The 119,864-nt window shown below is 42.4% G+C and overlaps 1 protein-coding gene across 1 annotated transcript; it reads left to right on the forward strand.

The window, feature by feature from the left end:
* The first annotated feature begins 7,203 nt into the window (after positions 1-7,203).
* LOC115058154 (phospholipid phosphatase-related protein type 4-like) lies at positions 7,204-97,835 on the forward strand. Its single transcript, XM_029525473.1, has 12 exons — positions 7,204-7,287; positions 55,650-55,835; positions 69,631-69,760; positions 69,888-70,083; positions 72,404-72,461; positions 72,552-72,725; positions 80,620-80,755; positions 81,139-81,367; positions 86,338-86,950; positions 88,436-88,589; positions 90,827-90,836; positions 96,914-97,835. The coding sequence occupies exons 1-12, from the start codon at positions 7,204-7,206 to the stop codon at positions 97,833-97,835; spliced, it is 2,892 nt and encodes a 963-aa protein (XP_029381333.1).
* Positions 97,836-119,864: the final 22,029 nt, after the last annotated feature.

The raw sequence follows: 119,864 nt of genomic DNA on the forward strand, positions 1-119,864 counted from the left end.
TTCCTTGTTCATTCTTCTTTGAGGAACCATCTACAAATAACACTTCTCCTCTTTCTAGTGGTTGATCTTTAAGATCTACTCTACTTTTATCTGTTTGTTCAGCTAATTCTTGACAATCGTGTTTCACTTCATCATCAGGTACTTTTAGTAGAAGTGGATGAAACAAAACTATAGCTGCACTCGCTTCTACTGCCATAGATGTTGCTATGACTGCTCTGACACAGTGTGGTAGCGCACAGGCCTCGCTATCTAGTTTTGACGAGAAATATGCAATTGGCTTCATTTTAGCACCATGCTGTTGCACCAGTACGGAAGTCATGAAGTGGCCTTTAAAGTCCACCATTTGAATAAAAGGTTTACTATAGTCTAGTAATGCTAGCGCTGTACTGGACACCAACATTTATTTTATTTTACAGAATGCTTCTTCTGACTCTCTGGTCCAGCGTAAGGGCGAGGTCATCTTTAAATCTTCTTCATACATTAGCTTATTTAAAGGTGTGGTTATGTTTGCATAGTTTGGCACCCAGTTTCTGCAGTAATTTGTTAGGCCCAAAAATGACATCATTTGCTTTTTTTTTTTTTTTTTTTTTGGTTTAGGAGCTTGGAGGATAGCGGTTTTTCTGTCTTCCACTATTGTTCTTCCTCCAGCACTCACATTATGTCCTAAATATTTCACTTGCGTCTTACATATTTGGAGTTTATTTTTATTTACTTTATGCCCTTCTTCCACTAAATGTTTTAACAGGGCTAGTGTATCTGTTCTACATGTTTTCATATTAGGAGATGCTAACAAAACATCATCTACATAAATTAAGATGTGACTGTTTTGTGGAGTTTGGAACTTAGCCATGCTAGCGCTCATTACCTGAGAGTAGATAGTAGGACTCTCACAGTAACCTTGAGGTAATCTTGTGTATGTGTATCTTTGGCTGTCAAAAGTGAATGCAAACCAAAACTGACTATCTTTATCTACTGGAAAAGAATGTATTGCTTATATCAACTACGGTAAATACCTTAGCGTCTAGACTTAGTGTGTTTAACAGAGTATATGGATCTGGAACACATGGAGCTCTTTGTATTACAGCATTGTTTACAGCTTGCAAATCTTGTACCATGCGCCATCCTACTGATGGTGCTTGTTTCCTTACGGGGAATATTGGTGTGTTACGTGGAGAGTCTTCACATTTTATAATTATTCCTGCTGCTATTAAGTCATCAATTACTGGTTTTATTCCTTCATGTGCATCTTGCTTTAATGGATACTGTTTCACACACGGTCTGTATTCTGTCTTTGGTCTGATTTGTACAGGTAAGGCTCCTTTAACCAACCGAACGTCAGTAGGTCCTTTAGACCATAGCTTTTCTGGTACACTCTTTAACATTTCTTCCTCATCTTCAGTGAGTATCATTATGCCTCATGTGTTTTCTGAGCGCAGGTGTATTCCCTCTTGTACTGAGAATAGCCAGAACGAAGTCTTCCTAGTGAGGCCAGTGGATGCACTGGTCCATACACCTGCTGAGGTCTCTTTCCAGTCTGATGCTCTCTCTCCTCTGTACACTATTTCTCCCAAATCTTTCCACTGCTGATTTTTACTTTTGTACAGAGAAACATGAGGCAGTGACCACAATTTTAACAGCTTCTTTAAGTCTGGTGTCAACGCTATGCCTAAAACAGCAGTGCTTTCCCCGTCTGAGTATATGTAATTTCCTGTGATTCTAGCTGGTGTTGCTTTTGCTAACCTCTTCTCATATTCCTTATCTGGTCCAGGTGTCTGCTTGTACCAGAGGGTGTGTAAGCTGTGTGTAAGCTGTCTTTAGTCATTTGGTCCTGTAGTTGCGATACAATTTTTTTTGCCTTCTTCCATCAATGCTGTAGCCGTTTCATGTGGGGGTTTATTTGGAATGTCAAGTGAATAGTAGTAATGTGGCTGGCCTGATCCCTGAATTACATAGAGATCCCCTTTTTCTATTTCCTCTCGTCTTTTTACTGCAATGTGTCCGTGAGGAGTGGGTATTAGTGCTAATCCTAACAATAACAACCCATCACGCCCTAAAAGATTGGATGATGGGCACTCCGGGAACAACAAAATAGACAGCTGACATGTCTGTCCTTGGGGGTCTCTCAACCACAATGGTTCTGACTCGGCTACTTTAGTTAACTTTCCACTAGCAGATCGCACGGTTACACTTCGATCACTGAGCTTGGCATTTGGTATTATTTATTTGCATGTTGTTCTACACGCCCCCGTATCACACAGGAAGACGATGCTTTTGCCATTAACATATAAAGTTACCTCTGGTTTTGCTGTGTTTAATGCTAATAGGTCTTGGAGATTTAGGATCTCCTCAGCTCCTAATGAGTCCTCCTCATCAATTTTTTTTATCTGACTGGCCTAGTCATTTCAAATTGTCTGATCTTTGTGGACAGTTTCTGGCAATAACTGTTTCTGGCCTCTTTTCCACAATACCAACACTCTCTAGAGTTTTGTTGATATCCTCCTCTGTATTTTCCTCCTCGGCCTCTGCCTCTAAAACCTCCTCTTCCTCTGTATCCACCACGTCCTTGGCCTCTGTCACTATTCTGATAGAACACCTCTCCCTCTTTTTCCTCTTCTCTCTCCTGATAAAACACTCCCCCTGTCTTTTCAACTTTTCTTCTCCTTTCTTACTTTTTCTGCATGGAGGGCATTTTTTTAATTGTTGCTGGAATGCTCCATTTACATTTCCATCATCTTGCAACCCACTGTGGATTTTGAATTTAGTTGTCATTCTTATCTTATATTCTTCAAAGGTTTCATCATATGGTGGTAATTCATTTAAGTCTGGGTAAAGTCCTGGTCCTGTACCCGAGGGAGCTGGACCTGCAGCCCCCCCTTTGGCCCCTTGGCCTAAGTCTCGGTCGTCTCTTGGTTGTCTGCTAGGTCCTGTCTCATTATCTTCTTTTCTCTGATACACTAAGTCTTTTTCACAGTCTTCGTCTTTATCTTTTTGTCTGCATTCTCGCTCTTTCTGTTTTTTCTTTCTCTCTCCTCTTTCTCTTTGTTCTGCTACTTTCATCCAGTACTCTGTTTCTTCATAACCTTCCTGCTTCATTTTTTTTTTATTTTTCTTATTTTAGTTTTTCTTGTAATACGTTCTTGTAATACACTTATCTTTTGTGAATTTAATTTTCCTTCAAAATTGTGTTTTACGATCCATCTGTGTAACTTTTTATTTTTACATGGATCCTGTTGTTCTATAAATTTCCAATCTTGACACTGCAATTTATCTCTTGGTTTTTCTTTACTCGACCCCTTCCTCATTTTAATAATTTGGCTTGACCTTTGCAACACCTAGGGTATTCTATTTCCTGTTGTGGTAATTCTCACTTCAACTCTTTCGAGTGGAGAATTCTTGCCTCTGCATCAACACCAGTTGACTACTTACAAATCCCACTGTTTTATATGAGATGAAATACCTAGTGGTATGTCAATCTCCTCTCACACTCACATTCACTCTCCTACTCGGAATTTAAGGGTGCACACCAGGACTCTGTCATCCTCTGCAGAGACTCTCTTGGTCTCACGAGACTCCTTTGGTCTCACGAGACTGCTTTGGTCTCTTTATGGGACTCCCTTGGTCCCCTGAGACTCCCTTGGTCTCTCTATGGGACTCCTTATTTCCTTATTTTTTTACCTGCCAGTGTCTAGAATATTCAGGGCTTGTTCATGCGCAATGACCCCTAGTCATTTGCCGTGGCCACTCACTCTTTTTAAGTCAAGACTCAACTCACCTCTGTTGTCTTTCCCCTCTCGGAATCCCGTCAACCTTTGGATCCCAGCTGGCGGGCCAATACCCAGTCCCGGAAAGGGTTTATTTCCGGACCCACTGTTTTTGGAGTCCGCCGTGGCCACGGTTTTCCTGGAATCCACCCCGCCCGCTGGAATCCTCCGGTCTGTTGGTATCCGGCTCGAAGGACCAAATTAATGTCAGGTTTAAACCACCTAAAACATTATTAAACACACAGGGAAGAAAGACAAAGGACAACAGCGCTCATTTTACTTGCAAGGAGAACAGACAGAGATGTGCTCAGTGACACTCTCTACCCGCTCTGGAGTATCTCTTCTGTTCTCCCCCTTTTTATTTCCTTAGGGTGGTCCCTAGTTACAAGACGTTGCTGCTCTAAAGGTGAAAATACACAGCTGCAAGTAGTGAATGAATAGACGCTTGTTGTATGATTTAAGTTCAAGTTACAAGTCACAAGAAGCACAAACACATTGAGGGGTTAGTTTATAAACGAAGTAATCTCGCTTCGACATCCTCCCTTTCTTCATAAATCTTCTTCGTAAATCTTCTTCGAAGGTCGTTGCTTCTTCTTCAGAGGTATGACCTCTGCTCCTGCTAGTAAAAACACAGGTTTCTGCATTCTTGCAGGGTTAGTAAAAGTTGAGCAGCACTGTGATAATCACTTTATGTACATTTATTCTAACAGTAGTCTATATGTTCAATTTATATATGTTGTGGTGATTGTATTTGTTCATGTTGCTGCATTTGTTTGTATTAGTATGTTTAATTTAGATATTGATAGCAATATTGTATTTTAGCATTAGAATGGAAGAAAATACATGTTTATTTACCATGAAATGCAGGCTGCTAATTCTAGGGCTGCAAGATGTATAAAAAAAATTACATTGCGATATTTGGTTCTTTTGTTTTGTTTTATTTTTGCGATGTTACACAAGTCTGTCTCTTAACATTTCACTGTGCAGAGCCCTGAAACTGTCCATAGAAATGATCCAGATTCTTCAGTGTTGAAGATATACTGTAAATCTACAGAATTATATGTTCTAGCATTAGTAACCTTTGGAGTAACCTTTGACGAGGACATGTCCTTTGTCCCTCACATAAAACAAGTCAGTAAGGCAGCTTTCTTTTTTTTTTTTTTACAGTGTAGAGATGGGGGGGATTCACACATGATCATGCGCACGTGCACACAAACAAACATGCACACACACACACACACACACACACACCTTGAAGACCTAACAAACACACATTAAGCAGAATTTACTCAGCAGAAAAACATTCTAGATATCTATATCCACAGAGATGCTATTACGTTAGTCAGTGTTAGCACTGCCTGTCTCTCTCTCTCTCTCTCTCTCTCTCTCTCTCTCCCACTCTCAACCCAACCGGTCGAGGCAGACGGCCGCCCCCCCTGAGCCTGGTTCTGCTCGAGGTTTCTGCCTCTTAAAGGAAGTTTTTCCTTGCCACTGTTGCCAAGTGCTTGCTCATCGGGGGATCTGTTGGGTCTCTTTAAATAAATTTATAAAGAGTTTGGTCTAGACCTGCTCTATATGTAAAGTGCCTTGATGTAACTTTGTTATGATTTGGCGCTATACAAATAGAATAGAAGAAGAAGAAGAAGACTAAGCTAGCTTCAACACACATCTGAAACTTTATTAAAGCATACAAGAATAATGTCCAGCTTAAAGAATCGCAGTCAACAGAGATTTAAAAAAAATCACACACTTTCACACAAACATATAAAGCAGAATTTATAGTCACCAGATATTTATTGCTATACAGTTGAGTTCCAGACTCTCTGCAGGGCCCAGAGGCACCGATAAACATCAGGAAAAACTGTCACAAACTAAACTAACCTGACTTTGAGGCTGAGGATGCCCTGATACGAACCCCCACTTTTTTTCTTAAGGTTACGTCTGTCATGCTCGTATCTCCTTCTGCTGCTTTCCCCATTCTGCTCCAGACAAAACATATTGTGAGCATTGTGTGCATCTACAGGAGCCAACAATGTTTTAGTCTAAATATGGTCATATGTATAGTTCAGAAAATTTGGTACTTAGTTATAGGTTTTCGTAGCCCACTTCAATTCTGCCTACACCTGAACTGTGTCAATTATATTGGTGTACAGCAGATTGGGGCACATGGCCCCGCAGTAAAGGGGTCTAGGGATGCCCTTGGAACTGACTGTTGACTTGTTTAGGCACATTCCATGAAGCTCTAATAGCATATTGAAGGCCTTAGGTCCTAAAAACATGGCACTGTATTTATTGGCTGTTTGTCCTGAGGCCTGTGTGTCCCACATATGATCACTAAAGAGGTTCTGCTGTGAGGGGAAGGAGCTCGCCACATGCATGCATGTGACACATGAAAATAGGTTTTTAGCACACTTATAACATCATAACCATTGAGCCTTTTGCCTTTCTCTGGTGGTTGAATATTAAGCAATTGAATCACACCTTAGATTATATCCATATCTAAAGTGTTTGGTTATGGCGGGTGTTACAGGGAAGAATAATGATAAAACAACTACTACAACAACCAATAACAATAACAATAATTACTATGAAAACGCAAATTGTAAATGCTGTCATATTAGTGTTGTCATTATTGTTTTCAATTTGTTATTAACAATATTAAACAAAGTTTCAAGTCAGTTTGTGATCCTTAAAAATTTTAATTCCTTCCAAAATTTTCTATGGATAAATGACAGATTGTACAATCAGTTGTTATCTTCAACTTGACAGAATGAAAGGATTAACTATGACGTGCACTTACATGTGTTCGTAGGTGCAGAGTGACACCTCTTTAAATGAAGCTATCCTCAGTGTTCGACACAGCCTGGCACTTGCTATATTACATCAAGTTAGTGAAGGTTAACCCGAGAATATCGGATGTTGATATTTCATTTGGAGTCAAATTTTTCACTGCTTGAATAAATACTACAAGACAAATAATGATTGTTAAAATATTTGTAATTGGAATGGAACTATGGCTTGAATAGGAAACAAACTTTCTGGGGGAAAAGAGGGGGACAATATTTATTTTGAAAGGAATAAGAGGAAGTGCTTGAGTTTATTTCGGCTACCTTGACGTCACCTGCTGCAGCAGAGCCGTGAATAGACGGAGTGTGCCTGAGGAGGGGGGCTTGGATGAAGCGTCTTCCCGCGATTCACGGGACAAATGTTCATTTGAGCAAGATCAAAACATGTGGAGGAGCAATGCCACTTCTGAAACTGTGTTCTTGAAGCCAGCCAAATATTAGCGAAGACAACGGACAAAGCACACCGACACTTCCAGCTGCCCTCAGCGGGCGATGGAGGTCCGCTGATAAGGGTTCAGGAGAAACGGCAAAATTGGGAAGGAATCAGATATAACTCCCTGTTTCCCGCCAAAGGGACACACTTCCAGATGCTAGGGATGTCTCGTGCCAAGGAGCGGCTGAAAGGCGTGAAGGAGACCAAGGACAGCGTCACTCTGCTCCCGTGCTTTTATTTTGTAGAGGTGAATTTATCTATCTATCTATCTATCTATATATATATATATATATATATATATATATATATATATATATATATATATATATATATATATATATATATAATGCAAATGTTTTATGGCCACTCTGTTTGGTTTGGGTTAAATGCTAGGTTGACTGACTTCAATTGTCAGTTAGCTGGTAATCCTTGTGGCTGACTGGCTAATTGGTGGCCGGGTGAGTGACCCACTCACTAGCTGATTGACTGGTGGCTGACTGATCAACTGACTGACTGGCTGCTCCATTGGCTGACTGACTGACTGACCCACTGGCTTACTGATTGATTGACTGACTGACTAATTGGTAGCCTGCTGAATGACCCACCCACTAGCTGACTGGTGGCTGACTAGGACATGCTGTCAGCTGCTAGCCAGGCATTGTATCTCTGAGGAACACGTAGTTCTAATAATTTGTGACCTTTATTCCAAGGAGCCTAGCAAGCACACTAAAATCATGAGCCACATAACAGTGAGCCAGACTGAATGTAATCCTGCCATTGCGCAACACATGCAATTTAACAGCACTGAGAATCTGTATTCTCATCATCCCTGTTTACCGATTTGTGTTTGTAGCCAGTGACACTGCAGTCTCCATGCAATATTGCGAAAAAGCTATTGCATGCTGCAGAGATTTATGCAGCCTGACCAATATTAGTTGATGTCAAAAGGCATTGATAGATTAAAGACTGATGATTAGCAGCTGGTCAAATAAAGACATGTACTTCATGATGCAAAAACGCAGTTTAGAGATGATGATGATGATCCACCCAATCGACAAATGAAACAAACAGCCACAGTTTAGTCTGTCCCTGGCAGATCACTATTTTTTTTTTTTTTCAACCAATTCCTCATGAGAGACACACAACTGCTCCTCATTCCAGGACTAAACACTTCCAGTGTTGCTGCATTTAGTTCATCTGCCCACAGACTGTGAGATAACCTCCCTCAATGCCTGAGGAAGTGCACTTATTACAACATTTAAAAAATATTGCTATTATTATGAATAAATATTGTGTTTGGATTAATCCTAATTTTTAGTACAGTAATATTTTACAACATGAACACAGTGCCAGTGTATTCCCTCATTCTGCATTATCACTGTCGGACCAGGATGAATAAAAGCCTGGGTGATATTGTGCAGGATTTTCTTGGGTAAATGTTTCAAACCCATCAACCAACGTTTAGAGTTCATCATAATTACTACTTCTTTCCCTGACTGAGCTGCTCTGTCTTGGCAACATTTTCTATCTCGCACATTCACACCATCCTACCTACTAACTTGCTGCTAGGCAACATGGCCCACTGAATGGGGTGTATTTTTATATCAGTGTGTTCAGAACTGGAGACGTTAGGAGGAGAGAAACATCCATACTGCAGCCTGGTTTCTTTTGCGTGCATAGTGGCCACATGGGTTTTTGCTGATTGAAATTGATTAAATTTTTGCACTGTACAACAGTTAGAAAATGCCTATAATGCTTTCTTGCTACTTTTTGTGATGCATTTTGGAATACTACATCCGACATGATAATTCTTGCTATACCCTCAAAAAACACTACAAAATGATAAGCTATGTTGTGGATTAGATGATTTTGGACAGAGCAAAAGTGTACAAAAACTTAATAACCAAAATGCAAATCACAATTCATCTTGCTTTATTGGAATTTTGGAAATATTGGAAAGTTTGTTGTGGACATGAAATTAATCCCATGCCTAAATTTTAACTAAAATTGCAATTATTTTGAAGGTAAAATAAGGTCTGAAGGTAAAATAAGTCCTAACACCACACCATGAATGAAGCACTGTGTTGCTAGCAAGATACACCTACATACAAATCATATTCAACAGATTAATATGTTAGCGGACGGTCTACTCCTTTATCACACCAAACACCACTATCTAAACTTAGTTGACTGAATCTGATCCCAAAATTATTTCCCATGTCAGGATTTATTGTTAAAGTTTTCAAAAATGGAACATCTCCTTTGCTTTATTCAATCTCAAATGTTGACCCCCCCTAACTTTAATGGAATGGCTTTAATAATTTGAATCCAATACTATTACTATATCATGAAAATTTGATCATCAGAAGCTTTTAATCAACAAAGCAACCAAAGACTCATTGGCAACTTTGGTCTGGTTCCAGCCTGTGCCATTTGCTACATGTCATTCCCCACTCTCTTTCGACCAGCTCCTGTCATCCTTCTATTGAATAAAGGCCGAAAAGGGCAGAAAAAAATCTGAAAAACACAAAAAGAAGAAAAGAAAGACTTGTGTTTTTTGCATTCAACAACCTTACTTCCTATTAGTTTTATACTTCTTGATATTGGTGTTTATTTAAATTTGAATGCTGTACCTTTCTTTCCTTTTTGAAAGAGAAGTGAAAGAATTATATTAGAAAAAAACACAGAAAAAAGGGGAGAGTAGGCAGTTTTGAGTGAGTTTGCAGGACATTGCAGGAGCTGTTTTTTTTTTTTTTTAAGAGGCCAAATATGTCTCACTATTGTTGTCCTTGGTTAAATACAATAAGGTTACACAGAGAGACTCCTGGGTACTGACTCATATTCATCCATTATCCATACTGCAGACCCTTGCAGGTTTGCAGGCGTCTGGAGGCACTCCCAGCTTCCAACATCTGGTTCTGGTTCTGAACAGACCCTGTCAGTCACAGGGTTGACATCAGACTTGTCTTGCCCCAACCCCACCCAACAAAAAACCCCAGATAACCATTCATAATACACATAATTCACCCCTCATCTTCAATATGGCACTTTTAAACATTCACTCTCAAGCTAACAAATCTTTTATCATTGATGACTTGATTTTAAGCAATAACATTGATTGTCTTTTTTTTAACTGAAACCTGGTTTGGCACTGACACACCAGTTGTTCTCACGAGGTCTCTCCACCAATTTTTTTATTTTTATTTTCTATCAAGGAAGGCAAAACAGGTGGTGGAATTGCACCCATTGCCTGCAGCTCAATAATAACAAAGGGAGTTCCCCTGAATAATTGCACCACTTTTTACTATCATTCATTTGTTTTTAGTAGTCCTGCTATACTATGCATTACGATTTACAGACCACCAAAGAATTCTAGCTCTTTTATCAGCAAATTCTCTGACCTTTAATTGTACATTCCACATACAATAAAATCACAGTAAATGGCGATTTTAATTTGCCCATTGATAAAAAGAAATCTGATTTATTTGCAAATGAACTCACAAACCTACTAAACTGCATTGACTTCAGACAACATCTGATACAGCCTACTCGCAGAAGAGGACATAGGACATAGGTTAGGACCTTGTCATAACCTATGGCCTGTCCACTGGTGTGTCCTCTGTTGTAGATCTGCCTTTGTCAGATCGTTACTGTGTATTTTTAATATCACCACTTCTACCCCACAGAAGGCAAAACAGAAATTTAGCTTCTGAGGTGGAGGCAAATTATATTGCTATTCTACAAAATAACCCTACTGAAACTTTACCTGCATCCTGTGATTTTTATTCATTCAGCCATGGAGACAATCCCAGCTACAGGCAATTTAGAGTCACCAATTAACTGAAATATGCATGTCTTTGGATGGTGGGAGGAAACTGGAATATCTGGAGGAATCCCTCACAAGCATGGGGAAAATATGCAAACTCTGCACAGAAAGGCCCCAGGCCCAGGAACAAAACCAGTGACCTCTTTATTGTGGTGCAACAGCGCTAACCACAGTTATTTTATTGTGAATAATTTTTCTGTTTTGCTGTTCTGGAGCAGGTTAAGTTCTGAAAAGAGCTCAGCAGATGTCAAGAATGCCCACTGAACCATCAGCTCTCTGGAATGTTACCTGTCCATTTTTTGCACAAGCTCGAGCCCATTCACGTGGGTGCTAGAAACAGAAGAGCTCTGAAGACAGAATTAACCCGTTTGATTTTCTGGACGAGCTTCGGTACAAGAGATACAGATCTGCACGTTGCGTAACTGTATGCTAGCAACACAGCTTGCAGTCGGGTGCTGCCATTGGTCTAGATATGTGGCACTGCAGTTCTTTGCCTTAGGTAAATGATTGAAGTCTTTATTTTATTATTATTGATTTATTTGAAATCTTCTTGGGCTGTAAATCATTCCATATGGGAATGATTTACAGCACAAGAATAACAGGAAAATGAAATGCAAATTATTTATTTGTTAATTAATTGATTAGATAATACATTCATTCATACATTTATAGATACATTCATGTATGCTGTTGACAATGATGTGAACCTCAGCAAGCAGCAGGGCTATCCGCTATGCAAATAGTTTGAGCAGCGTATGGCAACTGTACACTGAATGTTATCTTCATTATATTCTGAAACAGTGTTATATGATACTCACCAAGGCTATTTCTTTTTGACTTAAGGGCAATTCAGTGGAGGGCTGCTGGGTGACAGGGGATATGCATGCCACCCTTATATAATGACCCCTATCCTGACCCTGGTGCCAGGCCTCAAACCTGGTTCAGTGTGGCCCTCCCCAAAACCAGTGTCAGGCTTGAGATGGCCTTAGGGGTCATGAGGGCCCACTTCACCTGTCTTTGTGGTTTGAGGGTGGCCCCAGACTGACCATACAATATAATTTCTGCATGCATTGTACTACACAATATAGCGACCATTCGGAAGAAGAGAAACCCTCCCTTTTTTTTCTCTCTTCCTTTCTTCCCCCCCCCAAATAAAAGGAAAAAAACGAATTAAAACATACCTTAAAAAGTTATTTAAGCCGCCTGTGCCAGAGCGGCTCAGAAATGCAAAAATTAGCCTTTTGTCCCCCAAACCTACCAGCTCCTGATGTGGTAGACCCCATCACCTTTGATAAACCCTTTATTTTTCTTTTGCTTTAGTGTTTACTATTTTTGAGCTTAAATGTTTTTATACTCTATATCAAGCTCAATTTTTTTCTCTCACAGTGTAATCACCAACCTGAAACAAATTAAATATTAATTTATTTAATTTGTGAAAACATGATAGATTGCATATCCTGTTCCTTTTCTGGAGGACAGCATTTTTGTGAGTTGGGGTAACAGGCTTACTGTGAGGGTCTTACTCTCCACTGTGCAAAAACTACATCTTACTTTCACAGTAAATGGATAATTGTGTCTCTGGAGTGTTTTAACACTGGCTCATTGAAACATACGATGCACAAGTATGTCACCTCCACCTGGGTCTGATGTGACCCCCTCTACAACCTCCATCAAGAGAGACCCTCATTATTTTAAAGGACCAGCTCATCTGCAGTGTCCTGTCATGTTTAGTTTTGTCTTGTGGCTTCCTGTTTTATTTTGACATCTAACTCTCCTCTCATTTCAGGTAACTTGCCTTTTCCCCTTGTGTTTCCCACTGGTCTAATTGTTTGTCCCACCCTGATTGTGGGCCGCCCCCACCGAGCCTGGTTCTGCCAGAGGTTTCTACCTCTTAAAGGAAGTTTTTCCTTGCTACTGTCACCAAGTGCTTGCTCATGGGGGATCTGTTGGGTCTCTTTAAATAATAAAGAGTTTGGTCTAGACCTGCTCCCACAGCATCCGCTTGAATCAGCAGGAGGTTCAGTCGTCTCTGCATTGAGGAGTGAAGGAGCTGGCAAACTGTCAGGAGGAATTTAAAGCAGCTCTGACCACTCAAGTGAACATACTTGCAGCCCAAGTACAAGAAGTCCTCACTCACCTCAAAAAGGATCCCTCCTCTCCAGCCACAGAAGCCTCTCCCTCTCCGACAGATGTGGGTGCATTGTCGGTCCCAGTTTTCCATGCCACTGCCCCTTCTCTCTCTCCCCCAGTGGTTTTCCGGTGAGACTGAAGAATGCAGATTGTTCACTGTTGACTGTGAAATGAATTAAGAACACTTGCTATCAGCCTTTCCTACAGAATGATCCATAGCGGCATTTATGGTTTCTTATCTCACCGGGAGGGCGAGGGCATGGGCTACACCTGAGTGGTCCTGTGGGTCATCAGTCTGTGAATTCATCTAAGGAGGGCTTTTGATCCTCTCTCGGTCTGATGAGAGAAAACAAGTGAGCTAAGTAATATCAAGCAAGGTTAGGACTCCACTTATGCCACCCACATTTGCACCCTAGTCCCCGACAGGGGATGGAATGCCATGGCCCTTTATGATGTCTATGATGTCTCTGACCAGATCCAAGATTATTTGGTGCCCCTTGATTTGTCCCCTGACAGGGAATCTTTAATAACTTGAACCATAAATACTGGCAATCCTTTACAGGAGCGCAAGTGAAACTGCAATTTGATGGCATCGTTGGCTGGCTGTCATCCAAGCCACATGTCAGCCCCTGAACTGAGTGGGTGGGGATGCTCACACTTCACATCACTGTTTCTACAGCGGAAGGTGTCCTATGAGGAGGAAGAGGAAACATGCAGCTGGGATGAGCCAAATTGTCCACAAAGGAGCATTGTTGTCGCCTGCAGGAAGGAAGGTGCTTCTAATGTGGGCAGCAAGGTCATCTCCTCGCAGCATTTCCAGCAAAAGGGTAGACTTGCTACTACTACTATTACTACTCACTAGTCAGGAGCATACTGGTGAGCCATTTCTTAACAGAGATCAAGGTTAAGTGTCACGACACCACTGTTACTCTTGGGGTACCCATTGATTCAGGGGCAGATGAGAGTCTCATCAACTGGGATTTTGCTAAAAAAGTTTATTTCAAAACTGAACATTTATGCCAGACATTAGAGGCCAGTGCTCTTGATGGGAGCCAGATACTCACAAGACTGAACATCTGGAAGTATTGTAGGTGATCAACATGAACCTGTATATTTTTCATTTGTATCACTCTACCCACCACTCTCTTATTTTCGGCTTCCTTTGGCTACAGGAACATAATCTGTACATTGACTGGAGTACTGGGAGAGTCCTGAACAGGGCCCGTGGGATTTACAAAAGTGTTTAAAGTCACTTAGTTGTGTAAACTGTTTTTAATGCTTTCTCAGTTAATCTTGACATAGACTCTGAACCTCCAGACATCAGTTCCGAGTTGTTAACATGACCTGAGAGAAGTTTTTAGCAAAGGTAAGGCTTCTTTTCTTCCTCCACACAGACCATATGATTGTCCCATTGACTTGATCCCAGGTGCCCCTATTCCTAAGGGTAGACTCTGGTCCTGAGAGGAAGGGCATAACTGAATATATTGAGTCCTCTTTAAAGTCAGGCCTTATTCTGCCCTCTTCATCTCCAACAGGGGCAGGATTCTTTTTGTGGGGAAAAAGATGGATCTCTCTGACCATGCATTGACTATGGGCCACTAAATGATATTACCATTAAAAATCTGTACCCTGCCATGCATGTAGTCAGGTTTTCATCAGCTTCAGCAGGCCCATATCTTTACCAAATTAGACCTGAGAAATGCCTATCGCCTGGTTCTAATCCAAGAGGGGGGATGAATGGAAGACAGGCTTTAACACAACTTGCGGTCATTCTGAATACCTATTTATGCCATTTGGGTCTACTAATGCTCCTGCTGTCTTCCAAGCCATGATCAATGATGTTCTTGGACTTACTGAACCACTTTGTCTATGGTTCTTGATATGACATCTTGATCTTTTCACCAGACCCAGACTCTCTCGTGTGTCATGTATGCCAGGTTCTCCAGCAACTGCTGGACAGCCAGTTTTATGGCAAAGCTGAAAAGAGTGAGCTTCATACCGACACACTCTTTCTTTGGCTTCATCATAGCCCCTTGAAAGATACAAATGAATTTGGCTAATGTTAACGCCGTGGCCTAGTGGGCTACAGCTGATAGCCACAAAAAGGTTCAGCAATTCTTGGCGTTTGCTAACTTTTCCAGGTGATTTATCAGGAACTTCATCACCATAACTGCACCTCTCCATGCTCTAACTTCTCCATAGACTCCATTCCTGTGGTCCTCACGCTGAGGAGGCCTTCAAGCAGCTCAAAGCACAGTTTACTACCACCCCCATCCACACAGTTCCTGATCCCAGCCAGCAGCTTGTGGTGGAGGTAGGCACCTTCAATGATGGGGTGGAAACGATGCTCTCCCAGCGCTCAAGCTTCACCCCTGTGCCTTCCTGTCTTGGACACTTTCACTGTCAGAGAGGAGCTACGATGTTATGAAGGAGTGGAGACATGGGTCAGAGAGTGCTTGCCATTCTTTCATTGTATGGAAAACCATAGAAATCTTGAATATATTCGCAAAACTAAAAGGCTGGTAGACTTTGTTATTTTGTAACTGTTTTAATTTCATGCTGTCTTACAAGCCGGGATCCCAGAAAACTAAGCCCGACCCCTTGTCTCATATGTTCGAACCTGAGCCTACTGCCAAGGAACCTGAGCACATCCTACCACTGAACTGTGTGATAGGAGTGGTGGCATAGCAAATAGAATTTGATGTGAAGTGAGCTAATGGTGAGAACCCAACACCTAGTGGTTGTCTGGTGAATCCCTTGTTTGTCCCCATTAATCCACTGGGCTCACACCTTGCTGCTCTCTTGCCATCCAAGAGTCAAAAAAACAAAAACAAAACATGTGTGCCATTTGGTGGCCCTCCATGGAGCGAGAAGTTCAAGAGTATGTGGCCGCATGCTCCATCTGCTCCTGTAACAAGACCTCCTCCAGAATGCAGATGGTGTTGCTGCAGCCACTTCCTGTTCCTACTTGTCCCTGGGCTGAGCTCTATTTGGACTTTGTCACAGGATTCCCGGTCTCTAAAGGCAACACCACCACCACCACAGATTTTCTAAGATGATTAATTTCATTGCTTTGCCTAAGCTGCTGTCCGCCAAAGAAATGGCTGAAACTATGATGACTCGTGTTTCGTATACCATGGATTTCCAAAGGATATTGTTTCAGACTTTGGGCCCCAGTTCTCCAGATTCTCCAGAAGGAGCTCTGTAAGATCACCGGAGCCACCATCAGCCTCACCTTTGGAAGAATCAGAATCGAACGGCCAGAAGGAATGACCAGGAGTAAGAGTCTTCGATGCCTGGTGTCACAGAACCCAGCTTCAAGTTACTTTATATATACAGCAGGTCTAGACCAAACCCTTTATAAACTCATTTAAAGAGACCCAACAGATCCCCCCCATGAGCAAGCACTTGGCAACAATGGCAAGGAAAAACGGAGGGTCAGTGGCCATCTGCCTTGACTGAGAGCAGGAGGAGGGGATATTCAAAATAGCTGCAGGCAGGAACATATAATGCTGCATGAAGTTCATAGAAATTATGCCGTATGGAGTTCACAAAGATATGGGAGCAGCAGACAGGAACATGGGGAAGTGATGACTCATCACCTACAGGATGAGGACAGGGAGAGAGAAGAGACGAACTGGGGGAGACAGACTTCGGGAAAACATGGTTAGTGAATACAGTACACATGCTTAAAACTGGGAGAAACAGGGATTTCAGAGAAGTGAAGTGAAGTTCCTAAAATCCCAACTTTATGTTCCAGTCTCTGTAGTAATCTTATGATCTATGGTGTCAAATACAAAAAAATGAAGGCATTGTAGCTCTGACCAAATATGAGGAATACTAAGTGAAACCAAGGTGTGAAGATGCGTCATCATCATCAACATCATTACCATTTAACATCAGCATCATCATTACAGGGTGGTGGAGGTGTGTCTGTGTACCTCTGGAAATTGTCCATCCATATATGCCATGACCAGACATGCATGAAAGATATGAGGCAGCAGCCAGATGAAGTCAAAAGTCTTTATTGAACACTCAATAACTGATAAAACAACCAGGGATTGAACCCACGTCTCCAGAGGGAGAATCTAAGATGTCACCATTACGCCACTTCAGCTCAATAGGAGTGGAGTCCTTGGTGTGCTCAGTGGTCCAGACCAACAAGTGTAAGCGGGCCAGTACAGCAGGGATTTACAGGTTGACTTGTAGTCAGGGACTGAAAGTGAGGTCAGTTGCTGAGGCAGAGCAGATGAGGTGATTGTGAATGGGATGCGTGTGTGACTGGAGCAGGAGGTGTAGTGGTGGAAGTCTACTGGGTGGAGCAGACTGGAGACTGACAAAAATACCTTGAAACACCTTGGTGCCTCCCGAAGTTCTTGTCCATGCGTTCTCCAAACTCCTCCCACACCCGCTGCTTTGCCTCCCTCACCGCTGAGGCTGCAGCCTTTTGGCCCTTGCAACCACCTCAAGAGTCCCCCGGGCTCTTCAGTCGGATGGGTTACCTGACCACCGGTGTCCACCATGGTGTCCGAGGATTACCGCCCCTTCAGGCACCTAAAACCTTGAGGCGGCAGCTTCTGCAATAGAAGTTTTGAACTTCAACCACTCAGAGGTGGGAGTTGCAGGTCTGTTAGACAGAGGCCTCCTCGGGATGTTCCCGATTCACCCGCACTACACGTTTAGCCTTGCCAGGTCTATCCTGAGTCTTCCCCCACCACCTAACCCAACTAAGTTGTGATCAGTTGACAGCTCCGCCCCTCTCTTCACTGCAGAAGAATCCAACCTCTCTCCAGGAGTAGGGATCCAGAACCAAGGCTGTGCATAGGAGAAAGCCCAACCAGAACCAACTGGTAGCACTCCATCTCCCGCACAAGCTCCAGTTCCTTCCCCCCCAGCGAGGTGACATTCCATGTCCCCAGAGCCAGCCTCTGCTGCCCAGGTCTGGCCCGCCTTCACTGCTACCTAACTGGCAGTGCACCCAACCCCATCGGTTATCCCCGCAGGTGGTGGGCCCCCAGGGTGAAGAAAGTGCCACGTTGATTTTTCGGGCTATGCCCCGCCGAATGCCGTGGCATGCCCGACCACAAGGCGCTCGTTGACGGGCCCTCCTTCCAGGCCTGGCTGCTCCGGGCAGGGTCGCTCTTTTCTCCCCTCATTGTTCCATGGGATCTTTTGAACCACTCTTTCTCTGGCCCCTCACCTGGGACCAATTTGCCCTGGGAGTCCCTACCGGGGGCACTTGGCCCTAGACAACACAGCCTCCAGGTTCACAGGGGCACACAAACCTCCCCACCATAAGGTGATGGTTCTCCGGGAAGGAAAATGTGTTTGGCTGATTTGCCATTCTACTGACTTCTGTCACAGTTGTAGGGGGTGATGATGCGGGAATGAGGACCCAAATGCAGGAGCTGCGAGAACCAGGTTGAAGTGAAATAAAGGCAATCACAGGAGGGAAACAGAACAAGAACAAGACTTTCAAAATAAACAGGACGTGAACACTACTCAAAACTCAAAACGTGACAGTGAAACTAAAACCATGAAAACTTCCTGCCGAAAAGCAACCTGAGAAAGAGATAGATGAAGGGATCAAAAATCACTGTTGTCCGGACAGCAGTCATTTTTCTCACAGCTGACCTCAAAAGTGAAGGCAGCCACTGAAGCATTGTTCAGGGTGAGTCGTGCCATCATTAAGCACAAGAAGTTCAACTCATGATGGAGAAATGATGAAAGAGTTGTGCATTTTCTGGTTATTGCCAATTAATATTAATAATAGAGGGGACTAATTATTAATAATTAGAAAATACCTACTCAAAATAGTAAATCTTGGGGCACCACCCTTTCATTATTGACCAATAGCCAAATTGACAAACTAGGATTCAGTCTCCAAAGGTTGCTAAAGGAGGAGCTCAAGCACTGACTCCTATGAATCCAGCAGATTCCGCAATGGTATAACCACAATAACCACAAACAACGACCGATTGAATTATAATAGGATTCATTCACAGCAATAATTATTAGGAATAACATTACTTGGGATAAACGCTATTACAATTAAATTATCAAAAGCTAACACTAATCACTAACTACGACAGGCAACAAACATGTAATGGCATTAGCATCAGCTATAGCTGTAGCGTTAGCAGTAGCACAGCAGCAGCAGTAGCTACAGATGAGAGATGTGGTTAACGTGAACAATGGGAAAGGAGAGGCCCTTGAGCTTTACGCGTTGCCAAGACAACCTCTATGTAATGGACTAGAGGTCACGCGACCACACCTGACGGCAACTTTAATGTCTGTAAGAGTTGTGTAGGGGAGATATGGGTGTGATTGGGAAGCGAGAGAAAGAGAGAGCAAGCCGGAGTCTACCAGGGCGGGTATTGGTCTTTTAACTAATGATAATTGGCTTATCAGCTGATCAGTGGATGACCAACAACAAAGAATAACGAATCACAGCACTTACAAGTCACTTTGAAATACAAATAAAACAACACTATGCTAATTGTCAATGCCCAGAGATAAGCCAGCCAGGTCTTGGAGAAAACTTGGGGTAGTTCTCTTTTGTAACTGGTGCACTAGGAAAAAGCATGGAGGAGGGTCGCGGCAACGTCTTTATAACCTGAATGACGTCGCCGGGGGGCCCCTGCTGAGTGTGCCTGGTTTCAGCTATTGTCCATGTGGAGTTTTTGTCCAAACTCAATTTCACAGGCCTTTCTATTGTTTTCCTCAGAGCACATGGATAGAGATGCAGGTGTAGTATTAGCCAAGCAGAGGGCCAGTGCTTCCCAGTGCTCTCTCGTTGTCCCAATGACCACTTGGCGCACAGTACTAGACATCTCTGTGTTGTGCCTAGGATTGTGTATAGTATTGACTCTCCTCAGTGTCAATCTGGAAGGGATGTTATCTACTGTGAATTGACAAAAAAGAAATTACTGAAAGAAGGAGGTGTAACAATGGTTTAAAATTGAATGACATAATAGGGGAATGCTAATCAAGCGACTGGTGACGCTAGAGGATCTTGTTGAATGAAAGGCAGATCATTTATCAAACTATCAGGGAGAGTCTGTCTGAGGAAGGAGAGCTCTAAACTAAAATTCGGGTTAATTTTGTTTGCTAGCCATGCCTCGCAACACTCAGAGCAACCTGCTGAGGAAGCCGATAGATGCCACCTGACTTTGGATGACGACTCAACCGGCCACACAGAGGGCAGAGAAGATGTCCGACGAGAGCGGCCCTGTCAAGGTCTTTCGTCATGGCCTCCCAAGCTAGACGGTCCTCGGCTGAAGTGGCTGTTGGTCTGGTTCGTCCCTCTTCAGCAGCAATGTTGTCTTGTGCGGCTGGCTTAGTAATCCACTTAAGAGCCGAATAACCCAAGTTTAAAATTATATCTTAACACAGAGAAATGTATACAGTTACAAATTAATACAGTTTTCTCTAACACCATGGTCGACTGGGTGGACGCAGGATACATCACCGTCTGCAAAGCTCAATCAAATGGTTATCTCTTGCGCACGGCATCACAGAACACACAATTGAACGAAGAAAAGAGCATTTTCGTGTATGTCTTGATTGGCTGGGGAGAATCTGAATTGCATGAATATGGACAGTGTATGAAGTGTCTTTTCTTTTTTTGTTTCTTTCTCAGACATTTATGAGTGGAATCCAAGTACGCAGGTTACGTTGTGGTGGCACCACGCCATTGGTACCGATTGCTCGCCGCCAGGTGGGGCTGTGGCTGCGTAACTGGAATAGTTCATTGTTCGATGTAAGTCTATTCCAGAGTGGCAATTTACGTTTGTTGCCTGATTAGGTTATCAGGTCAGCCTGAGTGGAGGGTCAGAGAAGGGGTACCTTTCTGCGGGGCTAGGCAGGTTTATGCTGATTTGTGGCACTGACTGCAATCTAGTGGAAATCTAGGGATTTTTCAATCTAGGGAAAGCAGGATTTCTAGATACAAGGCTCAGATAAGGGTCCAGGACGACACTTACCAGAGACCTGAGAAATCTCTGTTGGAGGCAATAGTCTCTTAGAAGTTTGAGGGGTGTGGGGGTTTGGAATCTCCATCCCCCTTTTCTTCGGACCTCACAACAATCACCCCCTTCGGTCCAACAGACCAGCAATCCATGTCTCTACTTGGATTGCCTAATGGTCTCCATATACAAGCTCTAAAATGGCAGGAGCCCCGACTACGTTTTTAGTAGTAGACTCTAAGGTATCCTCCCTAAGGTCTCTGAGTCCCATGGCGTGGTGTTCGTCAGTGACCCTTTGCCTGACCATTTTGCTTAATCCATTGTTACACTTGTCCAACTTCCTCTGCAGGGTTTGAGTGCATAGTGCGGCAACGGTTAAGATCAATGCATCGCTTAAGCACACAGTAAGGGCAAGGATGGTATCGGGGGCTGACCAGGTATACGTGAGGGGCGATTTCTTCAAGGACGTTGTCTATCGGGGCGACATCAACGGTCTGAGCTCCTCTATACTGGACCTGAAGGAGGGTTTCGGGTGTTAGCTCAAGGGGGTGTGTATGGAAAAATTCTGAGATATCAACTTTGCTTTTATATTGGTCAGGATTCAGGTAGTAGAGGGCAGACTGGCCTATGTGCAGTATGGCATTGGGGGAACCGTGACCCAGAGGGTTTGACTCGGGATCGTGAGTCGGGTTGCGGTGTTGTGTTGTCAGGAGTGCAGTGTTCCCTTGAGGCGTGATGGTTATTGGGCAGTTATAGTATAGTATATAGTAAGACCGCATATCCCATCCGTGTTGTCTTGGATGAACGACTTGCTGGGACACGGGTAGTGGATGTCTCTGGTGAGTGTGCACATGCGTAAATTTGGAACCAGATATAATTCTGGGTTGCTATCATGGTAGGCAATAACTGGAGGGGTCTGGATCTTGACGTTGGCGTCTCCTTGCAAGATCCTGACATTTACCACGGCCTTTAAACGATAGATACTCTCAGAGGCAATGATTGGTAGGTTTAGGATGAACCGTCTCTCTCTCGATTCGGGGTCGACATGAATGGGTACGGCACTCCCCAGGGTGTAGGCCAGGTGAGCTTGGAGTGGAATGACCGTGTCTCTGGTGGCGAAGGCCATAATGTTCTGGACCAGCGACAAAGGTACCAAGTACAGGGGAATTCGACCCATGGCCAGGCTGTCTATAGATGAAGTGATGTCGCATAGCATATTGGCCATTAACAGACTGACAAGTTAAATCAGTGCATAGTCTGATTCAAGGCTTCACTGTGGGTATTCACTATTAAGATCGTCCCTTCTAGTGATTGTCCAGTGGTTTTTAGTTCCTGCTGCTGCCTGTTAATTAACTTCCTTCCGGGATTTCTGCCTGCATTTCTACCATAGAGCGTTGGATAGTGGCTACATTAACCGAATAATATGCAGAGTCCAAACCCAAACAGGGATCCTACCAGGGACTCAGCTGTCAGTAGGCCTCCAATAAACCACTTGGGCCTGCGGCTGGCTTCAGCTCTGACTGAGTTACGGTGAACTTCCTGACCTTCCGGTCTCAGCATGTGGGAGATGTCCATTTCTGCATGCTCAGTGGCGGTGCGTTCCCACTTATGACCAGCCCAGCTGACTTGGCTAGTGGTGGTGGGGACGACTTTTCTATATACCTCTCGGGGGTTTAACCTTATGAACACCTTCTGCGTATGTAGTCGGCAGTTAGTGATGAGGAGTCCGGGTTACTCCTTCAGGACAATTCCTGAGCTTGGGCCCTGCTCTATGATCTCCAAGCAGACAAACGCCAGGCCGAGGACTAGCAGTACCAGTGGTTTCACCATCTTAGTAGGGAGAATGGACAGGATTAGGAACGGTTATTGGGTTGACCTCTTTGGTATACAACAATTTACAGATGCTAGTAGTACCGCAAGCGAGCGTATGCATGAAAGGCATTGGTGATCCTGCTAGCAGCGTTTCTGTGTTTTATTTAATGATTAGGAGTTATGGGACCTTGGGGTGTTTTTTTGTTTTGTCTTCTTAATTTTGTTTTTTTCTTTTTTTCTTTTTTTTTTTTGATTTATAACTTAATGTGAGACTGTATAGCATCCCCTGTAGTTCCCTTGGGGTCTTTGTGAGGTTTGATGTGGTTGCGGTAGACCCATTGCTGAGGGGTCTGTTGGCCTTTGGTAATCCGAATTTGGTCTACGATGGGTGAGATTTTATTAGTGATCACGTATGGACCAACCCAGTAAGGGAGGAACTTCCGGGTAAGCCTATCAGTCCTCCGGGGCCCGAGCTTGGTTTGTGCGAACAGGTAGTACCATACCTTGTCCCCCACTTGGAGCTCGTCATATGACGCTTTCTTGTCATAGTACGCTTTCCTCCCCTCTGCGCTTCTGGCCAGTTGCTTCTGAGCGAAAGCAAAAGTCTGTCTGAGGTGGTCATTCAGATGTGTTACATATTGGTGTGTTGTATACGCTGTGGCAACAGTGCCCAGCATATACAAAAGGTGCATAGGAAGGACCATCTGTCTTTCTGTCATCATTTCGAAAGGAGAGTTTCCTGTCGTTGAGTGTAGGGTAGCTCGTATTGCCATCAGGACTAATGGTAGTTTGAGATCGCAGTCTCTGTGATGGCCAGTCACAAACTTTCTCAGTATACTGACCACCGTTTGCACGTTCCACTCGGCCCGAGGACTGGAGGTGGCGGCTTATGTGGAAGTTGGTTTTCACTCACAGTATCTGCCACATGTCTCACATGACCTGCGCGCCCTGTCAGAATCGACTCAAGTCGGTAGGCTGAACCGGGAAAAGATGTGGTTCACCAAGAGGCAGGTGGTGGTTTGCGCTGTGTCATTGGAGGCCGGCAGGCATTCCACCCATTTGGTGAAGTGACCGAGAGGAAATATCTATTACCTCTGGTGGATTTGGTAAGAGGCCCCACCCAATCGAGATCTGACCAGGGGAAGGAAATGCCTCTGCGGTGCAGAGGTGCTCTATGAAGTGGCTTGGATGGTTGAAACTGGCTGCACACTAGGCACCCTTTTATGTAATCTGCCACATCTTGTTGCATGTGTGGCCAAAAGGCCACTTGTTTTAGTGCGGCGTGTGTCAACATCACCCACCTGTGTCTCTGAGGCATGACGAGTGCGGGAGGCGAGTGATCATCAGAGACATTGAGTAGTAGTCCTTTGATCACGCAAAGGGAAGAATGGGCACGGTGTAGGTGAAGTAAGTCAGGGACACTGTTCAGGTCCGCGTCAGAGATAGGTGAAGCGACCAGGTCAGTGAGGGAGAGCAACATTTTGCTAATAGCAGGGTCGCGGTTCTGGAGATCTGTGAGGTCAGCATCAGTTAGCGTCAGGGTAACTGACACAAGGCAAGGACCAGAATCGGTCGGCGACAAAGCAAGCTGTGAATGAGATCGAGTGACTACGGCGACGGACAGGGTGGGCTGGGAGGGGAACAATTCTGGTTGGAATTGCCAAGGGATTCCGTTCACCGCATTCTCTTTTGCCAGAGCATCCGCAAGATCATTCAGCTCTTTGTCCACTCCCCCATTGCGGAAGTGGCTGTGGACCTTCTTCCAGAACACCTGCATGTCGTATTCCACCACCAAGTGGTCGCAGGCTGAGATGAGAGCTCTGTGTTTGATTGGCTTTTTGGCTGCTGACATGAAATTGTTTCGTTTCCACCCTGGGAGATGGCAAATGAAGGAAAGATGCACATAGTTGGAGTCTGTGCAAATGACCAATGCCATGTGTGATCGCCATATAGAGCAGAAGTATTATGCCTGCCATTTTGGCATATTGGGACTGCGGGCCCAGTTTGAATCGTTGGGGTTTGCAAGGCGAGTTGTTGATACACGCAATACCCACGCCAGTGAGGGATTCTGTTGCGTGGTGGTAGGAGCATCAATCCATGTATACCGTGGTCAGATCTTGGCAAATGTCTTTGTCGAAGTACCTTTGACGTGTGTCTGTTGGAATAGGTGCCAGTTGACGTATATGAGTGGGAGAGGGTGAGGCTGGGACGTCGTCCGAACATCGGCTGCATTCCCCATGACAGACTTTTGGTTCTGTGCATAGTGTACCTCAAAGTTGTAACTTTCTAATGAGATAGCCAAGAGGTTATGCGGGCGTTTGTGACCACGCCATTCCTGAGTCGCTGCCTGTTCAGGAATGTCACGGGTTGGTGGTTGGTTTCAACGATGACCCTTTGGCCTCAAGGTAGCAAGAGAAGTGGTTGAAGGCCCAGACAGTTGCCAATCGCGTTTTTTCGCATTCGTTGAACATGGTTTCAGGTGGCAGAAGGATCTTGCTAGCGTAAGACACCACGCTTGTCTTAGTCGTGTATCTGGTAAAGCCCCACACTCGCACAAGAGTCGGAGAATCCCACTTCCAAGTGGAATTCCTTGGTGTAGTCAGGATAGGCTAAGCATGGGGCAGAGCAGAGTTTGTCTTTGAGGGCTTGCATAGCCAGTTGTTGTTTTTTGTCCCATATTGGGATTAGGGGAGCTCGGCTTTGGTTAGGTGCTTTGCGCAGGAGACTTTATTGACATTCAGCACACCAGTTAGTCATATCTTAAAGCATATTTGGCCAAAGGTAATGCTTGCATCTTCTCAGGGCCCCAATGGCCAGCTTGTGTGTGGTACATTTGACAAACATTATAACGCTTACCCTCTGGAAGTAAAATTTAGAAGTTCAGTTCTTTTGGGTTGTGCAGCCTCCTGTGCAATACAATCAGAGTGAGGCAGTCCCAGTGACTTAGGACCTGCAGTCATTTTACTTTAATTACTTTAATTTGCCTCTCTAGTCTAGTTGGAGGGTAGCCTCTCTGCACATACATTGCTACTCGTGCCAAAATGTGATCATTAGGTTCTGCCATTGTACCTGTTCTGGTAGTACAGGAATACCAACTGGGTCAGGCTCAGTTGAATTCAGTCCTCCAGCACTGATACACATTGCTCTGGCCACAGTTGGGGTAAATGAAGGAATCTCCAGCCCCTCTCTCGCCTCCTGAGTCCAGTGTAGATACCCCTGGGGGGAAACGAGAAAAAGCATCTGCATTTTGGCTTGTGCGCCCTGGTTTGTACTTTATCTCAAACTGGAAACTGGTCAAACATGCAGCCCATCTTTGCTCCAAGCTGCCAAGTTTTTCTGAAGTCAAGTCCACTAGGGGATTATTATCCGTATACACAAAAAAAAGGAGCACAATATAGATATTCAGCAAACGTCTTTGTCACAGCCCAAGATAAGGCTAAAAACTCCAGCATAAAATAGCTGTAATTTTTGTCATTTCTCTCTGAGGGCCTAAGTGTTCTTCTTGCAAATGCAATTACCCTGTCCTTTCCGTCCTGTACCTGACACAGGACTGCACCCAAGCCCCAGCTACTGGCATTTGTGTACAAGACAAAAGGTAAGTTAAAGTCAGCGTAGCCCAGAATCAGTGCAGACATAAGAGCATCTTTCAAAGTCATCCCAGTTGCTGTCCAGAACTTTTTGAATTTTTCAGGCTTATTCCTGTTAATAAGCGGTTAAGTGGACTGGCAATCTGACCACTTAACAAAACGACAATAATAACCAGCTAGACCCAGAAATGACTGAAGCTGTGTAACTGTTCAAGGGACAGGACACTCTTTAACACACTTTTTCAGGATCAGGGGAAATTCCAGCCGTAGACTCTCGATTCCCCAGGTATTGTATCTCCTTCATTAGAAAATGACATTTATCTGGCTTCAGTTTTAGGCCATGTTTCCCCAACTTTTCTAAAACAGAGTCCAAATGCGCCAGATGAGAGTCAAAAGCCGATTAATATAGTATCACATCCAAATAAATTAATACAGACTGTAAATTTTGGTCTCAAAGACGTGTGCATTAATTTTTGGTAAGTAGCCAGTGCATTAGACAAACCAAAGGCCATTCTTGTAAATTCATACAACCCCATTGGTGTAACAAACGCAATCTTTTCTCTATAATTTGGAGCAACTTGCACTTGCCAAAACCTGCTGGCTAAGTTTTGCCTTGCCCAAGCCAGCTAGTGACTCTTCTATACCAGGAAGCGGGTAAGAGTCTTTATGTGTCACTGCATTCAATCTGCGGTAGTCCACTGTTAGTCCACCTAACTAATATCAAATCAAATCAAATCAGATTTATTTGTATAGCGCCAAATCATAACAAAGTTACATCAAGGCACTTTACATATAGAGCAGGTCTAGACCAAACTCTTTATAAAATTATTTAGACCCAACAGATCCCCCGATGAGCAAGCACTTGGCGGCAGTGGCGAGGAAAAACTTCCTTTAAGAGGCAGAAACTTCGAGCAGAACCAGGCTCAGGGGGGGCGGCCGTCTGCCTCGACCGGTTGGGTTGAGAGTGGGAGAGAGAGAGAGAGAGAGAGAGAGAGTGAGACAGGCATGGGGGGGGGGGTGTAGGCAGGAACATGTTGCTGCATGGAGTTCATGGAGTTGAGCTGTAGTGCAGAATTCATGAAATATGGGACCAGCAGGTGTTGCAGGACCATGGGATGGTGATGAGTCACCACCTGCAGGATGAGGACAGGGAGAGAGAGGAGAGGAGCTGGGAGAGACAGAGACTTTGGCAGAACATGGTTAGTAAATGCAGAATAAATGCTTAGAACTGGGTGAAACTGTGTTTTTGAAGAAGGATGGTTCTTAGCGCATGCAAGGGGGGAGGAAAGGAGAGCGAGTGAGAGGGAGGGAGAGAGAAAGAGGGAGAGGGGGAGAGAGGGTGACAGGGAGAGACAGACAGCGAGAGAGAGAGAGAGAGAGAAGCTCAGTCCTTCCCCCAGCAGCCTAGGCCTACAGCAGCATAGCTAAACAGTAGAGCATAGCTTTTTAACTATAAGCTCTGTCATACAGGAAAATTTTAATCCTGGTCTTGAAAATTACTAAAGAGTCTGCCCCCCCGGACTGATACTGGAAGTTGGTTCCATAGAAGAGGAGCCTGATAACTGAACGATCTGCCTCCGGATTTACTCTTGGAGACTCTAGGAACCAGTAAACCTCCATCTAGAGATGGTGGCCTGCTAGGACAGTAAGGAACTATGAGCTCTCTGAGATATGATGGAGCTTGGCAATTAAGAGCTTTATATGTTAAAAGAAGGATTTTGAATTCTACTCTATATTTTACTAGCAGCCAATGAAGATCAGCTAACACAGGAGAGATATGATCTCTTTTCCTAGTTCTTTTTAATATTCGTGCAGCAGCGTTCTGAATCAACTGAAGGCCTTTTAGAGATTTGTTTGGACATCCAGATAGTAATGAGTTACTGTAGTCCAGCCTAGAAATTGCAAATGCATGGACTAGTTTTTCTGCATCATCCTGAGGAAGGATGTTTCTGATTTTCCTAATGTTTCTCAGGTGGAAGAAAGCTGCCCGACTAACTTGTTTTATGTGAGGGACAAAGGACATGTCCTGGTCAAAAATTACTCCCAAGGTTTCTTACAGTGGAGCTGGAAGCCAAAGTGATGCCGTCCAGACTGATGAGATGATTAGATAGTATTTTTCTGAGGTGCTTAGGGCCGAGTACAATAACTTCTGGAAGGATTTTATATATATGCATCTAATAAATACATACATAAATATACACATAAAAACCCCTACAAATATTATAACTATCCCATCCCATATAAATACAATAAATATACACCTATGCAAAACACCCACATAAATAACCATAAATAATTTACAAATATATACACTATTAAAATAAGCAATTAACCCCCCTCTGTCCACTTCCCACTTAATGCCTCCCTCTAATCATTTGAGAGGAAGAGAAGAGGTAAGTTTTATGCTCGCAAGAATATCCCAATCTTGATCACTGACTTTCTGTGTTCACAGATGAACATCACGGGTAACCTCAATTTACATAAATACTCATATAAATCAGTAAACAATTTAAAAATAGCTACGTGTGTTTACTTTACCATACATCCCCGTATGCTTTAATAAGTTACAATTCGCATATGTTACGTCTTTCCTCATATTGGATCACAACGGCGGCCCGTTGTTACATCCACGCAGAACCTAAGAGTCTTTGTTATACACCAACACTCAGCGATCTCAGAGTCCAACATACCTTGAATCAAAGCCTCTTGATACATTTGCAGTGGTATTTGGCGGTTCTGATAGGTGGAGCATCTGCTGTTGGGATCACATGTTGCACTGTTGTCGTACGTCTGTAGTCCTAATCATTTGTTGCAAAGGCAGTTCTGTGTTTGTGAGGAGTGCTTGTAATCGCTCTTAGCTTTCTGCACACAAGTCAGAGTTATGCAAGTCCGGCAAGGCATTGGGCTCAGTACACACATTATTCTCAGGAATTATATCTGCAAGATTAACCTCACAAGTTTTGGCTAACAGTTGGTGTCTATACAGGTACGTTGGTGAATTATTTGGGTTTCTGACTTTTATCAATATTACACATTGACAAAAAACCCGGTTGTCCTTTTTGACTCTGGGCTTGATTTTATTTCACAGAATTACAGAATTACACTGTAACACTGTAATTACACCCAAATCTCAAATAACACTGCAATTAAATGTGAACTGTTGAAAATTCGATCACTATCATCAAAATCCCTACAAGTCAATGATCTCATAACTGATCATTGTGTTGATTTATTTTGTATAACTGAAACCTGGCTGCAGCAGGATGAGTATGTTAGTCTTAATGAAGCTATACCCCCCACTCATGTTAATTTTCATATCCCTCGTACCACAGGTCGAGGAGGGGGATGGCTGTGATATTTCAATCAAGCCTATTAATCAACCTTAGACTGTGAGTCTTTTGAAAGCCTCACTCTTAGTCTTTCCCACCCAAACTGGAAAGGTGAAAAAACACTTCTGTTAGTTACAGTATACTGTCCACCTGGCCCGTACTCCTATCAGAACTCCTATCAGAATGTGCAGCCAATGATGAGCAGCTGACACAGGAGAGATGTTTTCTTTTCCTAGTTCCTGTTAATATTTGTGCAGCAGCATTCTGAATCAACTGAAGGTTTTTCAGAGATTTGTTTGGACATCCAGTTAATAATGAGTTATAATAGTCAAGTCTAGAAGTTATGAATGCCTGGACTAGTTTTTCTGCATCATCTTGAGAGAGGATTTTTCCTAATGTTTCTCAGGTGGAAGAAAGCTGCCCTACTGACTTATTTGAGGGACAAACGACATGTCCTGGTCAAAAGTTACTCCAAGGTTTCTTCCAGTGGAGCTGGAAGCCAAACTCATGCCATCTGATGATCAACTGATTAGATGATTAGACAGCGTTTCTCTGAGGTGCTTAGGGCCGAGGACAATAACTTCAGTTTTGTCAGAGTTAAGGAGTAAAACATTTTGGGTCATCTAGACTCTTGTGTCTTCAAGACATGTCTGTAGTGTGACTATCTGACTGACTTCATTTGGCTTAATTGAGAAGTACAGCTGACTGCCGTCTGTATAACAGTGAAAGTTGATAGAGAGGAAGCAGAATTGGAACCATCTTAGTGCAGTTCCTTTCATCCCAATTTCATGTTCCAGTCTCTGTAGTAAAATATTATGATCAATGGCGTCAAATGCAGCACTGAGATCTAAGAGGAGAAGTATGGAGGCTGATCCATTTTCTTAAGCCATTAGAATACCTTTGGAGACTTTAACCAGTGCTGTTTCTGTGCTGTGATGGGCTCTAAATCCTGACTGAAATTCTTCAAGCACACTGTTCCCATCCAGATGTTCATGTAATTGGTTTGCTACTTCTTTCTCAATGATTTTAGAAACGAACTGAAGGTTTGACATGTCTATAGGTGGCCATACCATCTGGATCAAGATTCAGCTTTTTAAGGTGTTTAAGGGTTTGATGACTGCAGCCTTAAGAGTCTGAGGTACCAAAGATAAGGTCAAATTAATCAGACCTAGAATGAACAGCTCAATTAAGTTAAAAATCTATTTAAAGAGGCTAGTTGGTACTGGGTCTAATAGACAGGCTGATGATCTAGATGATGAAAATATAGAAGTTAGCTCTGAGAGATTCAGAGGTGAGAATGAATCTAGATGTAGATTGCAGTTGATTCAGGAGTTGCTGTATTCAGTAGAAGATTATTGTCTAATGTAGGTAAGAGCTGTTGAATTCTTTCTCTGATCGTGAGAATTTTATCTTTAAAAATTTCCATAAAATCATCACTGCTAAGAGCTAAGGGGATCACTGGTTCAACTCTCTGTCAGCCGGGCTACAGTGCTGAAGAGAAACCTGGGGTTGTTCTTGCTTTCTTCTATGAGTGCTGAGTAATATTTTCTTCTAGCGCTGCTGAGAGCTTTTTTTTTTACATGTTTTTAGGCTATCTTTCCAGGCTCTGGAGACTCTGAGACTCTTCTGACTTACTGGAACTCCAAATTCTTTTTAATTTCCTTGATGTCTCGGATTTGGGAATTATACCAGGAAGCCAGCCTCCTCAGTTTGAATGCTTTCTTTTTGAGAGGGGCGGCATTGTCTAGATTAGAATGCAGTGTGGCCATAGTGCCAGTCACAAGGTCATCAACCTGCATAGGGGAGAAATCCTCATTTGAATTTAGATAGGGCATTGTTGGGAATGATGACCGAATGTTCTCTTTAAATTTAGCCACAGTAGCTTCAGATAAACATCTTCTATAGCTGAATTTATTCCTCAATGCTGTGGAGCCCATTAAAGTAAACTCAAATGTAATAAGGTAATGGTCAGACAGGAGAGAATTTTGGGGAAGAATTGTTAGCTTGTCAATTTCAATGCCATATGTTAGAACAAGGTCAAGGATATGATTGTAGAAGTGAGTGGGTTCATTCACATGCTGGGAAAAGCTAATTGAGTCTAGTAGGGAAAGAAACCCAGAGCTAAGCCTGTCGCTTTCTACATCAACATGTATATTGAAATCTCCCAGTATAATGATGCTATCTGTACTGAGTACTAACTCTGATATAAACTCAGAAAACTCTGATAGGAATTCTGAGTATAGACCAGGTGGACGGTATACTGTAACTAACAGAACTGGTTTTTCACCTTTCCAGTCTGAGTGGGAAAGACTAAGAGTGAGGCTTTCAAAAGACCCCGGTGGGATGGACACCATCTCTCTGAATTAGACCAGGTCTCCCCCAGAAAGACTTCCACTTATCTATGTAGCCCTATGTAGCCCAAAATGTTTTCTTACTCGGAATGCAAGTCTTGAATACAATTTATTCATGGAAAGGGTTGATAAGTAAAATAATTGATTTATTGTGCACATTATTCTGGTTATTGAACTCGGGGTCCTGTGTTCTATATAGGCCAGATCCTCAAGGTTGGATGGTGAGCTAAAGATAGGCCTCGAGAACTGAGCCTAAGAACTCCACCTCAACACTGATTTCCACATGCTCTGGTCGGGCCAGTAGGCGGCTCACAGCCAAACCCCTTGCCTTGCATTTCACTCATTCTACGGACTTTTTGTGCATTTTCACATACTTTTTTCCATAACTGAATTTTTCCATGAGCTATTAAATACACAACACATCTGTAGTAGTCGAATGAACTATGGATTGTGGACTATGAATTATGAACTTGAAACAGTGAACTAGTCTGGGTTTATGTACTGACTTTGGAATCACATTGTATTGATGAATTTGATTACTAATCTCTGTAACTTGTCATTGAAGTAATGTATAACTCTTTTGTATATACTTTTTGCTCTTTTGGGAATGGCCATTCCAATTAATGTCAAATTTGTCTGTCCTTGTAAATACATTGTACTGTTAAACCTAAGTTTAACCTAAGACCTAGGCTTCTGAACCACTCATTGCCACTCATAGTACAGTACCTCAAGTACTTGCTACATGTTTTTCATGTAATTGTATATTTTAGGTAAAGTCTTATGTCATGTGTTCTTATTCTCTTATTTTAATCTTTGGTTCTTTTCAGACCAACATTTTAATCATGGGAGTCCCGAAGTTTGATTTGAATTGAGTTATTAGGTAGGCCCATTCACCTGCTTGTTAATGCAAATATCTAATCGGCCAATGAGGAGCATCAGTGCCTTTCAGCACAGGCGGCTGCTGGTTCAAACTGAGAATTGACAATGGCTATCCCAGTTCAAGCTGATAGCAAGGAAAGTTATAAATAAGTTATAAGTCATTAGAACTTATAAACAACACAAAACATCGCTCCATACTGCCATTCACTGGGTCATGCTGGTGGTGGTCACCTGTCAGTGTTGGGCATGGGCATAGCTACTATTGCTAAAACACATTTCTTTAAACCTCCACCCATTTTCTCAAAACCTAAAACACCAATCCAAAAATTCAAACTACATTCACACAACCCCAAATTTTCCCATCATAATCCAACTGTAAATGCAAAACCAGTTATTCAACCCCACCAATGTATTCAGATTATACACACAGCAAGTAAGAATATATTCACCACAGAGAATTAGACACTATGTTAAATAATTTAGGACACAGCATCCAGGGGATCCAGTTAAAAGAAAATATTTATTTCATAGTCAAAGTGATATCTACATTCAGCACTTCCATAACAAAAAACAAAAATAAATAAATAAAAGCACATTACTACACAAGTGTGTCACAAATTAGACAGATTTGGTTATCTACTTCTTTGTGCACGTCCTACCCCTCCTCCAGGTCTTGGGTTCTACCTTCTCCTCTACCTTGTTGTCTCCATATTCCCCCTCTCATCTGCACTCTTCCTGGGACACCGTCCATTTTTGTTGAAGACAGGTGAACTTACCTGTTGCCTTTATATAGTGCTTAAACCTGATTGGTATGTCTACAATTAAGCACCTGTGTGTGTGCACACCTGGTGGCTGTATTTAACCAATTGTTTCATGGGTGTGTTCATTTGAAAGCCCTTGCTTTGAAATTGCAAGAAAATGACACGATAAATTTCTGTGTCAAATGTATACAAGTGTGTTTAGTGTTTTGCAAAAAGTGTGAAGCTGACAATATGCTTACAGTTTTGCAAATCTGGGCTTGTTTTTTGCTCCTTGAGTGTAAGGTTTTGTGTTTACTTCCATATTGACATTAGTGAGGTCACCAAGCAGACAAATGAGGGGAAGGTAGGGATGGGGTACCCGTGATAAACCGCTGACCCTATGCCAGATGTCTACCTCCTTTTTGCCAGATTGAACCCTGCTTCATCTCAGAAAATGTATTCATGATGCCTTTCTATGGAATCCACTTCAAACACACTATAAAAATAGATATAAAGTACAGTAAGTACAGTAAGTGATACAGAAAGACAGACTTCTGCAATAGTGTATTTACAATATGCACTCTAGATTTACATATATTACAATATAGTTGACAGTAGGGATGCACCGAAAATTTTGCCACCGAAAATGACCCAAAAGTGCAATTTCGGATTTTGACAGAGAGATCTAAATCACCGAAACAACACGACCAAAACTTGTGATGACACGAGCAAACAAGCGCAGCCAGCATTCGTGAAACGGGATAAGAGCAGCATGTCTGCAGTGTGGACTTATTTCACTATGTCAGGTTTAAGCCACCTAGAACATTATTAAACACACAGGGAAGAAAGACAAAGGACAACAGCGCTCATTTTTACTTGCAAGGAGAACAGACAGATACGTTGAGATATGTTCAGTTACATTCTCTAACTGCTCTGACATATCTCTTCCATTCTCCCCTCTTTATTTCCTTAGGGTGGTCCTTAGTTACATGATGTTGCAGCTCTAAAGGGCAGGGAACACACTGCTGCAACGTAGTAGATGAATAGATGCTTGTTGAATAATCATATTCAAGTTACGCCTCTGAAACATGACACACGAACACATTGAGGAGCCAGTACATAACTGAAGTAATCTTGTTTCTGCCTCCTCCCTGTTTTCATGTTCCTCTTCGAAGGTTGTTGCTTATCTCTGGAGGTATGATCTCAGTTCCTGTAAGAAAAACACAAGTTTCTGCATTCTTGCAGGGTTATTAAAAGTAGAGCAATACTGTGATAATCATTTTATGTATATTCTAACATTTCCCTCCTGTTTATCACATTCTTGCTCAAATTCTCATATCACTCTGCTCAGTCACTTCATGGAGATTTTCAACTGCAAGATCATTTTTATGAGCACAAGTAAGTTTACACTTGGAGGTAATGTCTTTAACATTCACAATCTTTTTAAGCAGAGAACAAATCCAGTAAATGTTTAATTTTCTGGAGTCTTCTTCCCCACTACTCTCCTCATCAGTTTGAGAAATGCTATCCAGCAAGGGGTACATTTGAGCCACTTTATCTTCCATGGGTGAAATTGCTGTAGTAATTAGACGATTAATAAGAGAACGCAGGCAGGGCACACAACAACATCCACACAAGGTTAAGATTGCAGCAAACACTGCTATAGAGACCAAAACAGAGGACACTAGAGCTTTATATTTTCCAAAGACATCCATCCAGGAATCCCACATTGAGGTGTCAACCCCAGAGTGTTCTTTCATCTTGCCATTGAGAGCTCGAAGTCCCTCTATGGCCTTAGTAAGGCTGCCATCAGCAGCTGTGTTGTTGGGGATGAACGTGCAACACTGCTCTCTGAACATAGCACACACACCTCCTTTCTCAGCCAACAACATGTCTAGGGCTCATGGCATTCCTGTTCTGGAATGCCCTGAGAGAAATCGCGGACAACTGTCCATGTACTGCCTTGAAGCCGTTTTGTGTCCAATTACCTAACTTTTGAACGTTGTAGTGGATGTAGTTGATCCTGTCTACATTTTTATTGATTGTACAACACCAACATAAAATTGACTCAAATCCTGCTGCTACTTGATCTACTAATTTGTATTCATCTGGAACACCTCGTGGTACACCGATTGCATCAATGTATGTAGGATCACCGTCTGCTAACCAGGTTACAGATTTTTTCTTACGGTGCCATTGTTCAGGCAATACACTAAATAAACTAGCAATGAGTTCTTTAGCAGAGATAGGGTGTATGGACACTGGTAGTAATAGTGTAGTAGTGTAGTGTAGTAACCAGTTGTTGCTTTGTCCTGAAATACCTGTTATAACTTGAAACTTTTATCTCACCATCATGGTTAATAATTTGTATGTTAACAGCACTTTTGGAGCCAGTCGTGAGGCCTCCTATGGTGTCATTTTTCTGTTCTGTTTGTTCTGCTTCAGCGGGGGTGGTTATATTAGAACAGAGACTCAAATGTACGCAGGGGTCCTTGGCAGTCTGTCTATATACACAAAGACCTAAAACATGACACGGGGCCTGTGTGGCATGTTATTTTCTGTTATCTTGCAAAGGAACTGCGGTGGTATTAAACTTCAAAATTATCTGGTTATTATCTACGCCAAGTTGTAGTCGTTTAGTCCAGTTCTGTGCACGTGGGTGGTATCCGTATGAACCATGTGACCATCCGCTTCCACTATATGCAAACACTTGGCCCCATCTGTTCCCTCCAACATGCTGGTAAGCCCAATCTCCTTTCGTGATTTTGTCCTGTTGTGAGTCTAGGTAAAATATATATCCTTTCCACTGATCTGCTGCATATCCCCCCAGTTTAAATGAATTCCAGGGTATGAATACAGTGCTGACAAACTTACTTGCATTATAACAGACATAGAGTTCAGTTGTGATTCTTTCCCCATTATGGGGACGGTTACACAGACTGTATGGCAGATTAGGCCATTGTTGTTGAATTGATCTTGAATTACGTCAGATTTTTTCTTTCGTCTGATTTAGCGTTTGTACTGTATCTGTTCCATCCCCTTGGGGTGGCTTCCACAGGTACCATACTAACAGAAAGATTATTATAAAGAACATAGTCGTCAGCCATCCTCCGATGGCCCGTGATAACCACTTAGGAGTCATTTTAGTCGAAAATCGGTCTCCTCTACTTGGTTTGGTGTCTTGTAAAAGCTTCACTGACTTTCAGGTCTATCCAGCCTCTAAATGTCTGGATCTACCCTATTATCAGTCTTTGGCTCACCTCCCCTATCGCAGCTTTCAACTGAAATGACCTTTTTACAGTGCGATAAATGAATCCATGTTGATCTTTCTGCTATTTTTACGGCTGTAGGTGTGGTCAGCAGTTCCTGATAGGGCCCTTCCCACTTGGGTGAATACCAGTACTTCTTCTTAATACTTCGTACCAGCACCTGTCCTGGTAGTACTAATTGGGCCTCCTGCTGAGAAACAGAAGGATTATTATCAGCAGATGCCTGTTTTTGCTTTTCTGACATTCTCCTCATATAATCTGCCAAGTTAGCTTCATCATCGGATTCCCATTGATTTTTAAATTGTGGTAATCTATAAGGTCTTCCAAATAGCGTTTCGTACGGAGTTAGACCTATTGAGCTTGTAATGTTGATATACAGTTTCACTAGATCAAGACACTGTGTCCATGGTCTTCCTGTTTCTTCAATACATTTCTTTAATCTATTTTTTATAGTTCCATTCAGTCTTTCTACCAGGCTTTCTACTTTTAAGATGATAAGCACAATGATTCTTTAAATCGATGTGGAACATTATTCCAATCTTTTTCACTATCTGATTTACAAAATGTGTGCCGTTATCACTATATATTTTCTCAGGAATTCCGTATCTTGGTATTATGTCTTTACACAGTGCCTTAGCTACTGTTATCACATCTCGTTGTGTCTCATCTCATGTTTTGTTGGAAAAAGCTCTATCCATTTTGAAAAGGCGTCTAGACGGTATTTCTTTCCTTCACTTTGATTTAGCTCTATAAAGTCCATATGGATAATTTGGAATGGATATTGAGGTGTAGGGAATCACCCTCTACGTGGCCTTAAATTCCCTTGAGGGTTGTGTCTTGCACATGTTAAACATGATCTACAAAAATATTTTGAATAAGAGTTAAATCCATGAGTGGCATAATGCTAATGTATCTGTCCTACCATCCCACCTGTTGAGACATGTGTCACACCATGGCTCAATATTGCCGCGCACTTGTATACATTTTTTGGTAGGATTGGTTTGCCGTCTGGTCATACATACATGTCGTTTTGTAACTTCACTCCATTTTTTAAGCATATATCTTTTTCAGATTGAGGACTTTGTTGTTGCATGTCTTTTAGTGTAGTGTCCTCTAAGGTTGTACATTCTTCCACAGTTAACGCTTGAACCTTTCCTGCTGCTGCTGCTTTTGCTATTTTATCTGCAAATGCATTTCCTAGAGAAACTTCATCTGTGCCTGTCGTGTGAGCTGTACATTTACATATTACAACGGCTTTCGGTAGCTGCACTGCTTGCAGCAAGTCTGATAAGAGTTCAGCATGAGTCACTGGTTTACCTGTAGAGGTAACCATGCCTTTGTTTTTCCAGTACTGTGCAAAAGTGTGTACTGTTGCGAAAGCATACTGGCTGTCTGTATAAATTGTGGCTTCCTTATTCTTCATCAATTTACATGCTTCTGTTAATGCCACTAACTCTTGCTCTGAGCAGTGGGAGGGTAATTGTTCTGCTTTTAACACTGCGTTTTGTGTAACTACTGCATAGCCTGTCTGTGTTTTCCCTTGTTCATTCTTCTTTGAGGAACCATCTACAAATAACACTTCTGTCAGGCCGGGACTCAAACAGGACTCAGGAGCAGAGGTTTTGTCAGTCACAGACTTTATTCTTGGTAGCAATGACCTCAGAACCGAGTGAATAAAGGAAACCAGGCTATGAAACCTTAACTGTAGCAGGGAGTCACGAGGGAAAAAAGGGGAACAACACAAAACTCTCCGTAGGGAGGAAAACCTGACTAAACAAAAGAAAACTCACTCGCGCTATTAAGCGGAGGATCAAGGTAACTCTATAAAAATGTATAAAAACTCAAAAATCACTCTCGAGGAGGAAAAACACAAAAGCTATGAACATTAATCTAAATAACAGATTGTACAAACAAAAAATCGCTCATATAGAGGAAAAACAAAAGGCTATAGTTGAAAACGAGCTAACTCAGATATATAAATTTACAAACAAAAATTCACTCCGTAGAGGATCAAAGGCTTACGCAAGGAGACGAGGACTGTGGCTTGGACGTACGCTGGTGTGAGACATGAAATGACGACACACTGGCACAAGACAAGGGAAAGACAGGCTATTTGAACTGTGGGGAGAAAATGGGGAACAGGTGGAGACAATCGGTAATCAGAAGGACACACCGGAGACATGAGGAAGGGCAAGTGTTCTGAAACGAGCGGAGAGTTAGGCATTTCAAAATAAAACAGGAAATGACGAGACAGTGAGCCCAGACAAGACAACCTCACCACGGTGTGACAACTTCTCCTTTTTCTAGTGGTTGATCTTTAAGATCTGCTCTGCTTTTAGCTGTTTGTTCGGCTAATTCTTGACAATCGTGTTTCACTCCATCATCAGGTACTGGCAACAATGTTGCCGGGTTTAACGTGGTGCATCTCTCTATTGTTAAATGAGGTTGGGATAAGAGAATAGACTTACACGACAAGTGTCTGGCTGGTGACAGAAAAGTCATATTGGTTTGTAACAATAGTGCTGAGACTGCATGTTGTACTTTTAGTACATGTGGATGAAACAAAACTATGGCTGCACTCGCTTCTACTGCCATAGATGCTGCTATGTCAGACTGCTCTGACACAGTGTGGTAGCGCACAGGCCACGCTGTCTAGTTTTGACGAGAAATATGCAATTGGCTTCATTTTAGCACCATGCTGTTGCACTAGTATGGAAGTCATGAAGTGGCCTTTACAGTCCACCATTTGAATAAAAGGTTTACTATAGTCTGGTAATGCTAGCACTGTACTGGACACCAACCTTGTTTTACCTTACAGAATGCTTCTTCTGACTCTCTGGTCCAGCATAAAGGCGAGGTCATCTTTAAATCTTCCTCATACATTAGCTTATTTAAAGGTTATGTCTGCATAGTTTGGCCCCCAGTTTCTTCAGTAATTTGTTAGGCCTAAGAATGAAATCATTTGCCTTTTTGTTAATGGTTTAGGAGCTTGGAGGATGGCGGTTTTTCTGTCTTCCACTATTGTTCTTCCTCCAGCACTCAAATTGTGTCCTAAGTATTTTACTTGCGTCTTACATATTTGGAGTTTATTTTTACTTACTTTATGCCCTTCTTCAGCCAAATGTTTTAACAGGGCTAGTGTGTCTGTTCTGCATGTTTCCATATTAGGAGATGCCAACAAAAAATCATCTACATAAATTAAGATTTGACTGTTTTGTGGAGTTTGGAACCTAGCCAGGCTAGCGTTTATTACCTGAGAGTAGATAGTAGGACTCTCACAGTAACCTTGAGGTAATCTTGTGTATGTGTATCTTTGGCTGTCAAAAGTGAATGCAAACCAAAATTGACTCTCTATCCACTGGTACTGAGAAGAATGCATTGCTTATATCAGCTACGGTAATACCTTAGCGTCTGACCTTAGTGTGTTTAATAGAGTATATGGATCTGGAACACATGGAGCTCTTTGTATTACAGCATTGTTTACGGCTTGCAAGTCTTGTACCATGCGCCATCCTACTGATGGTGCTTGTTTCCTTAAGGGAAATATTGGCGTGTTACATGGAGAGTCTTCACATTTTATAATTACTCCTGCTGCTATTAAGTCATCAATTACTGGTTTTATTCCTTCATGTGCATCTTGCTTTAGTGGATACTGTTTCACAAATGGTCTATATTCTGTCTTTGGTCTGATTTGTGCAGGTAAGGCTCCTTTAACCAACCCAACATCAGTAGGTCCTTTAGACCATAGCTTTTCTGGTACACTGTTTAACATTTCTTCCTCATCTTCAGTGAGTATCATTATGCCTCATGTGTTTTCTGAGCGCAGGTGTATTCCCTCTTGTACTGAGAATAGCCAGAACAAGGTCTTCCTAGTGAGGCCGGTGGATGCACTGGCCCACACACCTGCTGAGGTCTCTTTCCAGTCTGATGCTCTCTCTCCTCTGTACACTATTTCTCTCAAATCTTTCCACTGCTGATTTTTACTTTTGTACAGAGAAAGATGAGGCGGTGACCACATCTTTAACGGCTTCTTTAAGTCTGGTGTCAACACTACGCCTAAAACAGCAGTGCTTTCCCCGTCTGAGTATATGTAATTTCCTGTGATTTTAGCTGGCGTTACTTTTGCTAATCTCTTCTCATAGTCTCGGTCTGGTCCAGGTGTCTGCTTGTACCAGAGGGTTATGTGTAGGCTGTCTTCCGTCATTTCATCCTGTAGTCGTGACACTAGTTTTCTACCGTCCTTCATTAATGCTGTAGCTGTTTCATGTGGGGGTTTATTTGGAACCTCAAGTGAATAGTAGTAGTGTGGCTGACCTGATCCCTGAATTACATAGAGATCCCCTTTTTCTATTTCTGCTCGTCTTTTTACTGCAATGTGTCCCTGGGGAGTGGGTATTAGTGCTAATCCTAACAATAACAACCCATCGCGCCCTAAGAGATTAACTGGACACTCTGGAAACATCAATATGGACAGCTGGCATGTCTGTCCTTGGGGGTCTCTCAACCACAATGGTTCTGACTCGGGTACTTTTGTTAACTTTCCACTAGCAGATCGCACGGTTACACTTTGATTGCTGAGCTTGGAGTTTGGTATCATTTCTTTGCACGTTGTTCTACACGCCCCAGTATCACACAGGAAAACAATGCTTTTGCCATTCACATATAAAGTTACCTCTGGTAGTCCTCCTCATCAATTTTTTTTATCTGACTGGCCTCGTCATTTCAACTCGTAATTTCAACTCGTAATATGTCCCTCTCTTCCACAACACCAACACTCTCTAGGGTTTTGTTGATATCCTCCTCTGTAATTTCCTCCTCTGCCTCTAAAGCCTCCTCTTCCTCTGTATCCACCACGTCCTTGGCCTCTGCCGCTATCTTGGTAGAACACCTCTCCCTCTTTTTCCTCTTCTTTCTCCTGATAAAACACTCCCCCTGCCTTTCCACCTTTCTTCTCCTTAATTACTTTTTCTGCATGGAGGGCATGGTTAACATAGTCCTCCATGGTCCCTGTAGCGAATCCTATGTAGTGTTTATTAACCCAGCAACGTATTCCATCTTTCGATCCTGCATGGAGAGCATTTTTTAATTGTTGCTGGAATGCCCCATTTACATTCCCATCATCTTGCAATCCACTGTGGGTTTTGAATTTAGTTGTCATTCTTATCCTGTATTCTTCAAAGGGTTCATCCTCCTTTTGTTTTACTCTACCTATCTCAGTGTAGTTAGCTATATGTCTCAACCGTAGAGCAACTCTGTCATTCAGGTCTCATACACGGTTATTCAACTCCGGGTCATCATGAGTCAGGGGACGGCCATTTAGGCCCAAAGGATTCCATCGGCCCCTGATGTAGTGCCAGTCTGGTCCTAGTGCCTGCATCCAAACCTGTTGTACTTCTTGTCCGTTCAGGTGATAAAAATGTCGCAAAATTTCCATATCCTGAACGATGTGACATCCTCCTTATGGGAGGTTACTCCTTCTATGGCCTTCTTTACATTGTCTATAGTCCATGTCCTATAAACTAGAATAACAGGGTTGTTGGCATCGTCAACATTTGGATTTGCTACCTCAATCATTGGATAAGTCCCTACCTCATCCTGCTGTACTACCGGCGGAGATTTCTCTCCCAGGGAAAAGATTTTTCCCATTATTTTTGACCAGTCTCCTACTCCTCCCCTGGATCGAGTACTTCTAGGGGTTTCTGTTGGTCCATCATATGGTGGTAACTCACTTAAGTCCGGGTAAAGTCCTTGTCCTGGTCCTGAGGGAACTGGACCTGCAGCTCCCCCTTCGGCCCCTTGGCCTAAATTTCTGTCATCTCTAGGTCGTCTGCTAGGTCCTGTCTCATTGTCTTCTTTTCTCTGATACATTAAGTATTTTTCACGGTCTCTGATTTGGGATTTTTCTTAGTTTTTCTTGTAATACTTTCTTGTAATACACTTATCTTTTGTGAATTTAATTTTCCGTCAAAATTGTGTTTAACGATCCATCTGTCTAACTTTCGATTTTTACATGGATCCTGCTGAATTTTCAATCTTGACACTGCAATTTATCTCTTGGTTTTTCTTTACTCGACCCCTTCCCCATTTTAATAATTTGGTTCAACCTTTGCAACACCTAGGGTATTCTAGAGGTCGATTTTTGTCAGTGGGGTAGTCTCTCAATTTCCTGTTGTGGTAATTCTCACTTCAACTCTTTCGAGTGGAGAATTCTTGCCTCTGCATCCACACCAGTTGACTACTTACAAATCCCACTGTTCCCACACTCACATTCACTCTCCTACGCGGAATTTAAGGGTGCACACCAGGACTCCGTCGTCCTCTGCAGAGACTCCCTTGGTCCCTCTTAAAACCTTGAGACTCCCTCGGTCTCTCTTATTCTTTACCTGCCAGTGTCTAGAATATTCAGGGCTTGTTTACGTGCAATAACCCCCAGTCATTTGCCGTGGCCACTCACTCTTTTAAAGTCAAGACTCAACTCACCTCCGTTGTCTTTCCCCTCTCGGACTCCTGTCAACCTTTGGATCCGAGCTGGCGGGTCGATACTCAGTCCTGGAAAGGACCTATTTCCGGACTCGCTGTTTATGGAGTCCGCCGTGGCCACGGTTTTCCTGGAATCCACCCCGCCCGCCGGAACCCTCCGGTCTGTTGGGATCCGGCTCGAAGGACCAAGTTAATGTCAGGTTTAAGCCACCAAGAACATTATTAAACACACAGGGAAGAAAGACAAAGGAAAACAGCGCTCATTTTTACTTGCAAGGAGAACAGACAGAGATATGTTCAGTTACATTCTCTAACTGCTCTGACGTATCTCTTCCATTCTCCCCTCTTTATTTCCTTAGGGTGGTCCTTAGTTACATGATGTTGCAGCTCTAAAGGGCGGGGAACGCACAGCTGCAACGTAGTAGATGAATAGATGCTTGTTGAATAATCATATTCAAGTTACGCCTCTGAAACATGACACACGAACACATTGAGGAGCTAGTACATAACCGAAGTAATCTGGTTTCAGCCTCCTCCCTGTCTTCATGTTCCTCTTCGAAGGCCGTTGCTTATCTCCGGAGGTATGATCTCAGTTCCTGTAAGAAAAACACAAGTTTCTGCATTCTTGCAGGGTTAGTAAAAGTAGAGCAATACTGTGATAATCATTTTATGTATATTTATTCTAACACACTATCTCAGAGAAAGACCCACGGATAGTGATTTGCAAAACATGCAATGCTGAAATTTCTATAGGGGTGCATCTGCAAAGAGTTTCTCCACGGTGGGTTTAATTTATAACCTGAATTCCAAGCATCCTGATTGCCATTCTGAATATGAGAAGAATGCGACACAGAAAAGGAAACTGTCACCAAGCACACCCACTCCATCTGTGGCAGACGTTTTCGAAAAGGCAAGAAAGTTTTCCAGTGATTCTGCCAAGGCAAAGGGCATAAAACAAAAAATTCTGGAATTCATTGCCTTAGATGATCAGCTGTTCTATGTTGTAGAAGATGTGGGGTTTCGTAGGCTGATAGATCATATTGAGCCCCGTTATGACAAGCAGACGACATTTCTCAGATGTGTGTTTACTTGAGCTGTTTAATGTCGTTGCAACTCATGTCCATGAGCTTCTAGCATCAGATATTAGAGACTCACACACAGCAGCAGCAATTTGTGATGCATTCACCAATATGTTCGACACCTGGCATATGGACTGATCTAAAATGCATGCCATAGTGAGTGACAATGCAAAAAATATGCCAACGCGATAGAAGACAGCCAGCTGAAAGGAATACAGTTCATGGCTCACACACTCCATCTGGCTGTGAACGAGTGTTGTCTCAGCGCAGCGTAAAAGACATTGGCTATAGGCAGAAGAAGAGTTGGCCAATTTAAACATTCTCAGCTGGCCTATTCCCGCTTACAGTCTATGCAAGATCCGCTTGGAAGACAAATAAAACTGTTCCTACAAGATATGAGTACATGCTGGAACAGCACTTTTTATATGCCTGAAAGCCTCCTTGCTCAAAACCGAGCCTTGGCTGATTACAGCGCACATCACAAGCTCCCTCCAACATTCACTTCACACCAGTGGGTCTTAATAGAAAACATTCTCTCTGTCCTTGCCCCCTTTGAGCAGCTAACTAAAGAGATCAGCTCCCCTGATGCTTCTGTTGCAGATGTAATTTTGTTAATTGTGGCACTAAAGCGTCTTCTAAGTAAAGAATTTGAGACGGACCAAGGGGTGAAAACAATGAAAAGTACATTCTTAGAGTCTGTCAACAGACGTTTCACTGAGAGCCATGATGATCTTCTGCTCTTCATCGCGACTGTACTTGACTGTACTCTGCGTTATAAGGATCATTACTTGGATGTGGGAATAAAACAGCATGCACGAGAAATTATCCAGGCTGCGATGGATGTGGACAACCCGGTTGGAGACGGACCAGCGCACAGCACAGGAGAAGAGCAGAGCACAGAAAAAAGGACTTCTCTCTGCACCAGATGAGGGTCATGCGCCTTCATTGTCTGATATCTTCAATAAGATCCTGCAGGTTCTGCAGCTCATGTTCTTGATGAGAAGAGGAACAGACTTCACTGTGACAAAGCAGAAAAGCTACTTTTCATCAAGAAAAACCTGCCATTTTACCTCAAGTAGTAGAGTGAGCGTGTGTCTAGTGTTAAAATATTTGTTTTCCATTTTGGACGTCCACAATTCTTGGTGCATTTGTTGTTGATAAAGGCCTACAGGCTATGGTAATCTTTCTTTTGATACACCTTTATGTTGTTGTTATATCTTTCAGCAGTTGCACTTGAATGCAGTTTGTTGTAGTAGTCCTACAGAGAAAAATTTAAAAGGCACTTGACACTTGACACAGAACATATTTAATTTTACAGTCTTTCAGCAGGCCAGTCAGTTATAAGCCTGTATATTATTATTTAATTATATTGTACAATGTTGTAATGTCAGTGCTAAATAAACATATCCATACTTTTGTAATTGATTTATTGCAATGCCTTGATTTTAGTGAGGTTAGTACACATCGTAGCCATAAATGCTATGGTTCTAATAACTGACATAATCATTTCTTTCTGTGTTTCAGTTTTTAGTTTTCGGCCTTGGTTTCGGCCAAGAATTTTCATTTCAGTGCATTCCGAGTTTACAGTATTGTAAAAGTAGCAACTGCAACTACTAGCCTACAGTAACAGACAACCTATGAGAATGGAATTGTACTAGAAGAATCAAGTGTGTATAGGTAACACTTATTTGTACATACTAGATCTTTGACTCCACAGAGTTGTGCTCAAAGGGAAATAGACCTGGCATGAAAGAAGTGTACAGAGTACGTTGCATTGGAAGATGCGGTCAATAGTTGACAGACACACTGTCAATTCAATCAAAGTTGACATTGTCTTCAATTGCTCTCTGCTGGATTCCACAGAGTCGGATCGCCTTATTTTGAAGGACCATGTCAAGAATTAGTCCCTCTTGTTGGAAGAAAAGAGCAGTTCTTCCATCCTCATTTGGCCAAAATTCAAATCTACAATGGAGAAAAGAAAATGCACTTCAAAACATATACAGCCAGTAAAAACATTATTGTAATTAACATTACAGTACTTACAGTATAGTGTTCTGTATGTCAAATGTTATACAACGAGAAACAATTACCTGTTTTCTGAATGTCCTGATGATGCGGGCCACAGACAATCTGCTAAAATTGGGTTGGACTCACAGCTCTGTTCTCCTGGTTCCCCTCTGCCCTCTGTATTCTACCACTCTCCCTGCCTCTGCTTCACTCCACCTCTCAGCCCAACTCCACTCACCTGGTTGCTCAGCTGCAGCTTGTCTCATCAGCCTGGCATATAGCTCGTCCAGTACTCTCACTCTTCGCCAGATTGTTCTACCATGCGAGACTCTCCAGCGTTCCTTCTTCGCCTGATCTCCTGGTGCCGACCCTGCCTGTCCCCAACCTGCTCTTCTCGTCTGCCATCAGTGTACCGACCTGCCTTCTGTCTCTGACCACGGATTCAGCCTCAGCGTCTGCCTGGTTTCGACTCTTCTGCCTGGCCACGACTCCTCTGCAGCTCGCTCCTCACCGGTACCTCTGCCTCGTCTGCCTGCTCTCCTGGTTTTGACTCTTCTGCCTGGCCTCGACTCCTCTGCAGCTCGCTCCTCACCAGTACCTCTGCCTTGTCTGCCTGCTCTCCTGGTTCCGACTCTGCTGCCTAGCCACGACTCCTCCGGGGCTCGCCGCTCGTCGATCCTTCTGCAACTCCGGCTGATCCGCCTGGCTCCAGACACCAGGTGTCGGTGGCTTCATTCGAAGTAAGCCTTTTCCTGTTTCTCCCGGCCGCCGAAGGACAGAGCTTTACGGGTCCGAGGGTGCATGCCCCCCTCCTCATTCCCGTGGCCGGGTTGAACTCATCCCCGTCCCCAAGCCAGATAACCAGAGACTATTTTTGGGCTACCAGCCTGAAGTGTGAACTGAACGCTAAGCTAATTCACCTGCTAAAACTCCTGCTTAACTGCTGTGAAAATAGGTCATTACCAACTGTTCCTGAGCTCTGGAATGCTGCATTTGGGTTACATCATACATCATTGTCATCCCATGAACAAGGACATAGTGTACAATAGTTGCCCTAATTTCATCAACAATGATTCTTGGTCTTCCTCAGCCCCTTCCTCCTTATCCACCATCCCTCACATGAACTCTTCCTCCTCTGCCTCTCTGTATGTTTCTGTCCATTTTAAATGGATGTAGTGCACTCTGACCTGACTTTTATCCTGCCCAATTGGTCTCATCACATCATTAGAAACATCTGTGCTTAGTTTTGAGTTGGTGTGTGGAAACGTGACAGCTGTGTTTGAGTTGTCACATTTCGCTGCATGTGTTTACAATTTTGCAACACAAGTGTATCACAGTGTGAAATGTGTTTAGTGAGTTTACTGAGAGAGTGTTTAATATTGAACAAAAAAGAGAAGATGACTTTTGGAAAATGGTTCGAAGTACCTGAACAATATTTAAGGTTTGGCCAAAAGAGTGTTTGAATCTAAAAATTAGTTTAGGCAACTAACAATTTGGTTCAGAGAATGGGGTTTAGAGAGAGAAGGCAGAGTGATCATGAAGAATAAGAGGGGGGGGGGGACTTGGTAGAGCAGAGACCTCCAACTCCAGTCCTGGGGAGCTACTGTCCTTTACATGTTTCCTGCTCCAATACACCTGATTCAAATGATCAGCTCGTCCTCAAGCTCTGCTGAGGTCTGATAAGGAGCCACTCATTTGGACAGTGGGCCTTCAGGACCGCAGTTGGGGACCTCTGCGGTAAAGGGATGGAGCAAGAACATCAACAGGAGAAGAGAAGTTGCCATGGAAAAGTAAGATTCTTTTTTTTTTTTTTTTTTTAATATTCTTTTTATTTGTTTTTAAATCTTTAAATGGACTGGCCCCTCCTTACCTCTTTGAGCTTCTTCACCCCTACACTCCTGCTCGGTGCCTACGGTCAGCTGATCTGCTGCTCCTGGTACCGGTACCGGGGTCCAAATGGAAGCAAGAGGGGACAGAGCTTTTCAGCTGCTGCTCCAAAATTGTGGAACAAGCTCCCCCTCCACATTAGACATGCCTCCTTGCTGTCGATTTTTAAAAGTCATCTTAAAACCCTTTGGCTTTCAACTCAGCATGATACTCTACCTGTGTTTTATGGTTTGTTTTATTTATTGTTTTCATTTATTTTAATATTTATTTTCCTGTTAATTCTTATATTTCCCTATGTTGCATTGTCTATTAATGTAAAGCAATTTGTTTCAGCTGATATTGTTTTAAAGGGCTATATTTAAAGGCCATCTTCATCTGCTTATCCTGGATCGGGTTGCAGGGGTAGCAGTTTCAGCAGGGAGCCCCACACTTCCCCTTCCATGGTCGCATCAACCAGCTCTGACTGGGGGATCCCGCGGCTGAACACAGCTCTTGCTTTGGGCGTACAGAGATTGGATGGCCCTTAAAAGTAACCCCCTCACCCCAAACTCCTGTAGCACCCCCTACAAAACATCCTGGGGGACCCAGTCATGTGCCTTCTCCAGGTCCACAAAGCACATGTAGACTGGATGGGCATACTCTCAGGCCCCTTCCAGGATCATTGCAAGAGTGAACAGCTGGTCCGCTGTTCCACAACCAGGATCAGCATTTGGCCTGAGCCTCCTTTCCAGCACCTTGGAGTAAACTTTCCCAGGGAGGCTGTGATGCCTCTATAGTTGGCACACAACCTCTGGTCCCCTTTTTTAAAAAGTGGGACCACCACCCCTGTCTGCCACTCCTTTGGCACTGCCCCTACCCCCACACAATGTTGAAGAGGCATGTTATCCATGACATCCCTTCAACACCCAGAGCTTTCAGCATTTCAGGGCAGAGTTGCTTTAACTACCTCAGTGACATCCCTCAGGGAAATTTATGATAACCCTCCCTTCATCTTCCAGCTCTGTCTCTGCCCCAGAGGGTGGATATGTCAGGTTTAGGAGTTCCTGAAAGTGTTCCTTCCACCGCCCGGCAATCTCCTAATTTGAGATCAGCAACGTCCCACCCTTGCTGTACACAGCTTGGATGGTTCCCTGCTTTCCCCGTCTGAGGTGCCAGACAGAATTCCAAAACAACTTTAGTGCCGACCGAAAGTCCTCCTCCATGTCCTCGCCGAGCCAAACGTTCCCAGTTCGCCTGCACTACGTGTTTGGGCTTCCCAGGTCTTTCCAGAGGCTTCCACTGCCATTTGACCCAACTCACCACTAGATGGTGATAAGTTGACAGCTCAGCTCCTGTCTTCATCCAAGTGGTACAGTTGGATGAGCCTCTTTATGCTCGAACAAGGTGTTTATTATGGCCAGTCCATGACTAGCACAGGAGTCCAACAATAAAGCACCACTCTGCCTCATATTGGGGAGGCTGTTCCTCCCAGTCATGACTCTCCAAGTTATTCCATCATTGGCCACAGGTGCACTGAAGTCTCCCAGTAGGACTATGGATTCCCCTACTGGGGCCCCATGCAGGACCCTGTTTAGGTTCTCCAAGAAGGCCGAATACTCTGAGCTGCTGTTTGGTGCATAAGCACAAACAACAGTCAGTTTTCTCCCCTGCCACACTAAGGCACAGGGAGGCAACCCTCTCATCCACCGGGATAAATTCCAACACAGTGGCACTAAGTTTGTGAGTATCTCCACACCTCACGTCTTGGGCAACTCTGAAGAAGAAGAGTTCAACCCATTTCAAGGAGCACAGTTCCAGAGCCTCGGCTGTGCGTGGAGGCACGCCCCACCAGATCCAACCAGTGGCACTCCACCTCCCGCACCAGCTCCTGCTCCTTCCCCCACAGCAAGGTGACATTCCACATCCCCAGGGCCCCCCGTCTCCACCACCACCCATTTGACAGTACACCTGACCCCATTAGTCTTCCCCGCAGATGGTGACCCGACCACCAGGCGCTCGTATACAGGATCTGGGCCTGGCACCAGATGGGGGCCCCAGGCCTCCTCTGGACAGGGTCCTCTTGTTCCCTCCTCTCTTGTTCATGGGGTCTTTGTGGACCATTCGTTGTCTGGCCCCTTGTCATGGGTGACCCTACCAGGAGCATGAAGCTCCAGACAACATAGCTCCAAGGAACACGCAAACCTCTCCACCATGATAAGGTGATAGTCCCCTGGAGAGTTGGCCATGGAAAATACAAACATAAAGAAAACACAATGATTGCAATCTGTGGGATATTGCACAAAAGAAGGATAAGCGATTAAGCCAGGATATGTTGGCTATCCTGGCTGAACTTAGCCTAAGTTCAGCATGAAAGTAAGTTTAATTTATCCAGGTCAAGTTTCTATGGTGGTGTATTCTCAGAAGCTAACCTGTTCCCAGGCTAACAACTAGGCTAAGATTAATACTGGCGAGTCATCTGGTAGTTCCGCTGTCAGTCCTGTCAGAAATTAATGTGTTTTACAGCATTTCCATGGTCTTTCTTAATATGTTGCATCACTTTAATTATTCTGCATAAAAAAAAAAATCACAGATATTTTGTCAATTGTCCCATCATCATCTTCTTCATAATGGCATGCCCGTTTTTAGAGGATATTCTAGCCTAATCGTCAGATGAACATTTAGGTGTGAGAGAGTGTTCCGGGAAAGGTCGGACCCATTGGCCTTAGAAGACGATAATCTGTTTGAGAGGTACAGATTTTCTGGTGATGGCTTGAGTTATTTATGTCAGCTGCTTGGGCCAAAAATAGAGCACCGGACAGCACGAAGCTATGCACTCACTGTGCCGCAGATGGTCTGTCTTTCTTTGCAGTTCATTGCAAGTGGGAGTTTCATCTATTCTGTTAGGGATGGAGAGAACCTCAATAACCTCTGCCCTCACCACTGGTGAGCGACTGGCAGCGACCAACAGAGGCTGCAGCCAACCGCCTCCTTCCCCTGTCTCGCGACGCATGTTGCGACTGCTCACACCCATAAGGTCTCTACTTGGACAACGGACTGTTCAAAGTTTAGTGTACGTACACAATCAAATGTATATGTGCTGTGATATAAATTCTGATATGTGCCAATATTACATTCAACCAGTGATAATTATGATAAATTGATATATTTGTATGAAGGCAAATGGGCGTGTAAAAAATTTTGTTGTGCTCATGTACAATGACAATAACGGCAATCAATCAATATATCAATCAATCAATAAAGTGATAATTTGCTACACTAAAAAACATGTTACCCTGGTACTTAAATCCCTGGTGCACATATTCATCATTCCCTGGCCACAGAAGACCCCACTACATTAAGGAGGAGTTCTACAAGATTGCAGGTAAACTGAATTTCAACTTGCAACCATTAGTGTATATTTTTTTTACCAGAGTTGGATAGTTACTATTTTGTTACAGCTTTCCTTAATGTCATTGGTGCAATCGATTGCACCCATGTCAGGATAAACACCCCTCAGGACAACATGACGTTGACTATATCAACAGGAAATTCTTCCACAGCATCAATGTTCAGTTCAGAGTGATTAGTTGTTGTTGTTACTGTGCATTAAATGACCTTAATAGGTTACACCTTATTGTTTCAGATGATCTGTGATGCTGACTTCCTTGTCACCAATTCAGAGGTAAAGTGGCTTGGCTCAGTCCATGACCCCAGAGTCTTTAGGGCTAGTCCAAGCTACCAGAGACTCATAAGGTAAGCCACACAATTTTTGCAAGCACCCTCGACATCAAGAGTGTCTAACTCTGCTAAATAGTTTTCTAAATTATGTCTTGTTTCATCAGGTTAACGCTGTGGTGTGTTAATGGGACACAAAGGGTATGCCTGTTAGGCCCTTCTATTGACTCCCCTTGCGGACCCCCAAACTCAACCAGGCACACGGAAAAGCCAGGGCTCAAATCAAGATGACCTTTGGCCTTCTAAAATGATGGTTTCAGTGCCTGCACCACCTCAGGGTTTCCCCAGAGTCTGCAATATCATAATAGCATGCACAGTGCTGGTCAGGTAGCAATATATCACTCAGTTATTCTTATTTTTTTATTTAGCATCTTTTCAATAAAAAAGCTCACATTACCTTTTGCTGTGTATGTGCATTCTGTCTTACAGCACACAGTTTATGGTTATCTTACATTCAACTTCACTAAATCAATGGAGTAGACATTAATGAAAAAGGGGGGACACCGCAATGTAGATTTTTCATTATTTTTTCCAGTCTTCATTTGTCAGGAATCTGGAATAGAATGCAGAAGGAATAAATTGGTTTAAATTGGGTTAGAGAAATTTGAGAAGTCAATTACTATGTCGCTTGTTCAGCTTTGCACATCAAACCTCTGGGAAGAACAAATCATGTTGATAGTCCTTTGTCAACTGTTTCCACAAGAGTGAGAGGGGGTCAGATGAGCTTTACCGTCATGTTTATGACCTCAGGTGCAAAATGCCAATTCCTGGCTATCTCCACACGATCTTCATGATGAGACCTTCAATGACCAGGCTAATCAGTTGAAGAGGTCAGTCAGGAGCCATTAACTAAAAGAAAACAGGGCATTGGGGGTCTCACAGTTCAGATTTCCCCCACAATAGGTAACTCTTGCAGCAGCAGGTACTGAGCGGAAACATGGAGCAGAGATACCGGGAGAAGTAGAGATTTATGTGGCTTTATTTATATATTTAACACTGAGCTTAGAGCATAATGCTAAGAATAATATAAACTCTGAACTATTTACATTTACACAACATAGACAAATATAAAGAATCATACAATAGTGTTGGGATTGCCTCCCAAGTGCTCTGAAAAGTACAATAGAGAGGCCTACTTGTCCCTCTTGAAGCCTGGGCCAGAGTTGTCTGCCTGTTTGAAAATGGCGCCACAATAGCTACTATTATTACACAATCACAGTTCAAGTCTCGTGCTCGTCTCACCTCATTTCTGCTGCAAATTTCAGTTTCCCATGTGTGTGTATTGCACGGAATGTTGGTAGCTTAGAGTGGAGGAATCTTCAGTTAGAGTGTCGGTGAGCTGATCATTCTCAAAAAGGTTATTTGTAAATCGCCCTCACAGGTATGCGTCATTTTCTCCAAAGTAGTAGAAATTCTTGTCCTCTCTTGAAAAATGTTTTTACTTTTAAAAGTCAAAAATCCAAATTTGAACTGTGGCCCTCGAAAGAACATGCTCACCCCTCATCTCTCCTATTTCTCCCCATGTATTTTTGGCAGGAAGGAGAGCTGTGACAATTTTCATATGATTTTAAATCGATCCCGTGTACACAGTATACATCCTAGAAACACGGAGTTACCGTTTTGTCACAAATTGCCTCAGAGTGAGAAGCTCACCTAAAGAAATTAACCTGTTTTCTAATGGGCTTTCTGAGAAGGATGATGCAGTCCAAGCTCAGACACACAGCTGCAGTCAATGATGTCATCAGACTGCTCTGATAGGAAAGCAGCTGATCAACTGTTACTACTGACATTTGTGTTAGACTGCAGGACACACACAGAGACTGATATACAGATACATATGCAAACATACACAGACAGACACACACACACACACACATAAAGAGACACAAATATACCAACAGCCCTCTACACAGGCACAGACATACATACAGAAACACATATACAGACATACAAAGACAAACATATACAGAGTCACGCACACAAAAACACAGCCAGACGCACAGTCGCAGACACACACACACAAGCATACAGCCATAAACACAAACTCACACAGACAAATATACAGAAGCACTCACACACAGACACAGACAAATGTAAAGACAAAACACTTACATACAGACAAAGGCAAATACACAAACACAAATATAAATACACACAAACAGACACAAATATACAGAAAGACAGCCACATACAGCCCTATTCATAAGAATACATATACATACAGAAAAACATACACAGACACAAACAGGCACACACAAACCCAACAGACCCACAAACACACACAGCTGACACACACACATAAATACATACAGACACACAAATATGTTTTGCCTCTTATCCAAAGGGCTTCGTCAATTGCTAACGCCTCAGTCCGACTGGTCAAGTTGACGTCCCTGTCCCAGCAGTAGCCCCCCGAGTCACTTTCGAAATTTCTGCCAAGGAATTTTCTAGTTAATTAACTTTGTTCTTTAGTCTGTAACGGTGTATAAAAACCGTAATAATACTCCCTGCGCACACTCTGGCAATGAGAGCGCCACTTCCACCTACTGTAGTGAAGCTGCAATTACACTTTACTCTAGTACAGAAAAAAAAGCATGTTCCGCAGGGTCACACATGCCCCCCTGGCATCATACTATCGTACCACTATTTGAGAAGCACTGGTCTAAGACCAGCTCATTGGGTTTGCACTTCACTGGAAAAGAGGCTGTAGCTCAAACTTTCTTTCCCTATCTCGTCACTGTCCGTAAAATAATAAAATGGAGGAGCATCCATCCAGCTCTTCAGCAAGATAAAAGGACGCTAAAACAAAATTTAACCTAAACTAAAATAAACTACATTTATATTTATTTATAAAAGAGACCAAAAGATATCAACCAAACGCAAAGCTTGGCAACCTTGACATCTGTCTCTGAAATTGGATGAGCTGTTCTCTCTTGGCACTGAAAATGTTATGTAGCTCCATTTAATCCTGGCCTTTGGTTGTCCATAGGCTTGATCTCCCCAATGATGTACATCCAATACAAAAGATCTTCATATGCTAGTCATCGTGTGTTTGTGGGCAACCTGGTGTTGCACCTGCATACAGTCAGAGTAGAAAGTCTTTAGTGTTTGTACTTTCCCTGTCATTTATGAAGACTCTCTTCTCCTTTGATATATACAGTCCTTTGACAAAACAAGCACTGTCAGAAATTTGAAATACCTCAAAATCAAACTGAGGGCTTTTGGGCAAACTGATATATGGCTATGAATATGCAGACATCCATGGTCCCCATAGGATTAATCTTTTAAACTTGGTGATCCCCTGGGTTTTTCATTCAAAAAGTTCTGGCCTTTGCTGATGCATCTGTGGTCGTGGTTTTGTCCAAAACAAGAAATCGAAATTTAATAGCAAGTGGTATTCATGTATGATTTGTGTTTGTATTCAGACATTTGACTTTGCACTGGTATCAGTGATGAATTCCTAACCCTAGTGGTAAGCTATCTTCTTGGCTATATCTGTAGTTTGACAAGTTCTCTAATTTATTCTGTCTTGTTCTTTATTCCTCTCTGCAGCTCCCCATCCTGGCCTCCTCTGTAGTCAGTCTGTACTTTCTGGAGCTAACAGATATCTTTCAACCGGTGCATTCTGGGTACAGTTGTAATGACCGTAGTCTGTCTCTGCCCTACATCCTGCCTAGACAGGATGTCTGTCCACTACCTCTGCTCTTTAGCTTGGCCTTCGCAGCTCCAACCATCACTGTAAGTAAACCTCCATCGCAACCACCTCTGCCTCAACACTGGATATCATGGTAATGTCTGCATGTGCTTTGTTTCAGGGATTATGACTTCACATTCAGGGATGTTTAATGTGGGGGGCTTGAAGTACTTTCTATGTACTACTGATCTGACAAAAGAAATCATCTTCTACTACTACTAAAACACCCTACCCCTTAAATTATGATGAAAATGTGAAAACATGTTCTAAAAAAGTTTTTAAAAGTTAAATGTATCGTGAACTGATATGAGCTTAGTGGGAACGGATAATAGTTGAATAATTATCCAAATTTTAGCAAATTATGTTTTTTTATGGCAAACGGAAAAATGGAATCAAATTGTGAGTATGATCTCAGGTTAGGATTCCCTCAAATCCAGCTGTAACCACAGAATGTATGCAGAAATAATCACAAACCACAAGTGTTAAACTACAACAAGGATTATTTTAAAGTAACATCAATTCACAATTACAAAAATATTACCTTAAATCAGCATCTGTTACTACAAAGCAAACAAACCATTAGGCTGTGCAAATCCATACCTATGTAATACATGTAAAGACAGGGATGTCAAACTCATTTTCATCCTGGGCCACATCAGCGTTATGGTTGTAACAGTAGGACTATATAAATTTGCGTTGAGAGGGGCAGAGCTATGGTAAAACCAATAACTGTGAGCCGCTAAGAACATTCATATGAGATGTGGCACTTTACAAGACTGCTGATGGACTTGCAGAGGACATACACCCAATTAATGAGAACAATTGGCTCTATGAACACATACATCTGTAACACATGGAATTCATGGCTACACATACAAAGTAGTGGACATAATAAGTAAAAAAAAATAGTATGGGTTGTTTCAGTTTCAAACTGGTCAGGTTCTGATTGGGGTTGATGTGATGATCCTGCTTGGTCCCGAACACAACAAGTAAATCCCTACTCACCCTGAGACACAATATCATACACTATTCTCATCCATTGATATACCTTATACCTTATACCTTATACCTTATACCATGATATACCATTGATATAACAACGATGGTTTAAAATAACAACAATCACAACCATTAGACTGAAAACATATTATACTGATTCTTGGTTGCAATAAATTTAGTCAATTGTCTAACACCATTTTCCTGGGATCAGTACATCTGGCTTTAGGGCTTTAGGTTCACTATCAAAACCACCTGTTTGTATAGGTAGAGGGCAGCACAGCGGCATAGTTGTTAGCGCTGTTGCCCCACAACAATAGGGTCACAGGTTCATTTCCTCGGCCTGGAGCCTTTCTATGCTGAGTTTAGATGTTTTCCCCATGCTGGCATGGGTTTCCTCCAGGTACTCTGGACCCCTCTCACCATCCAAGGACATGCATGTCTAGGTTAATGGGTAACTCTAAATTGTCTGTAGGTTTGAGTGTGAGTGTGTGTGAGTTGTTCTTCGCCTTTGTCTGTCTCTGTACATTGGCCCTGTGACGGACTGGCGGCCTGTGCAGAGTGTACTCAATGTGAGCTGGGATTGGCTCCAGCACCTATTGCTACCCAGAAATAGAGAAGCTGTAGATGAACAAGTGAATTAATGTGAAGGTAGGTGTCTCTATACATGGAGATAACATGGGTAGCTTGAAGTCAGAGCTATGGCCTCAAAGCAGTTGGCAGTAGACAAGAAAAGACCACATTTGGAGCAGTCAGGCTATGGTTACATATATTCGTCTCAGGTCCAAAGTCTGATGGCAGAGTTCCTGCAAAGGGCAAAGTTAGAGTTGGAGCAAATGATGTATTGTGTCATGGTCAGTATGACAGCCTGCATCCCAAGCAGGGATCTCTGCGTACGGATTGGTCTTTGCATCCAGCTGAAAGTGGTTTGAGTCACTAACGTTATAGCTAACCTAATTGATATTTTATAGAGGTTGAGTTGCATCCTGTTTCGGATGGAATTGATAAAAGTCCATTAAGAGCTGAAGTTTCATGATGAACCAGGAAGGAACCCTGGAGCGCTTCTTGGGAATGACCATATATTGTGAAGCACAACTTCTCACTTTTTGGAAACCATTGGAATTTCTCTGGTGGAGCAAACATTTGTGAAGTTATGGCAGTTCGAAACGCGGTTGTGCAAATGTGCTGCCAGCAGCACGCTCGGTTTAAATGGGTCAATAAAGTCCTTTGTGGCTTTTTATTCTGGAGCAGACAAATCAAATCATATTTATTTATATAGCACGGAATCATAACAAAGTTACATCAACAAACTTTGCTCATCGGGGCATCTGTTGGATCTCTTTAAATAATTTTATAAAGAGTTTGGTGTAGACCTGGTCTAGGTGCAAACACTTGGTGACAGTGGCATGGAAAAACTTCCTTGAAGAGGCAGAAACCTCGGGGTTAGGGTTAGGCTTGGGAGGGGGGCAGCCATCTGCCTTGACCGATTGGGTTGAGAGAGGGTCCATGGAACCAACTCTCGCCCCCTCCCATGTTGCCCTCTCTCTGCTTCTGCCCAAGATTTCTGCCTCTCAAAGGAAGTTTTTCCTTGCTCATCCGGGGATCTTTTGAATCAGATTTATTCATATAGCGCCAAATCATAGCAAAGTTAAATCAAGGCACTTTGGCACTCGAGCAGGTCTAGACCAAACCCATGCATTAAAATGTTGTTTTCTTAGTTCATTTGTTTGTGTTCTCTGTGATGTCATGATTACCTAATAACCAACCTACAACCAACCTAACAACCACAACCGAAAAAGAAACTCAGAAGTCATAATTTAGCCGCTAAGCTACAGGGGCTAAGTTCCAACTTATCTGCTTCCCCAGTGGGTTGTTCTGAGCGGTGCAAGGCATGGCTATTAGACCAGTGAATCAAATGTTAGTTTTAGAGCTCTCCTTCCTCAGACACCCCCTTGTATTTTGATAAACAATTTGCCATTCATTTGCCCAAATCCTCAAGAAACACCAGCCGCTTAATTATCATTGTTATATCATGCCATTTACTTATCCAAGCTCACCTGTTTCACCTACTTTATGCCTTGATTTGCACCTGCATATAATGAACACTTACCCTTTTTTAATTAATAAAACCCCCCTTAAATGAAACCATTGTTACAATCCTTCCTTTGGTAATTGTTCTTAAGTCAACCCACAGTAAAGAACAACCCTTCCAGATTGAGACTTGATAAGAGGCAATAATATACACAATCTTAGGCACAATAATGTTTTCTGTTAATAATTTATTTTTTTTCTTAAATACAACTGAAATTGTTTGAAAAACATCAAAATCTGCTAATTTAAGTAATTTTGACTTGAGAAACAATGGGTTGGTAGAATCCAAATATCTAGCATTATGTAGATAGTGTATTGCTCTCTTTTGAAGTTTAACTATTGATTGTAAATTTGTTTTGTAATTAGCTCCCCAAACTTCTGTGTATGTATGTGTTTGTATGTGAGATATTGCATTACCAGTGAACCGTAAACAATATACAGTGATCTTTGATCTAAAACCAGCCTTACTCTACTGAGGACTGCAACACTTTTTGAAACCTTTTCTGCACATACTTATTTCCAATTAATTTGATATTCCATAATAACACCTAAAAATCTTTCATTTACTTGTTTAATGTTAATACCATCAACTGAGATAATGATTTCAGCATTCTTAATTCAATTTCCAAAATACATACATTTTGTTTTATTCATATTCAAGGATAGTTTATTTACATTAAACCAGAATTGTATTTTGTTACATTCTATTGTTAAATCTCAAATTAAGAAACAGGTTTGTATGAATTGCAAACAATTTATGTTTAAACACTTGGACTTATATTCTCCTATTCTTAAAAATTGTTTTCTGTTACTCAGATTACTTTTGACCCACTGTAAGGCTATACCCCTGATACCATATCGTTCTAATTTCCTCAATAGAATTTCATGAGCTATAGTATCACTGATATCACTGAGTAAAATTCCACTTACTGATTTATTTTACGTTATATTTCAATATATATCAAAATATTATCAAGTGTTGCACAATGAGCTGCTATTCTTGTAGGTCTAGTAATAGCTTGATACATATGCATGCTATAAAATATATTAATAAAATCACTGATCATTTTATTATTGTTAGTATTTAGCATATCAATATTGAAATCTCTGCATATAAATACTGTTTTATTACCTCTTAGCATGTGCATTTCCTCCATCCATTCTTTAAATTTCAACTGTTGTACATTCAACTAAGTTCCTCTGGACAGTAGGAAAACAGCCACCTGTTGCCCCGTGGAGCGCCCATCCATCTCACTGCCGGGCTCCCTATCAATGGCCTTGGTCGCCGCTTTTGCGAACGACCTGGGTTTAATCTTAATCCCGATGATGGTCATGTTGTTTATTTCGGCTATACTGTTCCAAGTCAGCAATCCAGCTCTCTATTGCATCAATTTTCTTGTCCTTCTCACTTCCGCAACCAGTGACAGGATTTCTTTTTGTTGCATCTTCACAGTATTCATTTGTTCAATGAAAGTGTCAAGAGTCTTTTTCATATTGTCAACTTCTTCAGTTGCCGGGTTCTTCTTCTGAGGCATATTGTGCAGTAATTTACTGTGTCGCATCAGCTGACGACTCAATCAGCTGCACGACAGCAGTCAGCTGTCGGTGGCTACCTAGCCCACCAGTTTACGACCGGCTCCATTGGCCCATGAATGATGTTTCTAGATGTTATGTTTAGAGTTGTAGTTATTTGTCTACTTAACCCAAGGTCCAAATCAATTAAGCAATAGCAATTTTTCTACAGCCCAAAAAGCCGTCACATCTTCTACTGTCCTCCACCAAGTCAAACAGGAAGTCCAACTCTGAATCCAGGTCCACTCGTTTATTGCTGGTTCACATATGTTTGTGGTTGCTAGATCAAAGACATGAACGGAAGAGGCATAATCAACACACAATATTAGTCAAGGTACAGCAGTGATGTAGCATAATGAAATAAACAATGTCAGCAGGAGTGGATGAGGAGAAACTATCTATCAGCATTGTAAAGGACTATGAACAAACTACTCTTTAAATTTTGCCCTAAATCATTAAGCACTCCATAATCCTCTGCACAGAAATTACTTAATTCAAACATCTTTAGCGATAGGTTCATTGGAATGACTAGTGAAGGTGTAGCCTTAAAAATAAACAGGTTTGGTACGGTCAAAGATAACTTTTATCTTTTCTCTTTTATCTCTTCATTCCAACAACACAGTGTTGCAGCTCACATATAAAGACTCCCCGCTCGTAGACTAGTTCCAGTGACGGCATATACTTCACGTAGTACTCCTGATATAGTCCCCAAATGACAACTCCCCTTTTAAGATAGTACAAATATCTCGAAACATTAACACTCATTACTTAGTGCAAATAACAGACATCTTGTTCATTCGAGTAACAATAGTGTCCTCTTGAGACTAAGGTGTGAACATGTACCAGAACTTAAGTGCATCAAATAAACCAGCATCGTCAACACCTACTTAACATTGCATAACATTGTCATTCCTCCTCCCTCTTGTGTGTGTTTTTTTTTTTTTTTCGTCTCTGAACAGTTCAAACATCACCCATATGGCAAATAATTAACAGTATATACACATATAACTGAGATAATACTGCAGTAAAATTTGGACAACAGAACATCAAGTGGAATGATACTCTAGATGAATTACAGTCTCATGGATGCACATAAAGGAATGAACAAGCAAAAGGGAAAGGTCCAGAAGTTGAAATCCAATGGAGATCTGCACCAGAGCTGTGGATGTGTTCTGCAGTCTGAAACCGAAGTGCAGTAAGCAACTCTACACAGCAAGGCAGAGCTCTGATTGGAGTAGCGAGTGGTGACTTCATCTGTGCATGAGCCCTGAAGGCCCAAATCATATGTTCAGCACCTCAGCCCTGCAAGCCCAGACCACATGCTCAGCACTTGGGTCGGTGCGTGAGCAGAGGATGGTTTGGTGTGCCAAACTGTGGGCAATTGCTGTCCTTCTGAACAGTTATACTTATTTGTTCTGTAAGGAAAAGTTTAATCTTTTTTTTTCTGTTTGGTTATTCAGTATGTATCTATTTTTATTGTATGTTTGTGATGTTATTGTCTCTATTAGTCTGTGAAAATGGAAACTACTGGCTGTGCATTACTTGCCCCTATGAAGACAATAGAATTAACCGTGACCTTGGCCTTGACTATAAGTCTGAGCATTTTAGTTTTATTTAGTCAGAGTAAACCATAAATATGTCAGTCTAGTTTTAGTTAATGAAAACCGATGACATTCTAGTCTAGTTTTAGTAAATGAAAACTGTATGTTAATCTTTTAAGTTAGATTTTACACAAAATCATCCTTTTAGGAATGCAATTCTGCTTAACTCAGTGTAGCCAAAACCAAATTGTTACTATTATTATTTATTTATTTATTTATTTTTTGTTTTAGTCAAACCCATTGCACAACTGACGCAAGTGGTAATCTTATCCTTATCTGAAGAAAAATAAAGGTGGAATGTTAAAGAATGCAGTTTTGCAAAGATGATCTGATCTGATCTGAAAGATTCAGGAATGCATCCAGACCTGGAACATTTTCTGATTTAAGTTGCATATTTATTAATCTACACAATCATATCATATGGTAGTAGTGTACACACACTGATTGCAATTTGCTTGCATAAAAATAAATAACATAACACATAACTTAAAAAATAAATATCAGATTCTCCTGATACCTGTGCACCATTATGCTACTTTTGTTGTCCAAATCTTCTTTTCAATTTTACCTTACTTTATACTATGGCTGAACTCCACCCCCACCAGCTTCAAATGGCACATCCTTCCATCCATCTTTTAACGCTTTTCCCTTTACGGGTTGCAGGGGGTGCTGAAGCCAATCCCAGTCAAAGTTTCGGGTGAGGGCGGGGTACACCCCGGACAGGTCACCAGTCCGTAATAGGGCCAACACACAAAGACAAACAGAGACAAACAACCACTCACGCTCGTATTCACACCTACAGTCAATTTAGAGTCACCAGTTGACCTAGACATGCATGTCTTTAGATGATAAGAGGGAACCAGAGTACCCAGAGGAAACCCACACAGACATGGGGAGAACATGCAAACTCAGCACAAAAAGGATCCAGGCCGGGAACCAAACCGGCAACGTCCTTACTGTGACAGTGCTAATCACTACAAACAAACAACATTAATAATAAAATGCAATATTTTAACTTTCGAATATTTTTGAGAGATTTAAGATTTTTTGGACCCGAGCACAACAGTGCGGGAGCCCTATTGACTCCCTTGGCGTTATTAGGGCCTGTTGGACCACAGCCCATTCAAAAAATAAAGTCAAATCATATTTATTTGTATAGCGCCAAGTAGAGCAGGTCTAGACCAAACTCTTTATAACATGATTTAAAGAGACCCAATAGATCCCCCCCATGAGCAAGGAAAAACTTCTTTAAAGAAGCAGAAACCTCAGGCAGAACCGGGCTCGGGGGGGGGCAGCCATCTGCGAGAGGGAGCGAGAGAGAGAGACACACACACACGGCGGGAGCAAAGCTGGGTAGAGTGGGGAGAGAATGAGAGCAGGAGGAGGGGCTATTCAACACAAGTGCATGCAGGAACATATGATGCTGCATGAAGTTCATAGAAACATGGGAGCAGCAGGCGTTGCAGGAACATGGGGTAGCGATGATTCACTACCTGCAGGATGAGGAGAGGAACTGGGAGAGACCGAGACTTCAGGGAAACATGGTTTGTAGGCTAAATGGTTACACGTGGTTAGAACTGAGAGAGACAGGGACTTCGGGAGAAACATGGGCCCAAATCCCAATGTTCACCCTACTCACTAACCCCTTGTCCTCACTCACGACCCCTTCCCCCTCGAAAGGAAGCCAAAAGGGCTTTGTAATCTTTCCTAGGAATCGGGACACCACTTTCTATGTCACTGCATAGTTTACATTCGGGCACATAAGCAACTGTGTAGTCCCAGCAACAACATGGAGGCTACGATTGCAATTGGTTGCGATCGGTATTGTAGTATTCATCATACTTTGGATGATAAATAAGACAAGAGGTACACGGAGAAGAATAATCTGTGTATCATTCGTTCTTTCTATTTTCAACTGGCAATCAAAAATGAAAAAATTTGAGAGTGATTTCTTATTTTGTTATTTCTTTTTTATTCCAACACAAAAACATTTTAAAAATGCCTGTTTTTATATTTAAATTTCAGGCTCAGATCAAAAACACAAAAAGGAAAAATGGGCCACAGGACTGAATTTGATTTTAATATTTAATTGGTCGCGTTTATGTGACCTAGAAATGGCTCTGTACGTGGTTGTTCAGGTAATGTTTGGCTACCATGGCAGCGCTGGAACCACACACATTTTAAATTCTATTCCGAATTTTACCTGCAGCCAATGAAGAGAAGCTAACACAGGAGAGATGTGATCCCATTTTCCAGTTCCTGTTAATATTTGTGCGTCAGTAATGAGTAACAGTAGTCCAGCCTAGAAGTAACAAATGCATGGAAAAGGAAAAGACAACATGCTCCTTTGTTCAACACTGACTGACAAAGGAGGTTCCATTAAACTCAGTCCCCCACAATGCTCACCTTTTTACACCTATGAGAGAAGACATTTGACCCAGGTCTGCAAAAACCTGTTTGCTCATCCTTTCCTTGTGCCCACTTTGGCTCTTCTCTTTTGGTACCTGGATCCTGTCTTGGCTCTGGAGGTTGGCCCTGACCTCCTTTGCAACTCTTTATGGTAGTGGTGTGAGGTCCTGCCTAAGATTTCTAAGAGTGCACAAGCTGAGCACCAGCAGACTCAACACAACGTCTTCCTACAAACCTCTAGCAACTTCAGCCACCACCAAACAGCTCAAGGAACAAAGGAGGAATTCAATCACTCAGACCTGCAGCTCTGGACAATGGACTGGGACAAATCGTAATGATGGACAGTTGCCTGTCCATCAACTGGATAATTTTCACTTGGCCAACCCAGGGTTAAACAAGCACAACTAAGAACAGTACCATTAACATTTGTACACACAGATTAAGACTTGGTTACTCTCTCTGCTAGGCTTTCTTGTATGTGTTTGGGTTTTCGGTGAGCCTCGCCAGCAGTTGATGCTGATTGTTTGTTCACACATTAGAATTTCACTTGCCCTGCATGCAACTAAACCTCTTCTTAAAATGGCACCCTGGATCATGGCCTTAACAAAGGACCAGATGCAATGTCTTTGACCAATAGCCCTGCACCTACTCCACCAAGAGGGCTAAGGTATCTTATTCAATTGGCTGCCTCCATGGCTCTTCATGTCTCTGGTAATCATCAGGAGATTATTACATTTTTGATTGCCCTGGTTCCCCTCTCATCCCTGGTCATCCTTGGCTTACTCTCCATAATCCCCACATCATCTGGGCCACAGGGAAGGTAATATCTTGGAGTACCTTTTGTCACATCAACTGCCTGTGTTCTGCCCTTGTTCCTGCCTCCCATGATCCTCTGTCTGTCCCTGAACCACCATATTTGTCATCTGTTCCTCCTGAGTATCAAGATTTAAGTCAAGCATTCAGCAAACATTATGCTTTGTCTCTGCCACCCCACCAACCCTATGACAGTGCTATCGACCTCTGGCCAGGGGCACCTCTTCTCAACAGCCATACAACCCATACAACCTCTCTTGCCCAGAACAACAGGCTATGGAGAATCCCTGGCTGCAGGCATCATAAGACCTTCATCCTCACCAGTAGGGGCAGGTTTTTTTTTTTTTGTGGGGAAGATGAGACCTGAGCTGAGACCTTGCATTGATTTTCAGGGCATGAACAATATCACCATGAAGAACAAATATATCCTGCCACTCATCTCCTCTGCTTTCCTCCTTCTCCATGGAGCTAAGAATTTTCTAAGCTTGACCTATGAAATGCTTACCGCCTTGTCCATATCAGAGAGGGAAATTAATGGAAAATGGCCTTCAAGGCATCTCTGGGGCATTGCACCACGGCCTCACCAACACCCCGGCTGTTTTCCAGGCATTGGTGAACAATGCATTGAGAGACATGATCGGATGCTTTGTTTTTGTTTACCTGGATGACCTTGTAATTTACTCCCCAGACCTCAAGACTCACCAGCTGCATGTTCGCCAGATACTCCAACGTCTGTTGGAGAATAAATTGTATCTTAGGGTGAGAAGTGTGAATTCCACACTGCCACTGTCTCCTTCTTGGGTACTTCTTTGTGACAACTACATGTCCATCCAGCTACGGTCACTGCTGTCACTGAGAGGTCAACATCTTCAAGCCTGAAGCAGCTGAAGAGGATTTTGGGATTTGCCAATTTCTATAGATGGTTCATCCGCAACTACAGTCACCTAGCAGTGCCCCTGACAGCTTTGACTTCCACCTCCACTCCATTTAGTTGGTCTCCTAAATCAGAAGATGCATTCCAGGAACTCAAACGCCGCTTCACCACAGCCCCTGTACTCACCCAACCAGACCCTGAGCCTCACTTCATTGTTGAAGTGGATGCATCCGACACTGGGGTAGGGGCTGTTTTCTCTCAATGTTCTTCTAGGGATAAAAAAATGCAATCTTGTGCTTTTTTTTGCAAGTTTTCACCAGCAGAGAGAAACTACGACATAAGCAACTGAGAACTTCTTGCAGTGAAACTGGCCTTGGAGGAGTGGTGTCACTGGCTAGAGGGTGCCAAACATCTGTTCATTTTGTGGACAACCACAACAATCTGGAATACATCCAAATCCATCACCAAGCCAGTTGGGCCATGTTTTTTGGTAGATTCCATTTCTCATTAACCTACCATGCCAGTTCTAGTGACATCAAGCATGACACCCTCTCCTGGAAATTCACAGCACAGACCAGAGCCAGAATCCATCCTGCCATCTTCATGCATCATAGCGGCCATTACCTGTGAGATTGAGTCCTGTGTTCACCAGGCCCACCTATATCAGGCTGACCCAGGTAACTGCCCGCCTAACACTGTATTCCATCTGATCTGAGGTTCTCCAGTGGCGGCATTCAACTAGACTCACTTGGAATGGATCGGACACTCACCTTCCTTCATCTGCGTTTATGATGGCCCACCATGGAAAAGGTTACCCAGGATTTTGTTACCTCCTGTTCAGTCTATGACCCCCCTCCAACCTCCTTTGTCCTCTCCCAGTTCCTAACCTGCCTTGGTCTCACATAGTCCTGCATTTTGTGACCAGACTACCCTCCAATGGTAACACAACTATTCTCACTGTTATTGACAGATTCTCTGAGATTGCTCATTTCTTTCCACTTCCCAACCTTCCATCCTCCAGGTAGACAGCTGACCTTCTAGTCACTCGTGTTCCGTTTACATGGCATCCCTTCTGATATTGTATCAGACAACCTCAATTCTTCTCCCATGTTTGGAAGGCTTTTTATTCTGCTCTCGGTGCCTCTGTCAGTCCCTCCTCAGGTTGAATGTGTAAACCAAGACTTGGAGGCAGCACTACAGTGTGTTGTGTCCACTGGAGTTCAGAGTTGCTGTGGGTAGAGTACTCCCACAATTCCCTCACCAATGCATCATCAGGTATGACTCCTTTTGAATGCTGCCTTGGCTACCAAAACCCTTATTTCCTGCCCAAGAAGAGGAGATTGCAGTACCCTCAGTTCACGACCATCTACGCTGTTGCCGTCGCACCTGGGAAAAGGCACATGCAGCCCTTTGAAACTCTTCCACCAGAACTCCAGGCAAACCGCCGCCACACTCCTGCTCCTAAAAGGTATGGATGTCTTCACGGGATATTCCACTGAGGAATATCGAGTCGCGTAAGCTACCCCTAGATTTCTTGGAACATTTGAAATCGATCATGTCATCCATCTGCTGTCCGGTTGAAGCTCCTGCCTCCCTCTGCATCTATCCCATCTTCCATGTGTCTTTGCTCAAACCCGCCACCTCAGATTATTGATAACCATCCAGCATACACAGTCCGGCATCTGATGGATGTACGCAGAAGAGGGCGAGGACTCCAGTACCTGGTGGATTGGGAGGGATATGACCCAAGGAGGTAACTCACCAGTTGTAACTTGTGCCATAATCATGACCACTGCAAAAGCCCAGAGCTGCCATTTCCACGCAGCCAGATGGTAGCCTCTGCTCAGTGAGTTTAGTACATCCAGCTTCATCATCAAAAGATTGTGTTTTCAAGACTTGAACCTGTATACTTACCTCCTCTCTCCCTCTGCCTACAGTCCTCCTGCTCTGCCCCCTGTCCCAGTCCTCCTGCTCAACCTGCTCACTGCCTTACCCACAGTCCCAGCCTCAGTCCCTATGTTTCCCCCCCAGTCAAAATGAGCCCCATCCATTCCTCCCTGCCCTGCTCTGATTCTGAAATAAAACCTCTCATCGTGTCCTGTGAAACTATATTGATGATTAAATCCAATTTAGATATAAATCATATAACAGGAAATGAGTTAGAGTTAGGTTGCCATGTGAGTGACAGACATTACTGGACATAACGAGAAAACACAGAACAAGTTCCATATGTTCATGCTTTTCCAACCATCTTAAATTGAGTAAAGACTTGTACTTTGGAAGAACAAGGAAGGAGGTGTTCAGAAACTCTTGTCTTTTAAATGCTCACAGCAGCACAGCTGAGACGAACAGGTGTTAATGTTAACAAAATGTTGTTATGACAACTTCTTTCTTCCTGGGTCGTCTTCTTCTGCGGTAGTTTAGTGGCAGCCAGTTGCCAGCTTTTTATTTAAATTTGATTATTTACTTTTATTCCTCAAAGTTGGTTTAACCTTCAGAATACCAAGTTTATAAAATTGTAACGAATAACAAATTTGAATACAACAGATGAAAGTTCCAATGATAGTACCAAATCTCATTTAGTATTTTGTATTCATTAAGATTAATTGGAAAACATGCACACCTCTCATTCTAGCCCAAAATTACTTACATTCCTACTCAAAGTGTTTGAGGAAATAGTGTAAGAAACTTGCTTTATATGCATTCATTTATGTTATTTATGCATTCAATTCTATCCACGTTGAGTAAATTTAACCAGAAATATGCCAAAAAACTGTTTACTTATTTATTTAGAAATTTATAGGTTTGATGAAGTAGGCAAAAAACTAATCATCACCAAGGCCCAAAAGTTCCCACACTGGCTGTTTCGGGTGCTTTTGGCCACATACTTGTCAGGGCCTGTGATTGTCTATCTGCTCCTTCCCTCTTGTCTTGTCTGGGTGAGTGTTTCCTGTTTTATTTTGAAGTCTGTCTCTATTTCCCAATGTCCTGTCAAGTTTCCTGCTTTTGTGATTGTCTTGATTGTCTCCACCAGTATCTCGTTGCCTCCCTCACCCAGTGTATTTTAGCTGTGTTTCCCTACCCTGCTGTGCCAGATAGTCTTGTCTGTCTTCAGTAAGGGATGCAGTGTTTTCCCTGTGTTTCCTCGTGAGTTCTTAGTGCATCAACCTGTTTTTGGCTTAACCCCTTGCTCTCTGGACCTGTACCTTCACCTGTGCTGACTGATTGGCCATTGCTGACCTAAGGACTGAATTAAACAACCTGGCTTGCATTTCTTGTGTATGACTGCTTTCTGGGTCCTGCTTGCCAGTGTGTGCCTGATAGTACTTTCAACCTGAGTCTTTGTTAGCTTTGGTTGAAAGCTCCAAAAAAAGAATTATAACTGAATTTCGTTTGTAAACTCTTTGAGATTTGATCATCTCTTTAATTATTGTTTTAAATACAAGCTCATTGTCACTGACCCTCTGTCCTGTGTGTGCTTAGATTCTGATCGGAGAGGCCATTCTGTACTGCTATCTGTCCAGGAGGTCTTCAGCCACACAGACCGAGGCCAATATAAACGCTGCAGGCTGTAATTTTAACTCTTACATTCGCAGGGCTGTGCGCTTCATAGGTGAGAGGATACATTAATTAATATCCACTGTTGAGTTTAAGTGCTGGCAACAAACACTTGGAAAAGTGTTGACATTAACACTCTAATGCACTCTAATTAATGTTTTTTGTTTTTTTGTTTTTTTTAGGTGTCCATATTTTTGGGATGTGTGTGACAGCACTTATAACTGACATCCTCCAGCTGTCAACGGGTCAACACACCCCATACTGGCTGGATGTGTGCAAGCCCAACCTGACCCACATCAACATGTCCAGCTGTGATGAAGCTTTTATTCTGGAGGATATCTGCTCTGGACAAGACACAGGGCTTATCAATGCAGGAAGGTAAGGCTTCTTTTTTTACTGAGGAAATGTGGGAGAATTTCTAAGTGGACTTTTTACTGTGTCAGAGGATGCATGTTGGTGTTTTAAGTTTGTGTGTAAGAGAAATGTTTTGTTGGGTTTAAACAAACACACTGCATAATGCAGACAGTGTGGAAGTCTCAATTAAACCTTCATGCAATGTGACGGGCTGAACAGACTGTTCTGCACTGTTCTTCATCTTGTACAGCTTTCCTACACAGTCATTATAGCTAAATCACCAGCAGAGGAGCATCCCTCAAAACCCAGATTTTTTTAATTAACTTTAAAAGTGATCTAAATTTAAAACATTATTACTGCAGTCTTTCTTAGGTGCTGAGGTGCTGTGTATCTGTTGTTTGTTTGTTTGTTTGTTTGTTTGTTTTTTTTTCCCCTCCAGCAACAGTAAGTGGTAGAGAGGCAAACAGAAAGTAGATTGACGTGCAATATAGGCCTGAGGTCAGAGTTAAACCCAGAACACGGCGATAAAGTGGAATGCATGGTAACCACTCAACCTCCCACACTGCCCTGTGTGTCTGCTTTGACAAACTGGACTCTGGAACCAAAGTTGAGAGTCTAATAGTTTCTTTCAATAATATCTTCCTGGAAGACATTAGTGTTGCATACAAGGGAAATTCTAGGATCTGAACTTTAGCAATGCTGACCCAATGAGCCCTGAAAAAACAAACAAACAAACAAGAAAATAAAAATAACTTTTCATGTTCACATAAATTTGACTGCTCACAGTTGGACCATTTCAACAGTTTCAGACTTTCGGTGTAAGAGAAACAACTTGCACTGTTGCTGACTGGTTGCTACAAATACATGCACGCACACACATACACACGCTCACATTTATCTATTTCATATATCAAATAATTCTAGAACATTAAAGGGCTTTTTTGGTTTTCACTTAGTTGTCTGGTCTAGTGTCTAGTCTAGTTGTTGAGTGATGGCAGCCATCAACACAAACTAGTTAACCAACAGCAGGTTATCTCTTAGATTCAAACTGTGTGGACAACATGTTACACGAACAAGCAAAAATCATCAGATACCTAACAGCAAAAATTATTACTGGTGATGGAATGGGAAAGAGGTTGAACCCAAGCACGGCATAGACTGATATTGAGGCCCAGGTCAACAGTTTATTCCGAAGCACAACCCCACACAAAACCGCTGGCTCTGGCCCGAGTTGGCCAGAGCAGTCCATTAAACTGGCTGTCTGCGCGGTGGGGGTGGGGGGGTCCGGGGCTCCAGGGGTCCAGGCCAACAGTGGCCAGACAAGGGGTTAGAAGTCAAAGGAGTCAGATACAGAAGGCTGATCAGAAACAGACAGGGTCAAAACCAGGAAAGCAGTCTGAAGATTAATGTGAGAGAGCGTTGCATGACACTAAAGACAATCTCGCAGAAAATGAGAAGTATAAGATGGTATACGTATTGGGCTGGTAGGTCAGGTAAGGAAACACAGGTAAGGGCAGTTGCATTGATCAGGTGGGTTTGGCGGGCAGGTGAGTGGAAAAGTACTGGCAGAAGGGATGAAAACCCAGAATGGGTTGTGATAGGTGAATGTTTGTAGATTACATTAGATTTGCTGATATTGAGTGGTAAAAGTGAAGAAATGTAAACACATTGGGGCAATGACTCCTATAAGGAGCTAAAATGGCAAACACAGTCAAACTGAGGCTTCCAGTATCAATGTGTCCTTCCATCTGCATTACAGTAGGTGGGAGAGAGAGGGGCGGATTATACTAGCGGGGAGAGGTGGAGTGGGGCTTTTGTATTTAGTTTGAATCATGGTTTAGAAAGCTTTTGAGTGAGGTTTTTTTTTGTTTGTTTGTTTTTTTTTCTCCTAGTCAAACCCAGATTTGCTTTAAAAAAGGAGCAAAATTTTTATTTAGTTTGAACTTTTAGGGCTGATTGGACTCAATTTAGAGGTGCACCCATAACAAGGGCTCATTTCTCATATGGTTAGAAGCTGAAAAGCCAAATGCAACATTACCATCACACAGAGGAGGTTTTCAGCGCATCAGTTTTCTCCTGAAGAGCTGTTATCTTTATGAAACTTAGTTTTTTGAGGTCTAGTATCCAGTGCCTCAGTGTTTCAATGCTAGAGATTCAATACTATCAACACAAATTGCAAGTTAAACACCTGCAACACTTGCTACACACACACAGTATTCACATATGAACCTCCAAATTTCTTTGAAAGTCATTTCCTTGCTGTACATGAATATTCAGTATTGTCTTTAGCTGTCTGATTATAATAATTTACTTCAAGAACACTCTGTCTTTTGACCTTTTATAGGAAGTCTTTCCCCTCCCAGCATGCAACTCTTGCTGCCTTTGCTGCTGTCTATATTTCAGTAAGTGGTCATCGTACAGTAGATACTCTGATTCAGAGTAAGATGTGCAGAAAAGATACTGGCTGGTTCATTTAATTCTGTGTGTTTCAGATGTACTTCAACACTGTGCTGACAGACTCTGCAAAGCTGCTGAAGCCTCTTCTAGTGTTCTCCTTTGTCATGTTGGCCATCTTGGCTGGCTTGACCAGAATCATCCAGTTCAGAAACCACCCAGTGGATGTCTACTGCGGATGGTTACTGGGAGCTGCCATTGCTGTTTATCTGGTAACAATCAATCAAATGAAATTCGTTTATAAAGCGCTTAAAATTTGCATAGTTACATCAAGGCACTTTAGATTGAGCAATTCTAGAGCAAAGCCGTGTTAGTTATTTAAAGAGACCCAACAAAATCCTCCATGAGCAAGCACTTCCATTGGTGGGGAAAACCAGAATCAGGTGGGCTTAGGGCCAGGGTTATAGCAGGTGGGGGGAGTGCATTAGTAAACATCAATGAACTATGATGGGTTCTTACAAGGCAAGGCAAGTTAGTTTTTTTTTTTTTTTTTTTTTTTTTTTTTTTTCTTTTTGTCTGCAATTGTCCTCATAACTTAGCACCACAGGGTGTTAACATTCTATGAGATTGATGCAGTTATAGTATTACAGCTAAATATTTTATTATTTCAGTGCGTGTGTGTCCATCACCAGCCCTCCCTGGAAGCTAGTTTGTGGATCTTTTATTGAGTGGAATGACCTTTGTGTGGCAGGGAGGTCAGTGCTACACTTCAGTGAATACAGGGGAGAATAAAGGACAGGTAGTGGAGTGAAGGATGCTGTGCTTTTCCAGTTAACTCAGGATTAAGAGAGTCCAGAGGGTTTCTGTGTAGATCTATAAGACAATAATACTTTATTGATCCCCATTGGGGAAATTCAAATGTCACAGCAGCACAAAGCAATAAGTTGACAAAAGTTGAATATAAAGGTGACCAGTCAGTTAGGTCAGAACTGTGTGCTGTCCAAAGTGCTGTTGTACAGTCTGATGGCGGTGAGGACAAAGGTTCAGTTCTGCACTGGGGTGGGATGATCTGCTGGCTGCATGAGCTGCCCATCAGCCACAGCTCGTCACGCAGAGGCTTAGAGGGATTGTCCAGGATTGCACAGACTCTGTGCAATCCTGGACAATCCCTAACACAAGCTGGGAAGTGACACCACATATGCAAGTGCGCATCCTAAATATGAGTGAGACCATCACCAGGGCCCAGAGTCAGGTCAGGGGCCCGGCTCCCCATGATCCCCACCCTGTGTGTGGGAGCGCATGAGGTACCCAGCCCAGAGAACCACTGCAGCCACGTGGCGTGCCCCAGCCTCAAGTGTAACAGGTGGACGACGGCGAGCACCACTGGACTGCACACACAAGTTTAAATTTACAAGTCCCGAAACAAATCGGAAAGGGATTGTCCCAACACCCGTCTGATCTGCGCCATTTAAAAAATATAACCATGGTTATTAGAACACCTGTGCAGTGGAGTGATAATGTCTTGAAACAGTCTCAGTGCTGTTGTACTCTATATCAGCACTCATGGAATGTCTCTTGCCCAAATAAATAACTTGGTCAGAACTAACTGTTGTATCAAATAATTTAAACTGGACACTTTAACTCTTTGGAAAACATCCAACTTGTGTGTGTGATATCTGTCAACAAGCGGAAACAATAGAGCATTCTATTAGGAGATATGTGAAGGAAAGACGGAAAATGATGACAGAGATGGGAAAGGTTGGGCTGACAGGGACAGGTCTTAAAAGTATTCTTGTGTGGTGAGAGAGGGCAAGGCCGGAGATATTATAATTTCTCTTGAGAACAGGATTGCAACTAACAGGATGCCAGCTGGCTCAAAAACTTGAAGAAGAAAAAGTTGGGCCATTCCCTTTCCGGTTTGTTTCGGCACTTGTAAATTTGTATTGGCATTTGTAAAAGTGTTTTGCATTTTGTTCATTTGTTTTCTGAAATGTAAGTTTGTCTCTGCCTTTGAAAACTGTTTCAGATTTTGTAATGTTAGTTTGCACCTCTCGGCCACCATAGAGATGAACGCAGGATGAAATTCTCCTGGGGCTGGGACATTTGGCATTTACTATACCAACTGCAGTTCTGGAACACTGAGTTCTTTCGGGTAAACCAGCTTGTCAAATTGTGTGTGGCTGTGGGTGTAACCCTGACTTTGATGGGTGAGTTTGACAGATAAAATAAATTCATGAAGCACTGCAACAGGACCATGAAATAATTAAATACATAGTGTATTTGGCATTGTATTTGGTATTGGCATTTTAACAAATTAATGACACATTTAAGTAATTATTTAAAGATGTATTTATATTTCATTCTGTTGTATTTGATCCTCCATAAAAGGGGAGAACTGCAGGCTGTTTGTCACTTCGCAGTATCCTTCCCTCTTATCTGCACAGCCATGTTTGAGCTCAAACATGGGAAAGGTTGGACTGATAGGGACAGGTCTGAAAAGTATTCTTGAGATTACTCGTTTGCTCTGAGTGATCTGCATCCAGTTGAGTTTGGATATACCCCGTCAAGTCTGAAATGTTCTCTACCTTTCCAAAAAAAAATATCTAAGTTGTCTATATACTTTATTCCATGGGAGATGCACACAGTTGACACCCATGTGTGCCAAGTAGTCTGCTGAAAAGTTCAACTCCTTTACCCAATGTAGGAGTTTCTGGGTCTTCTCCAATGCCAGTGCTATTTGGGAGAACTACGGTGACGCTCCCCTTGAGATCCATTAGCCTGGGCTACAGACAGGAGAAAGTGAGACTCATTTTCGAACTCAGGGACTCACCTGACCCGTCTGTCCAAAACGCCAAGACCCTTACATTTCACCACATTTAAACCATTGGCAACCGTTGTAGTTGGCAACAATAAACAACACATTTCACAAAGGCAGCATGTAACATATGGTCATATCGTTTATGTTCATTCAAACATTTAACAAAGTCCGAAATACGATGAGGAAACTGCGAAATATGAGTATGAAACTGCGGAATACAAGTACAGAACTTTGAAATATGGCTACGAAACTGCAAAAGATGACTACGAAAACCCCCGGGAGAGTTCATTCATTCTGAGACTGTTCTGACTCCATGCAATGCTGTGCATGTAGAGGAAAGAAAGTCCAATTTGCGAGCTGGTGGTCGCTTATCTGCTGTGTATAAAAAAAAGTGAACGAAAATGTCTTAAAATCAGTACAAGTTCAGATCCCAGGCAAAAAAAACCTCAAAGCAGAGGTACAAACTGGCAGGCAAAACTCAGAATGAAGGTCATACATTTGGAAACAATCAAGGAGTATAACGCTAGGAAGGTGCTCACAAAGAAGACAAGATGATTTGGCAACAAAGGGAAGGGAAGCACAGCTTATATACATGAGAGCGGGAAGATGAGACACAGATGGAACATTTTCAGGTAACAGTCAGTGGTGGGAAAAGAACAAATAGGGGAATTAAATATTAAGACAAGGGGAGACAAGACTATCAAAATAAAACAGGAAATGAACAAACGTAACAAACACAAACCGGGCAGTAGTAGTGTAGAGGGGTAGGGGGTGATGGGGATGAGTGATTTGGGTGATGTGAAATGCTTAGTGAATCCTGGATGACCTGGGAAGCCTCAACTTTCCAGATCTATTAATAATTTTTGGGTACTATTTGATGGAGGAAGTCCAGTAAAATGCAGTGTGGGTTGTGGAGGAATTAAGCTGAGAAAAAAATGGGACAAGCAGCGATGTAGGCAGAAACATCTTTACAGGCCACCAAAACTGCTTTAGCATTCTGAAGAGGGTTTGGCGGATGCCTGGGTGACAAGAGTTGGATGTGCTGTGGGCCCATCCAACCTCCCCACCTAGAGAAAGAGGGACAGCCTGCTTTGGGGGTGTCTCTGGAGGGACTGCGAGAGAACACGTGTCAGGGAGGATGGATGCCGGCTCTGAGGTTTTAACACCCAGAGCATGGAGGTGGGACAGGATATCTGTTTTGGTGTTCTTACTGCCAGGACGATAAGACAAGGTGAAGTTGAGCCTGGAGAAAAATAATCTGGCTTGTTGAACATTTACTCTTTTGGCACCTTTAATATACTACAGGTTCTTATGGTCCTTCCACACTAAATGGCTGGGACTACCCCCTTGCCAGTGTCTCCATTCCTCCATTGCCCCTTTTACGGCCAACAGCTCCTGCTCCCCCACAGAATAGTTCCTCTCTGCAGGAGTCAGTTTTTAAGAGAAAAAACAAGCACAGAGGTGATTCTTACTGTCTGTACCTGCTTTTTGGGACAAAATGGCTCCAACCCCAGAATTGGAGGCATCCACCTCCACAACTGCAGGTCAGATGAAGGCAACGCAAGGAGTGGAGCTGTGGCGAAGCTGGTCTTCAAGCGCGGGAAGGCACTGTCGGCTGCTTGAGTATACTGAAAGGAAACTTTTGGAGATGTTTGAGCACCTAGAGGGTTGACCACAGAACTAAAGTTCCTAATTAATTTGTAATAAAAATGTGCAAATCCGAGGAATATTTTAACTTCCATTTGTAAGGAGAAAGTTGGCCACTCAGCCATGGCCTGGAGCTTCTCTTGGTCCATCTCGATGTGGTCTTTGTCTCATTTCTCGACTTTCACAAACAGCTCATGTTTTTACAGTCTCTTGAGCACTTCTCACACAGTTTTCATGTGTGAAACAACATTGGGAAAAAAAGTATGAAGATCATCTTGGTAGACAAAAACCTGCTTATTCAGAAAGTCTCTCAGCACATCATTAACAAGAGCCTGAAAATCAGCAGGAACAGTCAGTCCAAAGGGCATAACTAATAAATAACACCCCCATAGGCCACTGTAAATATTTATTTTATTTTTTTATATTTTGGATTATTGATTTTTTTCAGGATCAAAATTACAGTTAAACACTGACAAAACAAAACAAAATCAAGGAAAAAGTCAATATCTACAAGGTGGAAACGTATAAATGAAATTAACTCACAATGACAGGACAGTGGAGGAAAAAAAATAATGTTAATACGTTAATAAATAAAATACATTATGCAATAATAGAAAATACAAAGGGTAGCATCATAGGTCATGCCAAGCCAAGCTCGAATACAGGGAAATTAGTCAACCTGGTGTGCTGGTAGATTTTCCATATATATTAAAAATGGTTGCCATATTTTGTAAAAAGTTTTGCTTCTTCTCTGCATCCAATAAGTAATTTTCTCTAGGGGCACAGTTATTGATTTCACAAAGTAACATTTTAATTGGAAGGGGGCATCTTATTTCCATTTTATTGCAATACATTTCTTTGTCAATCATCAAAAGAAATTCTGTAAGTCCCTATGGGGGTGTTACCTTTCAGCAGAGGGGGAGGGGGGTAGCGATTTTTCACAGTGATTTAGTGTAGTCTATGCAGGGTCTGAGGGTCTTGCCTCTTTTATTTACAAAGAAAAATCCTGCACCTTATCGGTGAGGAAAACAACTATATTATCCTTGACTTCTGTTAGGTTTCAATGCACTCCTCCATCGCTCTGAGTTCAGGGACAGAAAGGGAATAAAGGCACTCCGTAGGAATTGGGGTACCCAGGAGTAACTCAATGGCACAATCATATTAGGGAGGTAGCGCTGATCATAGTGAATAGTTTAGGTCATGATAACACTCTGAGAAAGCTTTAGTTGCTAATAAAAATGACAATCCTTACCATAGTGGCATGCCAGAGTCTGGCTCAGTTTCAGCAACAAGACAGTCATTCAGGCAGTTTTCTCCACATCTGGGCCATCTGGGAAACAAAGTAGATGTCCAATTCCGAGGACAGCTCTAAAGGAGCTAGATGATCTTTTACATTTTTTGAGACTGATAGAATTCATCTACCATTATGAGCTGCTAGTGTGCAGGAGACCAGACTATCAATATAAAACAGGAAGTGAACAAATTTGTAACAAAACAAACACCGACATAAGAGAGCAGGAAGTGCAGGTCAATTTCGCGTTGGTGTGGTTGACTTCATGCTTTTTGAAGTGTATCAAAGCGCCGGTGTCATTTTAAGGACAACATGATCTTAAAGTAACAGTAAAATATTGCGGCTTTGACATAAAACAAGGATTTTTTTTAATTAGTATGTCACCAATGCACCAGGCTTCACCTCCTCCTAAACCAGCACAACCATTGGCTCAGAGAGGTGGTAGTGGGATCACACAGGCAATATCAAAATGTGCGCACAGAACTCATCCACTCTGTTTCACCCAAGCAGAGTGGGCTGAAACTCTTTTGATAAATCATGTGGAAAATTGGAATACAACTCATGAGAGGTCATAGCATCCTTCACACACTGTGTGCTGCATAATGTTAAGAGACGCGAGGCTCTGCAGAGAATCCTTCTTACTACCCAGTAAATTTGCCACGGGCTTATCTACTCGTGTCCTGGCAGATTACTACGTGTTCACAAGTTTATAATGAACCAAAGATTTACTCACACTTCTCTTCATTTGCATCTTGCAATAAGATATATGTTATACTGATTTATGCTTTTACGTCTTAGTAGAGCTGTGAACAGCAAACCGATTATTCCGTAATCTTGAAATGACTTGTTTTGCTGTAATCTTACTTTGATAATGTCTGTGGACTTTGGAGGAATCTGGAATATCAAGTGCACACCTATGCAGAAGCAGAGAGAATATGTAGACTCCACACAAAAAAATGTGAAGGCAACAGCATTTCTGAGGTAATTAGAACACATGAATAACTCCAGGAGATATCAGGAACAACATCCCAGAGGTATGGCCAGAAGAGTGAAGTCCTAAGAAAAGACTCTGGTAAGAGACCATATAGCGCAGCTTGCTCTCCCTGAATTTCTGAACTCCTGCATGTTTCTGCAGCATTACATCACATCACATTATTTAAATGTGATATTATTATTATTGGAGCACTTGTAGTTCAGTAAAGCATACAAGCTGAAGGAGACATGGATGCTCACTCTCACTTAATATAAAACATCCCACACACCATTATCCTCATCTCTGCACACACTGAAATAGACATGTTCACTACATATACACACAAAAGAGGTCTTCAATTGCCTACACTTGTTCTGCCTCCTCTTGCGGAAAGAAATGTTGGCCACAGATTTACGGTTGTCTCCCTGAACATCAGCCGATGCGGAGTCACTTATTTCAGCTAAGTAGTCTCCTCTTTTACATCTTTTATTTTCATGAAAAATAGAAGGAAAATTATCTCAAAAGTAACTTCTCTTGATAATAATACTGTGTGGTTCTTTGGTTATTTTAAGATGCTTTGGCATTGTACTATCAAGACAACATTGTTATCTCAAAACAAATACTGTTCATACAGTTCACTGTTCACCTTCATACCCATCACATTACTTACATCTGGATGAGAAGAAGAGCCAGTTCTGCGTCAAGATGGACCTCTTTAGTAGCCCCTTTGCATCTTCAACTCAGTAAAGCCAGACCCTCACTGTCATCACTGGAACAGTGGCAGTATGAAGGATGACGGCAGTCTGGCAGTCCACTGGTTGACAAGGAGTCGGCCAGTGGACTAGAACTCAAATGTGCAAACATGCACATGCTGGCTGAGCAGCTACCAAAATTAGAAGCAGAGAGCATTAAAAATATGTGCAGAATTAAATCATATTTTGGACAGTTCCTGTATTATGTCAAATTTTAATCTGTAATAGTAATTAGAACCAAAGCTGTGAAATAAATAAAAATGGAGGTCTCTACATTTGCAAATGCTATTAAAAGCCAAAACAACAGAAAAAAGTTATACAACAATATGTTAACTGTAACTGGGTGTGCCACAGTGTCCACAGATTCATTCCTTCTCTCATCGCCAGCCCCACGCGCCAACATATCTGTATCTGAGCTAACCCTAACCCTAACCCTCTACCTTTGTAGATAACGTTCTCTCAAATTCTTCACATTCATATGTTAAGTTAATAAATAATTAGTGCTGTACTGTGTTTAAATTTCAGATATGTTTGATGATAGTAATTGTGTATTATTGGGTCCATTCTGCAGTAAAACGCAAAGTGTAGGACTGCCACATTAAACTGGATTTACTGAATGTCTTAGCAGGATGCCCTCCTGTGTTTCATTTTGTGTGTTTTTGGGTGTGTGCCTGTTTATATGCAGGGTGTGTATGCAGTGGGGAATTTCCAGCCTAGTGAAGATCAGTCCAGAAGTCGACCTCCACCACCGATCCTGAGAGAGCCCCCTCTCTCCTCTCTTCCCAATGTCAGCCAAGCAGCAGTTAGTAATAGCCACCAAGGTAAAGCCAGCTGCCTCGTAAAAGTGCACATTGCCATTTTGACCTTGACATATTGTCTTTCTAAAATATATTTCCAGAAAAAAGCAACACACAAGTAAAACATGTTATCACCAGGAAATCTTGTAAAATAAGCTAATACACATGGACATGCAGTACATATCAAACAGCCTACATGTACATAATTTTACCTTAAAGCTTTACTTAATAAAAGTAACAATATTAACCATCATGTTAAATTTTGCATGACACGCCACCCCCTTCAAACATATTCACACTGACTGACTTGTTGAATTTCAGTACGACACTCACTAAATATGCAAAGGTTTAAATCACTCCCCTTTTAAAATTTGAAAGTGAGACCTATCTATGTCACCCTCTCTTAGGCCACCACACATTGGCTCCCAGCCACCCAGAGCCTATCGTCACCAGGACATCTTCCCACACCTTTTCCCCCGACCAAACAGGACCTATCTTGACGAGAAGCGCCTCCTATCGGGAACCCTCTCTGACCAGTTTGAAGAGAACGAGTGCTGAGGTGGAGGTGATAATGCCATCTAGTCCCCTAGGCAATCGTGACAACATGATGACTTTCAGCAGCAGCACACTTCCAAGGTATTCTTTTTTATTTGTGAAAACTACACCTCCACTTACTCAAAATAGATGACATTGAACTGTCACATGACAAATTACACATCTACAATAATAACCCTATAAAGTGACATTTTAGCCGAGTACTTTGGAAAAACTGCTACAGTACATAAGTTAATACTTTTTTGACTCTATGCATAGACATTTAAAAAAAATATATTTTGATGCCAGTTCAGTGCTTGCTGGCTAATAACAATTTTAACGTGGAAGGATCTTTATTTCATACAAAAGAAGCCCAGGACATCATTCAGGCAGCACTGAATTTAGTAACAGGTTAGCTCTCTTTAGTAGATAACATTGTTAGAGAGACAGAATTTTTTTTTTCATTTGAATCTTGATTTTTAATGTTAGTGTGAGAAACAACTAATTAAAAAGTTGAATATTTTTACCCTTGAGCTGTCTTAGGGGTCAAAATTGATCCGAGACTGTGTTTAACAGCATAGAAAACCCCAAATCATCTTTTTTCATCTAGAATTTGGATGATTTTTCTTCCAGTGACCCAAACATTAGAAAAGGTGAAACATTGCCTTTGTTCATTTCCATGACAGCTGTACATAAAAAGCATACAAAGATTGTCCTCAGGGTAATTTTTTACCCAGCAGTTATACAATAAGTTACACACCACAAAAATCTCTAAAGCACACACACAGAGAAAGTAATTGAGATTATGTGTGCTACTGACTGAACTCAGACAAAACAAAACAAACATTTCTTGAAATTTTCAAATTTTCCATCAAACATTTCTAATTGCTTACTAAGATAAGATAAGATTTAACTTTTTTAGCCATGTTATTGTTGCTCTCCGGCGGCATTAGTACAGCGCTATACCTTGTAGTGTTGATGGATATTACAAGTATGACACACTTCATTGAGATCATTAATTTTGATTATTTGTAAGTATCAATACTCCAGCATGTAATAGATGACCATTCATAATTTTGCTATGGCCTGACATATGATGGTAATCTGTGCAATATTATGACGGGAACACAATATTACATAAACTAACCCCACCTGCCTGCACTGATTGTCCTGACACCACAGCTCTATCGCTCTCCTCTGACCATTTACTCTCCCTCTGCTCTCTCCCTGCTCTCCGGGGCACATAACAGGCTCGTAGTTATCGGGGTGTGGTCTGTCATATGTGTAACGGTGTGCATTTAACATTTCTTCTGTGTGAAAACTGAGATTGGGATCAACTGTTTTCCTATTGCTCAGGTTCACTGCTCTCCCTCTGCCTATGCCACTTCCGTTTTAGCTTTTTTGAATGCGGAAGTAAAATTTTCTCAGAAAACCAATATATCTGGAAGAAAAAACAGTTCCTATATTATTTTTGTAAACATTGATTCAATGGGGTCTTTAACCTGCAATATGCCTTTTAAGACCTTGTTGTCAGGCCACTGATCTCATGATATAAAAGCAGTAGGCTGCAAACTTGCAACAGACTATTAGGGCCAAGGTGAGGAAAACAATTTTGATGTTTTGAGAATTAAGTCATACATTTATTAGCATAAAGTAATATTATAGAAAGTCATTATATCACAAGAAAAAATGAATAATTTAGAAGATAAAATTTTTATTTTAAAAATGAGATGAGGGTTGCAAAACTTCGTATAGTTGCAGTCCCATTTAGCAGCAGGTTGTGAGTATAAAATATGGATCTAAAATATATATAAAACAAAAATGAGTATACATATGTAGTCTAATATATAGGAGAAAGTAAATACACACAATAAATACAGTGTTGTTATGATTAAGATTGTGAAAGTGAGGGGCCATTCCTAATGTTTGTGGCCCATCAGATGAGATAGCTCAAGTGGATGTACCTCAGGCTCTTGATCAGGAAGCCTACAATAGAAGGAGTTTCACAAGTGGGGTTGCATAAATCTAGAGGGAAGTGAGAGTCAGGCTTGGAAATAACAATAGATGCAGAACTTTGGTCAGAATTGTGTCAGAGAAGTCTGTCTGCCACTGTTTCTAGATTCTAGATACAGACTGACCCATTATAATTTTCTCCATCAACTCTATTGGGGAATTTTACAATCATTAGTACACATCGCCAGAAAGTGTATCGTGGTAACATGGAAATCTTCCCATAGCTAGATGATTTTTGGAAATGAAAAACTGAATTCCACTTGAAAAGATTACATATTCTCTAGGAAATGAATACAACACCTTCCTGAAGATTTTCATCCGCATCCGGGTCGCGGGGCTGCTGAAGCCAATCCCAGCTCACATCGGGCGAGGGACGGGGTACACCCTGGACAGGTTGCCAGTCCATCGCAGAGCCAACACTCAAGGACATACAGAGACAAACAATCACTCACCCTCGCATTTACACCTATGGTCAATTTTAGAATTGCCAGTTAACCTATACATGCATGTCTTTGGACGGTGGGAGGAAACCAGAGTACTCACGCAGACATGCAAACATGCAAACTCCGCACAGAAAGGACACAGGGACCCAGAGAACCGAACCCACAACCTTCTTATTGTGGGGCGACAGCGCTGCCCCAGGAAGTAAATTATCAAATACATCTCTTCTCTATTCTCTTCTCTTGTCTAATAACAAAACAGCAAAGGTTGCTTAACATTGAACATTAGCACATGTGTGACAGTATGTGTAAACATGAGCATGGGTTTTGCAAACGTATTTCTCACACGTGCAGCACACAATTTTTTTCTTGCAGTCCTTCAGGGGCAGGGGCAGAAAATACATCTTCTTCTCTTGCTTGGCCCAGCTGCAGCCTCAGGTGGCTCAGGACAAGATTCAACTCCCTGAGCAGCTCTCACAATTTCTGCAGAGGCTTCTGCGCGGGGGAGGCGCTCCCTTCTTGCGATGCATGGGATGACAAGAACCTTTCCCAATTGCTCCAGGAGGATCCTCCTCCTGTTCTTTCTCTCAGCCATCCAGGTTGGGTGGATCGTTCTTGGATAAAAATGTCTCTCTGTCAGCATTTCTTCTTCATCTGAAGAGGTTTCATGGTCTGTGTTTTGTTCCTCCTCATCTTCTTCTTCAGATACCTCTTCTTCCACATCATCGCGTTCTTGCTCATCCTGAAACTCTGAAAAAATCTGGTCCAGGACCTGCTGGACAGTGAAATGTCCACTCATGTCTTCAGCAAGGAACCAACTGGGGGTTCTTTGGTCAGGGGTATCTTTATAGCCTCTCCACTGAACTTGTTTTACATAGTTTTTTTAGTTTTGTCTGGGATCTTGTGTGATGTGAGGGGTTGGCTGCAGGTCAGAGGTACAGGTGCAGGTACAAATTTGAGTTCAATTTGTACAACAATAGGAATCCAGTTTCTTTGTTGTGTGTATGTGAGAGAGAGTTTGTGTATGTGGTCTTTTTTCTGTCATGCAATTGCTTTTATAACACACGGGTCAAAAATTACCCATAAGACAATCTTCAGACCCTAGTGGTGTACAGCCCATATGGGAATGTAAACAAAACCAGAGTTTCACGTTTTTTAATGTTGGAGTCCCTTTAGGACAAGTCATGAAATTTCAAGTTGAAAAAGAGTGTTATAAGTTTTTTGTTTTTTTTTCAGCTAAACATGATGGTGGTACATTTTTGACCCGCAGGACAACACAAGGGTTAATTCACAGACAAAGGGGTCTCCCAGGTTGCAAAAGTCCAGTTTATCGGCCAGTCTGCTGGGGCTGATGGATTTGAAAGCTGAGCTAAAGTAAACAAACAGTATCCTGATACTGGTGTCTGAATTTTCTCAGCAACACAAGTCTCTTGATGCATTTCATGATTACCTGCATGAGAGTTACAGGCTTCAATCATTCACATTTGTCAATGCTCAGTTTTTTAGAACAGAGAGGGTATTGGCAGTTGAAAATGGTCATTAAGATTATAGAAAGTTGGTTAGCACACTGAAATAGGGAGGCAGAACCCTATCATGTTCTTCTCTACCAACTCCAACTCTCAGTACTGGTCCAGGTGCGGACTTCCTTGCAGTGTTCAAGGTCAGGCTTCAAACCTTCCCCTGTGACATAGCCTACAGCTAAGAAAGTTAAAGTTCATTCAGACTGTTGGGTGATGCACTGAGCACTTGTCTCTCTGTCTCTCCCTTTGTATGTGTGTGTTCAAGTCTGCTCTTGCATTCTTTTAGGCCTCTCTGTAGCATTATATTTGCTAATGCACCACCTTAAGCGATCTCTTAGAATAAATGTCTTAAGATCTCTTAAAATAAATGTAGGGGCAAAATGTTTGTGCAGAAATAGCTGAATTACAGCTGTTGAAACAGTATCTATACATGTGATTTACAAAGCAGATGAACAGAAAGCTGAATTTCGGTTTCTGCTGCATAAGTACAACAACAAGTTCTTCATTAGATTTGGTAAATGTGTCATAACAGTGGAACAGAACAGCAAATGTTTGCTCCAGGATTCAGACAGATTTTCATGTAACTGATGATAATCACTGTCAGTCCCACACAGTGTCTGAGTCAGCCATTACTGGCTGCAGTGTTCATTTGTCTAATTAAATCCAGTCTGTGGTCAAATCATAGAAGGAATACCTTCTAAAAATAAACAGCTCAGTTAACCTACATGATAAGACTATTATCTAGATGATCATCTTTTTTTGTTTTATACAATAATTAATTGTATCAACTAAAATAATCCTTTACAATTCTAAAGAAGTAATTGTTGCATTTACATAGAAAGGTTGCCCAGTCTGTCTTCTGCCTGTCGCTTTTATTAGGATAAGAAATAAGGATTGAAATGCTGTAGATGTGACTCTTTCTATGAGGAAGCCACATTAGATCTGTATGGGGGTGACTGAAGAAGTAAAGCACTCATTTGAAATACTCAAATTGCAGCACTCCACATGAAGTGGGAATGACATATAGGGTTAAGAACATAGTGGGCATTCGCTTGTCAGAATCATTTTCTTGATAGATTTGCTTTTACTCTTCTTTCAGGTCCCACGGAGGCTCTTCAATGGATGAGGGTCGCATTCCTCGCCGTCATGCCTCCATCCATGCCTCAATGGACTCCACACGTTCCAAACAGCTGCTCAGCCAGTGGAAGAATAAAAATGATAATAGGAAGTTGTCCCTGCAGGTGATGGATGGAATCAAACCAGCGTCCTCCTCTTCTCCTCAGAGGAACATGGAGCTACGCTGCTCCTCTGAACCATCCACTATGGGCCTGGAGACAGAGCTCAGCGGAGCGCACATGGCTTTAATTACTGCCCAGGAAGCAGAGCTGCGTGCTGGGACCCATATTCCAGCTCAGTACATGAAGCTAGCTGCTAGCTCTGTTCCAGTTGCCAATCATAATCATATGGCCCATAATGGCAACACTGGATTGGCTGGTGGAGCCAGGGTGTCTATCCAATCCCGGCCTGGATCCTCCCAGTTGGTTCATATTCCTGAGGAGGAGAACCCCCCCAGCAGGGATCAGGAGAGTGAGTCAGAGGACAGTATTATGGATGGGGGCGGGTCTGTGAGAGAAAAGTGGCTGAGAGTTACTGAGAAGACCACTATCCCCTGCAGGCCACTCAGTGCTGGAGGACAGCCACGTCTCATGCAGGTTTGTCATCTTTTCTGTACCTCATAATATTTTATTACAGAGACTGGAACATGAAATTGGCATTGAAGGAACTGTACTAAGATAGCTACAGTCCTCTTTATCAGATATCAGCTTGTTCATGTTAACAATAGCTTATGGCTATAGTGTGTGAGTAGGAGTCCCACAAGGATCAGTACTTGAACCAAACCTCTTCACTCTTCATCTGCTTCCTCTAGGCAACATTATCAGGAAACACAGCATAAATTTTCACTGTTATGCAGACAACACGCAACTGTATTTATCAATGAAGCCAAATGGAGTTAATCTGATAGTCAGACTGCAGACATGTCTTGAAGACATGAAAGTCTGGATGACCCGTAAATTTTTACTTCTAAATTCTGACAAAACTTATTATTATTAGTTATTGTACTTGGCCCTAAGCACCTTGCTTGGTGTAACTTTTGACCAGGACATGTCCTTTGTCCCTCACATAAAACAACTCAGTAGGGCAGCTTTCTTCCACCTGAGAAACATTGGGAAAATTAGAAACACCCTGTCTCAAGAGGATGCATAAAAACAAGTCGATGCATTTGTTACTTCTAGGCTGGGCGACTGTAACTCAACATAACATCAGATTAGGGATGTTCTCTAGCACCACATATTGGACACCTTTAACAGGAAATCATTATAACTCTTGCATAAAGTATCCAATCTGTACCAGCTTTTGGACGTCTGTTCAGACAGCCTCCCTGAAAATGTCAATATGTCAATACTGAATCACACGGACACCGCTACCTACTGGACATAGGACATGAGCCAAATACACAAACATAAGCCAATTGCTTATGTTTGTGTATTTGAGGATCCAATCACAACATTTACAGGGTGTGTTCTTCATATCCTACATTACGACATGACATGACATCAGATTGGTGGATGTTCTCTTGTACCACCGAGTGGACACTCCCAAGTCGATAAACTCCAGCAAACATTGCCCAATCTACCCATAATCTTGCGCACATGATAAAACTCCTGCCCTGAACACCCCAATGTGTCAATACTGAGTCAGACACAAATCGCCACCTCCTGGACAAAGGAAAGGCTACTGCCGTTGTTTGTTTGCCGCTTCTACCCTCGAGCTAGTGCTGCTACAATAGTTACAACACTAAGCTATTGTAACAATAGTTTAGTGTACGTCAGAAAATGGTCAAACAGTGCCACTCAGAAAATCAAGAAAACGCAAGCCACTCACAACAAACATTTCAAGCCTTAACCTCTAAGCAGATGTGTGAGGGCCCATTCATTGCTGCTTGCAGCCTTAATTATCATCATTATTAATGTTGTTCTTGTTCTTGTGGTGGTGGTGGTTGTGGATTTTTGGTTAAAATGCTTTTAGTTATAGTGGGTGTCCTTCATCTACAAGAGGACCAGGTTAGTTGATATGGTTGATAATACAGTTTGCCAGCCTCAGGAATAAGAGTTACTCACATTTCTGTCTTCTTCTAGGTTATAGCCTTATCCAAACAGCAGGGTCTGCTTTGCTCTCCCCGGTCGGAGGACGGTGGTAGTACTGTCAGTTGCACTGGATCCATAAGATACAGAGCCCTGATGGACCAGGATCCATCTCCACCAGCTTCAATCACTGGAGCAGTGGGAGGAGGTCAGCATTATTATTAAATTTAATATACTGTGTATTTGGTTTATATGCTACATGGATCTAAACAGCAGTGGACAACTGCTACTACATTCTATAGGTTTAACTGCAATTTATAGGACATTGTGTCTGAACACAATACACGATACACAATTTTTTGGGATACAAAATGAAGAAAGAAAAGGTTCTTTTTTAGTAGAAAGAACTTTCATGGAACTATAAACAATGTAAGGAATAGGAAAATACATTTCAATAGACTTCCCTTCTTACATGTTGCATCTGAAACGTCTCAGTTCTAACATAAGAGGTGTGATAAAGAGGAAACAAACATCTTACCTATGAATTTAGTCTTAAATTTTTGCTTAAGTTTTTACTCCTACTTCCTTGCACCGTTTTTGCAAGTATTTAAATATATTATATTATTAATATAATATTTAAAAGTGAAACCTGTTTGATAGATAGGTTTGAGTTAAAAATGTATTATTAATTATTAAAAAAGTTATTTTCATAGCCTTTGGCCAGAAATTATTAAGGCATTCTTTAATTAGCTGTTAAGGTCATGTTAGGGTACAAAAGGTACTTTTTTCAGGACCTGATTTTCAACATATACACATTTATTTTAACACTATTCTCACATGATATATTTTTTGTGTCACAGCTAAGCTAAAGGTGAACATTTTCTATCGACACAACCAATTTTAAATAAACATTGCTGCTTTGAAATAGTGTAAAAAGGAACCTGGAAAACGAGTTAACATGATCTGATAATTGATGCTAGATTTGCCATATGGTGCAAAGAATGTTGTAGTTAAGCTTCATTTTCCTAATATAAGGTCATTTGAGATTTAAATTTAAAAAATCCAATAAAGTATATTCTTACAGCACATAACTAAACACAAAAAGCCCAAAAAGAACATATGTGACAATCAAAAATGTCAAAAATGTTAGTGAGTTACACTAGTGATAGACAAGTTTCTTGATCACCATTGTTGAGGATTATGACCTCTGACTGCTGATTTTAGCCTAACTGACCACTGCAGGGCACCGATCAGAGAGCACACGAGACATCAGGTGAATCTCAACCCTTTACTGAGGAATTGTATGAATACAGCGATGTATCTCTGTACAGACCAACAGCAGTTTATCATCAGTGACTGCTACACCACTGCAAACACACAGACCACCAAACGGCCCGAGAAGGAAGGAACTACATAGACATCCTTCAAAGTAAGAGCGTCCACTTCAAAACAAAGTCATGAATACAGTCTACAACGTGAAGAATTCTTAACAGCCGCCCCCACATTTGCTTGTAAATGTGTAAGACCAGGGATTCTTCAAATGTCTTTGGTGTCATCCTCAAGAACAGGAAGCTCAACAAGTCGAGCGACTGGTCTTACGTAGACTTTGTCTTTAACTTTGACCTCTGCCTTTCTGATGCACCCATCTGGGCTGGCAATAGCCTTAATGACTCTCCCAATGGGCCATTGAGCTCTTGGAAGTGCTGGGTCAACAATTAGTACAACAGAGTCCACAGTGATGTTCGGTGATGACCTTTGCCACTTTTGCCGGGTCTGGAGGTTTGGTAAGTAGCTCCTTGTGAAGCGAAGCCAGAACTGATCCACCAGTGCTTGGCAGTGTCGCCATCTTCGCCGCCGCATGCCAGCTGGAGCGTAGACCACTTGAGGCAGAGCTGCATCCCCCATTAGGAGGATGTTTGGAGTAATGGGATCCAAGTCGGCCACATCAGCTGACACTTAACCCAGTGGCTTTGAGTTTAAGATCCCCTCCACTTCAACCAAGACTGTGTACAGGACATCTTCTGAGACAGACTGACTGCCTACTGCAACTTGAAGGCCAGATTTGACTCTCTCCCATGCTCCGCCAAAGTGCGGAGCATTTGGTGGGTTAAACTTGAAGTCAATCTGATATGCGGCCAGCTGTTCTTTCAGATGTGGTTCCATTGTGGCGAAAGCCTCACGGAGTTCTCGTTCTACACCACGACAGTTAGTACCACAATCCGATAACACTTCCTTTGGCCGACCCCGCCGGGCGATTAATCGACGCAGAGCAAGGAGGAAGGCATCGACATCCATGGAGTTCAGAAGCTCAAGGTGTACTGCACGTGTTGTGAGACACTTGAAAATCACACCCCAGCGCTTCTCTGTCCGCCTACCTATCTTCACCAGGTAAGGCCCGAAGCAATCGACACCAGCTGAATAGAAGGGTGGACAAAGCAGTCTGAGGCGTTGTGGGGTAGGTCTGCCATCTGTGGCACCTTTGGTTGCGCTCTCCAACGCTGACAAGTTGAACAATTGAGTTGGTGGTGTCGGATGGCCTGACGTCCTCGTATGATCCAATACTGTCTCCTCAGCTCCGCATAAACTCGTTCTGTACCTAGGTGTAAGAGACGTTCCTCCATGTCTTTGATGAGAAGTTTCACTGCAGGGTGCCTTGGATCCAACACAACTGGCTGAATCTCACCGATGCTTAAATCCTGCAGCCTTCGCAGCCTTCCCCCTACACGAATGAGACAGGTTTCATCTTCCCACTCTGGAGCAAGGTTGAGGAGACGACTGTGAGTCGGGACAGGTTTCTTTGCTTTAAGTGCTGCAACTTCTTCAGAGAAGCTATGAGCTTGACACCCCCTCAGCAGCAGGACCTCTGCATCTCTGCGACTGAGGAGCTGAACATGTTCTTGGTCTGTGGCCGCCCTGTGAGCTTGTTGGGTGGCTTCCACCAGCTTATCCCATGAGCTATACCGACTAGCATCTGGAATGCTGTTAATGGGCTCCACAGCCGTGAAGCAACAGAAGGTGATACCTTTAAGTTCAGATGAGCCTGCTGTCGTAGTTTGCTCAGGCTTTGTTGGCCAATGTTCTGCGCTTTGCTTGAGGTACAGGGGGCCTTGACTCCAGCGACCAGGTTCTGCAAGATCTAGCAGTGACTTTCCCCTGGTTATGTCATCAGCCGGATTGTTTAGAGTGTCGACGTAGCGCCAGAACCGTTGGTCGCTCAGCTCCTGTATTTCTGACACCCGAGTTCCGACGAACACCTTATAACGACAGGAGTCGGATTGTAGCCACTCCAATACTGTAGTAGAGTCGGACCACAGGATTGTTTGTCGGAGGGGGAGCGACATCTCAGTTTCTATGAGCTTGGCCAGTTGAGCTCCAGCTAGTGCTGCGCAGAGCTCCAGGCGAGGGATAGACTGTTGCCTTTTAGGAGCAACTCTGGATCTCGCCATCACGAAGGATGTGTGAGTAGTGTCTCCAGCATAGACTGCAAGGTAAGCGACTGCTCCATATGCTCGTTCCGAAGCATCACAAAACACATGGAGGTCACACTTTACATCTGTACCTACTACTGGGACGGGTGAGTAACAGCGGGGGATGGATACGCTGCTGAGGTGCTTCAGCTCACTCTCCCAGGTTTCCCAGGCTTCTCTGAGGACAGGAGGTAGGTCGGGATCATCCCAGCCCCTTTGTTTGGACCAGAGCTGCTGTATTAGCACCTTGGCTCGGGTTGTGAATGGCACCATGAACCCTAATGGGTCATATTGACTAGCTAATACTTGGTAAGCTGTCCTCATAGTCAGCGCAGAGTGTCCAATTATCCGGTACTGATAGCTAAGGGTGTCAGCAGCACAGTTCCACCTCAGGCCTAAGGTGGGTTCAAGTGGGTCAGTACGGCTCTGGCTCAGCCACTGCTCCGTAACTGAGGATCTTGCGTTGATTGGAAGGTGAGTGACCATCGTGGGTTGATTACTGGCCCACTGTCTAAGGTCGAACCCTCCCTCTGCCAGTAGGGTGCGCAACTGGTTGACTCTCTGCTTGGCTGTAGATGTAGTGGGAAAACTCTCAAGGCAATTGTCAACATAGAAGCTTTGCTGTACAGACTGTAGCATTTCGGGTGGGTGTCCTGGTGATTACGAGCATGTTGCTGGAGCGCGAAAATGGCACAGCATGGGCTGCTGGTTGTACCAAATGGCAACACCTGCCATTCGTACACATCTGGTGGGTCTTCACAGTGCAGATCCCTCCAGATGAATCGGAGAAGTGGTCTGTCCTCAGGTAGCAAGCGGATTTGATGAAACATTGCACGAATGTCGCCGCTTACTGCTACCTGGTGTTGCCTGAAACGAAGGAGGACCCCGACCAGTGATGGACCCAGTGTGGGCCCAGGTAGGAGCTGTTCATTCAGGGAGACATCTTGGAGCCGAAATGAACAATCGAAGACCAGGCGTGGTTTGTTGTTGTGGCACACGAGATGATGGGGTAAGTACCATGCTTCTGCCGACTGTTCTACATCTTTCGGGTGGAGCTTCTTTACGTACCCGGCTTTGATGAGTTTATCGATCTCAGCTGAGTAGGTTGCTGCTTTCTCCAGATCCCTCTTGAGTCGTCTCTCTGTGGCCCTCAGATGAGCCATAACTGAGTGTGCAGAACTATTGAGTTTGGGTGCTCCTGATTTTCTTAAGAGGGGGGTTGCGTACCGGTAAACTCCTCCCACTTTGAGTCTCTGTGTTTTGGTTTCCAGGAGGCTGATGGCGTCCTGGTCCTCACGAGAGCGGACAGCCATTTTCTCATTTCGGAAGGGCAAAACATCAAGTTGCCACAACCTTTCAACGTTCCGATAGAGAAGGTCGTCTGGGCTGGTGACTGAAGTGAAGAGACACTGCTGCACAGAAGATTGCTCTGGCATGCACCTCTCTGCACCTTGCAGGGCCCATCCCAAGACAGTGTGGATGGCTACGGGTCCACCATTAGACCCTCTGCGGATAGGTTCAGTTGCAGTGATGAGGTGTACATGATCGGAACCAAGTAACACTAGCGGCTGTACCTTGTGGAATGGCTGCAGCGGTATTCCTCGCAGGTGGGAGTGTCGTCTCTGAAGCATCTGTACAGGGTAGGTTTGTTCTACTAGATCCAGACCTGTAGCGGTAAATGCTCCCTGAACTTTGTACCACTTCCGTAGGTTGGCTTTAGGGGAGATCTGGAAACTGACCTTTGCACCGTGAAGATGCGTGACATCTGTACGTACTGTGCGTAGGGTGAGGGTCTCTGACTCTCCATTCAGCTGGAGCTGCTGGACAGCTGCTGGCAAGATCATAGTCCTTTGTGCGCCATCATCTAATACAGCGAAAGTTTCCACCGAATTAGAATTGTTGTGCAGCAAGACAGGAACCACCTTCAGGAGCATTCTGCTGGTCGTTATACTGGGTGTCAAGTAGACTCGACTCTCTGAGGCTCTTGGCTGTAGATTGGTGGAGTGACACTGAGCGACATTGTGAAGCACTTGGAGGTGGATGTCACCACAGTCACTGCAGGGTTTCTTGAGGTTGCAAGACTCAGGTGTGTGAGTACGTGCGCATTTCCAGCAACGTTTCCCTTCTGTTATCCAACTGTCCAGCTCCGTTGCTGATTGCACTTTAATGCTGGGACAGCGGCTGATGTAATGTTCTTTGCTGTCACAGAAGAGGCAGTGCACTTTAAAGGGTTTCTTGGCACCGGATGATGTGGGTTTGTTGGAGGTGTTTAGCAGGGTAGGCTCTGCCCCGTGGTACACAGCTACACTCTGACCTTTGCCCTTATATGGGATTTTCTCCTTCCCATTGCTAGCAGGTTTCTCCAGTTGGTAGCGCTGTACTAGTCTGTTTGACAGACGCTGCTGTTGAGCTTTACCTTGAAGCCAGCTGTTTAAATCTTGGAGGTTATAGGGATTAAGGCTTGTGGTGTTGAGCTTTCCCTGTAGCTGGAGGTATTCAATGAACCCATCTCTATGATATTTTGGCAGCTTACTAAGTAGGCGGTCAACATGTGAGCAGCAGTTGAGCTCCATCCCTTGAGGTCCCTCCAGGGAGAGCAGCATACTGACTAGGAGATGGACTCTGAGAGCGAAGCTCTGGAAGGTGCGTGCATCTCCGGACTTCACGTCAGGTGTAGTGAGGATAGCTGCTATTTCGCTCTGTGCTAGCTGATGTGGCTGACCGTACTGGAGTTGTAGTGCTTGCATGGCTGCTGTGTAGGGGAATGGGTCATGTCGACATGACTGGCCAATCATCTGTGCCTCAGGGAGTTTGAGGTGTTCGAGTAACACATGGTATTTGTATTTTTCAGTCAGTTCAGGATAAGGTTCGAGCAGGTTGTCCAAAGCTAACGTCAGGTTAGCAAATTCCCTTTCACTATCTGTAGTAAAATCTGGGATTTTGGGTTTGGGCACACCGTATATGGAGCGTGGTTGCAGATCAAAGTTGTGTGGGGCTGTGGTCTGGCCTGCTGGGAACTGTGACTGAACAGCTGTAGAAGTGTTACTAATTCCTGGGACAGATGGAAGAGTCTGGGGTGGAACTACTGATGGTGGCACGGGTACATAATGAGGCAGACTATAGGTTGAGGGGGCTTGAGATGGAGAGGGTCTCTGATATAAAGCTGGAGGCGTAGGATTGTAAGGCAGGGCTGTGGTGGTTAACAGCTGTATTACCTGAGACTGGTGCCTATAGGAAACTCCATCCTCACAGCGATACGGCTCCATCATCTGGGGCTGTAGGGGAACTGGCTTTATGATGTGCCTTTGGACTGTGGTTGGCGTCATCATTCCAGAGGGGATGATTGAATAGGGGGAGTGTGGGTGCTTTGGGGGGACTGAATGTATTGGTGTAAACGCAGATTTTGCTCTTTCACTTGTTATGGCAGAGGTGTAGTCTTTCAGTTCAGCTTCTCCCTCTAATGTTGAAATCACATTTGGTGTGTGTCTTTCAATGTGAGACTCCATGTTGTGCACCTGCCTCTCTACTGAAGGGGAGTGGCTCGGAGAGTGAACACAGGTAGGAGTGTGGAGTGGGGACTGTCTTTGTACTTGAGCGAGTGTGGTGCCCTTTACATTGTAAATCTCCTCATTGTCCTCTTCTTCCCGCAGGAATGCTGTGATGTGCCCTAGTAGTTCTTGACGACGACGTTGTCGATGTTCATACTGACGGAGTTTGTGGGTGACTTCCGCTATCTCCGCCTTTTCCTCCTTCTCGCTTCTGGATAGGGATTCAATGAGTTGTTTCAGTGATGTGGTGCTCAGTGGGTCACCTGTGTTAGAGCTACGTGAGGCTCTGCTTGCACTAAGATGAGAAGCTGCATCTGCTTGTCCACTGTTTGCTGCGGCCGCTGCTCCTCTCTGCTCCTCACGCTCTATGTTGTCAGGGTGGGAGGAAGGGGCGGGCCTATGAGTGTTGTAGGCAAGGATGTACTCTTCTAGGTGCCTAGGTGTGCGGCGCTGTCTCACTTGTTGCTCTCGTACACCGATATGAGGGAGGGACGTTGTATATTCTTCTGATGACATATTCTGCAGTAGTCAATAACTCCGGCTCGAAGGACCTTTGTTGAGGATTATGACCTCTGACTGCTGATTTTAGCCTAACTGACCACTGCAGGGCTCCGATCAGAGAGCACACGAGACATCAGGTGAATCTCAACCCTTTACTGAGGAATTGTATGAATACAGCGATGTATCTCTGTACAGACCAACAGCAGTTTATCATCAGTGACTGCTACACCACTGCAAACACACAGACCACCAAACGGCCCGAGAAGGAAGGAACTACATAGACATCCTTCAAAGTAAGAGCGCCCACTTCAAAACAAAGTCATGAATACAGTCTACAACGTGAAGAATTCTTAACAACCATGAATACTCACTCACTCAGTCATCTACTATTGCTTATCTGTTTCCGGGTCGCTGGGGGTGCTGGAGCCAATCCCAGCCAAAAGTCTGGGCAAGGGAGGAGTACACCCTGAAAAGGTAGCAAGTCTATTACGGGGCCAACACACAGAGACAGACAGACGTATATCCACTGATAATCAAACTCACACCTACAGGCAATTTAGAATCACTAATCGGTCTAGACATGCATGTCTTTAGACTGTGGGAAGGAACTGGAATATTGGAGGAATCCCAGACAGGAATGGGGACAACATGCAAAAACCACACAGAAAGGCACCAGGATGCCTCTTGCTGTGAGGCAGCAGTGCTAATCATGATGCTGCCCATGAACACACGAGTCATTTTGACTTTATTCCACAGACGCTGTCCTATTATAAGATTTAGTCTTAGAAGTACAAATAGACTGAAATTATTTAGCAGGTTCCTGGTTTATCTTAGTTTTATACAAATATTGGTAGTTGGAAAAGGAGCCGGGTTACAACAATTTGTTGCAAACATAAGGCTACATAGACAACATGAATTGTAACTACAGCATCACATTCTGGACTCGTCATGGAAGATGATGATTATTGTTAGCAGAACACAATCAAGTTATTTGTTTGTCTTGTTCTTTTAGGAAGTGGTTTGGAAAGAACTGGCAGTATAGTCCGTGTTGAAGCCCACCCCGAGTCCAGATCAAATAAACCAGTAGTGAAACCTCCTAGTACTGATGGAAGTGGCTCCTGGCGTTGGAAACCACCAGAACAACGAGCATCACTCCGACAGTCCACATTTACCCTCAATGACCTGAATAGGCACACAGAGAGCTGTGACTCACTGAGGGATGGAGGGTCAGTGGATGGACTCCGGAGTGTGACAGGGAATGAAACTGAGAGTGAAGGAGGAGGAGATGGAGGAATGGGAGGTGTAGGAGGCGGTATATATAATAATCACCCACATGTTGTACATGTTGTACATCCTGCTCACCCATTGCATCCAAGTAACCCCAACAACTTCCAGAACCCAAATTTTAATCCCAACTACCCCAACAATCCCACTTTTATCAATGCTCATCCTAACTTCAACCCTATTTTGACCAATTCTAATATTCCATTCACTCCTACTGCCACCTTTGCCCCTCCTATCCACCCCCACCCTCAGGCTGTCACTACAATCAGGGTGACCCCAGTAGAAGGGACTGCTGTCAGCAGCGACGGTGGCTCAGACTGCCAGTCGGTGGCTTCATCAAGTCGAGAGTCCACCCTGAGGAGGAAGAGTGGCTCGGACATTGTCCACATCGGCGATCGAGGACCAACCCCTGACCTCCATAACAGCCATCGTATCTGTGATGACAGCAACCTTGACAATGAGAGTAGCAGTCGCTTTCATGAAAACCTCAGAAATTTTAGAGAAAACCCCATCCACCCCAATCACCCGAACCAACCCAACAGGCAGTTGCAGGGGATGTTTGGTCGTCCCAGCCCTACCCCTCCCCCTACCTTACCCCGCCCCATCCTTACTCAAACGCCACCTCCTACTCTGGGTTTGGCCTATAAAGAATGACACACTCAGTGTTGAGTTCATCAATCTGCACCCACAAAAATTTGCCCCAGCTGACCAATCCAAACAATGGCCTTGGAGACCCTTGTGCTGGGCCAAATTGTGTCCACCTCATCTCACCTCTCTAATTAGTGCACACTATATGGCCAGCTTTCGAGATGGTTTAAAACTAAACTGGATAAATAATGTGTCTACTTAGAAGATGTGCTGCAGGCTTATAAACAGCTATTGGCAGGCGAATCATGATCTTTAGGTCACAAGACCCAGCACTCTTTTCTGAATGGCAAAAAGAAATAACTACTGCTGATCAAAGGGATGATTTTGATTAAAAAATTTCCCAGTTGATTCATTGATTTATTTATTTTGGATTGCTAGATAAACCAGAAACCTTTTGTATGTCTAAATAATTTGTGTCCTTTCTTCATGGGCACAACAAATGGGCTAAATAAACAGCTGATCCTTTGAATCACTCAGAAATAGAGACTCTAGTGTGCCTGGCAGAGGCCTATCAGGCAGGCCTCCGCCAGCTAAGATGGATTCAGTGTAACAGTTGTGCTCCTCTGCTCTAACTGTTAGGTAAGTAATGAATGGGATTACATCTCTTTCACTGAAATTCATACATATATTATCAGCTTTCGTCCTGTTGTCAAACAGAGGTAAACTATTGTTATATGAACTTTTACAGTGTAACCACGTGCCATGAATATAGCAAAGCTGTGTATGTACATACAAAAGTGAGTAGCCACTTGAAACTAAACCAACAGTCTTAATTGAGTCTGGGCTACAAGTTTGACCTTGGGTATCTCTTATTGTTATGATGGTATTGTGTTTGTGTTAAACAGTATCATAAGAGATGTATTGTGCTTATAAAAACTATGACAGGCACTCTGTTTTTTACTTGCTCTTTTTTATGATGTGCTGTAATTGAGTTGTTCTTACCATTTAGTTACTGTGCTGTGCACTGACACATACAGCATGTCAATCAAGTGAACAAATCCAGACCATTTTTAGCTCATTTTACCAGTTCCTGTGTCTCAAACTATGGTTCTAATTACAATGCAGTATTCAGGCCACAGTGAAGAAAAATTATATATATATTTGTTATATTTTAGAATAATTTCAAGATATTTTGAGAAAAAAAATTGCAGTGCGGTGAGACATAGCAGTACCTGAAAAATCTTAATGTCTGATGAGAATAGTTTCAATATTGAAGAAAAAATATTACAAAATGAATCCATCCATCTTCAACTGCTTTAACTGGGGCCAGGTCTAGGGGGCAGCAGTCTAATCGGAGAAGCCCAGACTTCCCTCTCCACAAACACTTCCTCTAGCTCAGTGTTTTACAAGCTTTTGGGAGCCACGGCACTCTTTTTACATTAAAAAAATGCTGCAGCACACCAAGTTACAAAATGACACATTGTAGCTTAATGCAGCACATATAGTGACTATATAATTTCTGAAATGACTAACTTAGTGTGCAATCTGGGCCTGTTGAGATGAACACAAAGCTGATGGCCTGGCAGGAATTGGAAGGAAGGCACACAATAAGCTCTCCCTCAACAGCTCTCAGTCTCTCTCTCTCATGCTTGAAAAGCTCAGCTCACATAGATATGTTGTGGGAAATGGGAGCAAGTTGATGTACTCTGGTTGCCAGAATGGAAAACACTTTGGCAGCAGTCAACCAAAAACTGCCCAAAGGTAGATTAGCAAAAGCTTAGCTTTAAACATGGTTTTGTCTGAGTTCAATTAGTTCCTCCTGCTCCTGCAAGGTGATGTCCTTACCAAAGACTGCTGCTGAGCTGCATGGATCCTTAACCGAGTCAAGAGATTCAAGTTTGAGGGGAAAAATTTGTTTACAAATACTGTTGACTTATCTCACAAAGTGCAGCAGTGTTTACATCTTTTTGCCATGTTTGGGTGAGGAGAACCTTGGTTGGCACTTTCAAGATGTTGTTGCCAGAGGTGCACCTTTGAACGGAATTCATTTATTTTGTCTGTGCTTGTGAGCAGGTTTCTATTTCGGCCTTGCATTTGTGTGTTCAGTTCCTTCAAATGCTGAGATATATCTACCAGGTATGCCAGCCTTGCACACCACTCGTCACTTGCTCGCAGCTTGGTATCATATCACCTCTCATCAGTCAGAAATATCTGCAAATGGCTGTAGACTTCAGGACATCAAGTTGCAATGCAAATTACCCGCTGATGATTCCCACTATCTTTTCTAAAACAAGATTTACAATGCCTGCAGACATAATAATAATATCTGGGATTTCTATAGCGCTTTTCTGAATACTCTAAGCCTTTTTACAGGTGTGTGTGGAGGGGCCCTAAGAGTCTAAGGTAAGAAAAAGCAACAACTTTATTAGGAAAACATTAAAAATGGAAAAGTAAGATATAAAATCAATAAAACAATAAAAACAGTCAGCTCAGAAATGCTATTGTAAACAGGTGGGTTTTCAGTGTAGTCTTGAAGGTCGGGGGTTAGGGGGTGTCTCTGATGCACTTCGTTCCAGAGGGTGGGGGTGGCCATGGAGAAGGCCCTGCCACCCCAGGTTCGGCGCTTGGCCTTTGGGGCCTTGAGGAGGCTGGCATCCCTGGACCTAAGGGTGCGTGATGGAGCATATGGCTCTAGGAGGTCAGAGAGGTAGGGGGGCGACGGGTTGGGCAGTGCTTTGTAGGTGATGAGGAGTATGTTGAAGTGGATTCATGTTTGACAGGCAGCCAGTGGAGGTTAATCTGTCCGAGGGGGAGGATGGAGATGATAAATAGCAGGGGACCAAGTACTGAGCCCTACGGGACGCCGTGAGTGACTGGGGTAGTGGAGGAGGTGCAGTTATCAATGGAGATGTATTGCTGAAGCTATATAAAGAGAGGTAAGACTTCATCCGGGAGAGTACTGTGATAGGAGGATGGAGTGGTGTATGGTGTTAAAGGCTGCACTAAGGTCAAGGAGGATGAGGATGGAGAGGGAAATAGCGTCGGCAGAGTGGAGGATAATGTTTGTAACTTTGAGGAGAGCAGTTTCAGTGCTGTGGAGTGATCAGAAGCTGGATTGGAAAATTTTGTATTTATTTCAGGTAAACACAAAAACTTGTGGACCAGGCTCAGTGATTAACTCCCTAACAACAAACTTTGCCCTGCCTATGTGCCCTACAGACAATATCTAACTAAGCCAGGGACCAGTGATAGCTAACATGTCTTTGGGGTGATCAGGTGGGAACCTCCTTTCACCGGTGTTTCTTCTAGTTAGGCCCACGACACCTCCAAGAGGCTAAACAGTGATCACTGGTGTCCCAGAGTCACTAACCTAATGCCAGCCATCACCGCTCCTCACACAAAGACAACTATCTCAAGCAGCACTACTGTCAACTATTCTGACCTCTCACCAACTGCACCAGTGAAAGTGGAGTGGGGATACAGAGCCTAGTTTGGGTAGGGGAGAGAAATAGAAGAGGTGGAGATAAAAGAGTAGGGATGGGATACAGACCCTGGTTCGGGTAGGGGGCATGAAAGTATAGAGGGTGCAGGAGGTGGAGGACAAGCTACACTATCAGATTCAGCAAACAAATTCACCTGGACAGTCCTATACTCAAACCAAATCAAACCAATACAGGCCAACTCACCTGGACTAACCACATGGTCTCAAAGAGGCTCAAACAGGCCACACCCTCCACTTAAATACACTTCCTCTGCTTCTCCCTGGAGTCTGTCTATCTTAAGAGCTCCCCTTGCTGGGCCCACAGCTACTATTACTTTTTCTAATCCAAATCCACTGACTAGATCTTACTGCCTCATCTGACATTTCTTTGACTATTTTTCTCACACTCTGTCCCCTTCCTCCTAACCCCCTCAACAAAGCAACAACATATCTGGCTGCAAACCCTCTATATCCTACTTCCACTGGACAAATCCTAACCTTCCATCCTCGCTGCTCAGCATCCTTACATAGATCTGCATACCTGAGCTTTTTCTTTTCATATGCTTCTTCAACTGAATCCTCCCACAGCACTATGAAATATAAGTCCTAAGTCTGCCTGTATCTCCCAGTCACTGGCATCCTCTAAGCTGCCTTGCCTCCTTGTTATCTTACTAACTTTCCCTCCTTCTTGAACAAACTGAATTGCAACTCTCTTTGCCTTAGACCTTCCTAAATTTGCCTGCCCCCGTATATCTTCAATGCCTGCAGCTAAGCTTTTTAAAACCTGGTTATGTCGCCATGTATACCGTCCTTGTGACAGACTAACCTTACAACCTGACAAGATGTGCTTTAGAGTTGCAGTACCTGAACACAACGAACATAGCGGGTCTCCATTTACACAGAGTTTTAGGTTCTGGGGAGTTGGCAATACATCATATGTTGCCCCTATCAAAAATGTAATACTAATCTAATCTATCTAATTAGGTTATTACGGTCTAGGTGGGCTTTTATTTGTGAAGCGAGCATTCCAGTATTTTTGAGAAGAAGGGGAGATTGGAGATGGGGCAGTAGTTGTTGGGGAGGTTGGGGTGAGGTCCAGGTTTCTTGAGGATAGGGGTGATGGTGGCCACAATTAACTGCTCTAAATTCAAAATGTTTTGTATGACAGTAAATCCTATAAAATCCTGCATTTACTTTGTGAATGTGCAGTTAACAGCTAAAGTTATTTTTATGTTAAAAGGTGCCTTTTTCTGTACAATTTTGAAATTAAAATTTGAACTCTCTCAAAGTCAGAATTTACAAGCAGAATAATAATTGATCAAATTCACAGTGCAAAGAAATTGTTAACATAAAAATATTATATTCATTTTGCATTTTTACTCCTGCATTAGTGAAAGGTGATACCACACTTTTATGATATGATACAATGCCAATTGCATTTTTGCCATATTTAATCAAAACTGATACCAATATTTTCTATGATTTTTTTTTTTTTTTTATATATATATTACTTAGGTCTAGTTTTTTATACAGGTGAAATGTTTGCCCATACCCCACTTCTTTTTCTCTCTGCCATTACTCCACTTTCTCCATTCATGTGCACTATTAAGACAGTTGCTCGCATGCTACAAACTGACACAGCCAGCTAGATTTGGATATGTGCACTTTTATTTTGCATTAATTAATTAGTATTGATACTCTACTAGAGTATTCGATACTCAAATGATGGAATTGAATACACAAAATGGAATTGATACACTGATGCAAAGGGTCTTTTTTTTCCTTTTTAATTTAGAAATTTCAAACTTTAAACTTTATTGAAATGTTAGATATTCATTACAATTACATCATAATAATCTATAATCATAATTTTTGTTTATAATTACTGTTCTTATTACAATTGCTTTTCTCTCAGTTTAGCTTAAAAGAAGTTTTTCCCCATTAACAGTGGCTCCTCCACTAATGTTGCAGTAGCATATTTGTATTTGAATTCATGAAGTATGAAACACTTACAATTCCATATTTGTTGGGAAAAGATTTTTAGTTTCAACAATTGTGTGCCACAACAGACAAAGTACTATTCAACAGATATTACTTAAACTTTGTTTAGCCTAGTGTTCACATTTCATTGTTTGAGTGCCCAAGTGCAATGTTGCCAACTTCAAAATAGCAACTAGCGTCAAATCTAGCTACTTTCTCTGTTAGTGGATACTGATGTGAAAGCGCACATCACTCTGCAGCTCTCAACGAGGAGTAGCAATGGGCCCTGTCCCAAAGCCCTCACAGGCGCTCAAACTCACAGCAGCCTCTCCTACAGCATCCATTACGATTACACATCTGTGGGCAATAAATTATGCACATTAAGTGATGACATCATTTTGTGACTTTTAGGACAGCCAATAATTAATAATAATAATTCCTTACTGAGGAGTTGGCAACACTGCCCAAGTGCCAAGAAAGGAAGAGTCATGTGGCTATAGGCCAGATTCATAGAGATAGGATCTCAGGTTGCTGAGTCTGTATTAATCCAAACATTTAGATGATGTAAAACATAGCTCATGACAGGCAGTAGAACGTACTTATTATAAGGTTCATTGGCCAAAATCAGCATATTCCTCAGTCTGAAGTGAGCTATTGCTTTTATGAAATGGTTACAAAGTATGCCAAAAGGTTAAAGTAATAGACTATATAGACCAATAGACATAAGGGTCATGGCCATTGTATACGCTCATCGTCAACACCTGTGAAACAATTACACTATATGATTTGAGCTACCCATTTTATTCATTTTAATAGAATACAGTTGCTGTGAACAAGCTCCCATTTCGAGTAAGGTATTGCTTTGCTTATTGTATTTGTAGGCATTGGCCCATGGTGAAGCTAATGGTGATGTCTGTCTCAAAATTGATTCGTAGGCAACTGGACTTGTATTTGTCTGAGAAGATGTTGAAGATGTTTCATGTGGTCTACTAGTAGACCACATGAACTGATGAAGCCCTTTGGATAATCTTCTTAGACAAATACAAGTCCAGTTGCCTACGAATCAATTTTGAGACAGAACTATGACCTGGATAAATGAGAATCTTCATAGATCTAATGGTCCATCTTCATATCTTCTAATCTTCATAGACCTAATGGTTTCTGGAGGCAATGCTGCTGATTGTTTTGTAGGGAGCTTGACATATTTATATATAACAGATTGAGAGGACTTTATTACAGTGTTTTAATTAAAAAAAAGCTGATGTATCAGAAGTATATGATTAAAGTATATGAATAATTTATTTCAATCTGTTGACATGTAAATGTAAAATGGTTTGTTTTTCTTCCTAATGAAGAGCCCTAACCCTAACTCTAACCCTAACCCAGGCATGGTTTAAAAAAATATGAAAAAGATTAAAAAATAAGTTTCATGGGAACACACAGTAGCTGGAGTCGATGAAAAGTTCAGCGGTATAATACCATAAAAGTTTAAAAAAGCAGTTTCCAGGAAACCATGTCCTGCGATGCAGGGTAGGTTGCATAAATCAGAACACCAACCACTGGGGTTATTCATCTTTCAAATCATTTGACCCAAAATTTCCAATTTCTAATGACCCATTAGAGCATAAAAATCTGCCATGATTAATTTTTGGATAATTTCCTGAGTGACAAAAATAGAAAAACCAATAGAGCTTCTTTTATTTTATCGTGTGGCTAGCTGGGGGATTGAGATCCACATTTCTATCATAAAGGAGAAAGATCATATTAAAATGATGGCCACCGTAAACTAAAATAAGAATCAAAGTTTTATTTATATAGTGCCAAATGAGAGTTAGAGTTATAGAGTTACAGAGTTAACGAGAGTTATTTAAAGAATCCCAACAAATCCCCCCATGAGTGAGAACTTTGTGGCAGTGGCAAAGAAAAACTTCCTTTAAGAGGCCAAAACCTCAGACAGAACCAGACTCAGGCAGGGCAGCCATCTGCTTCAACTGGTTGGGTTGAAAGGGAAAGGGAGAAAAAGAAAGAGAACTAGAGAAAAGGCAAAAGAGGCAAAGAAAGAGAGGGGAAAGGTGGAAGGGGAAGAATCGAAGGGAGGCCAGAGAGAGAAGAGGAGCAGGAGAAGAGAAAATACAAAGAATAAAAAATAAAAAGCAAACAAAGTCATACATTTTTATGTTTTGCAGAGCACAGGGTTCCTTGGTGGGTATAATTTATTCAAATTTTGTTCGTCCAGTCATCACAAATCAAGGTACATATCATAAGATCATAATTGGGAATAGGTACAATGATGCTTTTTGCGCCTGTCCCATATAGAATCCAACAGGTGTGTATTTAAAACTAGCAAGACAGAATTCCAACAAAACTTTTGCACATGGGGCCAACTGCTGAAATACTGCTGGTTTTTATTATGAGAAAACAAGTGAAGGATTAGTTTCGCCTTATCAAAAAAATATTTTGGCATTTCACTGACATGTCCTGTCAAGCGTTTCATTTCTGTTCTGCGTTGCATCTGTTTTGTCTTCCCTTGTGTATTTAGTCAGTGTGCTCCCTTCTTTCTCTGCCAGTTCATCTTGTTCCTTCCATCAACAATTCCAGCACTTCTTTAGCATTTTCTGATCCCTGTAGCTTTTGATTCCAGCCTGTTTTTCGACCAGCCCTTCTCTTCGCCATTTGGTACCTCTGCTTTTTGTGTTCATCTGCTTTTGATCCTGGACTGACACCACCTTTAGAAATACTTAATAAATATTTGGATTTTTGAACTCCACTCCGGCCTTGTCGTGCTATTGGGTCCATAATTTCTGACCCTTGTCATTAACTTTTTTTCATCTTAGAAAGACATTAATTGTTTTTATGCACAGAAAGTCTTAATTCAGTCTTTTAATCTTATAATCAACACATTATCCACCCCTAAACTAAAGTTGTTAATACTGGCTTCAGCATTCTATTTTCACATGACAATGATAGGCTATGTTTATGTATATATATATATATGTGTGTAATATATATATATATATATATATATGTATGCGTGTGTGTGTGTGTGTTTTCTCCTCCTGCTATAAGATTTCTTGATTTGTGCGAGGAAATCTACCAGCAATGTAAAATCTGTGAAACCAAATTGGTTGGTTGATTGTGTTGTACAATGAAAAGTAAGGTGTAGGCCTTCAGTGCAGGGTATAACAACTATATTTACAACAATATAAACAATATACAGACTTACAAAGTCTAGGGAACAATAGAACAAAAAGTTTGCACCTGTGGAAAGATTCTAATCCTCAACGGTTGAATCAAAGGTGGAATCCTTCAAAATGAGCCATGGGAATGTGCAACAACATATTTTATGTCAAAGCATACAGTGCTATACTGTATGCCACAAGCAATCTATTCACCATTTCAACTGATGCATGGTGGCAAGATAATAACTAACCTCAACATGCCCCATGCTTCCTTAGTTGCAGAGCATCTTCTCACTTATTCAACCATAAACAGTACTGTGACACAAGACTTTTCTCTTCTTCATACAGCAAGGGGACAGAGTTAGTTGAGAAAATGTGTATAAGCATCATGTGTATATGCATATATACATGCATCGCCAGTTACCTCTTAAAGTGAGAAGTAATTGTTGATGCCCCTCTCTCTGCCTATCCAAGTGAAGCTGGGTTTCCTAAATTGACCTTCCCCTGAAAGAACAGTTTGGATCTGAAACTGCTCAAGAACCAATAGTCATACTGTAAGAGCATACAGCCCATCGGTTTAGATCAAGAACTCTGAGGCTTAAAAACAATAAGAATAAAGACAAGTTCTGACTGATTTCTTCTTCTGCTTAAAACAATGACTGTCTAAAGATACAAGTGAATCTCTGTGAATAAAGAACAGCGGGTTTCATTTACATGAGTCTTACAGTGCAAGAAGACTGATGTATTCCTGCTCAGGTGTCATAAAGCAGAGCATGTCTTACCTGAGGGAGGGGCAGGATGCATATCCTACAAACAGCATTTTTGGCATTTTGAATTTCCCCTTCAGAATTCTTCATTTGGTTTGTCTCTCTTCGTGATATCTCTGATGATAGGGAAAAGGCATGAAATGGCATATTTGAATTGAGAATCAGTATGCTGTGATGACATATGTCCACAAAGGAATTTATTTATTAATAATAAATGCTGTGATAGAGTAACAAGTTATTGTGAGAAGCATTAGGCTCATGTATATATTACTCTATAGGCTTGGAGACAGATCCTGATGTATTCTTGTAGGTTTAGTGAAAATTTAAAACTTGAATGCAAATTTTTAAATACTAATTTGTATTTGCAATTAATCCTTCGGATGGAAGTTTTTAAAGAAAGGTGCACAAAGTGCTCAAGAAAGTCTAGAATGCTTATGCTCATAACTTAAATTGGGATGTCTTCAGTGTCTCTTATCACATCTTTTTTTGTTTGTTTGCTTTCTATAATCCTGTGAAAATCTTGGTTTTACTGGTAGACATTTTGAATTTGAGTGATGGCGGATAAAAGAGCACTTGTATGAGAGACAACTATGGGATTTTTGAAATCCCTATGAAATCTATGCTGATATGCTGATATTAGCACTCAAAGTCTGCATCAGGACTAAGGTGCAGTTTGAATAAGAAGGGACCGTATCCAAGCAGAACAATGGAGTACAATTATTACAATCCTGTAATGTGCACATGATGTCCAGTTGAGCTCATTAATGAGATCATTAATGGCTAAAGTCAGGCTGAGATAGCAAAAGGAAACTGTCACATTATTTAGTTTCTGTCTGTATAGGAACAAGATATTTATTTATCAGAAAATAATTGTGCTATGTGTTTATGATATGTGCTTTTCCATTTCATTCAATTTTTCATGAAAATCTAATTATATATTGTATTTAGGCAATTTCTCCACCATGAAATCTTTGCAATGGTGCTGCTGCAAGAAAATTTAAGCTAATAATACATGACTCACTAATCCCGATTTACAGTCATATTCAGTACAGTTAGCTAGTTGCACCATTAAATCCTGAAGCATTCAAGTGACACAGTGACAGTTTGTGGCCTTTATAAGCACATTTTTGTAAAGCTCTTAATGTTACGTTTTATGAAAAGGGTTGAATGAGCATAAATTTGGGACTGGTACTATTTATTAAGTAGATAAAAGATGGGTAGCAGTTTATTAACCCACACACCCAAAAGAGTTTATGTTGTGTGTTATGCTGGCTAATTAGGTTAGCTAAATAGCTAACCTTCATACCAGCTATTGTTGCACAGTTAATCGCCTGCTGATAACAACCAATTTGTTACTAAGATATAAAGCCAGCTCGTGAACATTTGTCATAAAAAATGATCAAATTGACGTTATTTGAATGATTAGATAACTAATGCTTTTGTCATGTGTATAACAATCAATGTAACTTTGTCACTTTCTTTTTTAACAAATCTTTGTTGATATGATACAGTATATAGATATTTTTGATTAGCATATGTGAAACTAATCTTTTTAAAATCTGCTTGTCAAAGTTATTTCCATGGAAACCATTTGCACTTGTATGGTTGGTATACATCTTATGCTTAACCTAGCAAGGGAGTTACTTTTCATTTCTACAGCAAGTTAGATGATAAACTGCTTGGTAAGATTCAGTTCAGCTCTAAATTAAGTGTTAAACATTTTTTTACAAGGAATGGTTCAGTACTTGGAAAAAACATATGATTGTTTTCTGCTCTGTGGTAAAATGACAAGGCTGTCATCAATATCTACTCCATATATAGAAGCAGATTGAATGACAAATTGAAATGTAACAATGAAGGCAGCTCTCAGTGGCTGAAATCAGTGTATTTTTCACAGTGCTGCACTATTTCTTAAATAAGGTCTTGACAGAGGCCTAAGTCCAATATGATCCAAATTAAGTGTTGAAAGTGTGAAAGAATTGACAGAACATGGCACAAGATGTAAACTGAGGTTTGTTTGTTTTTTCTTATCAGATTTGTAATTAGTTAGATATGATATTAGCTGAGATATTAGCTGTTTGTAATACTTGATGAGATTGTTTTCTCTTTCTATTGCTGTAAATACATGTGTATGTGCTGTAAATACAATGTGAATGTGACCAAGACGAATTGACATTTTCAGCAAGGCCTGCAATCACTCCACCAACAGTCACAATCGCCCACTAGCTATGAGCCTATTAGTGTCTTTATGGGGGCTAACAAAACTGAACCTTTTCTGTTATCACACTGAAGCTTTATATCTAAGTTCAGTGGATGGATTTCAGGCCTCCATCTGTTTGGTATATACAAGACATACTTTTGATATAAAGTAATTTTAAAAGAGCTGCTGTCATGTGAAAAACCTCTGGACCTCTGGACTGGATTATAGCAAGACTGCATTACTTGAATGAAGCCTTCTGTAACTTCTTAGTTGAAGTAAGAGCCATCTCTGCCTGCACAAATCAGACAACTGGCACATGACATTATTGTGGGCTCCATGTGGGAATGGTTGAGAGTGTTGGACGCAGGACAATACCAGTAGTGAACGACTCATAAAGGGAATACAGTGTATCAAGCTTTCATGCAGGTAACACAAAATCACAATTTTAATGAAAAAACTGCATACCACCCATACCTCCACCTATGTTAAGTCAGCATGCAGCTGTTGAAACATAGTAAGAATCACTATGCTGACTGAGTTACTAGAAACAGGGGAGGGCCTTTTGTCAACAACTCAATAACAGTGAGTTACTGTTGCTCCATAGAAATTATGATCAAGTTCACACACAACGGAAAATATAATCCATTGGCTGCTACTTAATAGCTTAGCTCTGTGCAAATTTGCTAATGAATATTTATGTCTGATGGTAAAATATCTAGCCTAGCTTTGTTAATGAACAACAAATAGATTTTAAGCCAGCCGATTTCATGATCTTCATGATCATCACAGAGGTTGATGAAGCAAGGGCTTTGTTATTAGGGACCTAATGCTCAGAAAGGGCCTGCAACAATGTAAAATGCATGTCATTTCTGCAAACAAATGGCTACTTCAGCACATTAAACAATATATTTCAGAAGCCAGTGTTAGGAGGTATAACAGTGGACTATAGCAGCAGTCTCTTCCTTCCATTATGGAACAGGGATTATTCAGATCCCGCTTATTTTTACTGTTACATGTCTTGTTTTTTGTCAGCTAAGAGATGAGAGGTTAACTAGAACGTTTCAAAACCTTATATTCAGTGTATATCAATAGCATTCAGTATCTGTGCAGTCAAACAGTGCAAGTGTTGACACTTACTATATAATTTTATTTTGTATTTCATTTGAAATCACATTTATTCCACTGATTATATATACACAACATAGAGTAGTGCCACCTATCAAACAAAATCAGTCTAGTGAGTTTTTATAGCTTGTATCTCAAATTCTTTTGTCCATCTCAATTTGGTTGATATTTTATGTGCGATTTTTTTTGCTGTACAATGCAATTAAAACAGACTATAAACCCAAGTCCTAGTTCTAGGATCCAAGAACAAGGATCCTAGCTTACGAAGTGGGACACTGTTTCAAACTGTCTGCACCTGTAAAAATGGTTACTGTACTGAGCCATCTCATCCATTTTGTGGCTGTAACACTACACACATAACACGTAAACAAACTCTGCTCCCTTTTCCCTCTCCACAGACTGGACAGATGTGTTGAGCACTAAAGCCTTGCTAACATTACAGGATTTTAAAAATTTATAAGATTCTGAAATCGGGTTGTATCACACACATAAGGAGAATCTTATAAGATTATCTTCTTTTAAATCTTAAACACGCACACACTACAAGATTTGAAATTAATGTCCAGCACACACTACAGGATTTCATCGAGATTGTCAGACACTACGTGATCTACGTCATCTCACAAGGAAGCGAATATAAAAAATAGCACAAAAAAATGGAGCCTAGCAATTATTTTTTTGAAATACTTGCTAATTTACCTGTTGCTTTTAATCTTGTTAATCTTGTTCAAAGACAATCTAAACTTTTCCAATAACTTACGATGATAATTTCCGGTCACTCGTTGGCGGTAGTGATGGTAAACGCGATACTTTTTACTGAATCGAATTTAAATGAGTCACTCACCAAGTGAATCAAGTTTTTCAGTCATTTGAGTCACAGAGTCAGTTACCCAGTAGGTGCATTCTGTGAGCTGCCGCGATTCAGCTCGCAAGGAGGGAGGGGGTGTGTCAGTGGGTGATACGTTCATCTATATCATACGTTCAAGTATATCACGAGCTGCAGTCATTTGTAGCTTACCCGGAGGGAGGGGTGAGATAACAACTTGTGCGCGCTGACGCTACGTACTGTGAGCTTAGTGAGTCTTGTGTTTTGAGTAGAGCTAGGTTGACGTCAGCTTTGTAATGAGTGTAATGAGCAGGGAAGGAAATAGTGACGGTTCGCCAGGGGAAATGGGGAGTTCAGTTAAAAAGCATGAACTGTTGCTTTCGCCACAATTACAATGCTTAGCTTGATGTGTTTCTACAAGAGCTGTTAGAATAGCAGTTAGACAGAAATGATATACTGATTGGTGTCCTCAGTTAGCTGTGCAACTAACTAGCAGTAGTAGTGATGAGTCAGTGAGGACCAAGAATCGTGCTTCATGAGTAAGTAAAATGATTCTCGACTATTGAACGATTCGTTCATGACTCATACACTACTAGGCGGCTTCCTATTGTCATTCTCAGCAAAAATCAGTGTTGTAATCATCCTGTTAAAAATCAAACATGTTTGAAAATTATCGGGGCGCCTCAGATTGTGCAGAGGGCCGAATCTGGCTAAAATCGGCTTGAAAATCCTGTCATGTGAGCCAGGCCTAACTGAGCTTCTCCTTTTCACAAAGCACTATGTAAATGGATAACTACAGTATGGATGAATGAAGTGTGTGACTAATAGACTCAAGTGTTGGACTGATTCTGTGAAACAGTAGTGACTGTACTTATTATGACAGACTTCCTAATGTTTCTGTTTTCCAGTGGTGTCTCTGTAAAAAATAAAAGTTTGATATCAGGTTACTTGTTTGTCTCAATTTGCACAATGTTATGTTTTCAGCTGATTTCCCATTTTGTCAGCATCTAAATCAAATCAGATTTATTCATATAGCGCCAAATCATAGCAAAGTTACATCAAGGCACTTTACATATAGAGCAGGTATAGACCAAACTCTTGATAAAATGATTTAAAAAGACCCAACAGATCCCCCGATGAGCAAGCACTTGGCAACAGTGGCAGAACCAGGCTCGGGGGGGGCAGCCATCAACCTCAACCGATTGGTTAAAGACAGAGAGTGAGGGTGGGGGGGTGGGGGTGTGCCCGTGTTTAGTAAATACAGTAGGCTACACATGCTTAGAACTGGGAGAAACAGGGATTTAGGAAAAGTGGTGGTTATTGATATGTCGGCGTATGCAGGGGGGAAGGAGAGAGAGAGAGCGAGAGCCAGAGAGAAAGAGGTGCTCAGTCCTTCCCCCAGCAGTCTAGGCCTATAGCAGCATAGCTAAGGAGTAGAGGGACTTCAGCAATTTTCAAGACCAGGCTTAAAACTTTTCTGTATGATAGAGCTTATAGTTAAAAAGTTAGAGTCCGCCCGCCGTACCGATACTGGACTCCCATTCAGAAAACATTCTGAATTCTTAAACTTGTGTTACACCTCCTTTAATAAAAAGGGAGTGTGTCATGAAGCATTCTGGACTTTGGTTATGTTTTATTTTCTCCCTTATTCTGTGCTGTATTTCCTGTTTTTTTTGGTGCCTAACTCTCCTCTTGTTTCATATCAACTTCCTGCCCTTGTGTTTCCCCACCGCTTTCCTCATCATCCCCTGATTTCCTCCACCTGTGCCTCATTATCCTCTCTCACCTTGTGTATTTAGTCTCTGTGATTCCTATTCCCTCTGCCAGATCGTCTTAATAGTTCCCTAGCAAGCATTCCAGCATTTTCTGTTTGTGATCGCTCCAGTTTTTTCTGACCTCAGATATGCCTTTGGACCTCGCCTTGCTCTGCCCCTTTTGTACTTCTGCCCTTGTGGACTGCTGCTGTGTGTACCGAACCTTCATTAAATCTTTGTTTTGGAGAACCTATTTTGGAGTGGTTTTGTGTCCATTCTGTGTCCTGACCCCCCTTCAGAGTGAATATATTCTTCCACATCCACAATAGAAGGACAGAACACTTGACTAAATGCAAACAGATGACTTATTTATAAGTAACCAATAATAAATAATGAGGCAACAACAAAGTGAGTACCAGAAAAACATGGACCTAACCAACATGGTTTAAGGTAAGCAAGGTCTCCACTGACAGCCACATCATATTATTATGTCTCACAATTGGGTGTTGCGGCCTGACTAATGCAGGTGTCGAGGGGCTTTGCAGGCTCTCTAGTGAGGGGGGTCCAATATGAACAGATGGAAGGTTAGTATTTGTCCAGTGGAAGTAGGATGTAGAGGGTTTGTAGCAAGATCTGCTGTTGCTTTGTTGAGGGAGTTAGGAGGAAGCGGCCAGAGGGTGAGGAAAATAGTGAAGGAAATGTCAGATGAGGCAGTAAGATCTAGTCAGTGGATTTGGGTTAGAAGAGGTAATAGTAGCTGGGGGCCCAGCAGGGGGAGCTCTTAAGATAGACAGACTCTAGGGAGAAGCAGAGGAAGAAATCCAGGAAGGGGAAGTGTATTTAAGTCGGGGGTGTGGCCTGTTTGAGCCTCTTTGCCACCATGCGGTTAGTCCAGGTGAGTCGGCTTGTGTTGGTGTGTTGATTTTACTTGAATATAGGATTATGTAGATGAGGTTAGTCGCTGAATCTGCTAGTTTAGCTTGTACTGCCTCCACCTCCTGCACCCTCTATACTTTCATGCCCCCTACCCGAACCAGGGTCTGTATCCCATCCCTACTTTTATCTCCACCTCTTCTATTTCTCCCCCCTACCCGAACCAGGGTCTGTATCCCCACCCCGCTTTCACTGGTGCAATCGGTGAGAGGTTAGAGTAGTTGACAGTGGTGTTGTTTGAAATAGTGCTGTGTGTTGGTGCCTTTCGACACCATGCGGTTAGCCTAGGAGAATTGGCCTGTGTTGGAGTGTTGGCTTTGGCAGTTCAGGTGAGTTTGGTTGCTGAATCTGCTGGTGTGCTAGCGTAGCTTGCAGTGCCTCCACTTCCTGCACACTCTATACTCTCATGCCCCCTACCCGAACCAGGGTCTGTATCCCATCCCTACTTTTCTCTCTCTTCTATTTCTCCCCCCTACCCGAACCAGGGTCTGTATCCCCACCCCGCTTTCACTGGTGCAATTGGTGAGAGGTTAGAGGTGAGAGGTTAGAGTAGTTGACAGTGGTGTTTGAGATTTGTGTTTGTGCCTCTTTGACATCATGCAGTTAGTACAGGTGAGCTGGCCTAGGTTGGGGTGTTGTTTGAGTATAAGACCATTTAGGTGAGTTTAGTTGCTGAATCTATTAATGCAGCTTGTATTGCCTCCACCTCCTGCACCCTCTATACTTTCATGCCCCCTACCCGAACCAGGGTCTGTATCCCATCCCTACTGTTATCTCCACCTCTTCTATTTCTCCCCCCCTACCCGAACCAGGGTCTGTATCCCCACCCCGCTTTCACTGGTGCAGTTGGTGAGAGGTTAGAGTAGGTGATAGTAGTGCTGTTTGAGATAGTTGTCTTTGTGTGAGGAGTGGTGATGGCTGGCATTCGGGGGGTGGCGCTGGGACGCCAGTGTTCACGGTCTAGCCTTCTGGAGGTGTTGTGGGCCTAACTAAACGAAACACCGGTGAAAGGAGGTTCCCACCTGATGACCCCGAAGACATGATAGCTATCACCGTTCACTGGCCTAGTTGGATATCATCTGTAGGGAGCATAGAGCAGTGTGAAAATTTGTTGGTAGGAGGGTGTTCACTGAGTCTGGTCCATTTTTTTTGTCGCACAAGTTTCTTGTGTTTCTCTAAAAAAAAATAAATGTCTCACAATTGGGTGTTGCGGCCTGACTAATGCAGGTGTCGAGGGGCTTTGCAGGCTCTCTAGTGAGGGGGGTCCAATATGAACAGAGCCCCACATCATTGAGTGAATAAATAATAATCAGTCATTGGATTGTGTCAGTTGAGTGACCGATTGAGTCTTGGTCGAGCGTGTTGTTTTCAATCAACTACAAGACCCTGCAGTTTCCCATAAACTTTTAGACCCTTTCAGCCTCTGGATATCCAACAATCATTATTTTCCTAGATTTTAGTTCTGCCCTTTAACACAGTCCACCACTCAACACTACTGCAATGACTGGAAAGTCTTGTTAGTGTGTTTAATAGACAGCAGTTAATATCCTCCAATGGTAAAAAAAAAAAAATCACTCCCCACTACTGTCACCCATTATGTTCCACAGCATTCCATCATTGGACCGCTCCTTTTCAGCATCTGCATGTTCCCCCTCAGACACAATAATTGAAAAAAATGAACTCAGCTATCATCACTATGCAGGTAACTCCCAAATATACAGCAGCATTCTACCTGACACATCACCCACTATTGAAGAACTCAACAGTTGTCAACAGTGCATCAAAACCTGGGTGCACACTAGCTTCTTAAAACAAAGCTCTGACAAAGCAGAAAAATTCTCATTCATTCATTTCATTCAACTTCAACCACTTATGTTTCTGGGTCGTAGGAGGTGTTGGAGACAATCCCAGCTAACACTGAGAGAGGACAGGGTCCATCACAGGCCCAACACACAGACAGAGACAAAAAGCTGCTCACGTTCAGACCTATGGACAATTTAGAGTCACCAATGAACCCTAACATGTATGTCTTTGGACGATGGGAGGAAACCGGAGTACCTGGAGGAAACCTATGCAGACGTGGGTAGAACATGCAAATTCAGCACAGAGGCCCCAGGCCAGGAAATTAACCCGTGACCTGTTGTGGGGCAACAGCACTAACCAATATGCTTCCGTGCTGCCTCCTCTCATTCACCGAACACAGTCCTCAATTTCCATCCAACCACTGAAAACACAAGTTACATCATCCCTCCAAGTTAAAAATCTAGGAATAATTCTGGACACAAAACTCATTTTAACTCTGTATCAACAAAACCATATAACTAATATATTAATATAACTACTATATATATATATAACTAACATAATCCATTTATTTACACTTTAAATCATTTCATAGTTTAGTTGCATGTTTTTAATTTGATTTCTAAAATATTTTCTTCTGTTCTGAGTTACTTGCAGAAGGATAAATATGGGGGCTACAGCACCCCTTCTAACCTGGAAAATTGAAAATCGGTAGATAATGGATGGCTGGATGGATAGTAAAGTTTACCTAGACTCCAGTCCATGTGAGGCAGAGCCTTTTCTTCTACTGCCCCATGCCTTTGGAACGAGATTTCTTCCAGAATTAAAGCTGTGGGTAAACAGGGCTCTTTCTTAAGGCTTATGAACTTTATTTTCTTGTCCTGTTTGTTACAGCCACTGCTCTTCCCACCTTGTTGAGTGTAATGTTCCTGTCTTCCAAGCTGGCAGCACAGTCCACCCCAGATGCTCTGCCTCCTCTGTTCTGATTGGTGTGGCCTCCCGGCCTCTGGTAGGTCAGCCTTCAGCTCACCTGGGTTCCTGATTGGTGTGGCCCATATGCAGCTGGCCAATCCCAGCCTCCAACTTAGGAGGCCACCTACAAAGCCTGTCAGTCTGGGTGGCTCACTGTTCATGGCAGCTCACCTTTGACAGATGTATTAGACACTGGGTGCATTGTGCCATATTCGACCTCTTGTTGAGTTGTGATTTGGAGGTAGTAGCCGGTGCAGCTGGTCTCTTTGTCAACTGCATTTTTGTGGTGCTTCCCTTTCCCCTGTGAGCCGGTTGTAATGCTGTTTATCATCTGTACCTGGTGCTAATTTATGTCTTTGTGTGCCTTGTTTTTAATTTATTGTTAAGTGCTTTGAATACTTAGGGTTAGGGTTAGGGTTAAGCACTATGGAAATAAAATATATTATTGACTAGTTTCAATTTTAATTCCTACCCATCAATCAACACAACACTGCACCTATTTGAATTGTCTGATCAATAATCAAGTAATAAACTGATCAAGTAATCCTAAAACAAAAAAAAATTCCATCTTCACACATTCAGCTCATTGCTGCAACAAACCTGCAACCTGTGTGTAATAGCATGAGGGCAGACTAGTTGTGAATACTGAGCAGAAAGAGATGCGCTTTGTTTCACATTTCTGAAAACTAATGTGTAATTTTTTTTTTACTTTGTGTGTATGAATTTACCTACACACTGCAAACAAAGCTTTGATTTGGTGTTCACAAATTCAGCATAACAAATATGCCAGAGAGCTCAGCACACACAAATTTGAAGTTAAGTGTGAGAGCCAGTATGATACAGGACTGCTGAACAGTCAACACTGGTATGTCACGATAGATAGATAGATAGATAGATAGATAGATAGATAGATAGATACTTTATTTATCCCAGACTGGGAAATTGCAGTGTCACAGCAGCATTACACATAGGGAATAAAATATATAACATGAATGCATCTGGGTGTTCAGTCAGTAGTTTGGCAGCGGTGGAGCTGATGACTTCACAGGCTACCGCTGCATCAGCTGACGGGGGGATGTAAACAGTGATAACAATGGTGTACGTGAACTTCCTTGGTAAATAATACGGGCGCATTCCTACAGCCAGCAGTTCGATGTCTGGGTTATAGAGACGTTCCTTCATGACATTTGGAAAAGTCTCTGTCTCCCCGTACCAAACTGTAACCTGGGACCTCAACGCTGCTGTCCGGGATGTGCGAGTGCAGCCATGTTTCACTGAAGCAAAATATGCTACAGTCACGGTATTCCCTCTGGGTCTTCACAAAGCTGCCAGTTCGTCCGTCTTGTTCCCCAAAGACCTCACGTTCCCCGTTATGATCGCTGGGACCGCTGGTTTGTGTCTTCTCCTTTTTTCCCTCCGTTTCGCTCCCGACCTGCAGCCCCGGCGTCTCCTCCGTAGCTCCTGCGGGACCACAGGCCCGTCTCCAGGCAACAGCGCGGGTTTACACAGCGCAATCAACTGCCACAACTGCCGGCGGCGATCTTCCAAGTTACAAAAAGTAGGAAAGTAGGAGAAAAACCAAACCAACCAAACCAACTAAAGTCATTTCGCAACTTTAACAGAAAGGTTGTGATTGAACAGAAAAAAAAAACAACAAAAGAGCGAACCAACAAATTAACAAGTTCACACGAAGCAGATGAGGAGCTGCGGCTACAGGCTGCCGCTAGAACGGCGCCAAAAAAATAAGTAATGGCACTCTAGATATTCTAAACACTACTCTAATAAGTGTTTGACTTGCTCTATATGTAAAGAGCTTGAAATAACTGTTCTGATTTGTTACTATTAATTTTTTTTTTTTTATGATTTTATTGTATTACTCTGCTGTAATGTGCAAAGTAATCAGCTAACTTTGTTCCTCTCTAGAAGCTACCCACCACTAACTGCTGTTTTCAATATTTCAGTTTTTAATTTGCCAGCTTTGGAGCTGAGGAGGAATGAGGTGTGGAGATGAACTGCTTTGGAGTTTATGCTGATTAGGTAATACAATCTGCCAATCACACAGCAGCCTTCCCCTAATCCATCACATGCGTCTATTTTCTTCTAAATGGGACCATCATTTAAAAAATTAGAACATTTCTTCACAGACATTTTGTTACAAGTGTAACAATTGTGTACAAGTGCATCTTTGTTCATACATGACTGCAACATAAATGACACACATAAACACATGCACAAAGTCAACTGCATGGACTTTAAACCCTAACTGAGTGTGTTTAGCTGTGTCTTTGTGTGTGGTAGCGACTTTCACAGAAATGTCAGTGAAGTAGTTGATAAACTACACTGATCTCGTAGGAGTCTGTCAGGACCTGTGCTTTTCCCCTGAAGCTCAGGGGCTGCCATGGTAACAAAGAACATGACCTGTTAGCCATGCCTCTTGAGGAAACCATCTCAGGGATGTGTGGTCAGGTCAAATCTGTCTTTGACAGGTTGTATTGAAGGCATGGAAAGAGCAATGAGCATGTGAGCGCATGTGCAAAGTTAAGTTGCCTGGGCAGTGTCAAGGTTGACCAGGCAATCAATGTAGGTGCTTAAATTCAAGTGGTGAAACAGTCAATTTTATTGATGCCGGTTTAGGAAGCAGGGAATCAGCAAATGAAGAATTACAGGGAGTTTAGAGTTGTTGAAGTAAAATGTGAGCAATACTATGTTGAACACTGAAAAGCACAAAAGCCTGAGGGTGGAGAAAAAACTTACACAGAGTGAAGAGGTAAAGTGAGGAAGCCACACATGACAAGTATGATGTACGGGGGGGAAAAACAGAACTGTACAGGACATGTGTGATACATAACGGGGAAAATGGGGGCACAGATAAAGCAGAGAGGTATGAGGCGAGGGAGCCTAGAAGAAAAGCAGCTTGAGCCGAGAGGAAGAAAAAAGTGTTGGCCTAAAGAAATGTAGCGGTAGCCTAACAAGGGAGACAGAGGGCCAGAATAGACATGCAGAAGAACTGTTTAAAAGAGTACTAGCCGATGAGAATGTGCCACGAGTGGAAAAGAGATCAAGGATGAGTGAATA

This window comes from Echeneis naucrates, chromosome 17 (genome assembly GCF_900963305.1).
Source record: "Echeneis naucrates chromosome 17, fEcheNa1.1, whole genome shotgun sequence".
In the NCBI taxonomy this organism is placed as follows: Eukaryota; Metazoa; Chordata; class Actinopteri; order Carangiformes; family Echeneidae; genus Echeneis; species Echeneis naucrates.

Bases quoted from the DNA above. Each gene is read 5' to 3' on its own strand.
- LOC115058154 (XM_029525473.1), top strand. From the start codon at position 7,204: ATGTCTCGTGCCAAGGAGCGGCTGAAAGGCGTGAAGGAGACCAAGGAC. The intron at 7,288-55,649 runs GTGAATTTATCT...TCCTCTCTGCAG, and splicing joins CGTGCTTTTATTTTGTAGAG to CTCCCCATCCTGGCCTCCTC. The intron at 86,951-88,435 runs GTTTGTCATCTT...GTCTTCTTCTAG, and splicing joins GACAGCCACGTCTCATGCAG to GTTATAGCCTTATCCAAACA.